General features: G+C 44.1%; 1 protein-coding gene across 1 annotated transcript; it reads right to left on the reverse strand.

Annotated features, from left to right (window-relative positions):
- Window positions 1-13,192: 13,192 nt before the first annotated feature.
- LOC121556817 (neuronal tyrosine-phosphorylated phosphoinositide-3-kinase adapter 2-like) lies at window positions 13,193-87,835 on the reverse strand. The gene is made up of 5 exons (XM_045205191.1): window positions 87,298-87,835; window positions 77,460-77,692; window positions 57,379-57,704; window positions 13,311-13,514; window positions 13,193-13,218 (listed from the first exon to the last, which is right to left on the reverse strand). Exons 2-5 carry the CDS (start codon window positions 77,660-77,662, stop codon window positions 13,193-13,195), a joined length of 759 nt encoding a protein of 252 aa, XP_045061126.1. The 5' UTR covers window positions 77,663-77,692; window positions 87,298-87,835.
- Between the last annotated feature and the right edge of the window lie 56,344 nt (window positions 87,836-144,179).

A 144,179-nucleotide genomic window follows, 5' to 3' on the forward strand; every position in this document is an offset into this window, starting at 1 on the left:
GGCCTCAAATGCATGCAGGTATGCCTCAATGTCATCGGTAGCTCCCATCTTAGATATAAAGTCACTTGCCTTTATTGGGCGGGTATTTTGGACCACCCTCTGTCTCTGCAACTGCAATTCCTCTGCCTTCAGAAGGTTGGCTTTCTTTTGCTCCTCCAAGAGAGCCACGTTTGCTTGCATCTGGGCTTGCTGGCCAGCAACAAGGGCTTTCAATATGTCCTCCATTTCAGTCGGCGGGGAGCCTACGGCCAACTTGGAAAACTGGGTGATCAAACCTTCGGTATCCTCCTCTGACATGCACTATTAACGCTTGAGCGTGCCCGTATTCTCCACCATCTGTGACGTCACGAGAGGCTACACAGCTTTCAGCGGGATTGCTCAAGTAGTGCAAGGAGACAAGGTTCAAACAAAACAAGGATTTTATTATAGGTCTTGGGAAATTAACGAAAATATAACAAAATTCTGTTCTCTTGTGGCTCTTTAAGGGTTAACAGTTCAGGGATGTCTCTTCCACATCCAAAATCATAATTCTCACTCGCTCAGATAACTTTTCCCCAGCCTTACTGTAGTCCACGTTGCAGCTAGTGGCCAACCCAGCAAAAAGTCCTTCCAAATGTCTCTCACGTATTTCCACAGGTGCATATATCCAAAGGTGAGTATTTCCCAAAGGTAAGTATCTCCAAATCCTTATATTCCTCATGGAAGTGGACGTGCAGCACTCTTGTCCTCCAGAGAGCCCAGGTTGGAGACTGTGTCTCTTCACCCCCCACACACTCCCTCAGTGTGTCTCTTCACTTCCCAAACCTTCAGCTCATCAGCTCCTCATTTGTTTCAGCTGCGTGGGAAGATTGGCCATAGAGGGGTGGAGTTCCCGACCCTACCAGCAGATGGAGCCATAGCTGTCTGGGTTTGCAGCCACCTCAGGGGGATGTAACGTCCCTCCAGGACACAGCCTCTCGTGACATCACAGTAGATAATAATTTATCTTGTTTGAACTACTTATCTCGTTTGAACGACTTAATTGTTATTTTGTCTATGTACGCCTAATTTGTTATGTAGCTTGACAGACCGTGTAATGGTTGCTGCAGCAATTCATTCACTGATTCCATCCATTGATATAATTATTCATTGGCAGTTCTTTGATAGCCGAAAGTTGGGCTGCTTTGAATGCCAGAACATGTAAGTGGGCGAGTGTGGAGCGAGGAGCAGAGTGTAATTCGCACAGATAAAAACAATTGTCAGCCGTCTCTCCGCTCCAATTTCACTCTAGTACTGCTCAGCCACAACCTCTGGGCATGCTCTGTCTAGCATTTTCTTTTGCCTTTATCACTATTCTTTTAATTAGGCCTATGCGGTTTTAATATTTTTGCCTACCCCACCCACAGTAGCCTATATCTAGTTTATATTCTACATTCTAACATTAGGATATATAGTTAGGCAATACACAGACCACTGTAAAATTTATTTAAATTTTTCTTGGAATAGAAACACCATAATATAAATCAATTTAATTCAGCTAAAATATCGGAAATAAATCATAAAAAATAAAGGTCAGTATCAGCTTACTTTCATAAATTAAAAGGGAATAACCAACCTCAAACTGCAGCGGTCAAATTAATTGCGCACAGAAGCAAGCACCAACAAGCTTCACGTGCATTGAGCGTGGGAAAATGCGCTCTACAAATGTATTATTATTGTTGTTATTATTATAAAGTCAGAAAAATACACATGTAAAAGCTTAATTACATAAAGGAATATTAGTGGGAATATAGCCATAATATAAATAAGCCTAACACTTTATAATATATTGAAACATTTGTGGATGCTATTTCTCAAAAATCAATTACATTTAAGTAGGGACCGGTACAGAGTCCAGTAGGACAGTGTCACAAGGCTACATAGTCATAGGCCTACACTTCACCATTGCCGGAGGGAATACACAGCCGTCCTTGATTGTGAGCTAGAATTAAATGTTGAATGAAATGCGTACGACACAAGGTAAACAACGTTTTTTCATCAATAGAATCAATGTAGGGAGGTAACTTGGTATCATAAGTGAATTGTTTAGACTGCACTTACCTATAGGACTAGTTTTATATAGCGCTCTGTGAATAAATGAATAAACTTCAGAGATAATAGGCAGGTTTATCCTGTGAGCAACATGCTTTTATTAGCCTACAAGAATTGCCTACAAAAAGAGGTTTGTGATAGGCCTTCAATTGAAAGGTTTAAATTATTATAGCCTATAGTTCACAATAACGGGAAAAAATACATTTAATCACCTAAATAAAATGAAGAGATCCTAAACATTCATGACACTTAGTCTTTGAAGTGTTGGCTAATGGTTTACTGAAACATAAGGAAGCTATCCGATTTTCAATAGCACCAATGACATCAACCTATTAATTTGATGACGAGGCAAAGCAAAATATATTGATTTGAAAGCAGTGGCGGTTCTAGACACATTTTACTAGGGGGGCCAAGGAGGGGCCAGTGTTTAATCAGGGGGGCACACATAAAAAAACTGGCAACACATGATATTCAAAGATTATAAACTTTATTTTACTTTAAAATCATATGACATTTATTATAACACGTATTTTGTACAAGAGTGCAGATGCAAGAGAGATAGTGCCATAAAAATGAAAAAATAAATAAATAAAAACAAATTAAAAAGTACAGGGTACAAATACAGGGTTCATATTCAATGTGAACAAAACTCCAGGATACAACAAAGGGTACAACAATGTGCCATTTCCTATTTATGGAAGCCCCACTACTGTGGACAGTTGATTCCACATTTTGTTTTAAGAAAGAAAACTTTGAGTGATTTATAAACAAAACACACTACCCTGTATCCATTTAGGTAAAATAAACCAAATCAGAAAAGAAATTCAATTCAAAGAGGCTTTACTAGCATGACCATATTGACATACAGTATTGCTAAAGCACATAAACAGGGAAACGTGTTACACATTAACATCCAGTAGTCCAATAGGATGCAGACAATAAACATTAAGTTAACATTCGTTTAAAAGCAACAATCATGTCAACACAATGTAGCAATATGAACAACACTGATGGATATCAGCAACAACATGAAAACAAGAATATTACAGGTGTCTGTGTGTGTGTGTGTGTGTGTGTGTGTGTGTGTGTCTTTGTGTACTTCACTGTCAGTTGATGAGCAGGTGTACAAAAAAGGCTTTACAACATATATGGGCAAGTCCATTTAGGACAGCACATTTCCACCATAGTTCACATTAGGAAAAATGACAGCATGAATGCTCACTAAACAAACATATACTACATATACCTTTTTATACACATTTTTTCCAGTAATTTTTTAAGAGTGAAAGGGAAGTAAGCAATCGCTCATCATAGGATCATACATATTTCAGTTACAATATTAGTTACAATATTAGTGTTAGTTAGATCATCATGTCAAAGCTGGACCTGCAAAGTCTGAACGACACAAGTGTGCAATGATTGGAGTGATTTTGTTTCTTTTTTTCTTGCTTTGCTTGTTTTCAAAAGGAAAAATCATAGTTGGTAAAAAATAAAATAAACTTTCGTTGAAAGGTATCACACTGTATAATTTACAAATATCTAAAGAGGTTTAGTGGATGCCATAAAACATCTGTGGAGCTTGAAGATTTGTAGTACATAGATGTTTGGCAGAGATAATTCAAAAGAATAAAATCATAACGAGAGAGAGAGAGAGAGAGAGAGAGAGAGAGAGAGAGAGAGAGAGAGAGAGAGAGAGAGAGAGAGAGAGAGAGAGAGAGAGAGAGAGAGAGAGAGAGAGAGAGAGAGAGAGAGAGAGAGAGAGAGAGAGAGAGGAGAGAGAGAGAAAAAAAAGAGAGAGAGAGAGAGAGAGAGAGAGAGAGAGAGAGAGAGAGAGAGAGAGAGAGAGAGAGAGAGAGAGAGAGAGAGAGAGAGAGAGAGAGAGAGAGAGAGAGAGAGAGAGAGAGAGAGAGAGAGAGAGAGAGAGAGAGAGAGAGAGAGAGAGAGAGAGAGAGAGAGAGAGAGAGAGAGAGAGAGAGAGAGAGAGAGAGAGAGAGAGAGAGAGAGAGAGAGAAGTGTTTCCCTTAGAGCAGTACATGCAGCAATCACTTAATGGAGTGATGTCATAATGGGCCACAAAACTTTGGGGATGTGGATGGAAAGTTACAGGCAGGAGAGGGGAACCAACAGAAGCAGGTCTTGAGACATGAGTTTGCCCCTTTTTGAAAACCTCTTGAGAGAGGATTGGTGGGATATATATACATACATACAAACATACATACACTCTAGTAGTGTGTGGAACTACTGGTACTGTGAGGAAAAAAAGATAGATGATGTAAAATGAAAAATAAAACAAGCTTCAGCTTCTTAAGACACGGTGGGTTCATCTAAGTAGACACATGTACGCGCGAACTTCATATGGACCCCAGACCGTCTCTGTTTACACATGTAACTTCATATGGACACCAGACTCTTTGTCTACACATGTAACTTCATATGGGCACCAGACTGTCTCTGTCTACACATGTAACTTCATATGGACACCAGACTGTCTTTGTTTACACATTTAACTTCATATGGGCACCAGACTGTCTGTCTACACATGTAACTTCATATGGACACCAGACTCTTTGTCTACACATCTAACTTCATATGGACACCAGACTGTCTCTGTCTACACATGTAACTTCATATGGACACCAGACTCTTTGTCTACACATGTAACTTCATATGGGAACCAGACTGTCTCTGTCTACACATGTAACTTCATATGGACACCAGACTGTCTCTGTCTGGCAAAACGGTCCACAAATACATCAAGATCCAGAGCCTTGGCCCTTCTGGACTCTATGCTCAGGACACCAAGATCACTGAGTCTCTCATCACTAGTGGTGGACCGCAGGAAGGTTTTTATCAGTTTCAGTGTGGAGAAACTGCGTTCGCAAGAGGCTGAGCTTACAGGAAGGGTTACAGCAATCTTGCACAGTCTAAAGAGCTCAAAGAAAACTTCCCTGTATGGCTCAATAAAACAAACCAGCTCAACTGTACTGCATGGCTTTTTGACTTCACCACTCTGTATTTTTCTGTCCAAAACTCTCTTAAATTGATGGAGCTCATGCCCTAAATCATCAATGTCTGCATTATACAAACGGCCAAATGAAAAAACATTGCTCTCCTTTAAAAAGGTATCACTCTGGGGACTGAGAGACTGTATGCTTCTCATGAGCTCACAGTTTGTATTGGAGAAACGTCTGTTCAACTCATTGAGCATGCTGTCAATTACAGGATAGAAAAATGATGTGAGAAACATATCTTTGTCACGTTCTACCTCCCTCTGACCAACAGTGCTTAGCGTGCAGTAGCCACTGAGTCTAGAGCTCAGCATTTTCTGACGTTTCGCCACTGACCTTGTTGCAGAATCACACTGCTCACAAATATTCAATGCTTCATCCCACAACTCATCAAAGAAAGACTCCTGCCTGTGGTCTTTCAATGTCAGGACTAAAGCATTTACTAAGTCAACAGCACTTGACAGATCAACAGTTTGTGACTGTAACATGTCAGACAATAGCTTTGTCTCCCCCAAACAACTTACGCAGAGTAACAAGATGCACAACAAATTCTAGGTCAATTTGAGCAAGAAGACCTCGGGCCTCAACAGTTCTTTCACCATGACGTTCTTGAGCAATCTCTTGCAGTAGTCGTTTAAGGGCAGGTAGAGTGTCCATGATATTACGTAGGGCTAGAAATCGGCATGACCAACGTGTGTCGCTTAAACGTTGCAGCTCTCTGGTTCTGCCATACATTTCTCTTTGGAGAGACAGCCATTTTGGGTGCACATATGAGGAAGAAGTAAACATATAAAGACTCTGTAACAAAGAAAAAAACTCCTCCGTTTCTGGGACACTTTTGACTACATCAACTAACACTAAATTCAGACAATGAGCACTACAATGGACGTAGAAGGCAAATTTAGCCTGTTCTTTGATCCTTGCCTGAACCCCTGAATGCTTACCGCTCATAACGGCAGCGCCATCGTGACGCTTGGCCTACGAGGTTATTTTTGTAGTCCAGGCCATAACGTTCCAGTAAGTGTACTATTTTTCCAGTAAGCCCTGCTGCATCTAACCTCTCTGCAGATTCAAAATGGAGAAAACTCTCCTTAATAGCCCCATTGTAATAGTACCTGAGTGTGAAGGACATCTGTTCTTTTTTTGAAATATCCTTTGTTTCATCTGCCATGACGCTAAAAACCTCACTTTTCTTCACTTCTTCTATGATTTCAGACCGAACCATTTCTGCCAAACAACCCAAAACCTCATTCTGGATGATCTTGCTTGTGTACTTTGCATTGTGAATGGAAGTTAATCTTCTCTTAACAAGTTGGTCGTGGTTAGCAACTGTGTTAAGAATTTCCCTAAAGTTTCCTTTGTTAGTGGACCCTTCAGATTCATCATGTCCTCTTTGTGCTATGTTTTTGTGTAGCTGTAAGCAACAGCACTTCCCCAACTGTTTTAATGTATGCCTGATTTTCTTGTACTTGTTTAGTGTGTTCTTTGTCAAGGAGATCTGTTAGTGTTGCGTCAGTTCTAACAGCTCTTTGATAATCCCTCCATGCGATCATTGCACACTTGTGTCGTTCAGACTTTGCATGTAGTGAAAACCCTGCATTTCTCATAGTTGCCTTTTTCCAGTTTGTAAAACCAGGTGTTGAAACAAAAACGGTGTCTGGGGCATTTGGTGTGCTAAAATGTCTACATGCATAGCAACATGTAGAGTCCGTCATTACAGAATACTCAAGCCATGGATGAGTAGTGTACCAGTTTGGTCTGAAGCTTCGTCTTCTGTCCCCCATCAGTGTGGTTGGAAATATCTTCAAGTTCGGCTGTACTGGTACGTCATACTTAGACTTGCTGATATCTGAAGAAGATGGACAGTAAACATAGGGCACAACTACAACATTTATTTACTGTATATCTGCATGTATTTCAAAATGTAGGCAAAGTATTTACTTTTTAAAAAAAAGAGCCATATTGACACAAAAAAGAATTAACAGCAGAAAGCAGCATTTTAAGGACACCCAGCAGGCCTACCATTACATTGTAATTGCATTGCTTTGCAAATAGTAAGAACCTTCCTCATCACAAACCTGATGGTGCAGTACTTGATCCACATGGATCCACTTGCTGTCCCTCTGGCTGTTCATCTCTCTGTCCCTGTATGCTTTCTTCTTCATGCTTCTCACCCTCTTCTTCATTCTCCTCGCCCTCTTCTTCATCCTCCTCACCCTCTTCTTCATCCTCCTCACCCTCTTCTTCATCCTCCTCACCCTCTGGAATTTCCCTCTCTTTGTCAGACCCCTCACTTTCATCACATGCTGGCTCTCCCTCTTCCTCAACTTTCTCAAAACCTCGATTTGTTTCTCTCACTTTTTTGTTTGCTGGGGCAAAAAATGACTTTATGTCCCTTCCTCGTTTCATGATAACTATTAGAAGAAGAAAAAACGTAGGGGCATGCATTACATTTTGTTACCTAACCATCCCTCCCTACTTAACACTGGCAGATAACCTGTTGATTACTTTACTAAAAATGTATTTGTTATCGCGATGCAACAGCCAAGACGGATGAAGTTACGTGGTTAACATCACAACATTGTGTAGACCTAGCAAGGATAGCCTACTAACATTTGGATATTTGCTTCTGCTTCGATGAGTTTGCTTAGATATGATTACATTTCTAAACAAATCGAGACCAGACATTTAAAAACTTGATTTGATTTATGTGTGAGGAACAAAAGGAACATGTAGGCTATGTGCAAGAACAACAAGTCACTTATGATATTAAATCGTTTTGCTTACCTTCGACTCCTGCAAATCGTAGTTGCTGAGCTCTCATTCACCGAAGCAGCACCACACATGGCAGGATACAGTTTTTGGGTGCGCCACTCTAATTTACCCGTGTAGAACGTTGCCGTGTAGAGCGTTGCATTAGTTCCGCTTTTGGCGCTCGCGTGTAAAATAGTTATAAATTCATAATTTTTTATTTGGTCAGCACGGGGGGGCCACAGGGGTGGCCAGGGACATTTCCAGGGAGGCACGGGCCTCCCCCGGCCTCCGTGTAAAACCGCCACTGTTTGAAAGCATCCTCGAGAAGGGATCAACTTGCTGTTTTATAGCCTCATGCAGTAGTAGCAGTAATAATAATAATAAACTATTATTACCTTACTATTCTACTCAGGCTGACACAGACCGATTAGGCTATTTCAAACACTTCAAGCTACCAGGAGACAAAAACCACCTATTGGACAAAACATTTCTGAGGTGAGCATGGATTATTTGGACAATAATGTTGTCGAGTCATTTTTATTAGCGGAAAGAAATGTCACTGTCTAATTGTGGGGTCTTTGGTAAACAAAAGTGGCACAATAAATAGGGGCAATTTCATCAATGAGTGCATTTGAAGCTGAGCAGAGATATTCATGCCAAATCAAAATCAAATAACATTTTATTTGCCACATGCGCCGAATACAACAGGTGTAGACATTACAGTGAAATGCTTACTTACAAGCCCTTAACCAACAATGCAGTTTTTTAAGAAAAAAAAAATCTATAGATAAGTAAAAAACATAAGCAAATAATTAAAGAGCAGTAGTAAAATAAAATAACAGTAGGGAGGCTATATACAGCGGGTACCGGTACAAAGTCAATGTGCGGGGGGCACCGGTTAGTCGAGGTAGTATGTACATGTGGGTAGAGTTAAAGTGACTATGCATCAATAAAAAACAGAGTAGCGGCAGCGTAAAAGAGGGGGATGGGGTGGGGTGGGAAGGGGGGGTAATGCAAATAGTTTGGGTAGCCATGATTAGCTGTTCAGGAGTCTTATGGCTTGAGGGTAGAAGCTGTTAAGAAGCCTTTTGGACCTAGACTTGGCGCTCCGGTACCGCTTGCCGTGCGGTAGCAGAGAGAACCGTCTATGACTACCGTGGCTGGAGTCTTCAACAATTTTTAGGGCATTCCTCTGACACTGCCTGGTATAGATGTCCTGGATGGCAGGAAGCTTGGTCCCAGTGAGGTACTTGGCCGTACGCACTACCCTCTGTAGTGCCTTGCAGTCGGAGGCCAAGCAGTTGCCATATCAGGCGGTGATGCAACCAGTCAGGATGCTCTCGATGGTGCAGCTGTAGAACTTTTTGAGGATCTGAGGACCCATGCCAAATCTTTTCAGTCTCCTGAAGGGGAATAGGCTTTGTCGTGCCCTCTTCACAACTGTCTTGGTGTGTTTGGACCATGATAGTTTGTTAGTGATGTGGACACCAAGGAACTTGAAGCTCTCAACCTGTTCCACTACAGCCCCGTTGATGAGAATGACATGCTCAGTCCTCTTTGTTTTGCTGTAGTCCACAATCATCTCCTTTGTCTTGATCACGTTGAGGGAGAGGTTGTTATCCTGGCACCACACGGCCAGGTCTCTGACCTCCTCCCTGTAGGCTGTCTCATCGTTGTCGGTGATCAGGCCTACCACCATTGTGTTGTCGGCAAACTTAATGATGGTGTTGGAGTCGTGCCTGGCCATGCAATCATGGGTGAACAGGGAGTACAGGAGGGGGACAGAGCACGCACCCCTGAGGGGCCCCTGTGTTGAGGATCAGCGTGGCAGATGTATTGTTACCTACCCTTACCACATGGGGGCGGCCCGTCAGGAAGTCCAGGATCCAGTTGCAGAGGGAGGTGTTTAGTCCCAGGGTCCTTAGCTTAGTGATGAGCTTTGAGGCGAATATGGTGTTGAACGCTGAGCTGTAGTCAATGAATAGCATTCTCACGTAGGTGTTTCTCTTGTCCAGGTGGGAAAGGGCAGTGTGGAGTGCAATAGAGATTGCAGACAGCACAGCAAGTCAAACACATCTCAATGTATTTTTTAATTTTAGGCTTTTCAAATATATTCCATTCTCCTTTCTCTTGTTTATATTATGGCTATATTCCCTCTAATATTCCTTTATGTAATTAATATTTTACGAGTTTATATTTCTGTCTTTATAATAATAATAATAATACATTTGTAGAGCGCATTTCCCATGCTCAATACACATGAAGCTTGTTGCTTGCTTCTGTGCGCAAATCATTTGACCGCTGCAGTTTGAAATAATTTATTCCCTTTTATTTATGAAAGTAAGCTGATACTGACCTTTATTTTTTATGATTTATTTCCGATATTTTAGCTGAATTAAATTGATTTATATTATGGTGTTTCTATTCCAAGAAAAACAAAAATACATTTTACAGTAGCCCATGTATTGCCTAACTACATATCCTAATGTTAGAACTTAGAATGTAAACTAGATGTAAGCTACTATGGGTAGGGTATGCTAAAATATTATAACCGCATAGGCCTAATAATAAGAATAGTAAAGGAAGGAAATGAAAAATGGTGGGCAGAGCAAGCCCAGAGCTTGTGGCTGAGCTGTACTTGAGCGAAATTGCAGCGGGAGAGACGGCTGACACAATTGTTTAAATCTGCTCCACACTCGCCCACTTACATGTTCTGGCATTCAAAAGCAGACCATCTTTAGGCTATCAAAGAACTGCCAATGAATAATCATATCAATGGATGGAATCAGTGAATGAATGGCTGCAGCAACCATTACACGGTCTGACAAACTTTTTTTACTAACTCGTTCAAACAAGATAATAAGTTGTTCAAACAAGATATTAAGTTGTTCAAGCGAGATAATTCCAAGAGTCTACATACTGTATTTTTTATTAATTTTTTGCCTTGGGCTTCAGGGCTTCTGTATGAACATCTACAAACCATCTACTTGGGACTATCCAAATAAAGTGTTACCCCCTTTCCTACCCAATGTCATGGGTTGGTACAGATACATTGACGACATACTGATGCTGTGGACAGGTAGTGAACAAGAGCTCCCTGACTTCTTTGTTCTCCTGAACACATGGAACACAAACGTGAAATTTATCATGACTTTAGTACAGACCAAATCCAAGACAATCTCCCTGTTGGACAGTTTGCACATCTCAGTAGATATGCTCGGACAGAAATTAGTTCATTAAAAGTTTCAAGTTGAAAAATAAATGATGTTACATGCACAAGTACAGTGAAATGCTTTTCTTGCCAACTCAAAACCCAACAATGCAATAACAATGTAATACTGAAAAAAATACAAAAAAACACACGAGAAATAAGAAGAAATATGAAGAATACAATAAGTAAATAAGTAAGCGTACTACATACAGGGTCAATTCCAATACCATATTTACAGTGTGCAGGGATACTGGAGTGATGGAGGTATACGATAGGGGTAAGGTGACTAGGCAACAGGATATAAGTTCATAACATTTTTTAATTAAATGTAAATAAAGATATAGGGTTAACTTAGATAGTCTGTGTAGCTATTTTATTAGCTATTTATCAGTCTTATTGCTTGGGGATATAAGCTGTTCAAGAGCCTGTTGGTGTCACATTTGATGCACCGGTACCGCTTCCCATGCGGAAGCAGTGAGAATAGTCTATGGCTTGGGTTGTTGGAGTCGTCGAACCATTTTCCGGGTCTTCCTTCCACGCAACCTGATATAGATGTCCTAGGGGAGCTCAGCCCCAGTGATGTAACGCCATGCGATCGAGTGCGGCGCTATTGCCATACCAGGCAGTGATGCAGCCAGTCAAGATGCTCTCAATGGTACAGCTGTAGAACTTTTTGAGGATTTGAGGGCCCATGCCAAACCTTTTCTACCTCCTGAAGGGGAAGAGGTGCTGTCGCATCTTCTTCACGACTGTGTGCATGTGTTTGGACCATTTTGAGTCTTTAGTGATTTGGCCACAGAAGAACTTGAAGCTCACGACCTGCTCCACTGCAGCCCCATCAATGTGGATGGGGTGTGTTCGCCCCCCCGTTTCCTGTAGTCCACAATCAGCTCCTTGGTCTTACTGACATTGAGGGAGAGGTTGTTGCTCTGGCACCACACTGCCAGGTGTGAGAGAAATTTACATGTAACATGTTTATCTCCTTTGGTTAACAAATAGTAAGACATTTCTGTCTGACTAATGCTGTGATTTTGTAAAGGGATGGTTTCTACTCCAGCTCCCTGCAGCTAGTCTAGGCGTGTGGTCAAGGACATGGGTTTTACTCGATATAGGGGTATCTGGAGCTGGCAATTGATTTATGAATGGCTAGGTGATAAAACCAACAGCCACATTGCATTTAGTGATTAATGGTGTGTGAGAGGGAGATGTCTCTGGTCTGACTGAGCCTGAATTTTCATAGACTGAATTGGGGTCTGTAAGGTATCAGGGACGAGATCTGTTATGAATAGTTGATATGAACCTTGTCTTGGGGGCCAAACCCTGGTTTCCATACAATGAGAACAGTCTTCACCGCAGATACTGTCTGCTGTGAATTATTCATTTCTTTCATACAAATCCTAACCTTTTGACTCATTCCACACATCTGCTGTTTGTCATGTAGACTGAGAGGGTGTATCTTTCCTATAAAATATATTTGTATTGTCTGTATGTCAGAGCTCTCAACCCAACAGTCAAGAGTGTTGGGTCGACCAGCCTCACTTATTACCTTATTAATACATTTTGAATAAAGTCATATCCTGATTGGTGATTGACCTTGTCTCTCCTCATTATTGATTAGAATTTCCATGACACAGGTCCCTGACCTCCTCCCTGTATGCTGACTCATCGTCGCCGGTGATCAGGCCTATCACCGTCGTCAGCAAACTTGATGATGGTGTTCGAGTCATGCATTGCCACACAATTGTTGGTGAACAGGGAGTACAGGAGGGGACTAAGCACACACCCCTGTGGGGCCCCTGTGTTGAGGGTCAGCGTGGCAGATGTTATGTTGCCTACCCTCACCACCTGGGGTCGACCATCAGGAAGTCCAGGATCCAGTTGCAAATGTAGGTGTATAGACCCAGAGTCCTAAGCTTGGTGACGAGCTTGGAGGGGACAATGGTGTTGAACGCTGAGCTGCAGTCAAGGAACAGCATTCTCACATAGGTATTCCTCTTATCTAGATGGGTGAGGGCAGTGTGGAGAGCAATTGAGATTGTGTCATCTATGGATCTGTTGGGGCGGTATGCAAAATGGAGTGGGTCTATCGTGTCTGGGATGGTGGAGTTAATGTGTGACATAACCAGAAGTGAGTGCTACAGGGCGGTAGTCATTGTGGCATGAGGCCTGAGAGTTCTTGGGGACAGGAATGATGATGGTCATTTTAAACATGTGGGGATTACAGTCTGGTACAAGGAGAGGTTGAAAATGAATTGCCGTGAATATACCTGCCAGCTCTTCTGCGCATGCTTTGAGAACACGCCCTGGAATATCGTCTGGCCCCGCGGCCTTGTGAGTGTTGACCTGATTAAAGACATTTCTCACGTCGGCCTCAGAGAGCGAGATCACCCAATCCTCTGGGTCGGTGACAGCCCTCAAACCCGGCACGATGTTGTCGTTGTCAAAGCGTGCATAACATGCATTGAGTTCGTCTGGTAGAGAGGCATTGTTCGGCAGATCACAGTTGGGTCTTCCTTTGTAATCCGTAATGGACTGTAGCCCCTGCCACATGCGGCGGGCATCGGCGCCTGTGTAAAATGATTCCACCTTATTGTCCTTCTGCTCATTTGATGACTCTGTGGAGGTCATAGCGGGACCTCTTGAACTTATTCCTGTCCTCGGCCATAGCCTCAGGGTTGTCTACGATAGATCTGTGTGTGGTAGTCCTTAAATAATCCAGGGCTTTTGATTGGGTAAGCAGCGAACCCTCACCGATGCATTTTCTTATTTACATTTTACATTTACATTTACATTTTAGTCATTTAGCAGACGCTCTTATCCAGAGCGACTTACAGTTAGTGAATACATTTTATTTTATTTTTATACTGGCCCCCCATGGGAAACGAACCCACAACCCTGGCGTTGCAAACGCCATGCTCTATCAACTGAGCTACATCCCTGCCGGCCATTCCCTCCCCTACCCTGGACGACGCTGGGCCAATTGTGCGCCGCCCATGAGTCTCCCGGTCGCGGCCGGCTGCGACAGAGCCTGGATTCGAACCAGGATCTCTAGTAGCACAGTTAGCACTGCGATGCAGTGCCTTAGACCACTGCGCCACTCAGAAGCTGGTGTCGGAGGTGGTTAGCTCATCATTGTTATCGACTGAGTCTCAAAACATATTCCAATCAGCACTAGCAAAGCAGTCCTGTAGCATAATCTCTGATTCTGGTGACGATTTCTTAACGGGGACTGAATTACAGAGAGAGCCCAGGGCAGATGAGTCGAAGTTGAAGCCGGAATTGGGGTAAATAATTGCAGATCTGATGTTCAAAGGTTCTTGTCGGTTGTAAGAAATAATAGCACCCACACAAAACACCATTGATGGCCTCGCATTTCCTGTAGGCTTTTACCTGTGCACACACTGTTCCTGCTGGGCACAATCCCAAAAATGTAAACAATTCCCCCATCCAAAAACAAACAAACCTATTATCTTGAAGAACCTCACTTCCCAGCACGCAAAAAAAGGCCTCCCGCTTGCTATTTGCCGCTTTCCCTACACCCAAGGCAATACATTCCTACCGCCAGAGGGCGAGCAGAGATTGCCATTTAAGAAGTGATTTGCATCTCTGGTAGTCCCCACTCAGAGTACCACTATAATCCTTTGGCAGGCCGCCTAAAATGTGATTTGCATCTCTGGCAGGTAGCCCCCACTCAGAGGACTGTTGTAAGACCTCATCAAGCCATGTAGCCATGGGTTCATTTGAAAGACTATAAACAATGATTTGCATTAAGGTTTTTGATATAGGCTACAGTCTATGATTCATACTCTCCTACAACCCTGACAAAACTAGAAGCCTCCGGCTTCTTCTGTGGGGTTTAAGCGGTGCCGCCACATACAGTACTGGTGGTGGCACCTCTTAAACCCCACAGAAGAAGACGGAAAGCCCACACCTACAGGAAGTTACCATCCTCCATCTCCTCCATCGAACGCAATAGCAGCAGAGATTGTCTTTGGAAGATTGGCGAATTTTGAAAAGAAAATGCCACAGGCTTTTGGAACTAAAGAACACCTTAATTGTTTGTATTTATCACCACTGAATGTTTTGAAATACAGAACAATATACACCAGCGGCACCCATTCAATACGTATACTCTACGTAGATGGAGCACCAATTCACTAGCCTGGATTTTGAATCATGGACAGAGTGGAGATTTAAAAACTCTCTGAACACAATACACCTCATTTGCTAGCTTCTTCTTTTTATTTTTTTACCAACCTTTGAGATTTGTTCTCGTTTTCTCATCTGTTCATGCACAAGATTGGAATGCAAAGTTTGTTTGCTCAAGTAAGTGACTTTACTGCTTTCCTTCATTTGTGTGCAGTTTTACTTGGGTAACATAGCTAGCTAGCTATGTGTTATCAGACTATTGTTGTAGCTAACACTAACTTTGTTTGTTTGCTCAAACAGTACTGACTAGCTACAGTATCTCATAAAAGTGAGTACACCCCTCACATTTTTGTAAATATTTGAGTATATATTTTCATGTGACATCACTGAAGAAATGACACTTTGCTACAATGTAAAGTAGTGAGTGTACAGCTTGTATAACAGTGTAAATTTGCTGTCCCCTCAAAATAACACAACACACAGCCATTAATATCTAAACCGCTGGCAACAAAAGTGAGTACACCCCAAAGTGAAAATGTCCAAATTGGGCCTAAAGTGTCAATATTTTGTGTGGCCACCATCATTTTCCAGCACTGCCTTAACCCACTTGGGCATGGAGTTCACCAGAGCTTCACAGGTTGCCACTGGAGTCCTCTTCCACTCCTCCATGACGACATCACGGAGCTGGTGGATGTTAGAGACCTTGCACTCCTCCACCTTCCATTTGAGGATGTCCCACAGATGCTCAATAGGGTTTAGGTCTGGAGACATGCTTGGCCAGTCCATCACCTTTACCCTCAGCTTCTTTAGCAAGGCAGTGGTTGTCTTGGAGGTGTGTTTGGGGTCGTTATCATGTTGGAATACTGCCCTGCGGCCCAGTCTCTGAAGGGAGGGGATCATGCTCTGCTTCAATATGTCACAGTACATGTTGGCATTCATGGTTCCCTCAATGAACTGTAGCTCCCCAGTGCCGGCAGCACTCATGCAGCCCCAGACCATGACACTCCCACCACCATGCTTGACTGTAGGCAAGACACACTTGTCTTTGTACTCCTCACCTGGTTGCCACCACACACGCTTGACACCATCTGAACCAAATAAGTTAGTCTAGGTTCCAGTAATCCATGTCCTTAGTCTGCTTGTCTTCAGCAAACTGTTTGCGGGCTTTCTTGTGCATCATCTTTAGAAGAGGCTTCCTTCTGGGGCGACAACCATGCAGACCAATTTGGTGCGGTGTATGGTCTGAGCACTGACAGGCTGACCCCCCCACCCCTTCAACCTCTGCAGCAATGCTGGCAGCACTCATATGTCTATTTCCCAAAGACAACCTCTGGATATGACGCTGAGCACGTGCACTCAACTTCTTTGGTCGACCATGGCGAGGCCTGTTCTGAGTGGAACCTGTCCTGTTAAACCGCTGTATGGTCTTGGCCACCGTGCTGCAGCTCAGTTTCAGGGTCTTGGCAATCTTCTTATAGCCCAGGCCATCTTTATGTAGAGCCACAATTCTTTTTTTCAGCAGATCCTCAGAGTTCTTTGCCATGAGGTGCCATGTTGACCTTCCAGTGACCAGTATGAGGGAGTGTGAGAGCGATGACACCAAATTTAACACACCTGCTCCCCATTCACACCTGAGACCTTGTAACACTAATGAGTCACATGACACCGGGGAGGGAAAATGGCTAATTGGGCCCAATTTGGACATTTTCACTTAGGGGTGTACTCACTTTTGTTGCCAGCGGTTTAGACATTAATGGCTGTGTGTTGAGTTATTTTGAGGGGACAGCAAATTTATACTGTTATACAAGTTGTACATTCACTACTCTACAATGTAGCAAAGTGTCATTTCTTCAGTGTTGTCACATGAAAAGATATACTCAAATATTTACAAAAATGTGAGGGGTGTACTCACTTTTGTGAGATACTGTATGTTAACTTTAGCTTACCAAAAGTTTTCCATTAAATGACAATGCTGACGTTCAACAAAAAATCCTAGAAATTCATTTGTTAGTAACGTTAGGAGTAGCAGGTCTTGTAGATATTTTCAAATACATGCAACTTAAAAGTTTCATACCAAGACATTTCATTTTAAAATATTTTGGACATTAAAGCAATCTTGAGGGAATCCTATTTGGGTCAGAAAAGGATATTCATATGATAGGTAAGATATGCAAAACCTTGCAGAGAGCCTGTCCAAATGATAATCTCTTATAAAAAATATTAACTATTGGAACCAAGACTTAAAAATAACAGATATTGGCACAAGATTCAGGGAATGTTGGAACATAACTAACGAAATTACAGTTGAGGGTGCAGTGTGTTGAACAATACTTTTCTTGAAAAAACATACACTTAAAACCTGGAAATCAACCAGAAATCAATCATTAACACAATGGAAAGGTCAAATGCTTTATTAGGAGTAGTGTAATGAATACTCGGACAGAGTGGTAAGATCCAATCGCAGAATAGCGATGCTTTATTAGAGTACAGACAAGGGAATAGCTTAATCGTGGTCGGGCGGGCTGTGGTCAAAACCGGGCCAGGCAGAGACAGGCAGAGGTACCAAGGGAGCGGGCTTAGTCGTAGTCGAGGGCACAGGCACAGGATCAGAGGACGGTAATCACTGGGATAGACAAGCAGAGGATTAAGCAATTCGGGGAGTCAAACAACGAGGCACAGGTCGGGTACACGGGTAATCAAAACAACGAACTCTCTCTCTCTCTGAACAAAACGCTTAGCAAGTCACAAAGGAACAATACCTCGCACCGACTGAACTTCTGAGCACACCTTATATCCTACACTAATTACTGACAGGTGTGCTCAGAACTCAGGTGAACCAGATCGAGTCTGATGACTCCCCCTCTCTGTAGGTCGCGGAAGTGTCAGACTCTGTCTAGACCCAGCCAACCCCCGATCCCTTACAGTATCCCCCTCCCCAGGGCCGGCTCCTGACGGCCTTCTACCTCTACCGGGTGGTCTTCCTCGGGGTCGGGGTCCTGGATGATCTGGGTGCTCAGCGTGGAAAGTGGCCTTGAGAGCGGGATCCAGTATGTCCTTAGCCGGGACCCAGGACCGTTCCTCAGGTCCATATCCCTCCCAGTCCACGAGATATTCGATGCCCCCTCGTCTCCGTCTTGACTCCAGTATCTCGTGGACTGTATAGGTGGTGTCCTGTTCATCCTCCAAAGGTGGTGTAGTAGGTTGTTGAGCGATTGGGGGGTACATCGGGCTATAGTGGACAGGTTTCAACAGGGAGACGTGGAACGTAGGGTTTATCCTGTAGTGTCGAGGGAGTAACAGACGGTAGGTGACAGGGTTAATACGTCTCTGTACCTTGAAAGGACCAATGTACCTCCGTCGGAACCGCAGGTCCCGGGTAGACAGCCACACTCATTGCCCGGGTTGATAAGTGGGAGTAGGTCTCCGGCGTCGGTCGGCGTAGGTCTTTTGCTGTTGTGAGGCCTGACTGAGATGTTGATGGGCCGTCTCCCAGACCTGCGCACTCCGACGGAACCACTCGTCCACCGCCGGTACCATCCCTGATGCGGTATCCCACGGGAACAGGGGTGGTTGATACCCTAGAACACACTGCGTAGGGAGGTGTGAATGAGTGAGTTCTGAGCATACTCTACCCAAGGAAGGAATCGGCTCCACTCTTGCGGCTGCCGCGAACATTGTTGCCGTAGATATTTCCCAATTTCCTGGTTGAGCCGTTCTGTCTGCCCATTGGCCTGGGGATGATATCCGGAGGTTAGGCTAACCGAGATGCCCAAGCGTTCGCAGAAGGCCTTCCATACCCGGGATACAAACTGGGGTCCCCGGTCAGAAACAATATCCTCCGGGACACCAAACTGCCGGAACACCTGGGTAAACATAGTCTCAGCCATCTGAGTGGCGTTAGGCAAACGGGTCATGGGTACTAACCGGCACATCTTGGAGAAACGATCGATGACCACGAAAATTACAGTATGGCCCTCTGATTCTGGTAGGTCGGTAACAAAGTCCATTGCAATGTGTGACCAGGGTCGTTGAGGAGTTGGCAATGGCATCAGCTTACCCTCCGGTAGTGCACGAGGTACCTTGGACTGAGCACATACTGGACAGGATAAGACATAGTCTCTGACGTCATCTGTGAGGGAATCCCACCAGTATTTTCGGCTGATGAGTCGTGTAGTTCAAGTGATTCCGGGATGACCAGATCCCAGCGACGTGTGGCACCATTCCATCAGTTGCGGTCGAAACGGAGCTGGTACAAACACCTTTGACACCGGGGTTTCTGGAGGGGCTGGTTCCGCTTGTAGGCTCTCCTGAATCGTGTCATCGATAGCTCACCTCACAGGACCAGCACGGCAACTCATGGGAAGGATAGGTTCTGGTTCCACGGGTCTTTCCGCGCGCTCGAACTGTCGGGAAAGCGCGTCCGCCTTACCGTTCTTGGACCCGGAGATATAAGAGACAGTGAATCGGAAACGGTTGAAGAATAAAGACCACCTTGCCTGTCGGGAGTTCAGACGTTTAGCACTGTGAAGATACTCCAGGTTGCGGTGGTCCGTGAGCACTTGGAACGGATGCTCTGCTCCCTCCAACCAATGTCTCCACTCCTCCAGTGCTAACTTCACCGCCAGTAATTCACGATTACCCACGTCGTAGTTCTGCTCGGCCGAATTCAGTTTCCTTGAAAAGAAAGCACAGGGTCGTGATTTAGGCGGCTCACCTTGGCGTTGGGATAACACGGCTCCCACTCCAATCTCCGAGGCGTCCACTTCCACGATAAACGGCAAGGTAGGGTCCGGCTGACACAAAATAGGAGCGGTGGTAAAGCGTTGTTTCAACGTCTCAAACGCACGCACTGCCCCCACCGTCCAGTTCAGACCGCGACCCTTGTAGCTGGTCATCGCCGACAGGGGCGCTGCGGTTGTGCTGAAATTACGCACAAACCGTCTATAGTAATTGGCAAACCCTAAGAATCTCTGGAGCTCTTTCACCGTCTGGGGTTGAGGCCAGTCTTGTACCGCTTGCACCTTGGATTCATCCAGTTTAACCCCGTCGGGAGTGAGTATGGCCCCAAGGAAGGAAATCGTAGTGACATGGAATTCACTCTTTTCCGCCTTCACGAACAGAGAATGTTTTAAGAGCCGATCCAGAACCTTTCGTACATGGGACACATGTTCACTCAGAGAGGTAGAATATATTAGGATGTCATCAATGTACACTATAACAAAGCGATCAATCATGTCCCTGAAAATGTCATTCATGAACGCCTGGAATACTGAGGGCGCGTTGGTAAGTCCATAGGGCATGACACAATATTCGTAGTGTCCTCTGTGTGATGAAGGCGGTCTTCCATTCATCCCCTTCTCTAATACGCACCAGATTGTACGCACTCCAGTTTACTGTAAATGGAGGCCTGTCCCACCTGCTCGAGGGCTGCTGGAATCAAAGGAAGAGGGTAACGATTTTTGATGGTAATATCGTTCAACCCTCGATAGTCTATACAAGGACGCAGTCCGCCATTCTTTTTCTTCACGAAGAAAAAACTGGATGCGGCGGGAGACGTAGATGGGCGAATGGCCCCTTGCTGTAGCGCCTCATCAATATACTTGCTCATCGATTCTCGTTCCGGCTGTGACAACGGATAGATTCTTCCACGAGGAGGTGTAGCCCCGGATAGCAGATCAATCGCGCAGTCCCAGGCCCGATGAGGTGGTAACACGGTAGCCCTCTCCTTGGAGAACACCTGCGCGTAATCCTGGTATTCTGTAGGAACAACAGTAGACACCGCACCCTGCGCATCCTCCACAGTAGACATTTTGCACGGTACATTGAGGCACTCTGCCCTACATATCTCACTCCAAGCCGTGATATCGCCAGATTTCCAGGAGATGACCGGATCATGGGTGACGAGCCAGGGGTGGCCGAGAACTAGCGGCTCCCGTGGAGCGGAGATGACGAAAGAAATGATGTTCTCATGGTGTATGGAGCCCACTTGTAACTTGATTACCTCTGTACGGTGCGTAATGAACCCAGTGCCCATGGGCTCACCGTCTAGCGCGTTGACTCGCATGGGAGGTTGAATTGGGATAAGTTGAACTCCCAACTCCTCAGCAAGACCCATATCCAAAAAACTGGCAGCCGCTCCGGAATCAATAAGTCCTTCCAACCTGCGCACTTTCTCTCCAACAGATAAGGTAACTGGCACATACATTTGTTTAGATGTAATGTTCAAAACTTGAGTCTCACTCACCGGTTTGGCAGTTCCGAGGCGATATCCTGGGGTACGGTTTGGTCGTACCGGACATTGACGAACGAAATGACCCGACTGACCACAATACAGGCATAGTCCGTCTTGCCGACGTTGTTGTCTCACCGAACCTTGTAGGGGTGACCGTCCCAGTTGCATAGGTTCCTCCTCAGATTCTCTCCTCCGCTCTGTCGATTGCTTAGGACCAGTGTTCGAGGGCTCCCGGACTGTGGATACCTTGTGTTGCACTATCAGATTATCAATAGAGATGGCTATTGATTGACTAATGCTATTTTGATAAACTCATGTAGCGCAGTGATATCTCCTCGACAAGCCAACTCAGTCTGTACGTCTTTGCGCAGCCCTCTTCGGAAAACGGTGAGCAAAGCAGTCTCGCTCCATCCGCTACCGGCTGCTATAGTACGGAACTCTAAAGCGTAGTCGGCTACTGTGCGACGGCCCTGCTGAAGTTCGCATAGTTGGTCTCCCACACTACGCCCAGATACTGGGTGGTCGAACACCTCTTGGAACAGTCTTTTGAACGGAACTTCCGCATTCAACTCGGGGACCTCAGCTGCCCAAAGCGCAGTAGCCCAATCCAGTGCTCTTCCCGTTAGCAGAGAAATCATGAAATCCACCCTGCTACTGTCATCGGGAAACATTACGTACGATTATACGACATATACAGGGACGTCTGGAGTAGAAACCCCTGACATTTGCCAGGTTCCCCTCGTACCTTGTCGGTAGAGAAATCGGAGGTACATGACGAGGACTGACCGTGCTCGGGGTGGTGCCTTCAGCCGCACCAGCGTTGAGTAGTTGCAGGAGTTCATCCATCCGTTTCTCCTGTATCTCCCATCGCCTCTGTAATTCCGCTGGATCCATGGTAATGGCGAGGTATTCTGTAATGAATACTCGGACAGAGTGGTAAGATCCAATCGCAGAATAGCGATGCTTTATTAGAGTACAGACAAGGGAATAGCTTAATCGTGGTCGGGCGGGCTGTGGTCAAAACCGGGCCAGGCAGAGACAGGCAGAGGTACCAAGGGAGCGGGCTTAGTCGTAGTCGAGGGCACAGGCACAGGATCAGAGGACGGTAATCACTGGGATAGACAAGCAGAGGATTAAGCAATTCGGGGAGTCAAACAACGAGGCACAGGTCGGGTACACGGGTAATCAAAACAACGAACTCTCTCTCTCTCTGAACAAAACGCTTAGCAAGTCACAAAGGAACAATACCTCGCACCGACTGAACTTCTGAGCACACCTTATATCCTACACTAATTACTGACAGGTGTGCTCAGAACTCAGGTGAACCAGATCGAGTCTGATGACTCCCCCTCTCTGTAGGTCGGGAAGTGTCAGACTCTGTCTAGACCCAGCCAACCCCCGATCCCTTACAAGTAGCAGGTCTTGTTTGAGAAACTTAATTCCAGTTAGCAGCATGCTAGCTTGCGTTTTTTCACTGCATAGTTACGTTAGTGAGGACAATAACGGAAGCTAGCTAGCCTAGTTGTTTGTCTAGTTGCTAACGTTAGATGGCTTGCTAACTTTTGCTAACTAGCTAAAAACATTGACTAATGCTATACAGAATGTACAAACATTATGAACACCTGCTCTTTCCATGACATAGACTGACCAGGTGAATCCAGGTGAAAGCTATGATCCCTTATTGAGGTCACTTGTTAAATCCACCTCAATCAGTCTAGATGAAGGGGAGGAGACAGGTTAAATAAGGATTTTTAAGCCTTGAGATAATTGAGACATGGCCTGTGTATGTGTGCCATTCAGAGGGTGAAAATCAAGATTATGAACTTCCGTTTTGAGCGCGTCACTTGTCTCGTGCTGCTGTGTTGTTTGTTGCTGCTTGGCCCCTGCCAAACTTGATTTAAAAAAAATACTGTTTAATCAATCTTCATGTAACACATTTTACCAACGTCTTAGTTATTTTTATATATTTATTTTCCTCGCTTGACTTTTTTCATTCAACTTTCCCCCGGACGCATCTCTGGACATGGTTCTACAGGACCACCACCAGCTGAAGCTAAGTAGTAACATTAACACTATGCCATCTAATTGCAGTCGCTGTACTCATAATATACAGGAAAACGATTGCCTTATTTTGAGGATAGCCGTGCTGCAAGCCCAGCTTTAGATGCAATCGTTAGGCAAGGGCAATGTAAGTGTAGGAAAGGATGAAACAGCATCTGTGCCACCAGTAAGTACAAATGGTAGTATAAATCCCCTTCGCACAGTCCCCGCAGCCAGAATATTTTCTCAAGGCTTCTGGAAAGAAATGCTGTCAGCATGCTCAACCTGTGTCGCTCATTCAGCCGAAAGAAACGTTCAACCGGTTCTCCCCATTAAGCAACGAGTCGGAGTCAGAGGCCAAGCCTTATAAGGTCTCTACTCCTGCCGTTACGGGGTCTGAGCCACCGAAGCCTCCCACCATTAGCTCTGACAAATTGAAAACCCTAGTCATTGGCGACTCCATTACCCGCAATATTAGACTTAAAAAGAATCACTGTTTACCAGGGGGCAGGGCTACTGACGTAAAGGCAAATCTTTAGATGGTGCTGGCTAAGGCAAAAACTGGCGAGTGTAGACAGTATAGGGATATTGTTATCCACGTCAGCACCAATGATGTTAGGATGAAACAGTCAGAGGTCACCAAGAGCAACATAGCTTCAGCGTGTAAATTAGCTAGAAAGATGTGTTGGCATCGAGTAATTGTCTCTGGCACCCTCCCAGTTAGGGTGAGTGATGAGCTCTACAGCAGAGTCTCACAACTAAATCGCTGGTTGAAAACTGGTTTCTGCCCCTCCCAAAAGATAGAATTAGTAGATAATTGGCCCTCTTTCTGGGATTCACCCACAAACAGGACCAAGCCTGGCCTGCTGAGGAGTGACGGGCTCCATTCTAGCTGGAGGGGTGCTCTCATCTTATTTACCAATATAAACAGGGCTCTAACTCCTCTAGCTCCACAATGAGACAGGGTGCAGGCCAGGAAGCAGGCTTTTAGCCAGCCTGCCAACATAGTGGAGTCTGCACTAGCACAGTCAGTGTAATCAGCTCATCCATCCCCATTAAGACCGTGTCTGTGCCTCGATCTAGGTTGAGCAAAACTAAACATGGCGGTGTTTGCCTTAGCAATCTCACTGGAATAAAGACCTCCTCCATTCCTGTCATTATTGAAAGAGATTGTGATATCTCACATCTCAAAATAGGGCTACTTAATGTTAGATCCCTCACTTCCAAGGCAGTTATGGTCAATGAACTAATCACTGATCATAATCTTGATGTGATTGGCCTGACTGAAACATGGCTTAAACCTGATGAATTTACTCGGACAAAACAGAGATGCTAGTTCTAGGTCCCAAGAAACATAGAGATCTTCTGTTGGATCTGACAATTAATCTTGATGGTTGTACAGTCGTCAAAAAAAAAACTGAAGGACCTCGGCGTTAATCGGACCCTGATCTCTCTTTTGACGAACATTTCAAGAATATTTCAAGGCCAGCTTTTTTCCATCTTCGTAACATTGCAAAAATCAGAAACTTTTTGTCCAAAAATTATTCAGAAAAGCTAATCCATGCTTTTGTCATTTCTAGATTAGACTACTGCAATGCTCTACTCTCCGGCTTCCCGGATAAAGCACTAAATAAACTTAATTTAGTGCTAAACACAGCTGCTAGAATCTTGACTAGAACCAAACAATTGGATCATATTACTCCAGTGCTAGCTTCTCTACACTGGCTTCCTGTTAATGCTAGGGCTGATTTCAAGGTTTTACTGATAACCTACAAAGCATTACATGGGCTTGCTCCTACCTATCTCTCCAATTTGGTCCTGCCGTACGTACCTACACGTAAGCTACGGTCACAAGACGGATGCCTCCTTATTGTCCCTAGAATTTCTAAGCAAACAGCTGGAGCAGGGCCTTTCTCCTGTAGAGCTCAATTTTTATGGAATGGTCTGCCTATCCGTGTGAGAGACGCTTACTCGGTCTCGACCTTTAAGTCTTTACTGAAGACTCATCTCTTCAGTAGGTCCTATGATTGAGTGTAGTCTGGCCTAGGGGTGCGAAGGTGAATGGAAAGGCACTGGAGCGACAAACCGCCCTTGCTATCTCTGCCTGGCCAGTTCCCGTCTCTCCATTGGGATTCTCTGCCTCTGACCCTATTACGGGGGCTGAGTCACTGGCTTACTGGTGCTTTCCATGCCGTCCCTAGGAGGGGTGCGTCACTTGAGTGGGTTGAGTCACTGACGTGATCTCCCTGTCCGGTTTGTCGCCCCCTCTGGCTTGTGCAGTGGAGGAGATCTTCATGGGCTATACTCAGCCTTGTCTCAGGGTAGTAGGTTGGTGGTCTGTTGATATCCCTCTGGTGGTGTGGGGGCTGTGCTTTGGCAAAGTAGTGGGGTTATATCCTGCCTTTCTAGGGAGTTTTTCTTAGCCACCGTGCTTCTACATCTACATTGGTTGCTGTTTAGGGTTTTAGGCTGGGTTTCTGTATAGCACTTTGTGACATCTGCTGATGTAAAAAGGGCTTTATAAATCAATTTGATTGAACATTTGATTGAATGGGCAAGACAAAAGATTTCAGTGCCTTTGAACGTGGTATGGTAGTAGGTGCCAGGCACTCCGGTTTGTGTCAAGAACTGCAACGCTGCTGGGTTTTTCAAGCTCAACAGTTTCCTGTGTGTATTAAGAATGGCCCACCACCCAAAGGAAATCCAATTTGACACAATTGTGGGAAGCACTGGAGTCAACATGGGCCAGCATTCCTGTGGAACGCATTTGACACCTTGTTGAGTCCATTCCCCTGACAAATTGAGGCTGTTCTGAGGGCAAAAGGGCGTGGGGGGTGAAACTCAATATTAGAAAGGTTTTCTTAATGTTTTGTACACTCAGGTACCAAGGAGCTGAAGTTCAGTCTGGCAGATGCTACCTTGGATTCTGTCAAACCATCTTCCCATCGCCACAACCATGTTCTGTGTATTTATAAAAATAAAATAAAAATGCACCTTTATTTAACTAGGCAAGTCAGTTAAGAATAAATTCTTATTTACGATGACGGTCTACCCCGGCCAAACCCGGACGATGCTGGGCCAATTGTGCGCCGCCCTATGGGACTCCCAATCACAGCCGGATTGTGATACAGCCTGGAATCAAACCAGGGTCTGTAGTGACGCCCCGAGCACTGAGATGCAGTGCCTTAGACCGCTGCGCCACTCGGGTGTGTATGTTTGGTGGGATGTTGATGGAATATTCTTCTAACCCTCAGAAACCTGTACACGAATGTTCTTGCAACATTCCTATGAAACGTGTGTAGAACATTAATATCTTATGTCTGAGAACATGGCAACCATGTTCTGTGTGTGTTTGGTGGGACATTGATGGAATATTCGGTAACACTTTACTTGACACCTAGCATCATAACACGTTATGACACGGTCATAACTATATCATAATAAGTTCATAGCACTGCCATGACATATGTTTAGACCTGTTATGACATATATTGCGTTATTCTTTAGTTCCAAGATGGCGTAGTAGTGCAGTTCTGTTTTTTGTCGTGTGTCTGTAAATAGCCTGTAAATACCCTGTTTTTATTTTTATTTTTCGTACATATTTCCCTATCAGACTTTTCATCCTTCTACAAAATATACTTTCCTGCAACCCGCCTCACTCAATGTGGAACGGATTCTATTATTGACTTACCTTTTATCTAAAACCTCCAGTTGAAACTAGCTAGCCAGCTAACTAGCTACTTGCTATTAGCCACAGTTAGCGGTATTTCACCCAGAACATTGGATTTTTTTTCTGCGGGATTAATTTAATCACTGGACATGAATCACCGGATCGCAACTATCTAGCCGCAACCGAATGGATGTTGTTGTCTGGCTAATCACCACTGCCCCGATGCAAGCACCAGTTAGCCTCGAGCTAGCCTAGATCCAGGCTCATATCTACCTCTAGGTCTAATGGACGGGAGTAGCCAGCTAACTAGCTACTTGCTATCAGCTACCGTTAGCGGTTTTTCACCATTGTCCGCGGCCTTCACCACTCACCAGCCAGCTCTAGTCTGGACTATTATTCGGCCAGTCTGCACAGCGCGTTATCGACCCAGAACATATCAATTTTTCTGCCGGAATCACTGAATCACTGGACCTTTAACTCCGGATTCATCGCTACCAGCTAGCTGCAACAAAATTGACGCTGTGGTCTGGCTAATCATCCTGAGCTAGGCCCATCTCCCGGCTATCTACCTCTCTGTCAACCGGACGGGACCACCTAGTGTTGACACGGAGCCCCGCCGATCCTACACGACTGGTCTGCCGACGAAATCGTCTGATGTGGTTACGACGTCGACCACGAAGATTCCATCTGCTAGCCCCGGCCCGCTAGCACACGCTAGCCGTGGCCTCTTACTCGCTAGTGCTTTAGCAGCCTCCTAAATATCCTATTGCTGTTCACCGGACCTTATGATAACTCAGCAATACAGCTGATGTCTGCTGGACTGTTCCTTTTTACGGTACTACATCCTGTTTATGTTTAGCCTCAGCCCAAACATGGTTAGCTTATTGTTGTTTCGGTTATTTCTAATTGTACTATTTCACTGTAGATCCCCCAGCCCAGCTAAACCTGCCTTAGATAGCTCCTTTGTCCCACCCCCCATACACGCGGAGACCGACTCAATTGGTGCCTCCAGTGATGCTATCTCTTTCATTGTTACCCAACGCTTAGGTTTACCTCCACTTTACTCATATCCTTGTCTGTACATAATGCCCTGAATCTTTTCTACAACACCCGGAAATCTGCCCCCTTTATTCTCTGTACCCAACGCACTAGAAGACCAGTTCTTAAAGCCTTTAGCCGTATCCTTATTCTAGTCCTCCTCTGTTCCTCTGGTGATGTAGAGGCTAACCCAGGCCCTGCAGCCCTCAGTATCACTCCTACTCCCCAGGCGCTATCATTTGCTGACTTCTGTAATCGCAAAAGTCTTGGTTTCTTGCACGTAAATATCAGAAGTCTACTTCCTAAGTTTGAGTTATTCACTGCGTTAGCACACTCCGCCAACCCTGATGTTCTAGCAGTGTCTGAATCCTGGCTCAGGAAGGCCACCAAAAATTCGTCTAGATAGAACTGCCAAAGGGGGTGGAGTTGCAATCTATTGTAGAGATAGCCTGCAGAGCTCTATCATACTATCCAGGTCTGTGCCCAAACAGTTTGAGCTTCTACTTCTAAAAATCCACCTTTCCAGAAATAAGTCTCTCACTGTTGCCGCTTGCTACAGACCCCCTCAGCCCCCAGCTGTGCCCTGGACACCATATGTGAATTGATTGCCCCCATTTATCCTCAGAGTTCGTACTGCTTGGTGACCTAAATTGGGATATGCTTAATACCCCGGCCATCCTACAATCCAAACTAGATGCCCTCAATCTCACGCAAATTATCAACGAACCTACCAGGTACAACCCTAAATCCGTAAACATGGGTACCCTCATAGATATCATCCTGACTAACATACCCTCTAAATACACCTCAGCTGTCTTCAACCAGGATCTCAGCGATCACTGCCTTATTGCCTGCGTCCGTAACGGGTCCGCGGTCAAACGACCACCCCTCATCACTGTCAAACGCTCCCTAAAACACTTTAGCGAGCAGGCCTTCCTAATTGACCTGGCCCAGGTATCCTGGATGGATATAGATCTCATTCCGTCAGTAGAGGATGCCTGGTTGTTCCTTAAAAGTAATTTCCTCTCAATCTTAAATAAACATGCCCCATTAAAAAAATACAGAACTAAGAACCGATATAGCCCCTGGTTCTCCTCAGACTTGACTGCCCTTGACCAGCACAAAAACATCCTGTGGCGTACTGCATTAGCATCAAATAGCCCCCGCGATATGCAACTTTTCAGGGAAGTTAGGAAAGCAAAGGCTAACTTTTTCAAACAGAAATTTGCATCCTGTAGCACTAACTCCAAAAAGTTTTGGGACACTGTAAAGTCCATGGAGAATAAGAGCACTTCCTCCCAGTTGCCCACTGCACTGAGGCTAGGAAACACTATCACCACCGATAAATCTACAATAATCGAGAATTTCAACAAGCATTTTGCTACGGCTGGCCATGCTTTCCATCTGGCTACCACTACCCCGGCCACCAACTCTGCACCCTCCGCTGCAACTTGCCCATGCCCCCCCGCTTCTCCTTCACACAAATTCAGACAGCTGATGTTCTGAAAGAGCTGCAAAATCTGGACCCCTACAAATCAGCTGGGCTAGACAATCTGGACCCATTCTTTCTAAAACTAGCCGCCGAAATTGTCGCAACCCCTATTACTAGTCTGTTCAACCTCTCTTTCATAACGTCTGAGATCCCCAGAGATTGGAAAGCTGCCGTGGTCATCCCCCTCTTCAAAGGGGGTGACACTCTAGATCCAAACTGCTACAGACCTATATCCATCCTGCCCTGCCTTTCGAAAGTATTTGAAAGCCAAGTTAACAAACAGATCACCGACCATTTCGAATACCACCGTACCTTCTCCGCTATGCAATCCGGTTTCCGAGCTGGTCATGGGTGCACTTCAGCCACGCTCAAGGTCCTAAACGATATTATAACCGCGATTGATAATAGACAGTACTGTGCAGCCGTCTTCATCGACCTGGCCAAGGCTTTCGACTCTGTCAACCACCGCATTCTCATTGGCAGACTAAATAGCCTTGGTTTCTCAAATGACTGCCTCGCCTGGTTCACCAACTACTTCTCAGATAGAGTTCAGTGTGTCAAATCGGAGGGCCTGTTGTCTGGACCTATGGCAGTCTCTATGGGGGTGCCACAGGGTTCAATTCTTGGGCCGACACTTTTCTCTGTGTATATCAATGATGTCGCTCTTGCTGCTGGTGACTCTCAGATCCACCTCTACGCAGACAACACCATTTTGTATACATCTGGCCCTTCATTGGACACTGTGTTAACAAACCTCCAAACGAGCTTCAATGCCATACAACACTCCTTCAGTAGCCTCCAACTGCTCTTAAACACTAGTAAAACTAAATGCATGCTTTTCAATCGAACGCTGCTGGCACCCGCCCACCCGACTAGAATCACCACTCTCGACGGGTCTGACCTAGAGTATGTGGACAACTACAAATACCTAGGTGTCTGGTTAGACTGTAAACTCTCCTTCCAGACTCACATAAAGAATCTCCAATCCAAAGTTAAATCTAGAATCGGCTTCCTATTTCGCAACAAAGCCTCCTTCACTCATGCTGCCAAACATGCACTCGTAAAAACTGACTATCCTACCGATCCTTGACTTCGGCGATGTCATTTACAAAATAGCCTCCAACACTCTACTCAGCAAATTGGATGTAGTCTATCACAGTGCCATCCGTTTGTCTCCAAAGCCCCATACACTACCCACCACTGTGACCTGTACGCTCTTGTTGGCTGGTCCTCACTACATGTTCGTCGTCAAACCCACTGGCTCCAGGCCATCTATAAATCACTGCTAGGCAAATCCCCGCCTTATCTTAGCTCATTGGTCACCATAGCAGCACCCACCCGTAGTCTGCGCTCCAGCAGGTATTTCTCACTGGTCATTCCCAAAGACAACACCTCCTTTGGCCGCCATTCCTTCCAGTTCTCTGCTGCCAATGACTGGAACGAATTGCAAAAATCTCTGAAGCTGGAGACTCTTATCTCCCTCACTAACTTTAAGCATCAGTTGTCAGAGCACCTTACCGATCACTGCAACTGTACACAGCCCATCTGAAATTAGCCCACCCAACTACCTCATCCCTATATTGTTATTTATTTTGCTCTTTTGCACCCCAGTATCTCTATTTGCACATAATCTCTTGCACATCTAGCATTCCAGTGTTAATACTATTGTAATTATTTTGCACTATAGCCTATTTATTGCCTTACCTCCATAACTTGCTACATTTGCACACACTGTATATATATTTTCTGTTGTATTTTTGACTTTGTTTTTTTACCCCATATGTTACTCTGTGTTGTTTTTATTGCACTGCTTTGCTTTATATTGGCCAGGTCGCAGTTGTAAATGAGAACTTGTTCTCAACTGGCTTACCTGGTTAAATAAAGGTGAAATAAATCAAATAAAACATTCTATGGCTAGTTATGACAAGAGTGTCAAAACCCACAAAACCTACCACAGTAGTTATTTTATGGATGATTATGAAACCTACATAAGAGTGTCAAAACCCACAAAACCTACCACACAAAGTAAAACATTACATTACACCATAGCCTACTTGTCAACAGTATGTTTATGTTATGAAATTGTCCATGTTAAATTGTCAATGTAATTGTGCACACATTGATGTCAGACATGCTCTGGACACATGAATGTTCTTGCAACATCCCATAAAACGTGTCTAGAAGATTAATATAGGATATTCTGAGAACACGGTAACCACGTCCTGGGTATGTTCTGTTTGACCATTGTCCCTGTTTCCTAGAGCTCCAAGGTAACTAGCATAAATGTGACTGACTGGCTCGATTCAGTCTTAAGAAGCAACATTTGAAATTGTGTTTTTTACATTGGATAAAAGTAGAGATTCATAGCTAGAAATTTTTATATCATACACTACAGTTGAGGAACAATGGGAAAGTAACCTCACTTTTGAGAAAATGGACCTTGAATGTTTTGGTACACCTACTGGAGAGCTCTTCTTTGTCTACACACATTCAGCATCATTCACACCCTCTTAAGCCTTAGCCCCTCCCATCTCTTTAAGGATTCACATGTGAGGCCATGTGCTAAACAGAGTGAGTAAGGTAATGTACTAAATAACCAAATATTTCAAGACAAAAGGCTGGTTTATACTATGTCTATCGACATGTCTGTAGACCGTTGTCGCAGTGACATCATGAACATTCTATTGTCGTCCGACGTCAAACTTGTTGTCGTTATGAAAAAGTACAAACACAACAATGACAGGCTGCATGACATCAGCAGCATGGTGGTCCAAAATAGCAACTTTCAAAACAATGTTTTGGTTTGATTCTAGCTTTTTAGCTAACTAGCTAACGTTAAGTTAGCTGGCTAGCCAATTCAAATAATGACCATATCACATAGCTGACAATGTCTTAACTTTAGCTAAGTTGTATTCATTATTACAGGAAAATAAACTCACAACAAGATCATTATTTGCAAGTTATTTGCGAGCTAATTACAGAAAATAGCTTATGGTTGTGAGTGTGACGAAATTAAAGCAGGGCATTGTACCAGAGAATTTTTGAACTTGGACACTGTCTCGTTGGCCAAACGTTATCTCGTAATTTGACTTTGGTGCAGGTCATGTTGTTCTTCACATTACCGTCTCTGGTAAACACATACTAAAGCAAATAAAATCAACGTTTATTTGCCACATGCACAGGATACAGGTGTAAACGGTACAGTGAAATGTTTACTTTCATCGTGGCGTCTTTTGTTTAGACATGTAGCTAGCTAGCTAAACAATGAACCATAATCCCAACTCATAATGTTACTATCCTGTATGAATCTGCAAGTAGATAAAGCTAACTAGCTAACATAGCTAGCTAACATTAGGCTATACTGTAACTAGCAACTCAAATAACTCTGATAAACGAATAATATTACTACACAATCATACATGTATTTTTTTTACTGTACATAACTGTCTTAATGGTGCTGGACCCCAGGCATAGTAGCTGCTGCCTTGGCATTTTGATAAAATAAAATAAATAATGTGTTCAAATCCCTCTCCTGTGAGGTAGTGATGTGCGACATACGCCTCGTTTCCTGAAACAAGTCACAAATGACTATCACCCTGTAGTACTAACATCTGTAAATATGAAGTGGTTTGAAAGGCTGATCATGACACACATCAACACCATCATCCCAGACACCCTACACCCACTCCAATTTGCTTACTGCACCAACAGATCCACAGATGACGCAATCTCAATTGCAATTCCCACTGCCCTCCCACACCTGGACAAGAGGGAAAATAACTATGTGAGAATGCTGTTCATAACTTACAGCTCAGCGTTCAAAACCATAGTCCCCTCCAAGCTCATCACCAAGCTGGGGGACTCGGGGACTGAACCCCGCCTTCTGCAACTCGATCCTGGACTTCCTGACGGGCCGGCCCCAGGTGGTGAGGGTAGGCAACAGCACATCCGCCACGCTGACCCTCAATATGAGGACCCCTCAAGGGTGTGTGCTTAGTCCCCTACTGTACTCCTTGTTCACCCACAACTCAAGTTTGCTGACGATACAAGAGTGGTAGGCCTGATCACCGAGGGCGATGAGTCAGCCTAAGGGAGGAGGTCAGAGACAAAAGTTTGGTGCCAGGAAAACAACCTCTCCTTCAACATTAGTAAGACCAAGGAGCTGATCGTGGACTATACGAGAACGAGGGGAGAGCACGCCCCCATCCACATCGACAGGGCTGTTGTGGAGTGGGTCGAGCGCTTCAAGTTCTTTGGCGTCCCCATCACTAAGGACCATAAACACAGTCACAACAGCACCTCTTCCCCCTCAGGAGGCTGAAAAGGTTTGGCATGGGCCCTCAGAACCTCAAAAGGTTTTACAGCTGCACCATCGAGAGCATCTTGACTGGCTGCATCACCGCTTGGTATGGAAAATGTACTGCCCTTGACAGCAAAACGATACAGAGGGTGGTGCGGATAGTCCAGTACATCACTGGGACCAAGCTCCCTGCTTCCAGGACCTCTGTATCAAGCGGTGTCGGAGGAAGGCCCGACACATTTCCAAAATCTCCAGCAACCCAAACCATAGACTGTTCACCCTGCTACCTTCCAACAAACGGTACCGTAGGATGAGCTCTCGGACAAATAGGCTCCAAGACAGCTTCCTCCAACCTTTCAGAGCTCTTTCAGCATGAACTGACATGTTGTCCACCCAATCAAAGGATCAGAGAATTAATCTAGTACTGAAATCATAACCTATAGCTAGCTAGCACTGCAGTACATAAAATGTCCCTAATAAAATACCCCCAAGCCATAAGACTGCTAAATAGCCAGACTGATAAATAGTAAATTAAGGGTACCCGAACTATCTGCACTGACTCTGTCTTGCACTGACCCTACGCACACTCACTAGACTATATATACACTGCTCAAAAAAATAAAGGGAACACTTAAACAACACAATGTAACTCCAAGTCAATCACACTTCTGTGAAATCAAACTGTCCACTTAGGAAGCAACACTGATTGACAATACATTTCACATGCTGTTGTGCAAATGGAATAGATAACAGGTGGAAATTATAGGCAATTAGCAAGACACCCCCAATAAAGGAGTGTTTCTGCAGGTGGTGACCACAGACCACTTCTCAGTTCCTATGCTTCCTGGCTGATGTTTTGGTCACTTTTGAATGCTGGCGGTGCTTTCACTCTAGTGGTAGCATGAGACGGAGTCTACAACCCACACAAGTGGCTCAGGTAGTGCAGCTCATCCAGGATGGCACATCAATGCGAGCTGTGGCAAGAAGGTTTGCTGTGTCTGTCAGCGTAGTGTCCAGAGCATGGAGGCGCTACCAGGAGACAGGCCAGTACATCAGGAGACGTGGAGGAGGCCGTAGGAGGGCAACAACCCAGCAGCAGCACCGCTACCTCCGCCTTTGTGCAAGGAGGAGCAGGAGGAGCACTGCCAGAGCCCTGCAAAATGACCTCCAGCAGGCCACAGATGTGCATGTGTCTGCTCAAACGGTCAGAAACAGACTCCATGAGGGTGGTATGAGGGCCCGACGTCCACAGGTGGGGGTTGTGCTTACAGCCCAACACCGTGCAGGATGTTTGGCATTTGCCAGAGAACACCAAGATTGGCAAATTCGCCACTGGCGCCCTGTGCTCTTCACAGATGAAAGCAGGTTCACACTGAGGACATGTGACAGACGTGACAGAGTCTGGAGACGCCGTGGAGAATGTTCTGCTGCCTGCAACATCCTCCAGCATGACCGGTTTGGCGGTGGGTCAGTCATGGTGTGGGGTGGCATTTCTTTGGGGGGCCTCACAGCCCTCCATGTGCTCGCCAGCGGTAGCCTGAATGCCATTAGGTACCGAGATGAGATCCTCAGACCCCTTGTGAGACCATATGCTGGTGCGGTTGGCCCTGGGTTCCTCCTAATGCAAGACAATGCTAGACCTCATGTGGCTGGAGTGTGTCAGCAGTTCCTGCAAGAGGAAGGCATTGATGCTATGGACTGGCCCGCCCGTTCCCCAGACCTGAATCCAATTGAGCACATCTGGGACATCATGTCTCGCTCCATCCACCAACGCCACGTTGCACCACAGACTGTCCAGGAGTTGGCAGATGCTTTAGTCCAGGTCTGGGAGGAGATCCCTCAGGAGACCATCCGCCACTTCATCAGGAGCATGCCCAGGCATTGTAGGTCATACAGGCACGTGGAGGCCACACACACTACTGAGCCTAATTTTGACTTGTTTTAAGGACATTACATCAAAGTTGGATCAGCCTGTAGTGTAGTTTTCCACTTTAATTTTGAGTGTGACTCCAAATCCAGACCTCCATGGGTTGATTCATTTGATTTCCATTGATAATTTTTGTGTGATTTTGTTGTCAGCACATTCAACTATGTAAAGAAAAAAGTATTTAATAAGATTATTTCATTCATTCAGATCTAGGATGTGTTATTTTAGTGTTCCCTTTATTTTTTTGAGCAGTGTACAAAAACCATATACACAATCACTCACATACACTACATTGATAGTCCCACACAAAACCCACACACATTTACATACACTACATACGCCACTGGAGGCTCCTCAGACAAGGAAGGGGAGAACCATCCTCCTCAGTGAATTTCAGAAAAATAAAAAGTGAAATATGAAATGTTTTATCCTTTTTAGATAAAACTTTACTAAATATATTCACGTCACCAAATAAATTATTAATGCACACTGTTTTGCAATTAAGGTCTACAGTAGCCTCAACAGTTTTGTAGTAGATGCAAGCTTCAACTGGAAGCCAGTGGAGTGTGCGGAGGAGCGGGGAGACATGACAGAACTTGGGAAGGTTGCACACCAGACGGGCTGCAGCGTTCTGGATAAGTTGTAGGGGTTTAATGGCACAGGCAGGGAGTCCAGCCAACAGCGAGTTGCAGTAATCCAGATGGGCGATGACAAGTGCCTGGATTAGGACCTATGCCGCTTTCTGTGTAAGGTAGGGTCGTACTCTGCGAATGTTGTAGAGCATGAACCTGCAGGAACGGGTCACCGCTTTGATGTTAGCGGAGAATGACAGGGTGTTGTCCAGGGTCACGCCAAGGTTCTTTGCACTCTGGGAGGAGGACACAATGGAGTTATCAACCGTGATGGCGAGATCATGGAGCGGGCAGTCCTTCCCCCGGGAGGAAGAGCAGCTCCGTCTTGCCGAGGTTCAGCTTGAGGTGGTGATCCGACATCCACACTGATATGTCTGCCAGACATGCAGAGATGCGATTCGCCACCTGGTTATCAGAAGGGGGAAAGGAGAAAATAGTGTGTCGTCTGCGTAGCAATGATAGGAGAGACCATGTGAGGATATGACAGAGCCAAGTGACTTGGTGTATAGAGAGAATAGGAGAGGGCCTAGAACTGAGCCCTGGGGGACACCAGTGGTGAGAGCACGTGGTGCGGAGACAGATTCTCGCTACGCCACCTGGTAGGAGCGTCCTGTCAGGTAGGATGCAATCCAAGAGTGAGCAGCGCCGGAGATGCCCAACTCGGAGAGGGTGGAGAGGAGGATCTGATGGTTCACAGTGACAAAGGCAGCAGATAGGTCTAGAAGGATAAGAGCAGAGGAGAGAGAGTTAGCTTTAGCAGTGCGGAGAGCCTCTGTGACACAGAGAAGAGTAGTCTCAGTTGAATGACCAGTTTTGAAACCTGACTGGTTTGGATCTAGAAGGTCATTCTGAGAGAGATAGCAGGAGAGTTGGCTAGAGACGGCACGCTCAAGAGTTTTGGAGAGAAAAGAAAGAAGGGATACTGGTCTGTAGTTGTTGACATCGGAGGGATCGAGTGTAGGTTTTTTGAGGAGGACTGCAACTCTCGCTTTCTTGAAGACGGAAGGGACATGGCCAGCAGTCAAGGATGAGTTGATGAGCGAGGTGAGGTAAGGGAGAAGGTATCTGGAAATGGTCTGGAGAAGAGAGTAGGGGATAGTGTCAAGCGGGCAGGTTGTTGGGCGGCCGGCCGTCATAAGTCGCAAGATTTCATCTGGAGAGAGAGGGGAGAAAGAAGTCAAAGCATAGGGTAGGGAAGTGTGAGCAGGACCAACAATGTCATTTGACTTAATAAATGAGGATCGGTTGTCGTCAACCTTCGTTTCAAAATGGTTGACGAAGTCATCCACAGAGAGGGAGGAGGGAGGAGGATTCAGCAGGGAGGAGAAGGTGGCAAAGAGCTTCCTAGGGTTAGAGGCAGAGGCTTGAAATTTAGAGTGGTAGAAAGTGGCTTTAGCAGCGGAAACAGAGGAAGAGAATGTAGAGAGGAGGGAGTGAAAAGATAACAGGTCCGCAGGGAGTCTAGTTTTCCTCCATTTCCGCTCGGCTGCCCGGAGCCCTCTTCTGTGAGCTCGCAATGAGTCGTCAAGCCACGGAGCAGGAAGGGAGGACCGAGCCGGCCGGGAAGATAGGGGACATAGAGAGTCAAAATATGCAGAAAGGGAGGAGAGGAGGGTTGAGGAGGCAGAATCAGGAGATCGGAGGGAGAAGGATTTAGCAGAGGGAAGAGATGATAGGATGGAAGAGGAGGGAGTAGCGGGAGAGAGAGAGCGAATGTTGCGACGGCACATTACCATCTGAGTAGGGGCAGAGTGAGTAGTGTTGGAGGAGAGCGAGAGAGAAATGGATACAAAGTAGTGGTCGGAGACTTGGAGGGGAGTTGCAGTGAGATTAGTAGAAGAACAGCATGTAGTAAAGATGAGGTCAAGCGTATTGCCTGCCTTGTGAGTAGAGGGGGACAGTAAGGTCAAAAGAGGAAAGGAGTGGAAAGAAGGAGGCAGAGAGAAATGAGTCAAAGGCAGACACAGGGAGGTTAAAGTCACCCAGAACTGTGTGGGGTGAGCCATCAAGCTCATTGATGAACTCTACAAGGGAACCTGGAGACAGACAGCTGATGTGTTATGCACAAGCGAAGGGAAAAGGTGAGAGGAAGAGAGCACGTAGATGCCAGAAGGAATTATACAATGATCAAAGGGATCATGCTGTTTGTACATGGCTGCTATGATCAGGGGTGTATTCATTCCACCGATTCTGTTGAAAAACTTTTCTTAAATGGAAGAAAACGGAACGAAATGGGGATAAACATAACAGAATTTGTCCAATAGAAACTGTCTTTTGCAACTGTTTGACTAATGATTACACCCTAGATCAACTAGATGCAGCCAAGAATGTGCAAGGCGGTATTGAATTTGTCAATGTCTGTCGCCTTGGTTACTCAAATTTCTCTCAACCTCTGCACCTACTTTGTAAACTTTCATTCATAGGCTAGGTTGTAGCAACCTCATCATGGGTATAGGGAAAATTTGAGTATCATGTATTAGCCTAAACCTATCGATGTTACATTGAGCTGGGTGAATAGAATATGAATGACAGTCATCCAATATGCTGTAATAGAAATAAGGCCATGCTCATAGAAGAAATGACCATCCTCCCTCATCTTAAATGACACCGACCGCCACTGACATACACACACGCAGAACGACACAACAAACACTCATACACGTTACACACACACTTTTACACTCATCATTTGCTGCTCTGTTCTTTATTTTACTTTTATTATTATCTATCCTTATGCCTAGTCACTTTACCCTGCCTTGTACATACAGTGCATTCGGAAAGTATTCAGACCCCTTGACCTTTTCCACATATTGTTTTGTTAAAGCCTTATTCTAAAATTGATTGTTGTTTTTTCCCCTCATCAATCTACACACAATACCCCATAATGACAAAGCAAAAAACGGCTGCGACCGGGAGACTCATGGGCGGCGCACAATTGGCCCAGCGTCATCCAGGGTAGGGAAGGGAATGGCCGGCAGGGATGTAGCTCAGTTGATAGAGCATGGCGTTTGCAACGCCAGGGTTGTGGGTTCGATTCCCACGGGGGGCCAGTATAAAAAAAAAGATGTATTCACTAACTGTAAGTCGCTCTGGATAAGAGCGTCTGCTAAATGACTAAAATGTAAAAAATGTAAATGTATTCAGATCCTTTACTCTGTACTTTGTTGAAGCAATCAATTGAATTTACCACAGGTGGACTCCAATCAAGTTGGAGAAACATCTCAAGGATGATCAATGGAAACAGGAGGCACCGGAGCTCCATTTCGAATCTCATAGCAAAGGGTCTGAATACTTATGTAAATAAGGTATTTCAGTTTTTTAATTTTAATAAAATGTAACAATGTGGAAAAAGGGAAGGGGTCTGAATACTTTCCGAAGGCACTGTATTTACAGTGCATTCAAAAATTATTCAGACCACTTGACCTTATTCAAAAATTGATTAAATAGATTTTTCCCACATCGATCAACGCACAATACCCCATAATGAAAAAGCAAAAACAGTACTCAGACCCTTTACTCAGTACTTTGTTGAAGCACCTATGGCAGCGATTACAGCCTTGAGTCTTCTTGGGTATGATGCTACAAGCTTGGCACACCCCAGTCTGAGGTCCTGAGCGCTCTGGAGCAGGTTTTCATCAAGGATCTCTCTGTACTTTGCTCCGTTAATCTTTCCCTCGACCCTGACTAGTATCCCAGTCCCTGCCGCTGAAAAACATCCCCACAGCATGATGCTGTGCTTCACCGTAGGGATGTTGCCAGGTTTCCTCCAGACGTGACGGTTGGCATTCAGGCCAAAGAGTTCAACCTTGGTTTCATCAGCCCAGAAAATCTTGTTTCTCATGGTCTGGGAGTCCTTTTGTGCCTTTTGGCAAACTCCAAGTGGGCTGACATGTGCCTTTTACAGAGGAGTGGCTTCCGTCTGGCTACTCCACCATAAAGGCCTGATTGGCGTAGTGCTGCAGAGATTGTTGTCCTTCTGGAAGGTTCTCCCATCTCCACAGAGGAACTCTGGAACTCTGTCAGAGTGACCATCTGTTTCTTGGTCACCTCCCTGACCAAGACCCTTCTCCCCAGATTGCTCAGTTTGGCCGGGCGGCCAGCTCTAGGAAGAGTCTTGGTGGTTCTAAACCTCTTCCATTTAAGAATGATGGCCACTGTGATCTTGGGGACATTCAATGCTGCGAAAAAAATGTGGTACCCTTCCCCATATTTGTGCCTCAACACAATCCTGTCTCGGAGCTCCATGGACAATTCCTTCAACCTTATGGCTTGGTTTTGGCTCTGACATGCACTGTCAACTGTGGGACCTTATATAGGCAGGTGTGTGCCTTTCCAAAGCATGTCCAATCAATTGAATTTACCACAGGTGGACTTCACTCAAGTTGTATTCGGCACGTGACAAATTTGATTAAGGGAATGTACTCCTAACTCTAATGCCAAAGCATGCTAAAAAGGTTCTCAGAAGGTTTTTGCTAACATAGACAGAATGTTCACCTAACTAATGGAAAACTGGACCCAATATTAGGGGAACATTATGGGTAACACTACATAAATGTTATTTCTCTCTAGAATTGTTAGCTGAGTAAGCTGTATTTTACACATGCTATTCAGATTAACATTTATTTTACTCACTCCCTTTGAATATACTCTCGTTGTTTATTTCTTTATGTTGCCTTAATACACTGATGTGATAACATTGTACTGTATATTTTGTAAAATAGTTTATTTTCCTGTCATGTGATGTTTACAATGTCTCCACCTCTATTTCTAGAGACAGACTCATGCAGTCGGAAAAACGTTTCAGTTGTGCGTCCTGATGTTTTGTACAACCATAGGCTGATATGCTCAAACTTATGTATTATTTGTAAATATTATATGATCTGCATCGTACTGGCCGCCTACTTGTTTTCTTTCTTGGATTACCTGCAATGTAGGGGCCTACCTACCTCCCACTGCCCTCATCTCATGCGTGTTAAAGGTTTGGCAGGAAAAAGACTAAGTGTACTGAGCTCTAAGGTCTGGGGAATTGAGTATTGCTCTGTGCTCTGCAATAGAAGCTTGTGGGAGGAAATGTGAATTCCCTACAGAGTGGTGATGTGAGGGAGAGAGCAGGAGAGCAAGAGAGCGCAAAGGAGGGAAAGGAGATCACATATAATAGGTCACATGCTTCGTAAACAGCAAGTGTAGACTAACAATGAAATGTTTACTTATTGGTCCCTTAGAGTTAAAGATACAACATTGTATTGTTGTAGTGTGTGTGTGTGTGTGTGTGTGTGTGTGTGTGTTGGGGTGTCAGTGTAAGTACACTCCATGGCCAAAAGTATGTGGACAACTCTTCAAATTAGTGGATTCGGCTATTTCAGCCACACCCGTTGCTGACAAGTGTATACAATCGAGCACACACCCATGCAGTCTTTATAGACAAACATTGGCAGTAGAATTTCCTTACTGAAGAGCTCAGTTACTTTCAACGCGGAACTGTCATAGGATGCCACCTTTCCAACAAGTCAGTTCGTAAAATGTCTGCCCCCGGTCAACTCAAGGTGCTGTTATTGTGAAGTGGATACGTCTAGGAGCGTCAACTGCTCAGCCGCGAGGTGGTAGGAAACACAACCTCACAGAAAGGGATCGCCGAGTGCTGAAGCGCGTAAAATTCGTCTGTCCGCGGTTGCAACGCTACCGAGTTCCAAACTGCCTCTGGAAGCAACGTCAGCACAATCACTGTTCGTCGGGAGCTTCCTGAAATGGGTTTCCATGGCCAAGCAGCTGCACACAAGCTGAAGATCACCATGCAAAACGCCTGGCTTCTATACAGCCTTCTCTCTGCTATCTGCATGGTCAATCATCAACGCTCAGTGTGGAGACTGACAGCGCAGCTCAGTATGGAGCGCACTTCAATTCACTTCAAAATGCATGTATCATCTCACCATGGTAAACTTTTTTTCTTGGGACAGGTAGGCCTACATTTGCTGCAGCATAGCCTATGCTACAGTAGGCTAATATAAGGACTGAATGTGTGTCTAATTTAAACATCTCAGTCTGGCTTTCGGGGGTCATCTTATTTTTTTATTGTAAAGATGATTTTCTTTTAATTACAGCTGCAGAGTTGAAAAACAGCCTGTCACTCGAATATCGTTGCTTTAAAATCAGTCTGCACGCGAGCAGTCTCTCTCTCTCTCTCTCTCTCTCTCTATCAATTTCATTCAAATGTCATCCACAATAGATAATCCTGTTCAAGATTGATATATATATATATATATATATATATATATATATGTCCTACCCTACCTCTTTCAGGTAATAGATTATATGCACTATTAGCCTTATATTTAACTAATGAATGATGGGTTATGCATAAGTCCCAGGAAAAGCTAGACTAGAAAAGCTTGCTGGATATTTCATTTTTGCACTTCTCATACTAATAGACTATTCGATGAGGGATGCAAGCTCTTGTTTGCAAGCTCTTGTTACAGCAGCCAATAGGAGTTTGAAAGAAGAGAGAACGGGTGATGGCAGTAAGCTATAGCAGTTATTTATTCAGACCGATAAACATTACATCTTCGTGAAGAGAAGTGAAGGCCGTCTGCATCTTATTCTAGTCCAATATTATTCAAGCATGTCACAATGATGGCGAAAAGGACAACAAAAACACATTTCATTTAACTGTTGAAAGCAAGGAAGGAATGAAGCAAGACAAAGAGTAATACGCATGTCGCACAACATTAGGGGAAATATTATGAAAGGTATATATGCGTCAGCCTACTAAATATAACAATTTAAAATAGGTCCTATTATATTTCAAAATTAAAATCAAATTCACTAGCCTATAATTGTAACTTTGTAGGCTGCATGTCCTGCACCAGCATTACATGTACTCTCCCAGCTTCATGGTTTGAACGAGGTGCGTAATATTATATACTGAACGAGGTCCAGTATACAATACAGTATAATTACAAGACAGTACAGTAATACAGTCCGCACTCAAAAATAGTAGCCTACTGGAGTTCGTTTGATTTATTTACCCAGGAGAGCATTGCTACATCTATGGCCGTTTATGTTTTTCTGAATTGCGTAATGTGCTATTCATGTGCTGGATAACGGCACAATAATTAGGTATTTTTTGGGCTTGGGCTCATAAAATGTATTTAATGTATAGCTCATCAACCTCAGGTAGCGTCAGGCTTGAATCCAGACATTTATATGCTTTAGAATGACACTTCCGGTTTTGGCGTAAAATACTGGGTTACCCTGAAGAAAAGTGATTCATTATTGTGATGGAACATTTGTAAAATACCGGGAAAATATTCAACCCAAGTATGTGTGAAGACTTGTGAGAGCCTAAGAGAGGCATGAGAAGAGTATGGAGCGGGAACAGAGAGAGATAGGAGAGAGAGAGAAGAGAGGACATCTGCATACAGACAATGCTGAGGAGATGAAGGGGAATCAGATATTTATCTCCTGAAAGATTCAGAGTATGACCATATACTGTACGTCAGCAGCACACTGCTACTGCTGCTACTGATCTGCTGTTACTGCGGCTTGGGGCAATGACTGTGACATATAAACAAACAAGAAAAGGCTCGCCCAGAGGCAGTGTCTCTAGTGGGAGGAGACTTTAATGCGGGGAGACTGAAATGCGTTTTACCCCACTTTTACCAACACCTGGCCTGTGCCACGAGTCGTTAACACTCCGGACCACTTTTACTCTACCCACAGAAATGCATACAAGGCCCTCCCTCGCAATCCCTTCGACAAATCAAACCATGACTCCATCCTCCTGCTTCCTGTTTACAAGCGGAAACTCAAACATGAAGTACCAGTGGTCAATATGGAAGTGGTCCGAAGAAGGGGACGCACGCTAAGCTACAAGACTGCTTCGCTAGCACAAAGTGGAATATCCGATAACATTGAGGAGTTTCCCACATCAGTCATGGGTTTCATCAATAAGTGCATTGACAACGTCGTCCCCACAGTGACCGAACGTACAGTACCTACCCAAACCAAAAGGCAGTATCTGCACCGGGCTAAAGAGCTACCACTTTCAAGGAACGGGACAAGGACGTGGACGCTTATAAGAAAGACCGCTATGACCTCCGACAAGCCATCAAACATTGAAAAGGTTTGGACTAAGATTGAATCCTAAACAAATTTAAACATCTCCTTGTCCCAGTCTGTAATCCTAACATGTTTGAAGCAGAACACCATTGTCCCTGTTCCTAAGAACTCAAAGGTAGCCTGCCTAAACGACTATCGTCCCATAGGACTCACATCTGTAACCATGAAATGCATTAAAAGGCTGGTCATGACATACATCAACACCATCATCCCAGACACAGACCCACTCCAATTTGCATACCGCCCCAACAGATCCACAAATGACGCAATCTCTAGTCCCCTCCAAGCTAGGGCTGGGCGATATGGCCTAAAAATCTGAAGATTTGTTGCGATTATAGGTAAATAAACTGCATTTCAAACAGTCAGGAATAATCTAATGAATTCAGGGCTTGTAAAATGATACATAGGCTAAATATTAGTGTGGTCCTCTGTAGCTCTGTAGCTCAGCTGGTAGAGCACGGCGCTTGTAACGCCAAGGTAGTGGGTTCGATCCCCGGGACCACCCATACACAAAAAAAAAAGAAAATGTATGCACGCATGACTGTAAGTCGCTTTGGATAAAAGCGTCTGCTAAATGGCATATTATATTATATTATATATTAGCCTTCCACAACCATAAAACACACCAAAAATGTAATTATTTTATCAAAACAGTTAAACCTGTTTTTTTGCATTAATCACTGATCTGGCTTTCTGGTCTGTCTATGAATATGCAATTTTTGTTACAAATTTAACCAGGACCATGCACAATGCATATCCACCAATAATGACCAACTTCTTGTAGAACATGAACACAGGTCTCATAAACAATCTCTGGTAACAGTTTACTTGTCACCCAGCGGCATAACACGTTATGTCACAAACAAAACCATGTCATAATATGTTATAACAGCTGACATAACTTGTCATAACCTGTTATAATGTGGTCATAACACTGTCATGACAACCCACAAAACCTACCACACAAGGCAAAACATTCCATTACACCATAGCCTACATGTCAACAGTATGTTTGTTATATAGCATTTTTTGAAATTGACTATAATTGCGTACACATTGATCTCAGTCATGCACTTACCCCAATGTTATGTTGCTGGTGACTGGGATGCATGCTGGAGCAGACTTCAGAAGCAGGACAAGACACACTCTTGACTGATACAGTGGGGGAAAAAAGTATTTAGTCAGCCACCAATTGTGCATGTTCTCCCACTTAAAAAGATGAGAGAGGCCTGTAATTTTCATCATAGGTACACGTCAACTACGACAGACAAATTGAGAAAAAGAAATCCAGAAAATCACATTGTAGGATTTTTAATGAATTTATTTGCAAATTATGGTGGAAAATAAGTATTTGGTCACCTACAAACAAGCAAGATTTCTGGCTCTCACAGACCTGTAACTTCTTCTTTAAGAGGCTCCTCTGTCCTCCACTCGTTACCTGTATTAATGGCACCTGTTTGAACTTGTTATCAGTATAAAATACACCTGTCCACAACCTCAAACAGTCACACTCCAAACTCCACTATGGCCAAGACCAAAGAGCTGTCAAAGGACACCAGAAACAAAATTGTAGACCTGCACCAGGCTGGGAAGACTGAATCTGCAATAGGTAAGTAGCTTGGTTTGAAGAAATCAACTGTGGGAGCAATTATTAGGAAATGGAAGACATACAAGACCACTGATAATCTCCCTCGATCTGGGGCTCCACGCAAGATCTCACCCTGTGGGGTCAAAATGATCACAAGAACAGTGAGCAAAAATCCCAGAACCACACAGGGGGACCTAGTGAATGACCTGCAGAGAGCTGGGACCAAAGTAACAAAGCCTACCATCAGTAACACACTACGCCGCCAGGGACTCAAATCCTGCAGTGCCAGACGTATCCCCCTGCTTAAGCCAGTACATGTCCAGGCCCGTCTGAAGTTTGCTAGAGTGCATTTGGATGATCCAGAAGAGGATTGGGAGAATGTCATATGGTCAGATGAAACCAAAATATAACTTTTTGGTAAAAACTCAACTCGTCGTGTTTGGAGGACAAAGAATGCTGAGCATCCAAAGAACACCATACCTACTGTGAAGCATGGGGGTGGAAACATCATGCTTTGGGGTTTTTCTGCAAAGGGACCAGGACGACTGATCCGTGTAAAGGAAAGAATGAATGGGGCCATGTATCGTGAGATTTTGAGTGAAAACCTCCTTCCATCAGCAAGGGCATTGAAGTTGAAACTAGGCTGGGTCTTTCAGCATAACAATGATCCCAAACACACCGCCCGGGCAACGAAGGAGTGGCTTCGTAAGTAGCATTTCAAGGTCCTGGAGTGGCCTAGCCAGTCTCCAGATCTCAACCCCATAGAAAATCTTGGAGGGAGTTGAAAGTCCGTGTTGCCCAGCGACAGCCCCAAAACATCACTGCTCTAGAGGAGATCTGCATGGAGGAATGGGCCAAAATACCAGCAACAGTGTGTGAAAACCTTGTGAAGACTTACAGAAAACGTTTGACCTGTGTCATTGCCAACAAAGGGTATATAACAAAGTATTGAGAAACTTTTGTTATTGACCAAATACTTATTTTCCACCATAATTTGCAAATACATTCATTAAAAATCCTACAATGTGATTTTCTAGATTTTTTTTTTCTCATTTTGTCTGTCATAGTTGACGTGTACCTATGATGAAAATTACAGGCCTCTCTCATCTTTTTAAGTGGGAGAACTTGCACAATTGGTGGCTGACTAAATACTTTTTTTCCCCACTGTATAAGGGCAGGTACTGTATGTTATAGGCCTATCTGGCTTATATGATTATGATTGTCATAATCCTTTTTGACAGTTTCATATTTTCTTAGTCCAAGTAAAGTGACACAGGAGGGTCATAATGCTTCATGACAGTGTCATAAAGTCTATTTTCTATAAGTTATTTAAAATATAATGAAAAAAACATGACTGTAAATAACTCATTACAACAACAAAGGAGTTAAGAAACAAACTTTCAAACGAAAGGAAATTTCTTGGCAGGGAAAAAACACATTTGAATAAATGTGAGTTTTGACACTCTTATGTAGCTGTCATAACCAGCCATAAAATAACACAATATACTGTGTCACAACAGGTGTAAATAGAGAGGTCATGACAGTGTTATGATCATATTATGACAGGTTATGAAAAGTTATGTCTTCTGTTATGACATATTGTGACATGGTTTTGACCATGTAAAGTGTTACCCAATCTTTCAAGCACAAGCCCACATGCCAGCTAATCTTCATATTTAAAGTATAGCCAACTTGGATCTATTTGCTTGGCTAACAAGGTAGAACAGTTGAACTGTTATGAATAGACCCTCCTGTCCAATGTTTCCTCTCATTTTTTTCGGCACTGAGCAAATTTCAGGTCTGCTGAGCGCAAACTTGAAGTTGTGACAATTCTGTGCAACTTCCAGTTTACTGTGAACACTGAGGCTGTACCCGCTTTAAGTTACAGTTATAAGTTACAGTGGCTATTTGATCCTACCAGAGTGGCCTACCATCAAAAACAATGGAGAAAATGCATCCCATAACATTTTAACATGGAAATAGCTGTTCTATCGTTCAGCCTACAGTAGCATCCAATGTGTGGCCTGCATTCCATGAGAGTAAAAAAAACAAAAAACATGCAGGGTTTGACAATAACCTGTTTATCTACTTGTCCTTCAGACAAGGGGGTGACTGAAAATGTTGTTTGATGCAAGAAACCACTTTACAAAATAAAATGCATTATTATTCCCAGACCATTACTACAGAAAATCAGAGAAATTATGCTACCCTCTCGCTATTGGCTACTTAGCTTATTCAAGCCTGTCTCAAAATACAACACTGCCCTTTAAAACATAAAGAAAAGCTCTTGACCTGACTCGCTTTTCAAAGATGTCTAGAAATGTATAAGTTTTGTGCTCTTGTAGGAAGCAATCAGTCCCCTATTGCTGACTACAAATGATCTATAACTGGGCTAATAACTCACTAACTAGCAAAGGATAAGAACAAAATGTGCACACGTGGCTAAATGCAGCTCTCACTTTGATCTCAAAACAAGCGCATCTACTCACGACCGCTAATGCTGTAAACACAGTCCTGTTCAAAGTAAATGGCACAGATCCATATATGGCAATGGTCTATTTGCATATAGGCCTACTGCAGCTCTGATTGTTTATGCCGCACAGGTCTGTGTAGAGTACAGGCTGAGTAGTGCATGTCAATGCAATAGAATCCTACTCCGATGCGTTCTGCCTACAACAAAATCTGTTGCATAGTTTGTTTTGTTTCAATATGTTGCTTTGAAAGTGGCTAATATTGTGTGTCACAATTGCCACAGTAAAGGGAAACGTTGATAGTGTTAACAGGGAAAACTCTAGAACAGTGGATACCAAACTTTTCTGAGTCAAAATGCTAGCTGAGATCTACCACTCAGATTATTTTTAACATTACTTTAAAAACCTAAGCCTATTAACCAATTATTCAAACGAAAGCCTATTAACCAACATTAACCAATTAAAAACAGTACTGTAGCAAGGAGGTTTGTGCAGTAAGCTATAGGCCCAATACAGTACCACCGCATATTGGTTTTGCTTGAATTGCCCTGCCAATGCGTTGTTGTTCAGGCCATTTAAAAAATATATATTTCGAAATTTGAGGTAGGCTATATGATCACACCATACAAAGCATGTGAGCGGAGTTGAGCGGTTGGAAATCCCGATCATCACTCATGTCCTTTCCTACCACTCTGCTAAAAACCCTCCACACTCACAGGAAAGAAATCACAATATAACCAACACCCGTCTATTTGTGTGACTACCTGGACCTACCAATTGGTTTCTAAGTATTGAAACCAAACCATATGGATTTGAATGAAAAGTATTTGAATAAACATGAAAAGGTGAATGTAAGCTAACAATTTCAAATAGGCTACATGCAGTAGCGACCCGTCATAGAGCAGTAGCGATCCATGAGTGAGTGATTGAGTGAGTGAGTGAGTGAGTGAGTGAGTGAGTGAGTGAGTGAGTGAATGGTGGGGAGGGCTGGAGGGGTGTGTGTGTGTTGAGAGCCCTGGTGAGTGCTGCAGCAGAGCAGCTGAGTCACGGAGACAGAGCAGCACCTGTTTACCAGTTCTAGGTAGGCTATTTACAGTGAGGGAAAAAAGTATTTGATCCCCTACTGATTTTGTACGTTTGCCCACTGACAAAGAAATGATCAGTCTATAATTTTAATGGTAGGTTTATTTGAACAGTGAGAGACAGAATAACAACAAAAAAATACAGAAAAACGCATGTCAAAAAATGTTATAAATTGATTTGCATTTTAATGAGGGAAATAAGTATTTTACCCCCTCTCAATCAGAAAGATTTCTGGCTCCCAGGTGTCTTTTATACAGGTAACGAGCTGAGATTAGGAGCACACTCTTAAAGGGAGTGCTCCTAATCTCAGTTTGTTACCTGTATAAAAGACACCTGTCCACAGAAGCAATCAATCAATCAGATTCCAAACTCTCCACCATGGCCAAGACCAAAGAGCTCTCCAAGGATGTCAGGGACAAGATTGTAGACCTACACAAGGCTGGAATGGGCTACAAGACCATCGCCAAGCAGCTTGGTGAGAAGGTGACAACAGTTGGTGCAATTATTCGCAAATGGAAGAAACACAAAATAACTGTCAATCTCCCTCGGCCTGGGGCTCCATGCAAGATCTCACCTCGTGGAGTTGCAATGATCATGAGAACGGTGAGGAATCAGCCCAGAACTACACGGGAGGATCTTGTCAATGATCTCAAGGCAGCTGGGACCATAGTCACCAAGAAAACAATTGATAACACACTACGCCGTGAAGGACTGAAATCCTGCAGCGCCCGCAAGGTCCCCCTGCTCAAGAAAGCACATATACATGCCCGTCTGAAGTTTGCTAATGAACATCTGAATGATTCAGAGGAGAACTGGGTGAAAGTGTTGTGGTCAGATGAGACCAAAATTGAGCTCTTTGGCATCAACTCAACTCGCCGTGTTTGGAGGAGGAGGAATGCTGCCTATGACCCCAAGAACACCATCCCCACCGTCAAACATGGAGGTGGAAACATTATGCTTTGGGGGTGTTTTTCTGCTAAGGGGTCAAGACAACTTCACCGCATCAAAGGGACGATGGACGGGGCCATGTACCGTCAAATCTTGGGTGAGAACCTCCTTCCCTCAGCCAGGGCATTGAAAATGGGTCATGGATGGGTATTCCAGCATGACAATGACCCAAAACACACGGCCAAGGCAACAAAGGAGTGGCTCAAGAAGAAGCACATTAAGGTCCTGGAGTGGCCTAGCCAGTCTCCAGACCTTAATCCCATAGAAAATCTGTGGAGGGAGCTAAAGGTTCGAGTTGACAAACGTCAGGCTCGAAACCTTAATGACTTGGAGAAGATCTGCAAAGAGGAGTGGGACAAAATCCCTCCTGAGATGTGTGCAAACCTGGTGGCCAACTACAAGAAACGTCTGACCTCTGTGATTGCCAACAAGGGTTTTGCCACCAAGTAATATGTCATGTTTTGCAGAGGGGTCAAATACTTATTTCCCTCATTAAAATGAAAATACATTAATAAAATTTTTGACATGTGTTTATTTGTTTATTTTTTTTGTTATTCTGTCTCGCACTGTTCAAATAAACCTATCATTAAAATTATAGACGGATCATTTCTTTGTCAGTGGGCAAACGTACAAAATCAGCAGGGGATCAAATACTTTTTTCCCTCACTGTAGATTGGTCATTAGGGAGACACCCTTTTTCCATAAAACATATTAACGAGCTAGAACTGATATAACGGCGACAAAGCATTGGACAACAACTTTAGGTGCACTAGAGCTCTTTAGATAAATTTGCTCAGAGGTGGTTTAAAGTGAACTGCATTCTAATGTCAACATTTCTTATGGATAATCATGTCAAGCGAAGGGATTTACTCATGCTCAGTTCTAGGGTCTGGAGCGCTGCGGGGGTGGAAATTTGAAATGGAAATTATGGAACTCCCTCAGGTGCTTGTGTTATAGGAAAAATTGGATAAGAAGATGCTTATTTCTCAGAATGAGAACGAGTTGCCAATTGCCGCTCGCTATAGAAACTGAGCTTAAATTTTCCACAACATGTTCATTGATACTCTCATTTTAGTAGGGTCTGGTCTGTTCTACATTTTGGGAGTTGAGACATAAAAAAGGCATTGTTAGAAAGGTTAAGTTCTCATCTATTACAGTAAAATGTCACTAAGCATTCGGTGTCCATATGACCAATTCTGTTGGACCAAACCTCTGAAATGCAAATAACCAGTTTAAAATGCTTGTTGTCAGAGAGGAAGAAGTTATTTCGTTTTTATTGTGAGTGGCAGGGGGTGGGGCATGGTGTCCGAGTGGGAAGGTGCACAGGGCACACAGCACAGAAAGAGCGATGGAGACAAGATGAGCTCAGTCCCCTCCTGTCCTCCCAGGAGCTCAGAACCTAAAATATAAGGTGGATTTACACCTTTGTCTGTAAAACAAAGTAATTGTAAACAAACACTGTATGGCCTCAAAACAAGGTTTAAACTATGATTTGGATATTATTGATGGTCAGTCCTTCTATCCATAGCTCTATCTATACATTTGAGAGTGGTAACATTTCTCCAGCCCCATCCCACATGGGAACACCATGTCATTTCAACATGAATAATTGGGTAATATTTGGTGGAGACTTTGATCAATGAGATTATAACCTACAGTATATTCACCCACTCAAAAAGACTACCTAAAGTTAGTTGAATTTCCAATGTGTTATCACTATGCTTTCAGTCGTCTAAAAGCACAACAAAGTTCCAATGGGAATACATTGATATTTTGTTTATATATAGGCCTACAACAGATTAATATCACTCTGCTTCATCTAATTGCAGAACCAAAAGACCTGGATTGCAGTTGAGATTACATTAAAAGTACAGAGTGCAAGTGGTGGTCAATGCCGTTCGAGTTTCTGTACAAATTATTACAGCAATTGTGAAGATCTCCACAGACCTGCGATGACCTATGCATGCTATCTTGAACGTGCACACCATTGCTTTATACGATTACATAAGACTAAATGTATACTTACAGTAACCTCAAAATGTGGGCATTGATGTGTTACTCATTTTAAGGTTGAATGTTACATTAGTTTGTAAGATAACCTTAACTTTAGGCTATTTGCTGTATTACAAAAGTAATATTACATCGTTTTTGGTTGACAACTTCCTGTTCACCCATGACTGCGTGGCCAAGCACGCCTCCAACTCAATCATCAAGTTTGCAGACGACACAACAGTAGTAGGCTTTACCAACAATGACGAGACAGCCTACAGGAAGGAGGTGAGGGCTCTGGGAGTGTGGTGCCCGGAAAAAAACCTCTTACTCAACGTCAACAAAACAAAAGAGATGATCTTGGACTTCAGGAAACAGCAGAGGGAACACCCCCTATCCAAAAGACGGGACCACAGTGGAGAAGGTGGAAAGTTTAAAGTTCCTCGGCGTACACATCACTGACAAACTGAAATGGTCCACCCACACAGACAGTGTGGTGAAGAAGGCGCAATCAAAGAATGTCAAACTGTTTTTCCATTTAAACGCATGATAACTCTATGCCACTTTGCACCATTAACTTGAAACTTGTCATGTTGGTCAATGACACGATCCTGACGGCATATATCAAGTTTGGTGTTGATATCTTGAACAAAAAAGATGGCCGTCCAAGGCCAGTTGATGGCGCAATAGCAAACGTAGGGATATAACTTCATGCAACTTGAAATACTTTATGTAAATAAAGACAGTAGCCTATGGCAGTGCTGTGTGGGACTGTAAACAGAAAATTGTCTCACCCTGGCCTTGTGCTAGGACAACGAAATGCTTCTTCTATGTTGAATGTTTTGTCTTGGCGCATGAACCAAATAAGATGCCAATTCCCATATTGTACAGTTGAAGTCGGAGGTTTACATACACCTTAGCCAAATAAATTTAAACTCAGTTTTTCAACAATTCCTAACATTTAATCCTAGTAAAAATTCCCTGTCTTAGCTCAGTTAGGATCACCAGTTTATTTTAAGAATGTGAAATGTCTGAATAATAGTAGAGAGAATGATTTATTTCAGCTTTTATTTCTTTCATCACATTCCCAGTTGGTCAGAAGTTTACATTTACACAATTAGTATTTGGTAGCATTGCCATTAAATTGTTTAACTTGGGTCAAGCTTCCCACAATAAGTTGGGTGAATTTTGGCCCATTCCTCCTGACAGAGCTGGTGTAACAGAGTCAGGTTTGTAGGCCTCCTTGCTCACACATGCTTTTTCAGTTCTGTCCACAAAGTTTCTATAGGATTGAGGCCAGGGCTTTGTGATGGCCACTCCAAAGCTTGACTTTGTTGTCCTTAAGCCATTTTGCCACAACTTTGGAAGTATACTTGGGGTCATTGTCCATTTGGAAGGCCTATTTGCGACCAAGCTTTAGCTTCCTGACTGATGTCTTGAGATGTTGCTTCAATATATCCACATAATTTGCCTTCCTCATGATGCCATCTATTTTGTGAAGTGCACCAGTCCCTCCTGCAGCAAAGCACCTCCACAGCATGATGCTGCCACCCCCGTGCTTCACGGTTGGGATGGTGTTCTTCAGCTAGCAAGCCTACCCCTTTTTCCTCCAAACATAATGATGGTCAATATGGCCAAACAGTTCTATTTTTGTTTCATCAGACCAAAGGACATTTCTCCAAAAAGTACGATCTTTGTCCCCATGTGCAGTTGCAAACCGTAGTCTAGCTTTTTTATGGCGGTTTTGGAGCAATGGCTTCTTCCTTGCTGAGTGGCCTTTCAGGTTATGTCAATATAGGACTCGTTTTACTGTGGATATACAGTGGTGTGAAAAAGTGTTTGCCCCCTTCCTGATTTGTTATTTGTTTGCATGTTTGTCACACGTAAATGTTTCAGATCATCAAACAAATTTCAATATTAGTCAAAGATAGCACAAGTAAACACAAAATGCAGTTTTGAAATGAAGTTTGTTATTTTTAAGAGAAAACAAAATCCTAACCTACATGGCCCTGTGTGAAAAAGTGTTTGCCCCCCCCCCGTTACAACACAACTCAACTGTGGTTTATCACACCTGAGTTCAATTCCTCTAGCCACACCCAGGCCTGATCACTGCCACACCTGTTCTCAATAAGGAATCACTTAAATTGGACCTGCCTGACAAAGTGAAGTAGACCAAAAGATCCTCAAAAGCTAGACATCATGCTGAGATCCAAAGAAATTCAGGAACAAATGAGAAAGAAAGTAATTGAGATCCATCAGTCTGAAAAAAGTTATAAAGCCATTTCTAAAGCTTTGGGACTCCAGCGAACCACAGTGAGAGCCATTATCCACAATGGTGAACCTTCCCAGGAGTGGCCGGCCGACCAAAATTACCCCAAGAGCGCAGCGACGACTCATCCAAGAGGTCACAAAAGACCCCACAACAACATCCAAAGAGCTGCAGGCCTCACTTGCCTCAGTTAAGGTCAGTGTTCATGACTCCACCATAAGAAAGAGACTGGGCAAAAATGGCCTGCATTGCAGAGTTCCAAGATGAAAACCACTTCTGAGCAAAAATAACATTAAGGCTCGTCTCATTTTTGCCAGAAAACATCTTGATGATCCCCAAGGCCTTTGGGAAAATACTCTGTGGACAGACGAGACAAAAGTTGAACTTTTTGGAAGGTGTGTGTCCCATTACATCTGGCGTAAAAGTAACACCGCATTTCAGAAAAAGAACATCATACCAACAGTAAAATATGGTGGTGGTAGTGTGACGGTCTGGGCCTGTTTTGCTGCTTCAGGACCTGAAGGAGAATGTCCGGCCATCTGTTCGTGACCTCAAGCTGAAGCAAACTTGGGTTCCAATGATCCAAAACACACCAGCAAGTCCACCTCTGAATGGCTGAAGAAAAACAAAATGAAGACTTTGGAGTGGCCTAGTCAAAGTCCTGACCTGAATCCTATTGAGATGCTGTGGCATGACCTTAAAAAGGCAGTTCATGCTCAAACCCTCCAATGTGGCTGAATTACAACAATTCTGCAAAGATGAGTGGGCCAAAATTCCTCCACAGCGCTGTAAAAGACAAATTGTTATTATCGCAAACGCTTGATTGCAGTTGTTGCTGCTAAGGGTGGCCCAACCAGTTATTAGGTTGTAGGGGGCAATCCCTTTTTCACACAGGGCCATGTGGGTTTGGATTTTGTTTTCCCTTAATAATAACAACCTTCATTTCAAAACTGCATTTTGTGTTTACTCGTGTTATCTTTGACTAATATTTAAATTTGTTTGATGATCTGAAACATTTAAGTGTGACAAATATGCAAACAAATAAGAAATCAGGAAGGGGGAAAACACTTTTTCACACCACTGTAGATACTTTTGTACCTGTTTCCTCCAGGATCTTCACAAGGTCCTTTGCTGTTGTTCTGGGATTGATTTGAACTTTTCGCACCAAAGTACGTTAATCTCTAAGCAACATAATGCATCTCCTTCCTGAGCGGTATGACGTCTGCGTGGTCCCATGGTGTTTATACTTGCGTACTATTGTTTGTACAGATGAACGTGGTACCTTCAGGCATTTGGAAATTGCTCTCAAGGATGAACCAGGCTTGTGGAGGTCTACAATTGTTTTTCTGAGGTCTTGGCTGATTTCTTTTGATTTTCCCATGATGTCAAGCAAAGAGGCATTGAGTTTGAAGGTAGCCCTTGAAATACATCCACAGGTACACCTCCATTTGACTCAAATTATGTAAATTAGCCTATCAGAAGCTTCTAAAGCCATGACATCATTTTCTGGAATTTTCCAAGCTGTTTAAAGGCACAGTCAACTTAGTGTATGTAAACTTCTGACCCACTGGAATTGTGATACAGTGAATTATTGTCTCCTGAGTGGCGCAGTGGTCTAAGGCACTGCATCGCAGTGCTAACTGTGCCACTAGAGATCCTGGTTCGAATCCAGGCTCTGTCGCAGCCGGCCGCGACCGGGAGACTCATGGGTGGCGCACAATTGGCCCAGCGTCGTCCAGGGTAGGGGAGGGAATGGCCGGCAGGGATGTAGCTCAGTTGATAGAGCATGGCGTTTGCAACGCCAGGGTTGTGGGTTCAATTCCCACGGGGGGCCAGTATAAAAAAATATATATATGTATTCACTAACTGTAAGTCGCTCTGGATAAGAGCGTCTGCTAAAATGACTAAAAAAAAAATAAAAAAAAATAAAAAATAAAAAAAATAATAAGTGAAATAATCTGTCTGTAAACAATTGTTTGAAAAATGACTTGTGTCATGCACAAAGTAGATGTCCTAACCGACTTGTCAAAAGTATAGTTTATTAACAAGAAATGTGTGGAGTGGTTGAAAAACAAGTTTTAATGACTCCAACCTAAGTGTATGTAAATATACAATATATAGGACCAGGCTACCTAAAACGTTCCCTCATAAGAACAGTAATCAGGAAGCCGCTCGGCGGCAGGTAGCTTAGTGGTTAAGAGCGTTGTGCCAGTAACCGAAAGGTCGCTGGTTCTAATCCCCGAGCCAACTAGGTGAAAAATCTGTCGATGTGCCCTTGAGCAAGGCACTTAACCCTAATTGCTCCTGTAAGTCGCTCTGGATAAGAGCGTCTGCTAAATAATGTAAATGTAATGTAATCTCATTTGAAGTTGACATGGACACACACACACACACAGGCCAGGCCACTCACGGTCAAAGTTTTCCAGGTTGTCTCTGTTGCAAATGCTGGAGGCAGATCCAGAGTTCACACCCTCAGAGGAGATGCTGAGCTTGGTGTTGGGGTCTCTCTTGGGTTTGGGCGGGGGCTGTTTACGGGAGTTGGGGCTCCCGTCCTCGTCACCCCCACCGACGGAGTGTAGAGACTGGGAACGCACAGTGAAGCCCTGGCCACAGGAGGAGGGAAGGCGGTCCTGGGGCGCCGGCATGGTCATGAAGCCCATGCGGAAGTGTTTCCCTGCGTAGCCTCCCTCCGTCGCCCTCCCCACATCCTCACCGATCCTGCCAGGAGACATGTTTTAAATAATTTTGTTACATCCATAAATCACGTTACATCTGCATAGATGAATAGATGCAAGGACACAATCATGGATCCAAAAAGCACCTTCTCCTCCATTTTACCAAGTTGCTTATGACTATGATAGCTGATGCACGCACGCACGCGCACACACACACACACATGCATACACAACAGCAGAGAATATATACAGACAGCTTAAATATGTTTCCTATTTGTCCCATAAAGAGTGTACAAAACATTAAGAACACCTTACTACTATTGAGCTGAATTCGTCTGGGCATGGACTCAACAAGGTGTTGAAAGCGTTCCACAGGGATGCTGGCCCATGTTGACTCCAATGCTTCCCACAGTTGTGTCAAGTTGGCCGGATGTCATTTGGGTGGGGGACCATTCTTGATACACACAGGAAACTGTTGAGAGTGAAAAACCCAGCAGCGTTGCAGTTCTTGTCACAAACCGGTGCACCTGGCACCTACTACCATACCCAGTTCAAGGGCACTTAAATATTTTGTCTTGCCCATTCACCCTCTGAATGGCACACATACACAAGCCTCAACTGTCACAAGGCTTAAAAATCCTTCTTTAACCTTTACCCTCCCCTTCATCTACACTGATTGAAGTGGATTTAACAAGTGACATCAATAAGGGATCATTGTAAAATAAGGGTAAAATATAAAAAAAGATTCACCTGGTCAGTCTACATCATGGAAAGAGCAGGTGTTCATAATGTTTTGTACACAAATAGCAAGTTTTAGAGGAAAATATCATGTCACTTGTAAAGGTCATCAAAATATTAAATCGGCAGTTTGTGTTTGTTCTTAGCCTCCACTCACACAGCCCAAAAAGGAGTAAGCACAGAATCCAAATAATTTCTTGCCACATACAGTACATTACATTATAATAGCAACGGTTGTGAAAATGGATGAAAAATAAATAGAAAATACAGTTCTGATAACAACTGCATGATGGAGTAAGATACTCAACGCTATTTGAAATTTAATAAACACTCAAATATTGACTGAATAGGTGGCAATTCAGGTATTCCTCTTTGAAACGACACAAAGCAACATTTTAAAACCATATATGTGTTTTATTATTCAGCCGCGGCAGCATCGCAGTCTCAGGAGACCATAGATTTATTGTCCAATCCATGAGAGGCAGATTCGGCCACAGTTGTCACATTTGTAGGCCGGCCAGTATGTTATGGATGTGGTGTACTGATGTTCTTTCCTATTTGTTCTCTTTGCTTCTCTCTGGTGAGCCAGTGTTGTTTCACAGCCCGCTGCGATGTGCCTGCTGGCAGTGAAGACCGTCCTGGGCGGCATCTTCCCAGGTGTCAGTGTTGAAAGCAAAGGACTTGATGTCTTGGAGTTTTATTATTACAGTGATAGAATTCTAACGTTTGTAAATAACAACTAATTTGCATATATACATGGGCATAGTTTAATAAAGGCAGAGGCTGCAGCTCTGTGGGTAATATTCAACATTAGGTGGAGATTGTGTTTAAAAAAAGGATACCCACCTGTTTTATAATCTAAACGCCCTGCCTTGGAATTTACCAACACACAAATAGTTTACATTGTGTGCAAGATTAAATCTGGTATTTGCAAGAATTGGTTGTTCATTTTCGGGAGCGGCTTCCTTTGTGGCTGAGTTCCTTTTGTAAACATTTCAAATAAATTAAATCTTCACTTTTTTAAAGTGCACAAAAAATTAACACCTACTTGTCCTCTTTCTTGTGATATACCGTAAATATTATCTTGGTGTGTTGAATCCCCGTCCAAGCGTTAGCGTAGAAAAAAATGCACGTTGCAACATTATATGCCCATTGCCATCTGTAAATACCAATAAAATTGTTAAATTACGAGCCTAGTTGGTTTAGCCACAGAAAAAGACAGCAACCTTCCCACTAGCCATGATTGGCTGAGATAATGAGTGGGCTGGACATGCCGAGAGATGAGTTCGGATTGGTCTGCCATATAGCACGCTTCTATTTGAGCTGGTCCGAATGTGTAGGTAATCCTGTCTAATGCTGTTTTTTTTTTATGTATCGCGTAGTAGAACTGCATAAGTGTTACGCTCCACTTTCTGGAGGACCGAGTTTTGAAATCAGTGGAATTAGAGTATGATAGCTAAGGAGATGGAGAAAACACCTGTCTCCGGATTACATCTTCAAACTAAGGGCAACCATTGCATCCGTGACAGGGAGAGGTTTCCATCCATGATGTATATGGGTAAGATAGTCTAGCTAGCTACATTTTCAGATATGACACTTTTCTAATTTTGACAAAAAGTCATTTTCATTTCAAGTTAAAGTTTACTGTTAGCTAGCTAGCTACATTTAGCTGGCTGGCTCGCTAGCTAAAGTTACGTGTATGATCTTATTATTCGTACCTCAGAGCCATTTGCTTAGCTAGTTATAGCCTAATATTAGCTAGCTAACATTGAACCTGGTTGGTTAGATACCTGCAGATTCATGCAGGGTACTAACGTCATGAGTTGTGATTATGGTTAATTGTTTAGCCAGCTAGCTGTTGATAGACATAAACGTAAATTCGGTCTGGCTATCTACTCCCATTTCAGAGCACTCTCGTCTGAGTGTACCAGAGCGCAGAATAACTGACGAATTTACAAACACTCAACACCCGTTGAATATGGTTGGTGTCAGTAAACGTTGGCATAAAAACGTAAATTGTTGCCAACGCTCTGGATAACATAAAAACAGCCTAACCAGCTCTGCTAGGGCGAGTAAAATGGTCAATGAGCTGTTCTCTCATTTGTGTCTGGAAATAGCTAGCAAACTAGCCAACGTTAGCCAGATAGCTTGGGTGCTTGACTGTTGTTGTTAGGACAGAACATTCGGATCAACCCTTAAAGAGATGGGTGGGGCTAAAGCTTAAGAGGGTGTGAATGATGCTGAATGGGTGTAGACAAAGAATAGCTCTCCAGTAGGTACCAAAACATTCAAAGGCCATTTTCTCAAAAGTGAGGTTACAAGTTGATCAACTTTCAAAGCAGAATTACTTTTCCATTGTTCTTCAAATGCAGTGTAAGATATACCATTTTGTAGCACTGTGTCTCTGCTTTTATCCAACTTAAAAAACACCATTTCAAACTTTGCTACATAAAACTGAATTAAGGCGGTTGGTAACATATCACCAAAGAGTTGATTAAAACACACTGTTTTGCAGTAGCCTCAACAGTACTCTCTGGTGTAGCACCATGGTGTAGCCGGACAGCTAGTTTCCGTCCTTCCATAGACTTACACAGTAATTATGACAACTTCCGGAGGATGTCCTACAACCTATCAGTTCTTGGAGCATTAACTGACATGTTGTCCACCCAATCAAAGGATCAGATAATTAATCTAGTACTGAAAGCATAAGCTACAGCTTGCTAGCACTGCAGTGCATAAAATGTGGTGAGTAGTTGACTCAGAGAGAAAAAGACAATAGTTAAACAGTTTTGAACAAAATAATTTATTCTAAAATGATGGAGAAGCAAGAAAGAGAAAGACAGAGAGAGAGAGATATATTTAGTTTAATTTCTTTCACTTTCACTTTAAAATGCACTATGCAGAAATCGCTTTGCTATTTCCTGGTTGCAGAAATTCTAATAGTTCGCTTAATTTCATTTTGTGTGACAAAACAAGGAAGTTTAGTGTAGAGAATAATTTTACCATCTAAACCGCTGTGAAATATTTGGCCACTTGCTCCGTTTAGGAAGTGGATTTCAGTGTGAGGGGATGCAGAAGCACGCCTCGTATGAGGACATTTTCAGATTATTATCAAAATGTGGGGGTCTTACTGACACTTTTAGAGTCACCGAAGCATCACCCAGGTGGGGACAACATTTCAGTAGCGGAAAATTCAGCCTACCACCGGAAGAGGAGCCGTGAACGTCGGAGACGACAAGTTGCCCCATGAAGAGCTCCGGGGTCTGTCTGTCAAATGTTTCTACCTCCCTGCCTGGCTATAACATCAATGTTCCCTCCTGTGGGTGCAAAATGGTTTTGTTACAGTCTCTTGAGTTGAATGATTCTAGTCACTGGTAATTTTCCACAGTTGTTCAGTAACCTATTTTACATACCGCACAGAGGAGTGAATTATTACTAGCTCATTATCTATAGGGCATTAAAAGCCAGGCGAAAAACTAGTTTCCTCTGGTTAGCCTTTAAAGATCCTATCACTCCTCTATCTTTGATATATACAGTGGGGAGAACAAGTATTTGATACACTGCCGATTTTGCAGGTTTTCCTACTTACAAAGCATGTAGAGGTCTGTAATGTTTATCATAGGTACACTTCAACTGTGAGAGACGGAATCTAAAACAAAAATCCAGAATGATTACTTATGATTTTTAAGTAATTTATTTGCATTTTATTGCATGACATAAGTATTTGATACATCAGAAAAGCAGAACTTAATATTTGGTACAGAAACCTTTGTTTGCAATTACAGAGATCATACGTTTCCTGTAGGTCTTGACCAGGTTTGCACACACTGCAGCAGGGATTTTGGCCCACTCCTCCATACAGACCTTCTCCAGATCCTTCAGGTTTCGGGGCTGTCGCTGGGCAATACGGACTTTCAGCTCCCTCCAAATATTTTCTATTGGGTTCAGGTCTGGAGACTGGCTAGGCCACTCCAGGACCTTGAGATGCTTCTTACGGAGCCACTCCTTCGTTGCCCTGGCTGTGTGTTTCGGGTCGTTGTCATGCTGGAAGACCCAGCCACGACCCATCTTCAATGCTCTTACTGAGGGAAGGAGGTTGTTGGCCAAGATCTCGCGATACATGGCCCCATCCATCCTCCCCTCAATACGGTGCAGTCGTCCTGTCCCCTTTGCAGAAAAGCATCCCCAAAGAATGATGTTTCCACCTCCATGCTTCACGGTTGGGATGGTGTTCTTGGTGTTGTACTCATCCTTCTTCTTCCTCCAAACACGGCGAGTGGAGTTTAGACCAAAAAGCTCTATTTTTGTCTCATCAGACCACATGACCTTCTCCCATTCCTCCTCTGGGTCATCCAGATGGTCATTGGCAAACTTCAGACGGGCCTGGACATGCGCTGGCTTGAGCAGGGGGACCTTGCGTGAGCTGCAGGATTTTAATCCATGATGGCGTAGTGTGTTACTAATGGTTTTCTTTGAGACTGTGGTCCCAGCTCTCTTCAGGTCATTGACCAGGTCCTGCCGTGTAGTTCTGGGCTGATCCCTCACCTTCCTCATGATCATTGATGCCCCACGAGGTGAGATCTTGCATGGAGCCCCAGACCGAGGATGATTGACCGTCATCTTGAACTTCTTCCATTTTCTAATAATTGTGCCAACAGTTGTTGCCTTCTCACCAAGCTGCTTGCCTATTGTCCTGTAGCCCATCCCAGCCTTGTGCAGGTCTACAATTTTATCCCTGATGTCCTTACACAGCTCTCTGGTCTTGGCCATTGTGGAGAGGTTGGAGTCTGTTTGATTGAGTGTGTGGACAGGTGTCTTTTATACAGGTAACGAGTTAAAACAGGTGCAGTTAATACAGGTAATGAGTGGAGAACAGGGGGGCTTCTTAAAGAAAAACTAACAGGTCTGTGAGAGCCAGAATTCTTACTGGTTGGTAGGTGATCAAATACTTATGTCATGCAATAAAATGCAAATTAATTACTTAAAAATCATACAACGTGATTTTCTGGATTTTTGTTTTAGATTCCGTCTCTCACAGTTGAAGTGTACCTATGATAAAAATTACAGACCTCTACATGCTTTGTAAGTAGGAAAACCTGCAAAATCGGCAGTGTATCAAATACTCTCCCCACTGTATAGGCTGTGAGAACTGGTTAGAACCTGTTCTCATTTGTAATGTTCTTCTAAGGAAGTGGACCTTATCTATTTTCTTAGCTTGCCTCCCCCTAGAAGGGGGTATAGCGCTTTGTGTAGATGAAGTATAAAAATACTGTGTCATTTGTAAATGCTGAGAGAGTGATCTTACTTGCAATTGATCGAATAAACCTCGTATTGCTGATAAATGTGACCAACCAGCTCGATTCGGTCTTATGTAGCAAAATTTGAAATTGTGTTTTTTACATTGGATAAAAGTAGAGACTCAGCGCTAGGAAATGGTATATCATACACTACAGTATAGGAACAATGGGAAAGTAATTCTGTTTGAAACTTTTGAGAAAATGGCCCTTGAACGTTTTGGTACCTACTGGAGAGCTCTTCTTTGTCTACACCCATTCAGCATCGTTCACACCCTTTTAGGCTTTAGCCCCACCCATCTGTTTAACGATTCACATGTGAGGCTATGTACTAAACAACCAAAGATTTCAAGACCAAAGGCTGGTTTATAAATGTGTTCGTAAATTTAATCTGGAGTGCCAGAGTCTGGGCGTTCATAAACTCAGAGTGTTGTCAGATTGGCCGTTTGTAAATTCAGAGCGTTTCGCTCTCGGAGCGCACACTGGACACTCTGGCCGAAAAGTAGCTACTTCCAGACACAAATGAGAGAACAGCTCACTCTGACCATTTTACTCGCACTAGCAGAGCTGGTTAGGCTGTTTTCATGTTATCCAGAGCATTGGTGACTGCAACTGTGCTGTTGGCAATCATTTATTTACACTTTTTTTGCCAACGTTTACTGACACCGGCCATATTCAACGAGTGTTATTGCAGATTCAGTCTTTCCAGCCTGGTGCAGGTCTACAATTTTGTTTCTGGTGTCCTTTGACAGCTCTTTGGTCTTGGCCATAGTGGAGTTTGGAGTGTGACTGTTTGAGGTTGTGGACAGGTGTCTTTTATACTGATAACAAGTTCAAACAGGTGCCATTAATACAGGCAAAATCTGGTTCAGTCTGCTTTCCAACAGACACTGGGTGACAAATTCACCTTTCAGCAGGACAATAACCTAATACACTAGGCCAAATATACACTGGAGTTGCAAACCAAGACGACATTGAATGTTCCTGAGTGGCCGAGTTACACTATTGACTTAAATCGGCTTGCAAATCTATGGCAAGACTTGAAAATGGCTGTCTAGCAATGATCAACAACCAACTGGACAGAGCTTGAAGAATTTGAAAAAGAATAATGTGTAAATATTGTACAATCCAGGTGTGAAAAGCACTTAGAGACCCAGAAAGACTCACAGCTGTAATCGCTGCTAAAGGTGATTCTAACATGTATTGACTCAGGGGGAATACTTATGTAAATATATTTCAGCATTTCATTTTCAATACATTTGCAAACATTTCTAAAAACCTGTTTTCACTTTGTCATTATGGGTTATTGTGTGTAGATGGTTGAGATTTTTGTATTTATTTAATGCATTTTGAATTCAGGCTGTAATACAACAAAATGTGGAATAAGTAAAGCGGTATTAATACTTTCTGAAGGCACTGTAGGTAAAACCCTCTGCAAAGGGTTCTACCTAGCACCAGAAAGGTTCTATATGGTTCTACTTAGCATATTGAAATATATTGATAATGTAATAAAATAATATATGGTATACGAAGTGAAGCTATTTGCACTGAGTGGCATCTGACAAGGCAAATACTGTACATGGAAATATTTTAATCTGATACAAAACACTATTGATGAGTGTCCATCTGCATCTCCTGCAAAACCACATTAAACAACACAAAGGCCTGCCCACACACACGTGCATGCATGCACACACACACACACACACACACAACACGAACACACAACAAATGTAAAAACACACACACGCACGCACGCACGCATATACAGTGGGGAAAAAAAGTATTTAGTCAGCCACCAATTGTGCAAGTTCTCCCACTTAAAAAGATGAGAGAGGCCTGTAATTTTCATCATAGGTACACGTCAACTATGACAGACAAAATGAGAAAAAAAAATCCAGAAAATCACATTGTAGGATTTTTAATGAATTTATTTGCAAATTATGGTGGAAAATAAGTATTTGGTCACCTACAAACAAGCAAGATTTCTGGCTCTCACAGACCTGTAACTTCTTCTTTAAGAGGCTCCTCTGTCCTCCACTCGTTACCTGTATTAATGGCACCTGTTTGAACTTGTTATCAGTATAAAAGACACCTGTCCACAACCTCAAACAGTCACACTCCAAACTCCACTATGGCCAAGACCAAAGAGCTGTCAAAGGACACCACAAACAAAATTGTAGACCTGCACCAGGCTGGAAAGACTGAATCTGCAATAGGTAAGCAGCTTGGTATGAAGAAATCAACTGTGGGAGCAATTATTAGGAAATGGAAGACATACAAGACCACTGATAATCTCCCTCGATCTGGGGCTCCACGCAAGATCTCACCCCGTGGGGTCAAAATGATCACAAGAACGGTGAGCAAAAATCCCAGAACCACACGGGGGGACCTAGTGAATGACCTGCAGAGAGCTGGGACCAAAGTAACAAAGCCTACCATCAGTACCACACTACGCCGCCAGGGATTCAGATCCTGCAGTGCCAGACGTGTCCCCCTGCTTAAGCCAGTACATGTCCAGGCCCATCTGAAGTTTGCTAGAGTGCATTTGGATGATCCAGAAGAGGATTGGGAGAATGTCATATGGTCAGATGAAACCAAAATATAACCTTTTGGTAAAAACTCAACTCGTCGTGTTTGGAGGACAAAGAATGCTGAGTTGCATCCAAAGAACACCATACCTACTGTGAAGCATGGGGGGTGGAAACATCATGCTTTGGGGCTGTTTTTTCTGCAAAGGGACCAGGACGACTGATCCCTGTAAAGGAAAGAATGAATGGGGCAATGTATCGTGAGATTTTGAGTGAAAACCTCCTTCCATCAGCAAGGGCATTGAAGATGAAACGTGGCTGGGTCTTTCAGCATGACAATGATCCCAAACACACCGCCCGGGCAACGAAGGAGTGGCTTCGTAAGAAGCATTTCAAGGTCCTGGAGTGGCCTAGCCAGTCTCCAGATCTCAACCCCATAGAAAATCTTTGGAGGGGAGTTGAAAGTCCGTGTTGCCCAGCGACAGCCCCAAAACATCACTGCTCTAGAGGAGATCTGCATGGAGGAATGGGCCAAAATACCAGCAACAGTGTGTGAAGACTTACAGAAAACGTTTGACCTGTGTCATTGCCAACAAAGGGTATATAACAAAGTATTGAGAAACTTTTGTTATTGACCAAATACTTATTTTCCACCATAATTTGCAAATAAATTCATTAAAAATCCTACAATGTGATTTTCTGGATTTTTTTTTCTCATTTTGTCTGTCATAGTTGACGTGTACCTATGATGAAAATTACAGGCCTCTCTCATCTTTGTAAGTGGGAGAACTTGCACAATTGGTGGCTGACTAAATACTTTTTTTCCCCACTGTACACCATACGCTCAACCAGAGGATAGCTCTCCTATTTGACTTTCATAGGCTCAACCAATGAGACCAAAACATCCAGGAAGACCCAACTCATCCCTCAGTGTCTCTGGGACCTGATTGGCTCTTTGCCAGCCACCAGGCAGATATGGGAGTTATCAATCATTCGCTTAAACTTTGCTCTGTCAAATTTTGTTGTTCTGTCCATCAGTAAGATTTCTGGGGGGGAAATCCATTCATTTCTAAGGGAGACTCAAAAGATTTGGCATGGGTCTCCAGATCCTCAAAAAATTCTACAGCTGCACCATCGAGAGCATTCTGACCGGTTGCATCACCGCCTGGTATGGCAACTGCTCGGCATCAGACCATAAGGCGCTACAGAGGGTAGTGTATACGGCCCAGTATATCACTGGGGCCAAGCTTCCTGCCATCCAGGATCTACAGTGGGGAGAACAAGTATTTGATACACTGCCGATTTTGCAGGTTTTCCTACTTACAAAGCATGTAGAGGTCTGTAATTTTTTATCATAGGTACACTTCAACTGTGAGAGACGGAATCTAAAACAAAAATCCAGAAAATCACGTTGTATGATTTTTAAGTAATTAATTTGCATTTTATTGCATGACATAAGTATTTGATCACCTACCAACCAGTAAGAATTCTGGCTCTCACAGACCTGTTAGTTTTTCTTTAAGAAGCCCTCCTGTTCTCCACTCATTACCTGTATTAACTGCACCTGTTTTAACTCGTTACCTGTATAAAAGACACCTGTCCACACACTCAATCAAACAGACTCCAACCTCTCCACAATGGCCAAGACCAGAGAGCTGTGTAAGGACATCAGGGATAAAATTGTAGACCTGCACAAGGCTGGGATGGGCTACAGGACAATAGGCAAGCAGCTTGGTGAGAAGGCAACAACTGTTGGCACAATTATTAGAAAATGGAAGAAGTTCAAGATGACGGTCAATCACCCTTGGTCTGGGGCTCCATGCAAGATCTCACCTCGTGGGACATCAATGATCATGAGGAAGGTGAGGGATCAGCCCAGAACTACACGGCAGGACCTGGTCAATGACCTGAAGAGAGCTGGGACAACAGTCTCAAAGAAAATCATTAGTAACACACTACGCCGTCATGGATTAAAATCCTGCAGCGCACGCAAGGTCCCCCTGCTCAAGCCAGCGCATGTCCAGGCCCGTCTGAAGTTTGCCAATGACCATCTGGATGATCCAGAGGAGGAATGGGAGAAGGTCATGTGATCTGATGAGACAAAAATATAGCTTTTTGGTCTAAACTCCACTCGCTGTGTTTGGAGGAAGAAGAAGGATGAGTACAACCCCAAGAACACCATCCCAACCGTGAAGCATGGAGGTGGAATCATCATTCTTTGGGGATGCTTTTCTGCAAAGGGGACAGGACGACTGCACCGTATTGAGGGGAGGATGGATGGGGCCATGTATCGCGAGATCTTGGCCAACAACCTCCTTCCCTCAGTAAGAGCATTGAAGATGGGTTGTGGTTGGTCTTCCAGCATGACAACGACCCGAAACACACAGCCAGGGCAACTAAGGAGTGGCTCCGTAAGAAGCATCTCAAGGTCCTGGAGTGGCCTAGCCAGTCTCCAGACCTGAACCCAATAGAAAATCTTTGGAGGGAGCTGAATGTCCGTATTGCCCATCGACAGCCCCCAAACCTGAAGGATCTGGAGAAGGTCTGTATGGAGGAGTGGGCCAAAATCCCTGCTTCAGTGTGTGCAAACCTGGTCAAGACCTACAGGAAACGTATGATCTCTGTAATTGCAAACAAAGGATTCTGTACCAAATATTAAGTTCTGCTTTTCTGATGTATCAAATACTTATGTCATGCAATAAAATGCAAATTAATAACTTAAAAATCATACAATGTGATTTTCTGGATTTTTGTTTTAGATTCTGTCTCTCACAGTTGAAGTGTACCTATGATAAACATTACAGACCTCTACATGCTTTGTAAGTAGGAAAACCTGCAATATCTGCAGTGTATCAAATACTTGTTCTCCCTACTGTATATACTAGGCAATGTCAGAGGAAGGCCCAAAAAATTGTCAAAGATTCCAGTCACCCAAGTCATACACTGTTCTCTCTGCTCCCGCATGGCAAGCGGTACTGGAGCGCCAAGTGTAGGACCAAAATAATCCTTAACAGCTTCTACCCCCAAGCCATAATAAGACTGCTGGACAATGAATCAAATGGCCACCCGGACTATTTACATTGACCCCCCCCCTCCCCCCTTTGTTTTTACATTGCTGCTACTCGCTGTTTATTATCTATGCATAGTCACTTTACCCCTACCTACATGTACTAACCTGTACCCCCGCACATTGACTCGGTATAGCCTCGTTATTGTTATTTTGTGTTACTTATTTTTTTAACATTATTTAGTAAATACTTTCTTAACTCTTTCTTGAACTGCATTATTGGTTAAGGGCTTGTAAGTAAGCATTTCGCTGTAAGGTTGTATTCGGCGCATGTGACAAATAAAATTTGATTTGAACTAGAGACCATCTTTTATGAAGAAAAAATACTATATATGTCCTCTACCATTAGCAACTGTAATTTCATTTCTAGGGTAAATTAGTTGAAATTAAATAGAACGAGAAAATAACTACCGCAACGTTACTTTTGTACCTGCCGGCGGGGCGGAAGAAACGCAGATGGAAGTAACAGCTGGTGCCAGGAAGAAACGCAGATGGAAGTAACAGCTGGTGCCAGAGACTCAGAGCTACAAAATGTTATATCATACACTGCCGTTGAGGAACAATGGTAAAGTAATTCTGCTTTGAAAGTTGATAAACCTGTAACCCTACTTTTGAGAAAATGTCCCTTGAATGTTTTGGTACACCTACTGGAGAGCACTTCTTTGTCTACACCTCTTCAGCATTGGTCACACCCTCTGAAGCCTTTGCCCCACCCATCTCTTTAAGGATTTACGTGAGGCCATGTGCTAAACAGAGTGAGTAAGGTAGTGTAGTAAACAAGATTTCAAGACTAAAAGTGGTGGAAGTAGTAGCGTACAATCAGGAAAAACTCCAGGTAAAAATAAACTTTATCTAGTCCTAACCTGACCTTAGGGCAGGTCATGTTTTTCTTCACATTACTGTGGTAAACACAGGATACAGAAGGTGTAAACAGTACAGTTAAATGGTACTTGCATATTTGCATAGTAGCAATATGAAAAATAGAAAGGGTCCAGACAAAATATTTTATAAATATTTTATCATTATGAGATGATGCTAACCCAGACACTACGGGTGTGCCGAGTAGTCGGACAAAACGAGTATCGTAACGGATATGGGCAATTTTCTGGGTACGATTATGATCCAATCATTTTTTGTAATAATCTATGATCTGAAAAAAAGTTTTTTTTCCGGTGCCAGCAAGCATGTTTCTCGTGTTAGTCACAGAGTTTCTTAAACATACTGTACTGTCTTTGAGTCAGTCATGTGCGTGGTCTAAATAACTCAACTGGCTGGTTCGCCTGTCTGTAAAGAGAAGGGCGGGCTGTACGTTGATCCTGCTGCTCTGACTGGATAGAGTGAAGCTGTATTTCTCTGTCCACTTCCTTCATAACTTCACCCGATCACATTTCCTCTAATTTATTTGGCCTGATCATTTAGATTGCTGCTACCTGCTACTATGATGAATCACATGGCGAGGAGGACGTTTGCTAAATAGCTATCAATGTGTATAATATCTAACAAGTGGGGTAAGGGTAGGGAAAAATATGAAACGCTAATGCGCATTCTGACTGAATGACAGCAAACTTGTCTGCTCGCTGCAAATTGAGGACACACAGACACACATACACCCCTCTGTGCGCTGCTCCTAATCTGCAGCTTTTTTGCAGTGAGACTGTGCAGGGAGGTATTTTGCCAACATCTATTTAGGCATATTAAAACACTTGCGTTTTTTCCGATCACGAGTATCATCCGATCAGACTATCAACTGTCAATTTACTGATACGATTACGAATATGTGTATGGCCATGTCGGCACACCCCTACCAGACACACTTGTCTAAATTGATGGGTCATGTGAAATGAATGCTATATCCACCCCCCCGCCACATGTAGTTAAGTGGATGAAATCAAATCAAATGTTATTTTCCACATGCGCCGAAAAAAACTGGTGTAGACCCTTACTTACAAGCCCTTAACCAACAATGCAGTTTTAAGAAAAAAAGTATTAAGTAAAAAATGTATGAGTAAAAAATTAAAATAACAAATAATTAAAGAGCAGCAGTAAAATAAAATAACAGTAGGGATGCTATAGACAGGGGGTACCGGTACAGAGTCAATGTGTGGGGGCACCGGTTAGTCGAGGTAATTGAGGTAATATGTACACTACCGTTCAAAAGTTTGTGGTCACTTAGAAATGTCCTTGTTTTCCATGAAAACATAAATTAAGTGAGTTTGAATAGGAAATATAGCAAAATGAATAGGAAATGTAGTCATTGACAAGGTTAGAAATAATGATTTTTAATAGAAATAAATAATTGTGTCCTTCAAACTTTGCTTTTGTCAAAGAGTCCTCCATTTGCAGCAATTACAGCCTTGCAGACCTTTGGCATTCTAGTTGTCAATTTGTTGAGGTAATCTGAAGAGATTTCACCCCATGTTTCCTGAAGCACCTCCCACAAGTTGGACTGCCTTGATGGGCACTTCTTAAGTACCATACGGTCAAGCTGCTCCCACAACAGCTCAATAGGGTTGAGATCCGGTGACTGTGCTGGCCACTCCATTATAGACAGAATACCAGCTGACTGCTTCTTCCCTAAATAGTTCTTGCATAGTTTGGAGCTGTGCTTTGGGTCATTGTCCTGTTGTAGGAGGAAATTTGCTCCAATCAAGTGCCATCCACAGGGTATGGCCTGGCGTTGAAAAATGGAGTGATAGCCTTCCTTCTTCAAGATCCCTTTTACCCTGTACAAATCTCCCACTTTACCACCACCAAAGCACCCCCAGACAATCACATTGCCTCAACCATGCTTGACAGATGGCATTAAGCACTCCTCCAGCATCTTTTCATTTGGTGTGCGTCTCACAAATGTTCTTCTTTGTGATCCGAACACCTCAAACTTCGATTCGTCTGTCCATAACACTTTTTTCCAATCTTCCTCTGTCCATTGTCTGTGTTCCTTTGCCCATCTTAATATTTTCTTTTTATTGGCCAGTCTGAGATATGGCTTTTTCTTTGCAACTCTGCCTAGAAGGTCAACATCCCGGAGTCGCCTCTTCACTGTTGACGTTGAGACTGGTGTTTTGCGGGTACTATTTAATGAAGCTGCCAGTTGAGGCCCTGTGAGGCGCCTGTTTCTCAAACTATACACTAATGTATTTGTCCTCTTGCTCAGTTATGCACCGGGGCCTCCCACTCCACTTTCTATTCTGGTTAAAGCCAGTTTGCGCTGTTCTGTGAAAGGAGTAGTACACAGCGTTGGACGCGATCTTCAGTTTCTTGGCAATTTCTCGCATGGAATAGCCTTCATTTCTCAGAACAAGAATAGATTGTTCTTTGTTTCTGGCCATTTTGAGCCTGTAATCAAACCTACAATTGCTGATGCTCCAAATACTCAACTAGTCTGAAGAAGGCCAGTTTTATTGCTTCTTTAATCAGCGCAACAGTTTTCAGCTGTGCTAACATAATTGCAAAATGGTTTTCTAATGATCAATTAGCCTTTTAAAATGATAAACTTGGATTAGCAAACACAACGTGCCATTGGAACACAGGACTGATGGTTGCTGATAATGAGCCTCTGTACGCCTATGTAGATATTCCATTAAAAATCAGCCATTTCCAGCTACAATTGCCATTTAAAATATTAACAATGTCTTTGTGAATGTTGACCTGTTTAAAGGTCTTGCTCACATTGGCTACCGAGTCGTCTGGAAGTGCTGGTGCTCTCATGCATGCTTCAGTGTTGCTTGCCTCGAGGTGAGCATAAAAGGCATTTACCTCATCTGGCAGGCTCGCGTCACTGGGCAGCTCGCGGCTGGATTTCCCTTTGTAGTCCGTAATAGTTTTCAAGCCCTGCCACATCCGACGAGCGTCAGAGCTGTAGGATGTAGTAGGATTCAATCTTAATCCTGTATTGACGCTTTGCCTGTTTGATGGTTCGTCTGAGTGCATAACAGGATTTCTTATGAGGTCAGATTTGCCAAATGGAGGGCGAGGGAGAGCTTTGTATGTGTCTCTGTGTGTGGAGTAAAGGTGGTCTAGAGTTTTTTTCCCTCTGGTTGCACATGTGACATGCTGGTAAAAATTAGGTAAAACGGATTCAAGTTTGCCTGCATTAAAGTCCCCGGCCACTAGGAGCGCCACTTTTGGGTGAGCATTTTCTTGTTTGCTGATGGCCTTATACAGTGAGGGAAAAAAGTATTTGATCCCCTGCTGATTTTGTACATTTGCCCACTGACAAAGTAATGATCAGTCTATAATTTTAATGGTAGGTTTATTTGAACAGTGAGAGACAATAACAACAACAAAAATCCAGAAAAACGCATGTCAAAAATGTTATAAATTGATTTGCATTTTAATGAGGGAAGTAAGTATTTGACCCCTCTGCAAAACATGACTTAGTACTTGGTGGCAAAACCCTTGTTGGCAATCACAGAGGTCAGACGTTTCTTGTAGTTGGCCACCAGGTTTGCACACATCTCAGGAGGGATTTTGTCCCACTCCTCTTTGCAGATCTTCTCCAAGTCATTAAGGTTTCGAGGCTGACGTTTGGCACCTCAAACCTTCAGCTCCCTCCACAGATGTTCTATGGGATTAAGGTCTGGAGACTGGCAAGGCCACTCCAGGACCTTAATATGCTTCTTCTTGAGCCACTCCTTTGCTGCCTTGGCCGTGTGTTTTGGGTCATTGTCATGCTGGAATACCCATCCACGACCCATTTTCAATATCCTGGCTGAGGGAAGGAGGTTCTCACCCAAGATTTGACGGTACATGGCCCCGTCCATCGTCCCTTTGATGCTGTGAAGTTGTCCTGTCCCCTTAGCAGAAAAACACCCCCAAAGCATAATGTTTCCACCTCCATGTTTGACGGTGGGGATGGTGTTCTTGGGGTCATAGGCAGCATTCCTCCTCCTCCAAACACGGCGAGTTGAGTTGATGCCAAAGAGCTCCATTTTGGTCTCATCTGACCACAACACTTTCACCAAGTTCTCCTCTGAATCATTCAGATGTTCATTGGCAAACTTCAGACGGGCATGTATATGTGCTTTCTTGAGCAGGGGGACCTTGCGGGCGCTGCAGGATTTTAGTCCTTCACGGCGTAGTGTGTTACCAATTGTTTTCTTGGTGACTATGGTCCCAGCTGCCTTGAGATCATTGACAAGATCCTCCCGTGTAGTTCTGGGCTCTCATGATCATTGCAACTCCACGAGGTGAGATCTTATAATAATAATAATATGCCATTTAGCAGACGCTTTTATCCAAAGCAACTTACAGTCATGCGTGCATACATTTTTTTCTTGTGTATGGGTGGTCCCGGGGATCGAACCCACTACCCTGGCGTTACAAGCGCCGTGCTCTACCAGCTGAGCTACAGAGGACCACATCTTGCATGGAGCCCCAGGCCGAGGGAGATTGACAGTGCTTTGTGTTTCTTCAATTTGCAAATAATCACACCAACTGTTGTCACCTTCTCACCAATAATATTAAAAAGTGTTAAACAAATCGATTAGATTAGATTTAGTCTTAATCTTTAACTTAGATTTTTGGTTGAGATGGAGAAGTGAATCCAACACATCAACTATAAATTTGTAGACAAGCTGTATGTTGAATTGCATTTGGTTGTCAACGCAACCAAATATCAACATTTGAAGGAGAAAAGAACGTTAAAGAAAAAATCTTTGTCCAGTTCAAGGTGAGTAATCGCTGTTCAGATGCTCTTTTTGGTCATAAGAGACGGTAGCAGCAACGTTATGTACAAAATAAGTACAAAAATAAGTTACAAACAACGTAAAAACAAAAACAAAAATAGCACAGTTGGTTAGGAGCCCGTAAAACGGCAGCCATCCCCTCCTGCGCCAATCGATCTCTGAGAAATTAGAATTCAAGGCACACTTAACCAGCATGGCTACCACAGCTTTCTGCAGCAATACTGCATCCCATCTGGTTTGGTCATTTGATTTTCAACAGCACAATGACCCAACACACCTCCAGGCTGTGTAAGGGCTATTTTAACAAGAAGGAGAGTGATGGAGTGCTGCATCAGATGACCTGGCCACAGTCCCCCGACATCAACCCTATTGAGATGGTTTGTGATGAGTCAGACAGCAGAGTGAAGGAAAAACAGCCAACAAGTGCTCATCTTATAGCTTATGTGGGAACTCCTTCAAGACTGTTGGAAAAGCATGCCAGGTGAAGCTGGTTGAGAGAATGCCAAGAGTGTGCAAAGCTGTCATCAAGGCAAAGGGTGGCTATTTGAAGAATCTCAAATATAGAATATTATGATTTGTTTAACACTTTTTTAGTTACTACATGATTCCACATGTCTTATTTCATAATTTTGATGTCTTCACTAATATTCTACAATGTAAAAAATAGTAAAAATAAAGAAAAACCCTTGAATGAGTAGGTGTGTCCAAACTTTGGACTGGTACTGTATGCGTGTGTGAAGTTATTGTCCTGTGAAGTGAAAATTAACACATTCCCACAGTCTGTCATTGTGGTGCTTGGAATAGAACCGCCATCATTTCACACAGGTTTTTATACATACAGTGGGGAGAACAAGTATTTGATACACTGCCGATTTTGCAGGTTTTCCTACTTACAAAGCATTTAGAGGTCTGTAATTTTTATCATAGGTACACTTCAACTGTGAGAGACGGAATCTAAAACAAAAATCCAGAAAATCACATTGTATGATTTGCATTTTATTGCATGACATAAGTATTTGACCACCTACCAACCAGTAAGAATTCCGGCTCTCACAGACGTGTTAGTTTTTCTTTAAGAAGCCCTCCTGTTCTCCACTCATTACCTGTATTAACTGCACCTGTTTGAACTCGTTACCTGTGTAAAAGACACCTGTCCACACACTCAATCAAACAGACTCCAACCTCTCCACAATGGCCAAGACCAGAGAGCTGTGTAAGGACATCAGGGATAAAATTGTAGACCTGCACAAGGCTGGGATGGGCTACAGGACAATAGGCAAGCAGCTTGGTGAGAAGGCAACAACTGTTGGCGCAATTATTAGAAAATGGAAGAAGTTCAAGATGACGGTCAATCATCCTTGGTCTGGGGCTCCATGCAAGATCTCACCTCGTGGGGCATCAATGATCATGAGGAAGGTGAGGGATCAGCCCAGAACTACACGGCAGGACCTGGTCAATGACCTGAAGAGAGCTGGGACCACAGTCTCAAAGAAAACCATTAGTAACACACTACGCCGTCATGGATTAAAATCCTGCAGCGCACGCAAGGTCCCCCTGCTTAAGCCAGCGCATGTCCAGGCCCGTCTGAAGTTTGCCAATGACCATCTGGATGATCTATAGGAGGAATGGGAGAAGGTCATGTGGTCTGATGAGACAAAAATATAGCTTTTTGGTCTAAACTCCACTCGCCGTGTTTGGAGGAAGAAGAAGGATCAGTACAACCCCAAGAACACCATCCCAACCGTGAAGCATGGAGGTGGAATCATCATTCTTTGGGGATGCTTTTCTGAAAAGGGGACAGGACGACTGCACCGTATTGAGGGGAGGATGGATGGGGCCATGTATCGCGAGATCTTGGCCAACAACCTCCTTCCCTCAGTAAGAGCATTGAAGATGGGTCGTGGCTGGGTCTTCCAGCATGACAACGACCCGAAACACACAGCCAGGGCAACGAAGGAGTGGCTCCGTAAGAAGCATCTCAAGGTCCTGGAGTGGCCTAGCCAGTCTCCAGACCTGAACCCAATAGAAAATCTTTGGAGGGAGCTGAAAGTCCGGATTGCCCAGTGACAGCTCCGAAACCTGAAGGATCTGGAGAAGGTCAGTATGGAGGAGGCGGCCAAAATCCCTGCTGCAGTGTGTGCAAACCTGGTCAAGACCTACAGGAAACGTATGATCTCTGTAATTGCAAACAAAGGTTTCTGTACCAAATATTAAGTTCTGATTTTCTGATGTATCAAATACTTATGTCATGCAATAAAATGCAAATGAATTACTTACAAATCATACAATGTGATTTTCTGGATTTTTGTTTTAGATTCCGTCTCTCACAGTTGAAGTATACCTATGATAAAAATTACAGACCTCTACATGCTTTGTAAGTAGGAAACCCTGCAAAATCGGCAGTGTATCAAATACTTGTTCTCCCCACTGTATGTGTCTTAGTTCATATTTTTGTACATGCGCGTGAGCTATTTGTCCTACCTCTTTATGGCTTCTTCCTGTCTTCTTTTCTTATCGTGTTTCTCTTGAAGGTAGGCCCAGTTGGTCTCCTTCCGGACACGGTCGCTCTCACGGGCGATGTCAGAGGCATTCTGGATGACCAGTCCGTCATAGGCCCTGAGTCCACTGTCCTCCACATACTGGAAGAACCTGCTGAACGATGCTTCCTCTACATGAGAAGTCATTGTTCTTCACTGGCAGTGGAGCAGAAAGCACTGCAAACAGAGGGATAGGGTAGAGACACAGACAGGGCTGAGTTACATGTTAAGGAGGTCTAGTCAATAGTAATGATGTCTGAGCAGGCAAATGAGAGGTGTTCGACATGCATAGTCCCACTGGGCACAAACTGGTTGAATCAATGTTGTTTCAACATAATTTGTCAACGTAGTGTGATGTGGAATCTATGTGGAAAAAAGTAATCAACGTAAACTGTTGTTTTGAGGGTGAAATTTCAACCACAGGATTATGTCATAATTGTAACCAATTTACAACATAGTTTATACAAGATTTGACTATGTTGAATTTGTACCATTGAAACAAAGTCAGACCTTCAAAGTCAGTTATATCCATTATCAGGGGCAGCACCTCCTACTTGAGAGGTGATATATAGCTATTAATTTGGTCTCCCTTCCAGGGTTTTAACCAAGCCCAGCTTTTATATTCGTCACTGACTACTACCAATATGCTATCGTAAGATTGATTATTGAAAGACCTCTTAATAACTCAATATATTCACGGTTGCTATCGAAATCATTCCAAAGGGTATGTTTAACAGAGCAAATGAAATGTAACCAGACATTGTCATATGTCATCAATGATACTATTTAGGCCTATATAGCATTTACAAAGTAATCAACAGCAATTGTTTTGATTCAACCCAGGGATCAAATAAAAATAGATTTCATATAGGCATAGGGTTTCAAGCTTTGGTTGATTTTAAATGTAATCTTCAAGTTAATCATTAAAATGTTGGATTCACGTCTCCATTTCAACCAAAAATCGGAGTTAAAGAAGAGGACTAAATCAAATCAAACTTTATTTAAAGTGCATTTAAAGTTTGATTAGATTAGAAATTAGTCCTATTCTTTAACTTTGATTTTTGGTTGAGATGGAGAAGTGAATCCAACATATAAATTATCAATTTGTAGACAAACTGTATGTTGAATTGCGTTTGGTTGTCAACGCAACCAAATATCAACATTTGAAGGAGATACAGTGGGGAAAAAAGTCAGCCACCAATTGTGCAAGTTCTCCCACTTAAAAAGATGAGAGAGGCCTGTAATTTTCATCATAGGTACACGTCAACTATGACAGACAAAAGTAGGAAAAAAATCCAGAAAATCACATTGTGGGATTTTTAATGAATTTATTTGCAAATTATGGTGGAAAATAAGTATTTGATCAATAACAAAAGTTTCTCAATACTTTGTTATATACCCTTTGTTGGCAATGACACAGGTCAAATGTTTTCTGTAAGTCTTCACAAGGTTTTCACACACTGTTGCTGGTATTTTGGCCCATTCCTGCATGCAGATCTCCTCTAGAGCAGTGATGTTTTGGGGCTGTCGCTGGGCAACACAGACTTTCAACTCCCTCCAAAGATTTTCTATGGGGTTGAGATCTGGAGACTGGCTAGGCCACTCCAGGACCTTGAAATGCTTCTTACGAAGCCACTCCTTCGTTGCCCGGTGTGTTTGGGATCATTGTCATGCTGAAAGACCCAGCCACGTTTCATCTTCAATGCCCTTGCTGATGGAGGGAGGTTTTCACTCAAAATCTCACGATACATGGCCCCATTCATTCTTTCCTTTACACGGATCAGTCGTCCTGGTCCCTTTGCAGAAAAACAGCCCCAAAGCATGATGTTTCCACCCCCATGCTTCACAGTAGGTATGGTGTTCTTTGGATGTAACTCAGCATTCTTTGTCCTCCAAACACGACGAGTTGAGTTTTGACCAAAAAGTTATATTTTGGTTTCATCTGACCATATGACATTCTCCCAATCGTCTTCTGGATCATCCAAATGCACTCTAGCAAACTTCAGACGGGCCTGGACATGTACTGGCTTAAGCAGGGGAACACGTCTGGCACTGCAGGATTTGAGTCCCTGGCGGCGTAGTGTGTTACTGATGGTAGGCTTTGTTACTTTGGTCCCAGCTGTCTGCAGGTCATTCACTAGGTCCCCCCGTGTGGTTCTGAGATTATTGCTCACCGTTCTTCTGATCATTTTGACCCCACAGGGTGAGATCTTGCGTGGAGCCCCAGATCGAGGGAGATTATCAGTGGTCTTGTATGTCTTCCATTTCCTAATAATTGCTCCCACAGTTGATTTCTTCAAACCAAGCTGCTTACCTATTGCAGATTCAGTCTTCCCAGCCTGGTGCAGGTCTACAATTTTGTTTCTGGTGTCCTTTGACAGCTCTTTGGTCTTGGCCATAGTGGAGTTTGGAGTGTGACTGTTTGAGGTTGTGGACAGGTGTCTTTTATACTGATAACAAGTTCAAACAGGTGCCATTAATACAGGTAACGAGTGGAGGACAGAGGAGCCTCTTAAAGAAGAAGTTACAGGTCTGTGAGAGCCAGAAATCTTGCTTGTTTGTAGGTGACAAAATACTTATTTTCCACCATAATTTGCAAATAAATTCATTAAAAATCCTACAATGTGATTTTCTGGAATTTTTTTTTCTCATTTTGTCTGTCATAGTTGACGTGTAATTACAGGCCTCTCTCATCTTTTTAAGTGGGAGAACTTGCACAATTGGTGGCTGACTAAATACTTTTTTCCCCACTGTAGTTCCATCTGTGTCACTGACTTACTGTAGTCTGTATTTAATACCAGTTTGTCTACAAATTATTGATTGATCTCAACCAAAAATCTAAGTTAAAGAATATGACTAAATCTAATCAAATCAAACTTTAAATGCACTTTAAATAAAGTCCTATTCTTTAACTTTGATTCTTGGTTGAGATGGAGACATGAATCCAACATATAAATTATTAATTTGAGGACAATTGTGATGCGTGATTTGAAGGAGTCAGGCGCAGGAGGGTAAATCACAGTATACAGAGTTTATTCCGTAATACAGCGTAAACCAGTCCAGTGCTCAAAACAGGCGCACTGGAACAAACAGGCACACGGGAAATTACCCCGGTAATACAAAAATACACTGAGCTCAACCGAGATACTAATCCTCACAATAAACAATCACCCACAAGGACAAGGGGCAGAGGGAATACTTATACATGTACTAATGAGGGGATATGAACCAGGTGTGTGTAATTGACAAGACAAAACAAATGGAATGATGAGATATGGAGCGGCAGTGGCTAGAAGGCCGGTAACGACAAAGCATGCCCGAACAAGGAGAGGAGGCAGCTTCGGAGGAAGTCGTGACAGTAACCCCCCCCCCCCACCCCCCTTTGACGCGGGGACGGTCAGGAGGACGCAGAGCAGGATGAGCAGGATGGCGACGGTGGAAATCCCGCAACAGGTAGGAATCGAGGATATCCCTCACCGGGACCCAGCAACGTACCGCCGGAACATACCCCTCAAACTCCACGAGGTACTGAAGGCCCCCCACCCAACGCCTCGATTCCAGGATGGAACGGACGGAGTACGACATGGCCCCCTCGATGTCCAGAGGAGGCGGAGGGACCTCCCACACCTCAGACTCCTGGAGCGGACCAGCCACCACCGGCCTGATTAGAGACACATGAAACGAGGGGTTAATACGATAATCATGAGGTAGTAATAACCTATAGGTAACATCGTTGATTCTCCTCAGGACTATGAACGGCCCCACAAACCGCGGGCTCAGCTTCCGGCAGGGCAGGCAGAGGGGCAGATTCCGGGTCGAGAGCCAGACCCGATCACCCGGTACGAAGACCGGGCCCCACTGCAGTGGCGGTCAGCATTGGCCTTGAGCAGCGTCCAACGTCTCCTCCGCGCGCTCAAACCAGTCATCCACCGCAGGAGCCTCGGTCTGGCTCTGATGCCACGGTGCCAGAACCGGTTGGTAACCTAAAACACATTGTAATGGCATTAGGTTAGTGGAGGAGTGACGGAGAGAGTTCTGGGCATATTCGGCCCATGTACGACCGATACCTGGTGACCAGAGGAGGGTGACGTGTGTGCCCAGTAGATCAGACGGTCACAGATAAGAGCAGGCACGTACTGCAGCCCAGCTGGACACTGAGGTGGAGATGGCTCTGTGCGTAACGCTTGCTCTATATCCGCGTCCATCTCCCATACTACCGGCGCCACAATGCAGGAGGCCGGGAGTATGGGGGTGTTGTCTCTGGGCCTCTCCTCTGTGTCATACAGCCGTGACAACGCGTCTGCCTTCACGTTCTTCATACCCGGGATGTATGATAGTGTGAAATCAAACCGGGTGAAGAATAGGGCCCACCTGGCCTGGCGAGGATTCAGCCTCCTCACTGCCCGGATGTACTCCAGGTTACGTTGGTCTGTCCAGACGAGGAAAGGGTGTTTCGCCCCTTCGAGCCAATGCCTCCACACGGTCAAGACTCGGACAACAGCCAACAGCTCCCGATCACCAACGTCGTAGTTCTGCTCTGCCGGGCTGAGCTTCTTGGAGAAGGCACAGGGGTGGAGCTTGGGTGGCGTGCTCGAGCGTTGAGATAAGATAGCGCCTATCCCTACCTAGGACGCATCCACCTCCACTACGAACGATAGTGATGGATCGGGGTGGGCCAGTACCGGGGCTGAGGTGAACAGACCCCTCAGGTTACTGAAGGCCCTGTGACAGGGGATACACATGATTCCTGGGAGGCACAGCGTCTACCCGGATGTTTATCGCGCAATCCCCCACCCGATGAGGTGGTAACTTGGTCGCCTGCATTTTGGAAAACGCGTGTGCCAAATTGAGGTATTCGGGGGGAATGCGCATGGTGGAGGTACTGTCTGGACTTTCCACCGTGGTTGCACCAATGGAAACACCGAGACACCTATCCTGACAGTTTCGCGACCACCCCGTGAGAACCCTCTGCGGCCATGAGAATGTGGGGTTGTGGAGTGCTAACCAAGGAATACCTAGTACCACAGGGAAAGCAGGAGACTCAATAATACAAAAAAGTGACTTGCTCGCAATGAGTCTCGTGGTTAACCATGGTGACTGGTGCGGTAACTTCCCTAACAAACCCGGACCCTAATGGTCGACTGTCAAGTGCTCTGATGGGGAGTGGAATGGATAGGGGAACCAATGAAATGCCTAGACTGTGTGAGAATGCCCTGTCCATAAAGTTCCCAGCTGCGCCTGAATCGACTAGCACCTTACACTGGGGAACTACAATGTGGTCAGGAAAGTGGATGGGTAGGGTACAGTGCACAGCAGAGGGCTCTGAACGAGTGTGGGTGTTCGATACCTGGGGTGATGCGAGAGTGCGCCTCCAGACCCAAAAGAACGCTGACGACATCGTACGGTGTAATGTCCCTTCGTGCCACCAGAGTGACACTGGTGCTGTCGTCCTCCGCTTACTCGGATCGCCGCTCCACCCAGCTCCAACAGCTCGTGATCCAAGTCGGGCGGAGTTGGAACGGGCAGACCCCCTCCAGGACGTCCTCTGGCCGCCTGCAGGTTGACCAAGCGGATGGCCATGTCCGCCATTTGCGTGAAGGACAACGGCAGGCTAGCTCCCTTCGGACGTCCTCCCGCAGATGGCACCGGAAGTGGTCGATGAGGGCCCGCTTGTTCCACCCGGACCCAGCTGCTAGAGTCCGAAACTCCAAGGCGAAGTCCTGCGCAGTCCTCGTCCCCTGCCTCAGGTGGACCAGCCGCTCGCCCGCCTGTCGACACTCAGGCGGGTGATTGAAGACAGCCCGAAAGAGGCGAGCGAACTCCCCGTAGTTGTCCAACACGGCTCCTCCTATGTTCCAGACCGCATTGGCCCACTCCAGGGCTTTCCCCGAGAGGCAGGAGATGAGGGCAGACACCTTCTCCCGCTCAGATGGGGCAGGGCTGATGCTGGAATATTTGAGCTTTAATTGGAGGAGGAATCCCTGACAGAGAGCAGCTGTCCCATCGAACTCCCGTGGTCGGGATATATGGATCCCTCTGGGTGCTGGGGAGTAGATGGCTGGATCCGGTTGCCCTGCTGGTCTCGATAGATCGGGTCCTCTCCTCTCCAGGCATTGGACGACCTGGATAACCCGATCCATCACTTCTCCCAAGCTGGCTAGCATTGTTGAATGCTCCTGGACCCGTGGCACGACTCCAGGCATGCACTCCTCTCCCGGTGACTCCATAGCGGGTGGGTGATTCTGTGATGCGTGATTTGAAGGAGTCAGGCGCAGGAGGGTAAATCACAGTATACAGAGTTTATTCCGTAATGCAGCGTAAACCAGTCCAGTGCACAAAACAGGCGCACTGGAACAAACAGGCACACGGGGAAATTACCCCGGCAATACAAAATACACTGAGCTCAACTGAGCTACTAATCCTCACAATAAACAATCACCCACAAGGACAAGGGGCAGAGGGAACACTTATACATGTACTAATGAGGGGATATGAAGTAGGTGTGTGTAATTGACAAGACAAAACAAATGGAATGATGAGATCTGGAGTGGCAGTGGTCAGTGGCAGTGGGCAGTGGCTTGTGGCAGTGGCGGTGGTCAGTGGCAGTGGGCAGTGGCAGTGGTCAGTGGCAGTGGCCAGTGGCTTGTCTCCTGAGTGGCGCAGTGGTCTAAGGTACTGCATCGCAGTGCTAGCTGTGCCACTAGAGATCCTGGTTCGAATCCAGGCTCTGTCGTAGCCTGCCGTGACCGGGAGACCCATGGGGCGGCGCGCAATTGGCCCAGCGTCGTCCAGGGTAGGGGAGGGAATGGCCGGCAGGGATGTAGCTCAGTTGATAGAGCATGGCGTTTGCAACGCCAGGGTTGTGGGTTCGATTCCCACAGGGGGTATGAAAAAAATAATAATAATGTAAGTCGCTCTGGATAAGAGCGTCTGCTAAATAATGTAAAAAATAAAATAAAATAAAAAATAAAAAAGGCCGGTGACGGCGAACGCCGAAGCCTGCCCGAACAAGGAGAGGAGGCAGCTTCAGAGGAAGTCGTGACAACAATCTGGAAGTTGTTGACAACCAAACACAATTCAATATCACTTTTGCAATACAGTAAATAGGCTTTTAACTTGTCGACATGTTAACAAATTATAAATTGGATTGATATCTCCAACTAAACCCCCCCAAAAAAGAAAAACAATAGGATTAAGCCAGTGGCTCAGATTAAACTATCCTAGCATTAGATATCCTTTAAATCTTGATATTTGGTTGTTGTCAACCAAACACAATTCAATAATATTTTTTGTAATACAGTAAATAGCCTAAAGTTAAGACTATCTAATGTAACAGTATTTATTCAACCTTAAAATGAGTAACACATCCATGGCCACATTTTGAGGTTAGCCTACTGTAACTATAAATGTCTTCTTATGTAATCAAAGAAAGCGTGCATGTTCACAATCTGTGGATATCTTCACAATTGCTGTAATGGACAGCATTGATCAATGTACTTTTAATGTAATCTCAACTGCAATCCAGGTCATTTGTTTGTGCTATTAGATAAAGCACAATGATAGCACATAAAGTTGTATAAATACAAAATATCTGACATATTCCCATTTGAACTTTGTGGTGCTTTTAAATGGTTGAAAGCTCAGCTATAACACATTTAGATGACAACTTAGCCAAAAACAATACATTTTTTTGGGGTTGTGCTTTTAGATGGTTTAAAGCAAAGTGATAAAAGATTGGTAATTCAACACACTTCTGGCTGTCTTTGAGTGGTGAATAAAGGCTGAAATCTCATTGATCAACGTCTCAATCAAATATTACCCACATTTCCATGTTGAAATGACGTGGTGTGCCCTGTGGGGTGTTGGTGAATTTGTTTGTATGGATCTGGTGTTGGTGAATTTGTTTGTACAAAACTGTGTGTGTGTGTCTGTGTGTTTGAGCATGAACAGCATTGTGCATGATTTTGTCTGCATATTTGAATGCCTTCAACTGAACAAACAAAATGCATGGTTTTTTTCTAGGTCCCATAACCCAGATTTAAATGAATTTATAATGATTAATTTGAATGGTACACAGATTGAGCTAGTTCCTACCTACAAATATCTTGGTATATGGGTTGATGACAAACTATAATTTAAATAACGTGCTGAGCTGGTGAAGAAGTCGAAGTTCAAGGTTGGTTTCTTTTACAGAAACAAAGCATGTCAGACCTTTGTTAATAGGAAGGAAATTGTCAAGACCATTTTTGTCTATTTTAGATTATGAGGATATTATCTATATGCATGCAGCAGCCTCTACACCTAAACTACTAGATGTTGTTTTTCATTTTGCCATTAGGTTTATTACTGGTGATGTTTATAGAACTCACCATTGTGTTTTGTATAAAAAAGTGGGTTGGGCCTCTTTGTATGTAAGGAGAGAGCAGCATTTTGTTGTGTTATCTACAAAGCACTCATGCAGAAATGTCCTATGTATCTATCATCATTAAATCAATTTAGACTTACACATGACCAAACCCGATCTCAGGCTTGGAGTTGGGTAAAGCTGCTTTTAGTTTTTTTGCACCCTTTATGCACAGAGCTCTCTGAAATGAGGTGTTCTGGTCCCCCTTGGTTAGTTCAGAGTAATGATCAGCGACCTCTATGTTGATAAATGTGTATGTTTTTCTTAATATATTTGTTTATTTTGTATATTGTATGTGTTTGATGTATTTATGCAGGGCTCATCTGTAAAAGAGACCCTAGTCACAGTATGACTTCCCTGTCAAAATAAAGGTTAAATGTATATATTTTTTTCAATCATAGAGGGAAGAGAGTTCTTTGTGAGCCTATGTTGCTTGCAGTGTGATTTGGGTGAATTTGGGCAGGTTGTTCTGATCCTGTTAGCCACACCAGAGACCACATAGAGCTCTGATTGGATGAGCAACCTCTCACTCAGAGTAACAGTTGCATCATGCCAGAGACACTGGGCGCCTTTAACATTGCAGCCGACATAAAAGGTGAGTCGAGACTGACTGATCTACAAATTGCCTTGCCTCATAAATATCTACTCAATTTTATTTGTAGATCAGTCAGTCAGTGACAATTTACCCATGATACAGCGCAGTTTTGATGCTCTCGAACAGAGCCAATGGGGGAGTGGTACGGACCTTAGCCAGATGGTGATAGCATAGCCTCATCCAGGCAAGCTGTGTATAGCCCCTTGCAAGACCCTTGCAATACTCTGCACAGCAGGCTAGCAGGCAAACATTTTTTCCTATTCTTAACTTCTCCTCTAATCCTTAGCCCAATTCTCCCCCTCTCTCATGTTCTTTTATCTCGTCCCCCCACGCTCTCCTGATGGAGTCACAGCTGCATTCTAAAAATGGAATGCAGAGCGAACCAGGCCGTCGCCAGGCAACAGCATCTCAAGGTGGAGGGTGACATAAAATGCAGAAAAGGGAGTTGCTAATTAATTGTTTGAGACACATTTGTTCCGCCTCAGAGACGGGAAGCATGAGATTTTATATCTGCAGTGTTTTGTGGTATGAATACAAATAACAATATGGATAGACAGTGTGTACAATATAATGGACTTACTGTATACTCCAAGTGGGTGTTTGATGGCTGTCTTTCCCTATTGGCATATACTGTATACTACCAACAAAATAGAGATCAAAGTAGGTAGACTACATCCTACAGACAATGAATGTGGACAGTAGAGCAGTGACACAGGCAGACGGTGAAGCGGAAAACAGAACAAAAGCAGGGTATTGTAGCGGGCAAAGAGGAAGGATACTTACAGTGGCTGGGTAGTGCTGGGATCAGACCAAGGTAACCTAGGGGATGACCACACCAGGCAAGGGTTCAGTCCTGTCCACCACACAGGCTAGGAGGGAGGAGTGGGGGCTGAGCTGCGGGTAAGCAGGATCACCCGGAGCTTAGCACCATAGAGCGCCCAGTGGCACAGAGCATGACAGAAGATAGAGCCCAGTACTGCTGCTGCTTCTGCTGGAGTTCACAGGGAGGCATGAGGAGGAAAAGGAGGAGGAGGTTGGCCATCTTCGAGTGACTGAGTACCGCGTTGTGAAAAAGCAAGGGCCAACTCCAACCTCTGTGACGGACAGATAGACAGTCACAGAAGGGGCCCCCAGGACGCTGCAATCTGGGCTGGATACAGACAGCCGCTGGTTCCCCCTCCCTAGAACAGCTCACACACAGACACACAGCATAGCCTCACACACATTCTTGCGTTAGTCGTCACTAGAAACAGCAGGCTGTGGTGCTGTCACGGCAACCTGCGAGCATCCAGCGCCCTCCCTGGTTGCTTGGCTCCTCCTTCCTCCATTGCTGCTGCAGTTATTCACACAGACACACACACATTCACACAGACACACACTGTTCACTCAAACACACACACACACACACAGCACATCACACACACTGAGAGGGCTAGGTGCTCCTGCATCAGAAGCCATCAGAAGCAGAAGGTACTGTAGGGGGTGGTTTAGTGGTCCAGGGCAACTCTCCCTCCCTGGTGATCGTGTCACAGCTCCTAGGCCACCTGGCTCTCTATCACAATCCAGCAGCCTCCCGTGATGATACAGTAGTAGCCTCACAGGCAGCCTGACAGGCACAGAGCGGTAGAGCAGGACACAGATGAAGAACAAGTGTGCTCATCTACACTTCGCATCCCTTCCACTAAAATCTCCTACCCTGCTCCTCGCTGGCTCGCAACTGCCTGCTCTCTCTCTCGCTCTACCCCCACAATGCAGTATCTCTTCCACGCTGCCTTACGCTCAGTCTCATTTATCATAGGTGCGTGCACACAAAAAAGACTAAACCTTGTGTGTGCCAGTTTTCCGCAAAGGTTGGTATTTATCCATTTTAAACTTGACTGGAAAGTGTCCATGTGTATGCTCAACTTCTAGTGGTTGATCAATTCTATTGCAAGCAAATGTTGTTCTTTTGAGGGAAATGGAGGTGTTTGATGCACGGGAATTATAATAACGGTACGCTAATAAAAACATTAAAACATAGGCCTAATGTAAAAACAGATGTATTGGTAAGGAGATTGCATAGCAGCATGTAGCCTAATATGTTTCTTTTGCTTTTATTACATAGGCCTGAATCATAATCATATTGCAGGACTTGTCTCTCCTTTTCTGACATGACTGGTTTATTCCCGCTACACAACAAATATTAGGCTACCATTTATCCATCACTCATTTAATAGCCAAACATGCTAGAAAGTAAATAGATCAGTGGCCTATTTAAACTATTTGACAGTATGGGTACAGCAGGCTACAGTGTTGCTGTGCGTTAAGGGCGCAACGTCATAGCTTATTTAAATTCTGTGCCTATACCAAGGCAGGGGACAGAAACGCAATCCTCTATTGATGAACAAAATATTGAACAACAATTTGTATTTTCCATAGAAGTGTGCTGTAGCATTTACTTTTAAATTGTTTGAATAGACAATCAAACTTGCAGCATGAGTGGCCAGTGTTTGGCACTCGCTATAGGCCAGTGCATTTTTTCTTTTAAAGTCACTGCAAAAGTCAAAATAAGACAGGGTTTTTTGAGGGTTCTTTGTTAGGGAAAGGATTCCAAAAGGGTTCTTGGAGGAGGGAAGGTTTCGATCTCCAAACAGTACGTGCCTCCTATTCATGACTTTGCCGGGATGTTGTTTATTGATAGAGGAAGTTGTTCCTTCAGTTCCTGTCCTCTTTTCAGCACTGCCACTTTAATCTTGTAGTGAGTAATTTGTAATGTATTTATTATGGATCCCCATTAGATGCTGCCAAGGCAGCAGCTACTCTTCCTGGGATCCAATCACATTAAGGCATATCACCAAAACAAAAACAAAGCCTGGCAACAATGGGTCGTTGTTAGGATTGCAAAGCTACAGGTCATTTACCAAAGTTACCGGAATTTTCTATTAGATCTATGGCAATCTATGGTAACTTTGGTAATTTACATGAATAACTTAAAAAATATATACAGTGGGGAGAACAAGTATTTGATACACTGCCGATTTTGCAGGTTTTCCTACTTACAAAGCGTGTAGAGGTCTGTGATTTTTACCATAGGTACACTTCACATTGTATGATTTTTAAGTAATTAATTTGCATTTTATTGCATGACATAAGTATTTGATCACCTACCAACCAGTAAGAATTCCGGCTCTCACAGACCTGTTAGTTTTTCTTTAAGAAGCCCTCCTGTTCTCCACTCATTACCTGTATTAACTGCACCTGTTTGAACTCGTTACCTGTATAAAAGACACCTGTCCACACACTCAATCAAACAGACTCCAACCTCTCCACAATGGCCAAGACCAGAGAGCTGTGTAAGGACATCAGGGATAAAATTGTAGACCTGCACAAGGCTGGGATGGGCTACAGGACAATAGGCAAGCAGCTTGGTGAGAAGGCAACAACTGTTAGCGCAATTATTAGAAAATGGAAGAAGTTCAAGATGACGGTCAATCACCCTCGGTCTGGGGCTCCATGAAAGATCTCACCTCATGGGGCATCAATGATCATGAGGAAGGTGAGGGATCAGCCCAGAAGTACACGGCAGGACCTGGTCAATGACCTGAAGAGAGCTGGGACCACAGTCTCAAAGAAAACCATTAGTAACACACTATGCCGTCATAGATTAAAATCCTGCAGCGCACGCAAGGTCCCCCTTCTCAAGCCAGCGCATGTCCAGGCCCGTCTGAAGTTTGCCAGTGACCATCTGGATGATCCAGAGGAGGAATGGGAGAAGGTCATGTGGTCTGATGAGACAAAAATAGAGCTTTTTGGTCTAAACTCCACTCGCCGTGTTTGGAGGAAGAAGAAGGATGAGTACAACCCCAAGAACACCATCCCAACCGTGAAGCATGGAGGTGGAAACATCATTCTTTGGGGATGCTTTTCTGCAAAGCGGACAGGACGACTGCACCGTATTGAGGGGAGGATGGATGGGGCCATGTATTGCGAGATCTTGGCCAACAACGTCCTTCCCTCAGTAAGAGCATTGAAGATGGGTCGTGGCTGGGTCTTCCAGCATGACAACGACCCGAAACACACAGGCAGGGCAACTAAGGAGTGGCACCGTAAGAATCATCTCAAGGTCCTGGAGTGGCCTAGCCAGTCTCCAGACCTGAACCCAATAGAAAATCTTTGGAGGGAGCTGAAAGTCCGTATTGCCCAGCGACAGCCCCGAAACCTGAAGGATCTGGAGAAGGTCTGTATGGAGGCTCCTGAGTGGCGCAGTGGTCTAAGGCACTGCATCGCAGTGCTAACTGTGCCACTAGAGATCCTGGTTTGAATCCAGGCTCTGTCGCAGCCGGCCGCGACCGGGAGACTCATGGGCGGCGCACAATTGGCCCAGCATTGTCCAGGGTAGGGGAGGGAATTGCAGGCAGGGATGTAGCTCAGTTGATAGAGCATGGCGTTTGCAACGCCAGGGTTGTGGGTTCGATTCCCACGGGGGGCCAGTATAAAAAAATATGTATTCACTAACTGTAAGTCGCTCTGGATAAGAGCGTCTGCTAAATGACTAAAATGTAAATGTAAAATGAGGAGTGGGCCAAAATCCCTGCTGCAGTGTGTGCAAACCTGGTCAAGACCTACAGGAAATATATGATCTCTCTAATTGCAAACAAAGGTTTCTGTACCAAATATTAATTTCTGCTTTTCTGATGTATCAAATACTTATGTAATGCAATTAAAATGCAAATTAATTACTTAAAAATCTTACAATGTGATTTTCTGGATTTTTGTTTTAAATTCCATCTCTCACAGTTGAAGTGTACCTATGATAAAAATGACAGACCTCTACATGCTTTGTAAGTAGGAAAAACTGCAAAATCGGCAGTGTATCAAATACTTGTTCTCCTCACTCATATATAGTATTCATATTTACATTTACATTTACATCATTTAGCAGATATTCTTATCCAGAGCGACTTACAAATTGGTGCATTCAACTTATGATAGCCAGTGGGACAACCACCTTTTTTTTATGGGGGTGGGGGAAGAAGGATTACTTTATACTATTCCAGGTATTCCTTAAAGAGGTAGGGTTTCAAGTGTCTCCGGAAGGTGGTCAGTGACTCCGCTTTCCTGGCATCGTGGGGGAGCTTGTTCCACCGTTGGGGTCCAGAGCAGCGAATAGCTTTGGCTGGGCTGAGCGGGAACTGTGCTTCCGTAGAGGTAGGGGAGCTAGCAGGCAAGAGGTGGATGAACGTAGTGCCCTCGTTTGGGTGTAGGGTCTGATCAGAGCCTGAAGGTAAGGAGGTGCCGTTCCCCTCATAGCTCTGTAGGCAAGCACCATGGTCTTGTAGTAGATGCGAGCCTCAACTGGAAGCCAGTGGAGTGTGCGGAGGAGCGGGGTGACATGAGAGAACTTGGGAAGGTTGAACACCAGACGAGCTGCAGCGTTCTGGATGAGTTGTAGGGGTTTAATGGCACAGGCAGGGAGCCCAGCCAATAGCGAGTTGCAGTAATCCAGACGGGAGATGACAAGTGCCTGGATTAGGACCTGTGCCGCTTTCTGTGTAAGGTAGGGTCGTACTCTGAGAATGTTGTAGAGCATGAACCTGCGGGATCAGGTCACCGCTTTGATGTTAGCGGAGAATGACAGGGTGTTGTCCAGGGTCACGCCAAGGTTCTTTGCACTCTGGGAGGAGGACACAATGGAGTTGTCAACCGTGATGGCGAGATCATGGAGCGGGCAGTCCTTCCCCGGGAGGAAGAGCAGCTCCGTCTTGCCGAGGTTCAGCTTGAGGTGGTGATCCGACATCCACACTCATATGTCTGCCAGACATGCAGAGATACGATTCGCCACCTGGTTATCAGAAAGGGAAAGGAGAAAATGAATTGTGTGTCGTCTGCGTAGCAATGATAGGAGAGACCATGTGAGGATATGACAGAGCCAAGTGACTTGGTGTATAGAGATAATAGGAGAGGGCCTAGAACTGAGCCCTGGGGGACACCAGTGGTGAGAGCATGTGGTGCGGAGACAGATTCTCGCCACGCCACCTGGTAGGAGCGACCTGTCAGGTAGGACGCAATCCAAGAGTGAGCAGCGCCGGAGATGCCCAACTCGGAGAGGATTGGAGAGGAGGATCTGATGGTTCACAGTATCAAAGGCAGCGGATAGGTCTAGAAGGATAAGAGCAGAGGAGAGAGAGTTAGCTTTAGCAGTGCAGAGAGCCTCCGTGACACAGAGAAGAGCAGTCTCAGTTGAAACCTGACATATAGACATATATGCCTTACCTCCATAACTTGCTACATTTGCACACACTGTATATATATTTTCTGTTGTATTTCTGACTTTATGTTTTTTTACCCCATATGTAACTCTGTGTTGTTTTATTGCACTACTTTGCTTTATCTTGGCCAGGTCGCAGTTGTAAATGAGAACCTGTTCTCAACTGGCTTACCTGGTTAAATAAAGGTGAAATAAAAAAATAAAAAAATAAAAAAATGTTATATATGACTATGTTGTCCATGAGTTTCTATTGGATAGACCATATGGTTCAAGAGAAAATAGCCTAATTAATTAAAATAATACATCTAATCAACAATGGCATTGTTTTCTATTAAATCTGCAAGTCTTCCAATTATTGACTTTCTTCACAACTGCCACCAGTTTGGTCCCAAAACATTTAAAACAGAAAGATATTGACATACTAAAAAATAAATAGAAGTGTGTAAAAAATAGAAATAAGGATATTTAATGCTGACGGCCTCATATTAAAAACCAATTGCATTCACTAAGTCAATGGTTTATATTTAGGATAATGTTTTACAGCTTTGTCATAATTTTTAAAATTATAAAATCATCTAATTTGGTTGTTATATATTTTACATGTGATAAGGACACACAGAGGGCCAGATATAATTACAGGCATCTGAAGTACCCAAAAAGGGCACTATATTTGTCATTTGAGAAAATTCCTAAAAAGCCTTGAAAGTTACCAAAATTATATTACCTAACTGGTAAACTTCTAAAGTTTACAGGAATATACCTTCCCTTTGCCACCCTAGTCGCGGTTTGTTGGCAGCCTTCCTACCAGGCTTTGATCTTGTCCCATCTACTGTCCGGTAATATGGTCAGGTGCTGCAAAGAAAGACAGCTTGTTGCAGCTGGTTTAAAACAAAGCAGCACACTTTGCCCTTAACTGCACACACATAACTAACATCAACAACATGCATGATAGTCTTTCATGGTTGAGGGTTGAGGAAAAATGTACTACTTCTCTTCTAGTCTTTTTAAGAAACATTTGTGTGTTGAAAATGCCTAACCAATCTATTTGCATACTTTTCAAACAGACTTACATACCCCGCCAGATACGCCACTATGGGTTTCCAAACTAAAAACAGATGTAATGCGTCGCTCAGTTATGTATAGAGCCATGGCATCGTGGAACGCTCTGCCACCAGTAGTTACTCAGGCAAAAATCAAGTTTAGCAAAAAAACATTTTATTTTTATTTTGAATTGAATGTAATATCTTATGTTGTTCTTGTCTATTACTGTTCTGTACTTTGTCATCTATTAGTATGTTTTATGTGGAGCCCAGGAAGAGTAGCTGCTGCATGAGCAATAGCTAATGGGGATCCTAATAAACTCAACTAAACCTTCGCTGGGATTGTAATGTATTGTAATGTATCAGTGGAATTTTCACATACATGTTTGGGATTTGTGTGTTCGTGTGTGTTTATGTGTGACCTTGCACTCCACTCGGGGGTGTCTCTAATGTTGAATGGGTTTACACTGCCACAGTTGACCAATTTCCTAAACATGTGAAATGGATCTTCACATCACATCAGACAAGTTATAGCGGAACAAAGCCCATCTGCCAGGTTCTCTACATGAAAACTGTCATCATTGTTAATATAGATTTTGAAGAGGTCCTAACCACCTTTTTCACCCTTCAGTGCCTTATTTTCTATGCAAGTGTTAATCAGAAATGTGTTCTTTGTTCCTAGGATATGTGAAAACCTCCTACATGGTCCGCACTCTGAAAGCCTAAAGCTACATTGACACCACGGTTCACCAGCCCCCACGCTGACCGTGGCACAAACCCTTCCTCCCCCACCACTACAGTAACCACCAGTCCAAGAGCCAGGGACAGGGTCACATGGACCATTGGTGCTCGCCAAGGTGCTGGGGGCCACAAGAACCAGGGAATATTCCCAATAATTTCAGTCCCGGCATTTTTTTACTTCAGGATAATTAGGCTTGATCACTTGCCTACATAAATGCAAGTTAAACAAACAACAGCTCCTCAGTAAATTATATTTTGCTGTTGTGCATTTGACTGAAAATCAGGGCAAAACTCATTTAAAAGTCTACTGAAGCTTGTAGGTGGATGTTAGGCTAGGTATCCTGGGGCACAGTTACTGGTGTTACTACTGAATTATTACTGTGTATCCTGCTGTGCTAGGGTGGTGTTCACATAATCATACGTCTAAGCTGTATACAGTATACATCTAAGATATGGTATTCCACAAGGCAGCTGCTTAGGTAGGCCCACTCCTCTACTAAATGTGTCTAATGATGTACCATCTGTAATTGAAAAAGCAAGTGTGGTTATGTATTCTGATGACTCTACAATGTATAGTGCTGCATCAGCATATATTGAGTACATTTATGTACATTTTCAAGACTAAAAGTGTTGTGTTTGGCCCTAGAAATATGCTTGCTGGTGACCCGCAATTTAACTTTAATGAATGAGGTGCCTGCAGAAGAAGTGATAAAGACCGACCTACTTGGCTTCATGTTGGATGCATCTCTGTCCTGGTCTGATCATATCGACAGGGAAAAGGTATAGTTGTGACAAGAAAATGCTCAGAGTATGTCACATCCTACACTCTTTGTCAGGTGATTCGATCTTTGGTCCTGTCAAACCTAGAGCACTGTCCATTCATATAGTTGTCTGCAAAAAACAAAACAAAAAAACAACTAGCTCAAAAAAGAGCTGCCACACTAAATGTTCATTGCTCTGCCAATACAAATATCAACCGAATGCACCATAACCCCTCATGGCTTTCTGTTTAAGGTGAATTACTCTCAAGTCCTTCGACTTTTTTCTGAAATGAAACCCCATTATTTCTCAAACCAGACAGGCAAGTTTGGGGCATCTGAGACCACCCAGATGTAGGACAAATCTTCTCAAATCAACAGTTATATACAGACCCATCACTCAATGGAACTCCTTACCAACTCGTACTTACCAAACAAAAAGTAAATTCACATTAAAGAAAACAAAAGTACATCTAATGACATTGACCATATGTACAGATACTGATATCTCTGCAAACAATAATGAGTCGTTAGGACGTCCCTTGGACATCACGAAATGGTCGCCTAAAGTCATCAGGACATTGTGTCATGGTCCCCTGGAGGTTTTGTCTAGTTCCCGGGTTGGTCCCAGGGACATCCCCATGGACATTTCTAGGATGTTCTTGGGACATTGTGTCATGGAGGTATTGTCCACAATCTATATAAATAATATTGGTAATGCAGTAAAAAAATATATACACTGCTCAAAAAAATTAAGGGAACACTAAAATAACACATCCTAGATCTGAATGAATGAAATAATCTTATTAAATACTTTTTTCTTTACATAGTTGAATGTGCTGACAACAAAATCACACAAAAATTATCAATGGAAATCAAATGTATCAACCCATGGAGGTCTGGATTTGGAGTCACCCTCAAAATTAAAGTGGAAAACCACACTACAGGCTGATCCAACTTTGATGTAATGTCCTTAAAACAAGTCAAAATGAGGCTCAGTAGTGTGTGTGGCCTCCACGTGCCTGTATGACCTCCCTATAATGCCTGGGCATGCTCCTGATGAGGTGGCGGATGGTCTCCTGAGGGATCTCCTCCCAGACCTGGACTAAAGCATCCGCCAACTCCTGGACAGTCTGTGGTGCAATGTGGCGTTGGTGGATGGAGCGAGACATGATGTCCCAGATGTGCTCAATTGGATTCAGGTCTGGGGAACGGGCGGGCCAGTCCATAGCATCAATGCCTTCCTCTTGAAGGAACTGCTGACACACTCCAGCCACATGAGGTCTAGCATTGTCTTGCATTAGGAGGAACCCAGGGCCAACCGCACCAGCATATGGTCTCACAAGGGGTCTGAGGATCTCATTTCGGTACCTAATGGCAGTCAGGCTACCTCTGGCGAGCACATGGAGGACTGTGCGGTCCCCCAAAGAAATGCCACCCCACACCATGACTGACCCACTGCCAAACCGGTCATGCTGGAGGATGTTGCAGGCAGCAGAACATTCTCCACGGCGTCTACAGACTCTGTCACGTCTGTCACGTGCTCAGTGTGAACCTGAAGAGCACAGGGCGCCAGTGGCGAATTTGCCAATCTTGGTGTTCTCTGGCAAATGCCAAACGTCCTGCACGGTGTTGGGCTGTAAGCACAACCCCCACCTGTGGATGTCGAGCCCTCATACCACCCTCATGGAGTCTGTTTCTGACCGTTTGAGCAGACACATGCACATTTGTGGCCTGCTGGAGGTCATTTTGCAGGGCTCTGGCAGTGCTCCTCCTGCTCCTCCTTGCACAAAGGCGGAGGTAGCAGTCCTGCTGCTGGTTTGTTGCCCTCCTACGGCCTCCTCCACGTCTCCTGATGTACTGGCCTGTCTCCTGGTAGCGCCTCCATGCTCTGGACACTACGCTGACAGATACAGCAAACCTTCTTGCCACAGCTCGCATTGATGTGCCATCCTGGATGAGCTGCACTACCTGAGCCACTTGTGTGGGTTGTAGACTCCGTCTCATGCTACCACTAGAGTGAAAGCACCGCCAGCATTCAAAAGTGACCAAGACATTAGCCAGGAAGCATAGGAACTGAGAAGTGGTCTGTGGTCACCACCTGCAGAACCACTCCTTTATTGGGGGTGTCTTGCTAATTGCCTATAATTTCCACCTGTTTTCTATTCCATTTGCACAACAGCATGTGCAATTTATTGTCAATCAGTGTTGCTTCCTAAGTGGACAGTTTGATTTCACAGAAGTGTGATTGACTTTAGTGTTCCCTTAATTTTTTTGAGCAGTGTATATTCATTTGTATGCAGATGATACAGTTTGTATTTCATTGCTCCATCAGTTGGCCAAGCCTTTCACATTTTAAGTCTGTTTTTCAAGCACTGCAGAGGTCACTATTGGATTTAAAGCTAGTGCTAAATGCAAACAAAACATAATGCATACTTTTTTCTAAGTCCCACAACCCAGATGAACAGTACACAAATTGACCGAGTTCCTTCCTACAAATATCTTGGTATCTGGTTTGATGACAAACTGTAATTTAAAGAACATGTCACTGACCTGGTGAAGAAGTAGAATTTCAAGGTTGGTTTCTTTTACAGACTTTTATTAATAGGAAGGAAATTGTCCAGGCCACTTTGATGTCTATTTTAGATTATGGAGATATTATCTACAGTGAGGGGAAAAGTATTTGATCCCCTGCTGATTTTGTACGTTTGCCCAATTACAAAGAAATGATCAGTCTATAATTTTAATGGTAGGTTTATTTGAACAGTGAGAGACAGAATAACAACAAAAATATCCAGAAAAACGCATGTCAAAAATGTTATAAATTGATTTGCATTTTAATGAGGGAAATAAGTAATTGACCCCCTCTGAATCAGAAAGATTTCTGGCTCCCAGGTGTCTTTTATACAGGTAATGAGCTGAGATTAGGAGCACACTCTTAAAGGGAGTGCTCCTAATCTCAGCTTGTTACCTGTATAAAAGACACCTGTCCACAGAAGCAATCAATCAGATTCCAAACTCTCCACCATGGCCAAGACCAAAGAGCTCTCCAAGGATGTCAGGGACAAGATTGTAGACCTACACAAGGCTGGAATGGGCTACAAGACCATCGCCAAGCAGCTTGGTGAGAAGGTGACAACAGTTGGTGCGATTATTCGCAAATGGAAGAAACACAAAATAACTGTCAATCTCCCTCGGCCTGGGGCTCCATGCAAGATCTCACCTCATGGAGTTGCAATGATCATGAGAACGGTGAGGAATCAGCCCAGAACTACATGGGAGGATCTTGTCAATAATCTCAAGGCAGCTGGGACCATAGTCACCAAGAAAACAATTGGTAACACACTACGCGGTGAAGGACTGAAATCCTGCAGCGCCCGCAAGGTCCCCCTGCTCAAGAAAGCACATATACATGCCCGTCTGAAGTTTGCCAATGAACATCTGAATGATTCAGAGAACTGGGTGAAAGTGTTGTGGTCAGATGAGACCAAAATGGAGCTCTTTGGCATCAACTCATCTCACTGTGTTTGGAGGAGGAGGAATGCACCTATGACCCCAAGAACACCATCCCCACCGTCAAACATGGAGGTGGAAACATTATGCTAAGGGGGTGTTTTTCTGCTAAGGGGACAGGACAACTTCACCGCATCAAAGGGACGATGGACGGGACTATGTACTATCAAATCTTGGGTGAGAACCTCCTTCCCTCTGCCAGGGCATTGAAAATGGGTTGTTGATGGGTATTCCAGCATGACAATGACCCAAAACACACGGCCAAGGCAACAAAGGAGTGGCTCAAGAAGAAGCACATTAAGGTCCTGGAGTGGCCTAGCCAGTCTCCCGACCTTAATCCCATAGAAAATCTGTGGAGGGAGCTAAAGGTTCGAGTTGCCAAACGTCAGCCTTGAAACCTAAATGACATGGAGAAGATCTGCAAAAAGGAGTGGAACAAAATCCCTCCTGAGAAGTGTGCAAACCTGGTGGCCAACTACAAGAAACGTCTGACCTCTGTGATTGCCAACAAGGGTTTTGCCACCAAGTACTAAGTCATGTTTTGCAGAGGGGTCAAATACTTATTTCCCCCATTAAAATGCAAATCAATTTCTAAAATTTTTGACATGCGTTTTTCTGGATTTTTTTGTTGTTATTCTGTCTCTAACTGTTCAAATAAACCTACCATTAAAATTACAGACTGATCATTTCTTTGTCAGTGGACAAACATACAAAATCAGCAGGGGATCAAATACTTTTTTCCCTCACTGTATATGCATACAGCAACATCTACACTTAATCCACTAGATGCTGTTTTCCATTGGGCCCTTAGGTTCATTACTGGTGATGGTTATAGAACTCACATTTTACATTTTAGTCATTTAGCAGACACTCTTATCCAGAGCGACTTACAGTTAGTGAGTGCATACATTTTTATACTGCCCCCCCGTGGGAAACACACCCACAACCCTGGAGTTGCAAGCGCCATGCTCTACCAACTGAGCTACACAGAGTTGGGTGAAGCTGCTTCTTTTTTTGTTTGCGCCCTTTATGTGGAACAACTTACAGAGCTCTCTGAAATTAGATGTTCTGGTCCCCCTTGGTCAGTTCAGAGTAATGATCGGAGACCTCTGTGTTGATAAATGTGTCTGTTTATCTCAGTATGTTTTATAATTTTCTACATAATTTTGTAAGCATTGTACATGATTGCATTGTGTATGTTTATTCATACAGTAATTATTATTTAACATGTTCCATAGGGCAGCAGCCTCTAAGGTGCAGGGATGAGTAACCGGGTGGTAGCCGGCTAGTAAAGTTCAGCCCTGCGGTTGAGGACGGTGCAGTTGCCGTACCAAGCGGTGATGCAGCCCGACAGGATGCTCTCAATGGTGCATCTGTAAAAGTTTGTGAGGGTCTTAGGGGCCAAGACAAATTTCTTCAGCCTTCTTCACCACACTGTTTGTGTGGGTTGACCATTTCAGATTGTCAGTGATGTGTACACCAAGGAACTTGAAGCTTTTCACCTTCCCCACTGCGGCCCTGTCGATGTGGATGGGGGCATGCTCCCTCTGCTGTCTTTTTAAGTCCACGATCAGCTCCTTAGTTTTGTTGACGTTAAGAGAGAGGTTATTTTCCTGGCACCACTCCGCCAGGGCCCTCACCTCGTCCCTGTAGGCTGTCTCGTCGTCATTGTTGGTCATCAGGCCTACCTGATTACTTATGACGTCTGCAAACTTGATGATTGAGTTGGAGGCGTGCGTGGCCACACAGTCATCTGTAAACAGGGAGTACAGGAGGGGGCTGAGCACGCACCCTTGTGGGGCCGCTGTGTTCAGTGTAGTGGAGGTGTTGTTGCCTACCTTCACCACCTGGGGGCGGCCTGTCAGGAGGCCGTTTACAGTTTTTCTCAATTGCTAAAACACAATTTCTGAAACCTTGCTCCATTTCCTGAAAACATTAAACACAAAACCTAATCTTCAAGCACTATTCACAAAACCTCTGACTCCTCTCGCAAAATGAAACTTTCGCCTCAAAACAGTTTTACCTGTGTTCAAAATCAAACACTGCTCTCAAATCATAAACTAAGTGATCAAAATGATAAACACTCTCAAGCAGTCAGTAAACAATACACAGAAAAATTGAAAACACATTGTTCAAAACATACAGTTCTCAGGGAGAAGTAAATTTTATATCTCAAAACAAATTTCATATTTTTCCGTCATTGTCTTTTGATGTAGCATCATAGTAGCTCAAAATTGATCAGAAATTACTACTCTGGTTTGCTCTTTGCAATTTAGTTTTTTGTTCTTCCTCCTCCTTATACCCCTGTATTACCTGTATTACAGTTTTTTCTGATTGGTTAAGCACATTTTTTGTAACTATTGGCTATTTTTGCAAAACACTGATAATACACACAAATAAGAAAACCTTTCACCCAATTATCAAAACATTGTAGTTCTCTTGCAAAAGCGAACACAGCTAGATTAACTCTTCACATCTTCTTAAAAATGGGGTTTTCGTATCAAATAGTAAACACAAGCCATCATCTACTAAGCACACAATGTGCCAACTACACACTGATGGTATGAATACAAAACACATCTGGCTTTTGCTTTCTCTGTGTACAGATGTCAATTTGAGGTCATACTTTTGTCATAGTGTCATGTAAACATACAAGGATCCAAACTTCAAGTATTGGTGTTTATTCACACTCATCAAAACCAAGACAAAGTCAGAGCACAAAATAGTAATTTCACAAAAAAAAGAAAAACAATCAGCCTACATCATGTCGTCTTTCTGGGTCCGGCCACAAAATTTCGTCCACATCGCATGCGATATCCTCCAGTCCAAGGCACCGGGGAAAATATCTCCTTGAATGCCGTATCCAGGCCTGACATGATGCCTGGTCAATATCTCCACATGCCTCCTCCATTGCTTGTAAAAGGGCTACCTGTTGATGAGGATGACGGTCGTACACTTTCCAGCGCCAGGCAGAGAAGAACTCCTCGATGGGATTTAAGAATGGAGAGTATGGAGGGAGGTTGAGTGCCATGAAGAATGGGTGGTCTGTAAACCAGTTGCGGACCAAAGCAGCCCTATGGAAACTGACATTGTCCCATATGATGACATATCGGGTATGCTCTGGTCTCTGAACAGTGAGCATGTCATGTAAGGTGTCCAGGAATGCAATAATGTGTGCAGTGTTGTATGGGCCTAAGGTTGCATGATGGTGAACAACACCATTTTGGCATATAGCTGCACACATGGTTATGTTACCACCACGTTGTCCTGGGACATTGATGATGGCACGGTGTCCAATAATGTTCCTGCCACGTCTCCTGGTTTTACTGAGGTTAAAACCGGCCTCATCTACAAAAAGTAGCTCATGTCCCATGGCATCTGCTTCTAGTTCCATCACTCTCTGGACAAGACAAAACAAATGCAACACATCAGGCCCATGCACAGCACTACAGTATGCACTTCCAAATTCAGAACCAATGACACTATAGCTTACCTGCACATAGTCATATCGCAGTTGCTTTACACGTTCTGTGTTTCTCTCGAAAGGAACTCTGTAAATTTGCTTCATTCTTATTCTGTGGCGCACAAGTACACGACTTAGTGCAGAAATACTTACACTGTGTATATTTTGAAAGATGGTGTCATTATCAATTATGCGCTGCTGTATTTCGCGCAGTCTTATTGCATTATTGGCAATCACCATGTTCACTATATGGGTCTCTTGCTCTGGAGTGAACATTCTTTCTCTGCCCCCAACATCTGGACGTCTAGCAATTCTGTAAAGTAACAATTTCAGTATTTTTGCATGTATGGTACTGTTGTGTTTCTCATTAGAGTATGGCAGTGCTACAAAGTAGTTACCGATTCTCATTTCGAAATGTCCTAATGATGCTTGCCACAGTGTAGCGGCTCAAATTAGGCTGAACCCGTTGGCCAGCTTCCCTCAGGGTCATCCCATGGTTGATGACATGGTCCACTATTGTAGCTCTGATGTCATCAATTAATTAATTTAATAGTTTTAGAAATTGTGCTACAAGAATCACGATTAGCGCTTAAGCATTCAGAAAAAACTGTAATGGCACCTGTTTGAACTTGGTATCAGTATAAAAGACACCTGTCCACAACCTCAAACAGTCACACTCCAAACTCCACTATGGCCAAGACCAAAGAGCTGTCAAAGGACACCAGAAACAAAATTGTAGACCTGCACCAGGCTGGGAAGACTGAATCTGCAATAGGTAAGCAGCTTGGTTTGAAGAAATCAACTGTGGGAGCAAATATTAGGAAATGGAAGACAAACAATCTCCCTCGATCTGGGGCTCCACGCAAGATCTCACCCCGTGGGGTCAAAATGATCACATGAACGGTGAGCAAAAATCCCAGAACCACACGGGGGGACCTAGTGAATGACCTGCAGAGAGCTGGGACCAAAGTAACAAAGCCTACCATCAGTAACACACTACGCCGCCGGGGACTCAAATCCTGCAGTGCCAGACGTGTCCCCCTGCTTAAGCCAGTACATGTCCAGGCCCGTCTGAAGTTTGCTAGAGTGCATTTGGATGATCCAGAAGAGGATTGGGAGAATGTCATATGGTCAGATGAAACCAAAATATAACTTTTTGGTAAAAACTCAACTTGTCGTGTTTGGAGGACAAAGAATGCTGAGTTGCATCCAAAGAACACCATACCTACTGTGAAGCATGGGGGTGGAAACATCATGCTTTGGGGCTGTTTTTCTGCAAAGGGACCAGGACGACTGATCCGTGTAAAGGAAAGAATGAATGGGGCCATGTATCGTGAGATTTTGAGTGAAAACCTCCTTCCATCAGCAAGGGCATTGAAGATGAAACGTGGCTGGGTCTTTCAGCATGACAATGATCCCAAACACACCGCCCGGGCAACAAAGGAGTGGCTTCGTAAGAAGCATTTCAAGGTCCTGGAGTGGCCTAGCCAGTCTCCAGATCTCAACCCCATAGAAAATCTTTGGAGGGAGTTGAAAGTCCGTGTTGCCCAGCGACAGCCCCAAAACATCACTGCTCTAGAGGAGATCTGCATGGAGGAATGGGCCAAAATACCAGCAACAGTGTGTGAAAACCTTGTGAAGACTTACAGAAAACGTTTGACCTGTGTCATTGCCAACAGAGGGTATACAACAAAGTATTGAGTAACTTTTGTTATTGACCAAATACTTATTTTCCACCATAATTTGCAAATAAATTCAATAAAAATCCTACAATGTGATTTTCTGGATTTTTTTTCTTCTCATTTTCTCTGTCATAGTTGACCTATGATGAAAATTACAGGCCTCTCATCTTTTTAAGTGGGAGAACTTGCACAGTTGGTGGCTGACTAAATACTTTTTTCCCCCACTGTGTGTATATATATATATATATATATATATATATATATATACACACACACACACAGTATCTCACAAAAGTGAGTACACCCCTCACATTTTTGTAAATATTTGAGTATATCTTTTCATGCGACATCACTGAAGAAATGACACTTTGCTACAATGTAAAGTATTGAGTGTACAGCTTGTATAACAGTGTAAATTTGCTGTCCCCTCAAAATAACACAACACACAGCCATTAATGTCTAAATCGCTGGCAACAAAAGTGAGTACACCCCTAAGTGAAAATGTCCAAATTGGGCCCAAAGTGTCAATATTTTGTGTGGCCACCATCATTTTCCAGCACTGCCTTAACCCTCTTGGGCATGGAGTTCACCAGAGCTTCACAGGTTGCCACTGGAGTCCTCTTCCACTCCGCCATGACGACATCACGGAGCTGGTGGATGTTAGAGACCTTAAGCATTGCAGTAATGGTTCCCTCAATGAACTGTAGCTCCCCAGTGCCGACAGCACTCATGCAGCCCCAGACCATGACACTCCCACCACCATGTTTGACTGTAGGCAAGACACTTGTCTTTGTACTCCTCACCTGGTTGCCGCCACACACGCTTGACACTATCTGAACCAAATAAGTTTATCTTGGTCTCATCAGACCACAGGACATGGTTCCAGTAATCCATGTCCTTAGTCTGCTTGTCTTCAGCAAACTGTTTGCGGTCTTTCTTGTGCATCATCTTTAGAAGAGGCTTCCTTCTGGGACGACAGCCATGCAGACCAATTTGGTGCAGTGTATGGTCTGAGCACTGACAGGCTGACCCCCGACCCCTTCAACCGCTGCAGCAATGCTGGCAGCACTCATACGTCTATTTCCCAAAGACAACCTCTGGATATGACGCTGAGCACGTTCACTCAACTTCTTTGGTCGACCATGGTGAGGCCTGTTCTGAGTGGAACCTGTCCTGTTAAACCGCTGTATGGTCTTGGCCACCGTGCTGCAGCTCAGTTTCAGGGTCTTGGCAATCTTCTTATAGCCCAGGCCATCTTTATGTAGAGCAACAATTCTTTTTTTCAGATCCTCAGAGTTCTTTGCCATGAGGTGCCATGTTGAACTTCCAGTGACCAGTATGAGGGAGTGTGAGAGCGATGACACCAAATTTTAACACACCTGCTCCCCATTCACACCTGAGACCTTGTAACACTAACGAGTGAACATTTTCACTTAGGGGTGTACTCACTTTTGTTGCCAGCGGTTTAGACATTAATGGCTGTGTGTTGAGTTATTTTGAGGGGACAGCAAATGTACACTGTTATTCAAGCTGTACATTCACTACTCTACAATGTAGCAAAGTGTCATTTCTTCAGTGTTGTCACATGAAAAGATATACTCCAAACTGCTACAGACCTATATCCATCCTGCCCTGCCTTTCGAAAGTATTCGAAAGCCAAGTTAACAAACAGATCATCGACCATTTCGAATACCACCGTACCTTCTCCGCTATGCAATCCGGTTTCCGAGCTGGTCACGGGTGCACTTCAGCCACGCTCAAGGTCCTAAACGATATTATAACCGCGATTGATAATAGACAGTACTGTGCAGCCGTCTTCATCGACCTGGCCAAGGCTTTCGACTCTGTCAACCACCGCATTCTTATTGGCAGACTAAATAGCCTTGGTTTCTCAAATGACTGCCTCGCCTGGTTCACCAACTACTTCTCAGATAGAGTTCAGTGTGTCAAATCGGAGGGCTTGTTGTCTGGACCTATGGCAGTCTCTATGGGGGTGCCACAGGCTTCAATTCTTGGGCCGACACTTTTCTCCGTGTATATCAATGATGTCGCTCTTGCTGCTGGTGACTCTCAGATCCACCTCTACGCAGACGACACCATTTTGTATACATCTGGCCCTTCATTGGACACTGTGTTAACAAACCTCCAAACGAGCTTCAATGCCATACAACAATCCTTCAGTAGCCTTCAACTGCTCTTAAACACTAGTAAAACTAAATGCATGCTTTTCAATCGAACGCTGCTAGCACCCGCCCACCCGACTAGAATCACCACTCTCGACGGGTCTGACCTAGAGTATGTGGACAACTACAAATATCTAGGTGTCTGGTTAGACTGTAAACTCAACTTCCAGACTCACATAAAGAATCTCCAATCCAAAGTTAAATCTAGAATCGGCTTCCTATTTCGCAACAAAGCCTCCTTCACTCATGCTGCCAAACATGCCCTCGTAAAACTGACTATCCTACCGATCCTTGACTTCGGCGATGTCATTTACAAAATAGCCTCCAACACTCTACTCAGCAAATTGGATGTAGTCTATCACAGTGCCATCCGTTTTGTCTCCAAAGCCCCATACACTACCCACCACTGTGACCTGTACGCTCTTGTTGGCTGGTCCTCACTACATGTTCGTCGTCAAACCCACTGGCTCCAGGCCATCTATAAATCACTGCTAGGCAAATCCCCGCCTTATCTTAGCTCATTGGTCACCATAGCAGCACCCACCCGTAGTCTGCGCTCCAGCAGGTATATCTCACTGGTCATTCCCAAAGCCAACACCTCCTTTGGCCGCCATTCCTTCCAGTTCTCTGCTGCCAATGACTGGAACGAATTGCAAAAATCTCTGAAGCTGGAGACTCTTATCTCCCTTTAAGCATCAGTTGTCAGAGCACCTTACCGATCACTGCACCTGTACACAGCCCATCTGAAATTAGCCCACCCAACTACCTCATCCCTATATTGTTATTTATTTTGCTCTTTTGCACCCCAGTATCTCTATTTGCACATAATCTCTTGCACATCTAGCATTCCAGTGTTAATACTATTGTAATTATTCTGCACTATAGCCTATTTATTGCCTTACCTCCATAACTTGCTACATTTGCACACACTGTATATATATTTTCTGTTGTATTTCTGACTTTATGTTTTTTTTACCCCATATGTAACTCTGTGTTGTTTTTATTGCACTGCTTTGCTTTATCTTGGCCAGGTCGCAGTTGTAAATGAGAACCTGTTCTCAACTGGCCTACCTGGTTAAATAAAGGTGAAATAAAAAAAATAAAAAAAAATCAAATATTTACTAAAATGTGAGGGGTGTACTCACATATATATATGTGTATATGTTTGGGAGGGAACAGCTATGTGTTTGATATTTTCTAAGAAGTGATATGTGTCCCTAAAATAACTGGGGTGCTTAGTGGAGAGGGGGTTGATATAATTAAGATGTTGTAGGACTCACTGTTGCAGTCAGAAACCATTTCTCTTCCGGGGGGAACCTCAACGGGAACTATCCAGGTGTCTGGTTCTTTGTGTATACACCCACTCAATTGGTTGGCACTTAAAATAGCCTTTGGGGGTTGAGTAGTCAAGTTGAAGCCGCAGTAGCGAATTTACTTGGCTTTGACGGCATTCTCGGTCTTCTTGGGGAGTAGCACCGCCCGGATGTTGGGTCCTCGTCGTTACGGAAGGCCAGCTGCAGGTGACAGGGGATGATGTGAGTTTTGGTGTTAGCTTCACACGCTAACGGCGAAGCTAACGGCGGAGCTAACAGCTAATACCGGAGCAAACAGCGAATCAAACGGGCCTGGAGGCCATTTGTGGTCGAGGCGAGAAGGGATACAGCTACGTCCGTGTTTGGTTGTATTTGGAAGGGACTAGTTCGCTTCATGTGGACTCTTCATTTGGACTGGACTGACTGACTCGACATGTAGGCGGGGCTCGGGAGCTTCAGAGCTAAGGGCAGGGCTACAGATTAGGTGTCCCTAAAGAACCGCTTGTCTAACAGTAGTTCCGCATTACATTAATTAATTTGCACTCAAGTTTTATTTATTTTTATACTGTGTATTCTCCGTGTAAATTCATGTACCGTACCGAGACGCCCGTACCATTTCGGTTCAATACAAATACATGTACTGTTCCACCCCTACATCCAACTGTAATCAAAATTGCCACAGCCATAGTTTCAGTAAATGTGATTAGTATATGTTCTCCCTTTCATTTTTTAAAGGATGATATGGATGAGCCAGACCTGTGGGATGCATCAGTGGTCCTCCTTACAACAGTCAGTGATGATGCCACAAGCCCAGTTCACTACCACCCAGTGAGAGTCTCTGTCGTCCTAGAGGGTGATGTGGTTGTCAATCTCCCCAGGCTTGCTGATGCCTTCCTGGTAATGTTCGGCCTGATTTATGCACTACATCTCAGCTATCCCAAGGGACTGACAAACACTTTTGAGTTCACACAGAAAATCTTACTTGGTCTTGATGACTCTAAACTGTCACCCAAGCTGCAGAATCTTAAAAATGAGCTGATGTTGTATGTGTAACTGAAGATCCAAAAAGGAGTGGTGGATTCTGATGGCTCACTCTGTTAGAGCATAGTCCATAATGAGAATATGTCATGTCAGGTCCATGTTGAATACTGTTCAACTGTTTATGTTAAAGTTGCTGCTCTACTCAACGGGTTTTCAGCCAAATGGCACAAAGTACACAGTGTCTTTGTACGTTTTAATGTACATTTAATTGTTGTTAAACTGAAATTCAGGGTTGAATTAAGTGTTTATATATGGAGGATATTTTTATTCATAATTCAAATTGAAAGGCCAAAGGGAAAACGAAGCGAGATCAAATTAAAAATATTATTATTTTACTACACTACTAGGAAAAATCATGCCATAATTAAATTTAAAAAGTCAAATTTAAAATGCAAAGCTTCAACTGTCAGCTGGAAGTCGTTTCAGACCCTCCCACCAGCAGTTGGGCCATGCCTCCTCATTTAAATTGACACCTGTCACTTCTAAATGAAAAGCTTAAATCAAAATGTAAAAGGTGAATCTGAAAATGTCAATGTCAAATGTAAAACGTAAAATTCAAAAGATAAAATGTCGAATTGAAAATTATAAAGGGGAAAGGCTAAAATAAAACAATTATATTTTAGATTTTATTTGAAGTATTTCCATTTTAAGCTTTTACATCATACATTTAATTATGGCATGATTTTTCCTAGTAGCGTAGTAAAAGAATACTATTAATTTGATCTTGCTTCTTTTTCTCTTTGGACTTTCAATTTGAATTATGAATAAATATATCCTCCATATTTATACACTATGGCATTTTGTTTTTAAAAGGTGTACTATATAGCTTTGGGAAGTACATTTTTATCAGAAAGGAAAGCTCTTCATTGATACATTTTCATAAATAAATAAACTGTCCTCAAAGTTTCAGGCTACTTTACTTTAAAGTAGCCACCTTTCTAGTTGGAAACAGTGTTATAGGGACTTTATTTTCTTCTGAGGATGGGATGTTTATTCAGTTATGGAAATGGTTAAATACTTTTTATTGTCTTATTAATATTGTTAATTTTGCTTTTCGAGTTTGAATTAATTTTCTAAAACTATACAGTGCACCCTGAAGTTGCTAGATTTGAACCAGATAGCCAAAGGAAGGCTAAACACTGCCTTTGTACATGTTAATGTACCGTTTTGAAATTTTAGCAGTTTTAGTTGTGAAGAATTTACAAGCAATTTGTTTATACATTGCTGCACTGCAAGTTTACAACCAGATGGCCAAAAGCGTGGCTTTGTAATTGTTTATTTAATTCTCTTTTTAATTCTTAATTATTTGTATTACTATTATTGTTATATTACTATTATTATTAAATAGATTGTTTCATTTTGTGCTAAAAGGCACAGGTGTGGGCAAATAATCTTTCTAAACAAATGTTTGGTCACCACCCAAGACTTGCTGATGCCCTCCTGGTAATGTTGTATTAACAGTTTATAAGCTATTTGTGATATAATGATATTTTCTTAATGTAATTTTAGCTTTTCTGAGTTTGAATATGTTCTACTATTACATAGTTCATCTTAAAGTATAAACAAAATGCCCAGAAGTAGACTTGTTAATTGTTATTTTTTATTAATGTTTTTTTATTTCATATTTTTTTGCTAAAAGACTGGGCAAGAAAAGTTTATACTAAACGTCTGAATAGATGATGTTTTTTTGTTTGACCTTTAAGTCAAGAGTACTTATTATTTTTAAGGCAATCAGTTGCCACAAATATTTTAAGTTTGGTGGTAAATGATTTTGAGTTGTAACAAGTCCATGCTTTTGAGTTATGGGTAATCAGAAGATTGATTGAAAAAACGAATAAATGTTAAGTTAACTCAGGATATTTGTGTTTCATTTTCATGCTTGAAATTATTAAGTTCTCTTGAGATATTGCAATGAGAAAGATGAATAAATATTCTGAGTAGCATAAACTGAAAATGTTTGAGTTGGCTTAATCAGTACATTTAATTATAATTAAAAATTACATTTAACATGAACTCCAAATAAAGAAGCAATGATATACTCAAATGTTTGAGTTTATGAACTCAAAAAAACAGTGGCAACGGATTGCCTCACTTTCTTAAAGTTCTGCTTACTTATTCGGGTTTACAGTGATATGTCTGTGCTATGTGCAGGCAGCTAGTATAATTATTGTTTGTGAAGTAAGTATGGTGATTATTATTAAGGTTCTGGTCGTCTGAGATACCAACAAGTAAGGCTATACAACATACAATATCAATAAATATATATTTTCTCCTATTAGTGTATTTGAGTTTGTTCTGTCGTTTCTGGATGATTTAATTGAAATTGCAACCAACTTTCTATGGCTTGTTTTAGATATAGTGATATTTGAGAGATTATTTCATTTCAAATAACTGAAAGTGAGAGGTTGTAATTTGAATAAAGGGGGGAAATGCCATTACTGAACATGTGGTGATTAGAGCAAAAGATTTTACTCTTGACTTTGGCGAATATTATCGCGCGGCAGTGTCCTAATGCCTGCGCGCAGTGGACTATTGGCATCGTTCGCCATAGCAGGCTGGCATTAGATTAGAACATAAGATTTCACTCTTGACTTCAGCGACTATTATTGCGCATAAAGGGCCGGCAGTGTACTTTTGCGCGCACATTGTGCTTTTGCCTGCGCGCAGTGGGCAGTTGCATCCGCGCAGTGTACTATTGGCCTCCTTTGCCCATAGCAGGCTAGCATTAAATTATAACACAAGATTTCACTCTTGACTATGGCGACTATTATTGCGTGTAAAGGCCAGCAGTGATCTATTGTTTTGGGCGCGCAGTGTATTATTGCGGGCGCACGCAAAGTGTATTGTTTTTTGGCGTACAGTGTGTTTTATGGGCGCGCAGTGTATTGTTTTGGGCGCGCAGTGTACTGTTTTGGGTGCGCGGTCAAAAAAAAGAGAAGCAAAGCATCCCTTCCGATAGCCGACAGAGGAGGCCTCCGTAACGGGCCAATCGGGGTGGTGGGGAGATGGTGTCCAATCAGCAGATGCCACTGCCGGCTTTATACATTTCACATGGGCATTTCGAGGCTATACTCCGACTGTCTAAGAAGGAAGCTAGCGCCATGGCCAGAACCAAGCAAACCGCTCGCAAATCCACCCGTGGCAAAGCCTACAGGATGCAGCTCGCCGCCAAGGCTGCGCGCAAAGTCAACATGTAAGGAAAATCGTTGTGTACGAACCTGGGATATTTACGTTAAGGATTATGTTTACCAATCGATGACAGTATTGACTCAATACGGGGTTTGCTTTCCGCTATCCGTCGCCGTTTAAATGTCTGACATATAACCGTGCTCGAGAAAACCACAGGTAGCATAATGTATTTCATCAGATTTCGTGCGTTTCTGTGTGAAAAGACACGAATTTATGTGCTACTTAATTCGTGCGAAAAGACAGCAATTTAACACACAACAACCATAAACGGATAGCCTATTTTTCTTTATTTTCTTTATTATGGCTAATTAAACGTTATGAATATACAGAAATGTTGTCTTTATTTAATAATGTTTCAAACATTGTAGTTGTATGCCTATGTACTGTTTGAGATTTTCTGAACATCATTTGTGAGAAAATACACACATTTACGTGCAACTTAATTCGTGGGAAAAATTGTTTTATTAATGCTAACGCTGTTTTCTATGCTTGATTTCGATTAATACTTTGGGACACTGGTGCACTTTTGGTCAGAAAGCCCCCTTTTCCGTGTAGGCAACAGTACACGATTTTCTTCATAATGCATTTCATATTTCGTAGAGTCTAAATTACACAATTTTCTTCATTATTCATTTAATACATGTTAAAGAGGTTCATGTAAAAATAATGAAATATGTCGGCTTTCACTTATGGCACTTCCAAGGCCTTTCTATTGTGGTTATGTCAATCATATTATATACTTAGGCTATTGTAACGCGTTCAACCAGTTAGCAAGTCAGAAATGTCCGTTTCTTGGTACCGACTAGCACTTGAATGCTGTATTATGCCAACTTCACATTCTCGTGGAAAATGGGAAGTTGTAACTCCCACATGATTGTGTTCAAGTGGTTTTGAAGTCGGAACAATTCTTAAACCAATAAGATTGGCAACAACATTTTCACTATTTCTCACTTGTAATTCCTACTTGGAGGGTCATTCAAGTGAAACTTCCCAGTCGGAACTAGGTATTTCCGATAACTCTGATAGCACCCTGAACACGACATTAATATGTGTGATCGACAACAGTAGGGTCTGGGTCCCGGCGTGTCCAGTCCCCATACCCATTCCATAGGAGTGAGTGTCAGTAGTCTACTATATGTCCGTGCTATGTGAAGTAAGTATGGTGATTATTATTAAGGTTCTGGTCGTCTGAGATACCAACAAGTAAGGCTATACAACATACAATATCAATAAATATATATTTTCTCCTATTAGTGTATTTGAGTTTGTTCTGTCGTTTCTGGATGATTTAATTGAAATTGCAACCAACTTTCTATGGCTTGTTTTAGATATAGTGATATTTGAGAGATTATTTCATTTCAAATAACTGAAAGTGAGAGGTTGTAATTTGAATAAAGGGGGGAAATACCATTACTGAACATGTGGTGATTAGAACAAAAGATTTTACTCTTGACTTTGATGAATATTATCGCGCGGCAGTGTCCTAATGCCTGCGCGCAGTGGACTATTGGCATCGTTCGCCATAGCAGGCTGACATTAGATTAGAACATAAGATTTCACTCTTGACTTCAGCGACTATTATTGCGCATAAAGGGCCGGCAGTGTACTTTTGCGCGCACATTGTGCTTTTGCCTGCGCGCAGTGTGCAGTTGCATCCGCGCAGTGTACTATTGGCCTCGTTTGCCATAGCAGGCTAGCATTAAATTATAACACAAGATTTCACTCTTGACTATGGCGACTATTATTGCGTGTAAAGGCCAGCAGTGATCTATTGTTTTGGGCGCGCAGTGTATTATTGCGGGCGCACGCAAAGTGTATTGTTTTTTGGCGTACAGTGTGTTTTATGGGCGCGCAGTGTATTGTTTTGGGTGCGCAGTGTACTGTTTTGGGTGCGCGGTCAAAAAAAAAGAGAAGCAAAGCATCCCTTCCGATAGCCGACAGAGGAGGCCTCCGTAACGGGCCAATCGGGGTGGTGGGGAGATGGTGTCCAATCAGCAGATGCCACTGCCGGCTTTATACATTTCACATGGGCATTTCGAGGCTATACTCCGAATGTCTAAGAATGAAGCTAGCGCCATGGCCAGAACCAAGCAAATTTTTTTGGAACTTGCCAAGTTTAAATAAGAGAGTCGGGGCAGAAGTGCAAACGCTATTCTCCTTGCGGAGATGGCGGAGTCGAAAAAGTATCGGGCGATTCCCAGGATGGGTATTGCCAACGCGATAAGGTTCGCATGGAGGGAAAAGGAGATGGAGCCCTTTGGAAGGGAGACGTTCGGGAGGACCATACTCATGGGGGTCCTGAAGCTGGAGGTAAAGGACGTGTTGTGCCTCCAGGCGAATCCCCTGGAAGGGGCATATGATGTCGTGCTCCACACGGAGGGGAAGCATGACGAGGTCATGGGAAGGGTGAAGGTGGTGGAGAAGGCTAGACCCATGTGCCACTATGAAGTGGCGAGCCTGGCGAGAAACGGCTTCAGAGTGGTGACTGTTAACATGTACAACCCGCATGTTAAGGAGGAGGAGGTGAGGGCCTTTCTGGGGAGGTACATGGACAATGTCTCCTCAGCAAGGCTCCTCAAGGACACGCTCGGGTTCTGGAACGGGAGGAGGAGTTTCCAGGCCTTGTTGAAGGAAGACCCAGGGGGCCTGGGGGGGTACCTTCATCCTCCAGCAATGTTTTCCCTGGGGGCTGATAGGGGGACAATATTTTATGCCCGTCAGCCTCCGTTCTGCAGACGCTGCATGACGTACGGACATAATTTCGCCTCATGTGGAGGGAGGAAGTGCAGGGTGTGTGGGTCAGGGGCGCACGAGGCGAAAGACTGTGGTGAGCCAAAGAAATGCCACGGGTGTGGATCATCAGCACATCTGTGGAGGGACTGCACGGCTCGCCACAAGTCGTATGCAGCGGCTGCAGGGGGGGGAGCAGGTGCAGGAGAGGGGGATGGGGGAGGAAGTGGAGAGGGAGTTCCAGACCCGAGCCAAGGGCCAGAGGGAAGTCCGGCTGCAACAGAGGAGGTGCCAGGAAAAGCAGCGGGAAGGAGAGGCGGGAACGGCGACGGAGACGGAGACAGAGGGGAGAGTGGGAGAGGAGGTGCCAGAGACGGAGCAGCGAGAGGAGGTCGGTGAGGTGCCGGCCACAGCCCTGGAAGGAGAGGAGAAGGGGAGAGGGGCGATGCCGGAGGGGGGGAGTAGGGAGAGAGCGAGAGAAGGGGAGGAGGAGCTGAGGGAGGTGAGGGAGGAGCTGGGGGTTAGGGGGGTTATGGTTTCCCCGCTGTCGGTTCTTACGAAGAAGAGAGGGAAGAGGAGGGGGAGGTCTGGGGATAGGAAGAGGGAGATGGGCGGGGGGGAAGAGGGGGAGGCGAAGCGAGTAATGGGAGAGAAGGGGGGAGGTGGGGAAGAAGCTCCCACGGCGCTGACCTCTCCCAATGCACAACTGCCGGGGGCACCCACTGGGGGGTGGCAGGGGGGGGCAGAGGACGCTGGATCCCCGGTTCTTTTTCCAACCGTTTTCTGGGTTGATGGGATGGAGGAGGATGGTGGTGAGCCCAGGGATCAGGAAACCCGGGAGCCAAACACCATTCCGGCATCCTGGGCTGGGGAGATGGAGGAGAGTGGGGGGACGACACCTGAAGGGGGGTCGAAGGCACCGCTGGAGGAGATGGAGCAGGGGAGCATCAGGTGAGCCTCCTGTTTTGGTTTTTTAGTTTTGGGGAATATTATTGCGTGATGTGTAATATGTATTATGGCAGGGGTTATTTTTGTTACGGTAAATGTGAGGGGAATAAGGGAGGGGGTTAAGAGAAGGGCGGTTTTTGGGTATTTAGAGGGGGTGGGTTTTGATGTTTGTTTTATACAGGAGGTTCACCTAAGGGATAGTGGGGATGTTTTAAGGTTTAGGAGGGAGTGGGACAAGGGGGAGTCGGTGTGGGGCATAGGGGGGGTGCATTCATCAGGGGTGGGGATTCTGTGTGGGAATAGGGAGGTGAAGGTGGAGGGCACTTTTGTGGGTATGCAGGGTAGGGTACTGGGAGCGGATGTCACGATAAGAGAGAGTAGATACAGGGTTATTGTGGTGTACGGGCCACAGTTGGCAACGGGCAGGAGGGAGATGGTGGACTGCCTGGAGCCGCTGTGTGCTACAAATAGACACTTGGTGATAGGGGGGGATTTCAATGTAGATATAGGGAGGGGGGGGGGTAGTAGTGCAGGAGCCGTCGCCGGACTAATGGCAAGCCACGGTCTGGTGGATGGGGGCCTGCACACTGTTCCGGCGATGGCATGGCCAACATGGCGCAACTCTAGGGGGGTCGAGCGGAGGCTCGACTATATTTTCCTATCTATGTCTCTGGGTCAGTTGTCTGGGCGCTTGTTGCCTGTGTTCTTTTCGGACCATGACGGGGTGCTCCTGCAGGTGGGGGCACCAGTCTGTCTCTTCGGTAGGGGGTACTGGAAGTTAGAACGGGAGGTGCTGGATGGGCAGGCTTTCGTCAACGCTTTTGTAGATTTTTTTAGGGGGCTTGAAGGCCTCCGGTCCATGTGTGAGGGGGTGTTAGAGTGGTGGGAAATAGTGAAGGTGAGGATGAGGGTTTTTATAATAGGACAGTGGAAGAGGAAAAAGAGGGAGGAAAGGAGGGAGGTGGATCATATCCAGAGGCTGCTAGAACTCGAGCTTGAGGCAGGCAACCTCGGCGGGTCGGCAGACTGGGAGAGATCCGCTGCCCTAAAGGCGCAGCTAAGGGAGGTGCATGAGCGGAAGGCTCGCGCTTTCTTGATGCGGGCGCGTAGTGGTTTTATAGAACACGACGAAACATGTTCGGCCGTGTTCTTTAAATCAGTAAGGGAAAGGCAGAGTAGGAAGGTAATGTATGGGGTTAGGGAAGAAAGCGGTAGAGTAGTGAGAGAGACGGAGGAAATGGTCAAGGTGACCACGGAGCATTTCCGAGGTTTCTTTCAAGAGAGGGCAGTAGATGTAGAGCAGGGCAATGTGTTTTTAGAACACCTGTCCCGGCAAGTGCCGGAGGACATTAGAAAAGCAATGGAGGCTGAGATCTCCCTAGAAGAGGTTGAGAGCGCCCTCAGGAGGATGGGAAAAGGGAAGGTGCCCGGGATGGATGGGCTGCCGGCTGAGTTTTACCTCAAGTTTTGGGGTATACTTGGGCCAGTAGTCCTCGAAGTCTTGAAGGCCATCCTCGAGACAGGGGTCCCGGGGGATCGATGGCCGTAGGTGTGCTGTCACTTCTGTACAAGAAGGGGGACGCCACAGATCTCGGCAACTGGCGGCCGTTGACCATGCTGTGCGTAGACTACAAGCTACTTGCGAAGGTTCTAGCGGACCGGTTGCGCACAGCCCTTCCCTACGTCGTCCATGAGGATCAGACGTGTGGGATAGAGGGACGCTCTATTAGGTGGAACCTGAGTTTGATCAGGGACTCCATTGCTTGGGCAGAGGATAGAGGGCTGCCGCTAATGGTAGCAGCACTCGACCAGGCTAAAGCCTTTGATCGAGTGAATAGATATTTTCTTTTCAGGGTGTTAGGCAGATTAGGTTTTGGGGAGAAGTATATAGGGTGGATCCGTGCTTTATATGTCGGAGCAGGGTGCCGGGTGAACGTAAACGGTCACATGGGTGACGTTTTTGACCTTGAGTCTGGGGTCAGGCAGGGGTGCCCGCTCTCGGCACTCCTCTTCGTTCTGTACATGGAGCCTCTGGGGGCTGCCATTAGGGCAGACACAGGGGTGGAGGGCATGCTTATCCCTGGAAGCGGTGGGCTGCATGTTAAGATGACCCAGTACGCAGACGACACTTCCTTGTTGCTATGCAAGGACTCGTGCCTGACTAGGTCCCTTGCCATCATAGGGGAATTCACCCGAGCGTCGGGAGCGGTCCTCAATCACGCTAAGTCATCCGTTAAGTATTTCGGAAGATGGCGTGGGAGGACGGATGTGCCTGGGGGGTTATCTCTCTGTAGTGGGGCCCTGAAGATTCTCGGGGTCCATTTTGAGACCTCTGGCTCAGCGACGCTGAACTGGAACAGATGCATCGCAGTGGTGCAGAGGAAGGTGGGGATGTGGAGGGCTAGGTCATTGTCTTTTATAGGCAAGGTCCTGGTCCTCAAGGTGGATGTGTTGCCATCACTATTGTATATGGCATACGTCTACCCATTGCCAGAGAGTCTGAGAGTGCCTCTAGTGAGGCTGGTGTTCCAGTTCATGTGGGGTGGCAGGCAAGAGTATGTCGCGAGGGTACGCATGCTCTGTCCCATCGGGGAGGGAGGTAGGGGGGGTACCACATTTCCCCCTCAAGCTGGATTCAATTTTTGTTTCATATTTGTTGACTGAGCTGGCTCATCCGGTAATACACCCGTCTGGTTACCTCCTGCGGGTGTTCTTCTCTTACCAGGCGAGAAGCGTAATGGTGTGGACTAACACGGGTCCTCGGGCGGAACAGCTGCCGTGGCACTTTGGCTATGCGGCCAAGTGGCTGCGTGGTCACCCCGAGGTTGAAGTAGCCCGAGTAGGTTTAGATCACAGGCACCTGTACGAGGAGGTGAGACGGGGAGGGTGTCCCGGGCCGGTATTGGGTATCCCGGCTGTGGTTTGGGAAGGAGTGCAGGTGCGAGGTCTGGATAACAGGCTCAAGGACCTGAATTGGTTGAGCCTCCATAAGGGCTTGCCCGTACGTTCCATCTTGTACGGGCGTGGCTTGACTCGATCCCCACCTGCCCAAGGCCAACTTGTGGCGGGGAGGAGACGGTGCGCCATGTTTTTTGGGACTGTGCTTTCGCCGGGGTAGTGTGGGCTAGGGCACAGGGTCTGATAGGCAGGGTGAGAGGGGATTTTGTGGTTACATGGGCTAGGGTAGAGAGAGGGGTAGGGAGAGCGAGGGGGACGGTTAGGGACAGGTTTCTGCTCTGGCTTCTCATAAGCCTCTTTAAACAGGGTTTGTGGGAGGCTAGGCAGAAATTGGAAAGGACAGGGGGAGAAGGGGGTGTGGAGGGGATAGTGAGGAGGGTGGAGAGAAATTTGAGGGGGAGGATGAAGGGAGAGGAGAAGAAGTGGGGGCAGCATGCTGCTCGGGAGAGGTGGAAGGGGGGTTTAGGATTAGTGTAGAGGGGGGGTTTAGGTTTAGTATAGAGGGGTAGGGAGGAGGGTGTGTTTTTTGTGGCTGGGTAAAAAGGGGAGGGAAGGTGCTCCCCTGAGGTGTATCTAGTGTTATAGTTTGATTTTTGTTTGGTTTCTCATAGTCCTATGTGGCGTAGCCGGTATACATGATGTGATTTCTATGTTTATTTTCACGTAGTCCTATGTGGCTTAGCCGGTATACATGATGTGATTTCTATGTTTATTTTCTCGTAGTCCTAGGTGGCTCAGTGGGGTAGAGCATGGCGTTTGTAGTGGGTTCGGAACCCGAAGCTACCCATATGTAAAATGTGTGCAAGCATGACGGTAAGTACAGCGTCTGCTAAATGGCATAGTGTAGTTTTTTCTTATTATGATGGGGTTGTTGGTTGGTTAATAGTGATGGGGTGGTGGAAAGAGGAGGGTGAGAGGATACTGGTGTGAGAATGGTGTGGCGTGATGCAAATATTGTATTGTATTGAAATTGAATGATTTATGATGTATGGTTTTTGTACGTTTTTAATAAAAACCCTTAAATCAGAACCAAGCAAACCGCTCGCAAATCCACCCGTGGCAAAGCCTACAGGATGCAGCTCGCCGCCAAGGCTGCGCGCAAAGTCAACATGTAAGGAAAATCGTTGTGTACGAACCTGGGATATTTACGTTAAGGATTATGTTTACCAATCGATGACAGTATTGACTCAATACGGGGTTTGCTTTCCGCTATCCGTAGCCGTTCAAATGTCTGACATATAACCGTGCTCGAGAAAACCACAGGTAGCATAATGTATTTCATCAGATTTCGTGCGTTTCTGTGTGAAAAGACACGAATTTATGTGCTACTTAATTCGTGCGAAAAGACAGCAATTTAACACACAACAACCATAAACGGATAGCCTATTTTTCTTTATTTTCTTTATTATGGCTAATTAAACGTTATGAATATACAGAAATGTTGTCTTTATTTAATAATGTTTCAAACATTGTAGTTGTATGCCTATGTACTGTTTGAGATTTTCTGAACATCATTTGTGAGAAAATACACACATTTACGTGCAACTTAATTCGTGGGAAAAATTGTTTTATTAATGCTAACGCTGTTTTCTATGCTTGATTTCGATTAATACTTTGGGATACTGGTGCACTTTTGGCAGAAGGCCCCCTTTTCCGTGTAGGCAACAGTACACGATTTTTTATAATGCATTTCATATTTGTAGAGTCTAAATTACACAATTTTCTTCATTATTCATTTAATACATGTTAAAGAGGTTAATGTAAAAATAATGAAATATGTCGGCTTTCACTTATGGCACTTCCAAGCCTTTCTATTGTGGTTATGTAATCATATTATATACTTAGGCTATTGTAACTAAATAGCAAGCAGAAAGTCGTTTCTAGTACCGACTAGCACGAATGCTGTATTATGCCAACTTCACATTCTCGTGGAAAATGGGAAGTTGTAACTCCCACATGATTGTGTTCAAGTGGTTTTGAAGTCGGAACAATTCTTAAACCAATAAGATTGCCAACAACATTTTCACTATTTCTCACTTGTAATTCCTACTTGGAGGGTCATTCAAGTGAAACTTCCCAGTCGGAACTAGGTATTTCCGATAACTCTGATAGCACCCTGAACACAACATTAATATGTGTGATCGACAACAGTAGGGTCTGGGTCCCGGCGTGTCCAGTCCTCATACCCATTCCATAGGAGTGAGTGTCAGTATTCTACTATATGTCCGTGCTATGTGAAGTAAGTATGGTGATTATTATTAAGGTTCTGGTCGTCTGAGATACCAACAAGTAAGGCTATACAACATACAATATCAATAAATATATATTTTCTCCTATTAGTGTATTTGAGTTTGTTCTGTCGTTTCTGGATGATTTAATTGAAATTGCAACCAACTTTCTATGGCTTGTTTTAGATATAGTGATATTTGAGAGATTATTTCATTTCAAATAACTGAAAGTGAGAGGTTGTAATTTGAATAAAGGGGGGAAATGCCATTACTGAACATGTGGTGATTAGAACAAAAGATTTTACTCTTGACTTTGATGAATATTATCGCGCGGCAGTGTCCTAATGCCTGCGCGCAGTGGACTATTGTCATCGTTCGCCATAGCAGGCTAGCATTAAATTATAACACAAGATTTCACTCTTGACTTCAGCGACTATTATTGCGCATAAAGGGCAGGCAGTGTACTTTTGCGCGCACATTGTGCTTTTGCCTGCGCGCAGTGTGCATTTGCATCCGCGCAGTGTACTATTGGCCTCGTTTGCCATAGCAGTATAGCATTAAATTATAACACAAGATTTCACTCTTGACTATGGCGACTATTATTGCCTGTAAAGGCCAGCAGTGATCTATTGTTTTGGGCGCGCAGTGTATTATTGCGGGCGCACGCAAAGTGTATTGTTTTTTGGCGTACAGTGTGTTTTATGGGCGCGCAGTGTATTGTTTTGGGTGCGCAGTGTACTGTTTTGGGTGCGCGGTCAAAAAAAAGAGAAGCAAAGCATCCCTTCCGATAGCCGACAGAGGAGGCCTCCGTAACGGGCCAATCGGGGTGGTGGGGAGATGGTGTCCAATCAGCAGATGCCACTGCCGGCTTTATACATTTCACATGGGCATTTCGAGGCTATACTCCGACTGTCTAAGAAGGAAGCTAGCGCCATGGCCAGAACCAAGCAAACCGCTCGCAAATCCACCCGTGGCAAAGCCTACAGGATGCAGCTCGCCGCCAAGGCTGCGCGCAGGAGAGCCTCCCCGTTACAGGCCTGGCACCGTGTCTCAGAGAGATCCGTCGTTACCAAAGCTCCACTGAGCTGCTCATCCGCAATGTGCCCTTCCAGCGCCTGGGGAGAAAAATCGCCCTGTTCTTCAAGACCGACCTGCGCTTCCAGAGCTCCGCCGTGATGGCCCTGCAGGAGGCCAGCGAGGCTTACCTGGTCGGTCTGTTTGAGGACACCAAACTGTGTGCCATCCACGCAAAGAGGGTGCATATCGTGCCCTAGGACATCGAGCTGGCCCGCCTTATTTGCAGAGAGCGCGCGTAAATTATGAAGTGATCTCCAAAATCCCACCTCAATATTTCCATCAAAAAGGCATAATTGATCTATTTATACGTGGTCCTCTGTAGCTCAATTGGTAGAGCATGGCGCTTGTAACGCCAGGGTAGTGGGTTCCATCCCTGGGACCACCCATACGTAAACATGTATGCGCACATGACTGTAAATCGCTTTGGATAAAAGCGTCTGCTAAATGGCATATTATTATTATATACGCGCACGTCTACATTTCCAACCACTTCGCCGGGAAAGAGCGACGCTACCGGCTACGGAAGAGACACCAACGGCCGGGTGAGTCCATTCAAAGCTACGTGGCTAATCTGAGGGATTTGGCTAGCTCTTGTAACTACGGGACACTTCAGGACGAGATCATCAGGGATCAGTTGATAGAGGGGACGTTATGTGAAAAGACATGGGAGAAACTGCTTTTGGAATCGGATAATTTACAACTAGATGGAGCTATTAAAATAGCACTCCACGTTGAAGCGGCGTTGGAATGCTCTTCAATGCTAACAGACAGCTCTGCAGCATACACTCGGCCCCCAGCCATTCTCACACAGCAGCTTCAGCCCGAGCAGGCGCACTACAACGATCACGCGCTGCGCACGCCCTCCCACGTCGATAGCTGCATGGACACAGACACCGGCATGCCCGTGCAGCAGGCACACAGACAAACCAACAGAAGTAGCTGTGGCAACTGTGGGGCTAGCTCTCACAATTCAAGGGCTTCAAACTGCCCAGCCCGTGGGAAAATATGCAAGAACTGTTCAAAATCCAATCACTTTGCGAAAGTGAGTGTGTCGTTCGGCCCCTGCTACTAGCTCTAAGTTGTCGATCATCCAAGTGTCAGACTGGGTCCGAGCCCGACGGCCTCAGCAGTACAACAAAATGCCCTCATTCTGGTCGGACCCCTTGCAGGTCAGTCGACAACTGGGGCCCGCCATATTTCATGATGAGCAATGGATCACGCTGGCACGCCAGCCGCCTCAGAAAAGTCCCTGCCCTCGAGGAACACAAAGGCACACAAAACAGACATGCAGGCCAGAGACGCCACCGGATGGACCTCCTCCACCACTACCACCCGAGCCCCAGCCTCTGTGGGCTCCCCAAGGGCCAGATCCACAAGCGGTGGCGGATGAAGAAAGGCCTATGCGGGCACGAACTCGCCCTGCTTATCTGGGGGACTACTTAACCTCTTTTCATTCTTAGGCTCCGTTAGGTGTCTTAGTCAACCTCCAGGTTAATGGACTGAACTGGCTAGTTTGGAGAGTCCATCCGTTTAAGGGTTAATGTTTATTTCTTACAGGTATCACTCTAGGTTCTTGCCCTATGGACATTTTATATATGGTACCAGTCCCTGGTTTTGGAAAGGGGGGAAATGTTATGTATGGTACGACGTGCTGTACGTCGTACTGTACGTTGTTATGGTTTACGACAGTGTGCTGCTTTACGGATGAATGGGTTGTCAGAATGTGTGGCACATGTCATTAAACGACAGAGTGATGTACAATGTGAAACTGTGCAGATGTCCGTTCTTCTACAGCTAGGCTAGATATAACAAATATGACTCAAGTAAAAGTAGTCATCCAAATAATTACTTGAGTAAGAGTAAAAAAGTACTTGGTGAAAAAACTACTCAAGTACTGAGTAACTGTTGAGTTACTTGAGTTTATTTTTTAACACAAGGCAACAATCAGACAGACAAAAATACAAAATAATCATCTTTAGGCAAATTATAGTTCATCCAACAATAAAATAAATTAAAATGAATTACAAAATAGCTTAAATTAAAATAATTCCGGTAAATTCAAGTACTTATCAAATAAAATAAAAATAATAAAAAATAAGCACAAGTAACACACATTTCCAAACCTTTATACTTTTTTTTACCAGGCAGAACTAGAATGAGGCAGCCCATAAACTCTCATAAACTGTGTATGTGTGTGTCTCCACAGTGACAGAACAACAGAAGGAAACACAAACATTTCATACCAGGTATGCTGAACAGAAAACTGCACACCAGAAGGAAGCGGTCAACATAAAATAATCAATAGGTGTTGATTAGGCCTACTCGGTACCTTTGTATTGCATGGCAAGCAACAGCCCTTTTTCTGTGTGCCTAGAAATTAATACTCTGATCTGTGATTAGGCCACACTGCACATCTCACTGAGCAGAGGAAAAGAGCAGCAATACACATCAACTGAAAAAGCACCAGTCCATGATAGATGGCCAAATAAAACAATATTGCAGGCCTAGTATCCCAGAACACAAATTAAGCTGAATGCATGTTCTCTAAAAGGCATCAGAGGAGAGTGATGTAGTTGTAGATGGGGCATTATGTTTACTTCCAGCTCCAATATCTAACAAGAAAAGTCAGCAAAAAAAAAGTCACACTTGTCCCCACCCCCCAAGATAAGCAGCATAAAGCATGTATGATGTGTCTTTACAATGGAGTTATACATTAATAGCTCTGTGCTCTCTAGCACAACCATTACACAGTTAAGGGGATTACACGCTTTGCTCAAAAGCAGCTGAGAGAGGAGCAGCTTCCCCCATCTAGACTCCCACAGGCAGACAACAGATTTGGCAATATTCTAACCTTTAGGCTGACACTGGCCCTTTGACTGGTTGACTTCAGTCAACACTCCAGGAACTCTTTGGCACAGTAACATGAAAACCCTTTTATATTGAAGGCCCCACTGGGAGTTGTGTGTGTGTGTGTCAAAACATGCAGAAACAAACTATTTCACCAAAGAATCGCTCAGTGATGTCACTATTAAGCTTCAACAGTAGCTGGCTCTCAAGGTTCTTGCTGTGAAGCTGTGATCGTTTAGCAGTGAACAGGAGTCCTGCATGACTGAAAAGTCTCTCACAGGCTGCAGATGCAGGAAGACCTGTGTTGACTTTGAGTGAAAGCTTCTTGATGCGAGGAAAGGTGTGGAGTAGATCCATACCTGCAGGGGACAGACATGAAAGGTACCTCTCCAGCTCTCCTACTTGTGATTTTCCCAACTCCATGGATGCAAAGAAGTCGTCTTCATCAGAGAGGCCGCTGTTTGCGCTGGTGACATCATCCAAGTCGGTGTTGAGGTGATTTCTGATGTAGTCAAGGCCTGTGGGTTTTAGGGCAAGATAAATCGTTTTTCAAACGAATTAAGTCTGCACATTATTCTTACCCTTCTACTGTATAGGCTGTCAAGCTGCTGATGTTTGACATTAAAAGCTACCTGAGCTTCTAACTATATTGCCACCCTGTGGTTTGTCACTGACACACTATAATCCTAAATTACAGTAATATTATACAGAGTTATATAGGTCAATGTCTACTGGTTCACATTTGAATTGATAAACAATTATATTTACCAGCATTTAAGATGTTCTCCTCTGTGGTCCAGGATGTTCTGAATCTTGGTAGGAGTATTGCTGCTGCAATCAGCTCAGGCTCTTTCATGACGTCTCCAAAACGTTTCTGGATCCCTTGCTGCAGGGCGTGAACAAGAGGTGTACACATTTTGCAAGTTGACTCCAACCTCTTCAGCTTGTCCCGCAACTGGTAAGGTGTTGGCAGCAGGAGGCCCATATGCACAGATGATTCCCCTTGGAGGATATTAAGGACCATGGCAACAGGCTTCATCACAGCAGCATACTCGACCAAAAACCCAATTTCAGCTGGATTGAACCTATAAAAGATGTAACGATAAAACAATTACTTATAGCTATTTCTGGTACAATGTGTTTATTATGCATTGTACATGTTAAATGCACAAATAAATAAAAAAATAAAATAAATTATTTAAAATAAAGTCATCCACAATTGTCACACCACCATGCAAAGAAAACTTAGTTACTTGAGACAAGTGGAATTACCCATTAATCAGCAAGGCTTATTTATTTCTATTATTCTTTTAAAACAAAATATACATTTTGTCAACTTACATCTTTATCTTTAATGCTGTGCAGACATTGCGAATTGCTTGTTCTCCTTGCTCTCGGTGAATGCGCACAATCCTTTCTACAGCGAGGAACAGGGAGCTCCAGCGTGTCTGATTGGGTCGGAGAAACAGCAGCTTGCATTCACGTTCCACTGTTTCATGAGCCATGGTTGACCTGCTGGTATTATTCCAAAGAGCATGACACTTTGCAAAAGCAGACCGAGACAGCCTCTTGTAGGTTTCGTTTGCAGCTCCTCCTGCAGCAGTGGCATCAACTGTGGATATAAGATTGAGGAGATGGCATGCACACTTTTGCTGCCTTGGAAGTTGGTACTCAAGGCCTGTGTTGTCATCCAGAATAGCAGACACATCTTGACACTCCACCTCTGACTCACTCTGATCTTCTGTTGCATCATCAAGGGTGGAGTCACTCTCTTCTTGTACATTGATGGCTTCCTCCTTTTTCTCCTCACCATATAATCGAAAGGCCTTCAGGAAGTTTGAGCCACTGTCTGTTGTCGCCATGGTCAATTTTTCCCTGATGTGGTACTCAGAATGTATTTCCTCTAATGCAGCAGCACGGACATCAAATGTGTGCGAGCCTTTGACAGGTCTACAAGCCAATGCAGCGGAGTGCCTCTCCAGTGAGGTGTTGTCTATCCAGTGACAGGTGACACCTAACTAGCTACGTTGTCTGGCAGACCAGCAGTCTGTTGTGGTAGCAACATAGTTCACAGCACTCAGCTTTTTGATGATTATGCTCTTCTTGTGTTTTGCAGCTTCTTGTATTCTTGTGCATAACGTTTTCCTTGTCATTACTGTTTGAGGTTGCAAGGTTTCTATCAAAGTCTTGAAGGATGGCGTCTCAACCACAGAAAATGGTTGGTTGGCCTCACATACAAAATTTAGCACCAGCTTGTCAAGCGTTGCTTGTGTTACCCGTCCTGGGGCAGCGAAGGCTGTGATTTTTGCATTTTACACAAGAGTATCACTGGAAGAGGAGGACTTACGCTTTCTGTGGTTCTCTAGTAAGTCTGTGTACTTTGCCAGTTTGTTGGGGAGAACCCTCTGTGGATAAAAAAAAATCTGTAATTTTCATCATACACGTCAACTATGACAGACAAATTGAGAAATTTGTTTCCAGAAAATCACATTGTAGGATTTTTTATGAATTTATTTGCAAATGATGGTGGAAATAAGTATTTGGTCACCTACAAACAAGCAAGATTTCTGGCTCTCACAGACCTGTGACTTCTTCTTTAAGAGGCTCCCCTGTCCTCCACTCGTTACCTGTATTAATGGCACCTGTTTGAACTTGTTATCAGTATAAAAGACACCTGTCCACAACCTCAAACAGTCACACTCCAAACTCCACTATGGCCAAGACCAAAGAGCTGTCAAAGGAACCAGAAACAAAATTGTAGACCTGCACCAGGCTGGGAAGACTGAATCTGCAATAGGTAAGCAGCTTGGTTTGAAGAAATCAACTGTGGGAGCAATTATTATGAAATGGAAGACATACAAGACCACTGATAATCTCCCTCGATCTGGGGCTCCACGCAAGATCTCACCCCGTGGGGTCAAACTGATCACAAGAACGGTGAGCAAAAATCCCAGAACCACACGGGGGGACCTAGTGAATGACCTGCAGAGAGCTGGGACCAAAGTAACAAAGCCTACCATCAGTAACCCACTACGCCGCCGGGGGACTCAAATCCTGCAGTGCCAGACGTGTCCCCCTGCTTAAGCCAGTACATGTCCAGGCCCGTCTGAAGTTTGCTAGAGTGCATTTGGATGATCCAGAAGAGGATTGGGAGAATGTCATATGGTCAGATGAAACCAAAATATAACTTTTTGGTAAAAACTCAACTTGTCGTGTTTGGAGGACAAAGAATGCTGAGTTGCATCCAAAGAACACCATACCTACTGTGAAGCATGGGGGTGGAAACATCATGCTTTGGGGCTGTTTTTCTGCAAAGGGACCAGGACGACTGATCCGTGTAAAGGAAAGAATGAATGGGGCCATGTATCGTGAGATTTTGAGTGAAAACCTCCTTCCATCAGCAAGGGCATTGAAGATGAAACGTGGCTGGGTCTTTCAGCATGACAATGATCCCAAACACACCGCCCGGGCAACAAAGGAGTGGCTTCGTAAGAAGCATTTCAAGGTCCTGGAGTGGCCTAGCCAGTCTCCAGATCTCAACCCCATAGAAAATCTTTGGAGGGAGTTGAAAGTCCGTGTTGCCCAGCGAAAGCCCCAAAACATCACTGCTCTAGAGGAGATCTGCATGGAGGAATGGGCCAAAATACCAGCAACAGTGTGTGAAAACCTTGTGAAGACTTACAGAAAACGTTTGACCTGTGTCATTGCCAACAGAGGGTATATAACAAAGTATTGAGTAACTTTTGTTATTGACCAAATACTTATTTTCCACCATAATTTGCAAATAAATTCCAAAAAAATCCTACAATGTGATTTTCTGGATTTTTTTTCTTCTCATTTTCTCTGTCATAGTTGACCTATGATGAAAATTACAGGCCTCTCTCATCTTTTTAAGTGGGAGAACTTGCACAGTTGGTGGCTGACTAAATACTTTTTTCCCCCACTGTGTGTGTATATATATATACATACACACACACACAGACACACACACACAGTATCTCACAAAAGTGAGTACACCCCTCACATTTTTGTAAATATTTGAGTATATCTTTTCATGCGACATCACTGAAGAAATGACACTTTGCTACAATGAAAGGTATTGAGTGTACAGCTTGTATAACAGTGTAAATTTGCTGTCCCCTCAAAATAACACAACACACAGCCATTAATGTCTAAATCGCTGGCAACAAAAGTGAGTACACCCCTAAGTGAAAATGTCCAAATTGGGCCCAAAGTGTCAATATTTTGTGTGGCCACCATCATTTTCCAGCACTGCCTTAACCTTCTTGGGCATGGAGTTCACCAGAGCTTCACAGGTTGCCACTGGAGTCCTCTTCCACTCCGCCATGACGACATCACGGAGCTGGTGGATGTTAGAGACCTTGGTTCCCTCAATGAACTGTAGCTCCCCAGTGCCGGCAGCACTCATGCAGCCCCAGATCATGACACTCCCACCACCATGTTTGACTGTAGGCAAGACACTTGTCTTTGTACTCCTCACCTGGTTGCCGCCACACACGCTTGACACTATCTGAACCAAATAAGTTTATCTTGGTCTCATCAGACCACAGGACATGGTTCCAGTAATCCATGTCCTTAGTCTGCTTGTCTTCAGCAAACTGTTTGCGGTCTTTCTTGTGCATCATCTTTAGAAGAGGCTTCCTTCTGGGACGACAGCCATGCAGACCAATTTGGTGCAGTGTATGGTCTGAGCACTGACAGGCTGACCCCCGACCCCTTCAACCGCTGCAGCAATGCTGGCAGCACTCATACGTCTATTTCTCAAAGACAACCTCTGGATATGACGCTGAGCACGTTCACTCAACTTCTTTGGTCGACCATTTGGTCGGCCTGTTCTGAGTGGAACCTGTCCTGTTAAACCGCTGTATGGTCTTGGCCACCGTGCTGCAGCTCAGTTTCAGGGTCTTGGCAATCTTCTTATAGCCCAGGCCATCTTTATGTAGAGCAACAATTCTTTTTTTCAGATCCTCAGAGTTCTTTGCCATGAGGTGCCATGTTGAACTTCCAGTGACCAGTATGAGGGAGTGTGAGAGCGATGACACCAAATTTTAACACACCTGCTCCCCATTCACACCTGAGACCTTGTAACACTAACGAGTGAACATTTTCACTTAGAGGTGTACTCACTTTTGTTGCCAGCGGTTTAGACATTAATGGCTGTGTGTTGAGTTATTTTGAGGGGACAGCAAATGTACACTGTTATTCAAGCTGTACATTCACTACTCTACAATGTAGCAAAGTGTCATTTCTTCAGTGTTGTCACATGAAAAGATATACTCAAATATTTACAAAAATGTGAGGGGTGTACTCACTTTTGTGAGATACTGTATATATGTGTATATGTTTGGGAGGGAACAGCTATGTGTTTGATATTTTCTAAGAAGTGATATGTGTCCCTAAAATAACTGGGGTGCTTAGTGGAGAGGGGGTTGATATAATTAAAGATATTGTAGGACTCACTGTTGCAGTCAGAAACAATTTCTCTTCCGGGGGGAACCTCAACGGGTACTATCCAGGTTTCTGGTTCTTTGTGTATACACCCACTCAATTGGTTGGCACTTAAAATAGCCTTTGGGGGTTGAGTAGTCAAGTTGAAGCCGCAGTAGCGAATTTACTTGGCTTTGACGGCATTCTCGGTCTTCTTGGGGAGTAGCACCGCCCGGATGTTGGGTCCTCGTCGTTACGGAAGGCCAGCTGCAGGTGACAGGGGATGATGTGAGTTTGGGTGTTAGCTTCACACGCTAACGGCGGAGCTAACAGCTAATACCGGAGCAAACAGCGAATCAAACGGGCCTGGAGGCCATTTGTGGTCGAGGCGAGAAGGGATACAGCTACGTCCGTGTTTGGTTGTATTTGGAAGGGACTAGTTCGCTTCATGTGGACTCTTCATTTGGACTGGACTGATTGACTCGACATGTAGGCGGGGTTCGGGAGCTTCAGAGCTAAGGGCAGGGCTACAGATTAGGTGTCCCTAAAGAACTGCTTGTCTAACAGTAGTTCCGCATTACATTAATTAATTTGCACTCAAGTTTTATTTATTTTTATACTGTGTATTCTCCGTGTAAATTCATGTACCGTACCGAGACGCCCGTACCATTTCGGTTCAATACAAATACATGTACCTGTCACACTCTGGCTCCAGGACTTGTGTATTTGAGCCAGGGTGTATGTTGTTTTGTTGGGTTTTGGGTGATTGTTTATGTTTGCATGTCTGTCACGTTTATTTCTAGGTTGGGAGTTCTGGGTGTCTATTTCTAGGTCGTTGATTGGTGTCGTGTGACTCCCAATCGGAGGTAACGAGTGTCAGCTGTCGGCTCGTTATCTCTGATTGGGAGCCATATTTAAACTGTTGTGTTTCACTGTTTGGTTGTGGGTTTTTGTTCCATGTTTCTGTCAGTGTTACAGAGGACTTCACTATCGTCATTTGTTGTTTTTTCGTGGTTGCTTTATTTAATAAAGTCATCATGTTCACTCGCAACGCTGCGCATTGGTCTCCTCCTTTAGACGATCGTGACAGAAAAACCCACCATAAAAGGACCAAGCAGCGTGTCAAGCGGCAACAGGATCCACCTACACAGGATTTATATCCACCCATAAAGGATTCATGGACATGGGAGGAGATACTGGATGGTAAGGGTCCTTGGGCACAACCGGGAGAATATCGCCTCCCTCGTGAAGAGCTGGAGGCAGCTAAAGCCGAGAGGAGGCGATATGAGGAGGCAGCACGGAGGCAAGGCTGGAAGCCCGGGAGTACTACCCAAAAAAATTTTGGGGGGCACATGGCTTTAGGGCGCCTGGGCAGCAGGAGGCTGCCACAGGGAGATGTGGAGAGAAGGCTATCGGATTACGGGAGCCATTGGCGAGTAGAGGGAGGGAAGTTGTTGTCGCACGGCATGAGAGACTGAAGTGTGTTACCAGTCCGGTCCGGCCCGTTCCTGATCCCCAGTTAAGGCCAGTGGTGTGTGTTCCCGGCACGGACCGGCCTGTTCCTGCTCCACGCACGTATCCTACGGGGTGCGTCACCAGCCCAGCCCGGCCTGTTCCTTCAGAGCCGTCCGCCAGACCGGGAGCCGCTAGAGCCTTCCGCCAGACAGAATCATACACCTGCTATGGAATCAGCAGGAGCCGACGCAGCCTATGCTGGACTGGAGGCTCGGGTTCGTGACCGGCAGGAGCGGCTCATGCGGATGGGAGCCGTCCTGCTGGAGGTGATGACTGCAATCCGAGGCTGGGGTCCGCCTCCACCGCTAGCCGCCCAGCCAGCACCATCAGCCAGCCATGAGCAGCCAGACCCGTCAGCCAGCCATGAGCAGCCAGATCCGTCAGCCAGCCATGAGCAGCCAGATCCGTCAGCTAGCCATGAGCAGCCAGATCCGTCAGCCAGCCATGAGCAGCCAGATCCGTCAGCCAGCCATGAGCAGCCAGATCTGTCAGCCAGCCATGAGCAGCCAGATCTGTCAACCAGCCATGAGCAGCCAGATCCGTCAGCCAGCCATGAGCAGCCAGACCCGTCAGCCAGCCATGAGCAGCCAGATCCGTCCAGCCAGCCATGAGCAGCCAGATCCGTCAGCCAGCCAGAGCAGCCAGATCCGTCAGCTAGCCACGAGCAGCCAGATCCGTCAGCCAGCCATGAGCAGCCAGATCCGTCAGCCAGCCATGAGCAGCCAGATCCGTCAGCCAGCCATGAGCAGCCAGACCCGTCAGCCAGCCATGAGCAACCAGATCCGTCAGCCAGCCATGAGCAGCCAGATCCGTCAGCCAGCCATGAGCAGCCAGATCCGTCAGCTAGCCATGAGCAGCCAGATTCGTCAGCCAGCCATGAGCAGCCAGATCCGTCAGCCAGCCATGAGCAGCCAGACCCGTCAGCCAGCCAGGATCCGCCAGAGCCGTCTAGCCAGGATCCGCCAGAGCCGTCCAGCCAGGATCTGCCAGAGCCGTCCAGCCAGGATCCGCCAGAGCCGTCCAGCAAGGATCCGCCAGAGCCGTCCAGCCAGGATCCGCTAGAGCCGTCCAGCCAGGATCTGCCAGAGCTGTCCAGCCAGGATCCGCCAGCCAGCCAGGATCCGCCAGAGCCGTCCAGCCGGGATCCGCCAGAGCCGTCCAGCCGGGATCCGCCAGAGCCGACCAGCCAGGAGCCACCAGAGCCGTCCAGCCAGGATCCGCCAGAGCCGTCCAGCCAGGATCTGCCAGAGCTGTCCAGCCAGGATCCGCCAGCCAGCCAGGATCCGCCAGAGCCGTCCAGCCAGGATCCGCCAGAGCCGTCCAGCCAGGATCCGCCAGAGCCGTCCAGCCAGGATCCGCCAGAGTCGTCCAGCCAGGACCCGCCAGAGCCGTCCAGCCGGGATCCGCCAGTGCCGGTCCAGCCGGGATCCGCCAGAGCCGTCCAGCCGGGATCCTCCAGAGCCGTCCAGCCGGGATCCGCCAGAGCCGTCCAGCCGGGATCCGCCAGGAGCCGTCCAGCCGGGATCCGCCAGAGCCGTCCAGCCGGGATCCGCCAGAGCCGACCAGCCAGGAGCCACCAGAGCCGTCCAGCCAGTATCCGCCATTCAGCCTGGTACTGCCCCCTTAGTCCGGTACTGCCCCTTAGTCCGGTACTGCCCCTTAGTCCGGTGCTGCCCCTTAGTCCGGTGCCGCCCCTTAACCCAGTGGGGGTTTAGTTGGGGGGTGGTCATGTGGAGGAGGCTAGGGAAGCGGGTGGTGACTAAGGTGGGATGGGGACCACGACCAGGGGCAGAACCGCCACCGTGGACAGACGCCCACCCAGACCCTCCCCTAGACTGTATGCTGGTGCGCCCGGAGTTCGCACCTTTAGGGGGTACTGTCACACTCTGGCTCCAGGACTTGTGTATTTGAGCCAGGGTGTATGTTGTTTTGTTGGGTTTTGGGTGATTGTTTATGTTTGCATGTCTGTCACGTTTATTTCTAGGTTGGGAGTTCTGGGTGTCTATTTCTAGGTCGTTGATTGGTGTCGTGTGACTCCCAATCGGAGGTAACGAGTGTCAGCTGTCGGCTCGTTATCTCTGATTGGGAGCCATATTTAAACTGTTGTGTTTCACTGTTTGGTTGTGGGTTTTTGTTCCATGTTTCTGTCAGTGTTACAGAGGACTTCACTATCGTCATTTGTTGTTTTTTCGTGGTTGCTTTATTTAATAAAGTCATCATGTTCACTCGCAACGCTGCGCATTGGTCTCCTCCTTTAGACGATCGTGACAGTACCGTTCCACCCCTACATCCAACTGTAATCAAAATTGCCATAGTTTCAGTAAATGTGATTAGTATATGTTCTCCCTTTCATTTTTTAAAGGATGATATGGATGAGCCAGACCTGTGGGATGCATCAGTGGTCCTCCTTACAACAGTCAGTGATGATGCCACAAGCCCAGTTCACTACCACCCAGTGAGAGTCTCTGTCGTCCTAGAGGGTGATGTGGTTGTCAATCTCCCCAGGCTTGCTGATGCCTTCCTGGTAATGTTCGGCCTGATTTATGCACTACATCTCAGCTATCCCAAGGGACTGACAAACACTTTTGAGTTCACACAGAAAATCTTACTTGGTCTTGATGACTCTAAACTGTCACCCAAGCTGCAGAATCTTAAAAATGAGCTGATGTTGTATGTGTAACTGAAGATCCAAAAAGGAGTGGTGGATTCTGATGGCTCACTCTGTTAGAGCATAGTCCATAATGAGAATATGTCATGTCAGGTCCATGTTGAATACTGTTCAACTGTTTATGTTAAAGTTGCTGCTCTACTCAACGGGTTTTCAGCCAAATGGCACAAAGTACACAGTGTCTTTGTACGTTTTAATGTACATTTAATTGTTGTTAAACTGAAATTCAGGGTTGAATTAAGTGTTTATATATGGAGGATATTTTTATTAATAATTCAAATTGAAAGGCCAAAGGGAAAACGAAGCGAGATCAAATTAAAAATATTATTATTTTACTACACTACTAGGAAAAATCATGCCATAATTAAATTTAAAAAGTCAAATTTAAAATGCAAAGCTTCAACTGTCAGCTGGAAGTCGTTTCAGACCCTCCCACCAGCAGTTGGGCCATGCCTCCTCATTTACATTGACACCTGTCACTTCTAAATGAAAAGCTTAAATCAAAATGTAAAAGGTGAATCTGAAAATGTCAATGTCAAATGTAAAACGTAAAATTCAAAAGATAAAATGTCGAATTGAAAATTATAAAGGGGAAAGGCTAAAATAAAACAATTATATTTTAGATTTTAATTGAAGTATTTCCATTTTAAGCTTTTACATCATACATTTAATTATGGCATGATTTTTCCTAGTAGCGTAGTAAAATAATACTATTAATTTGATCTTGCTTCTTTTTCTCTTTGGACTTTCAATTTGAATTATGAATAAATATATCCTCCTTATTTATACACTATGGCATTTTGTTTTTAAAAGGTGTACTATATAGCTTTGGGAAGTGCATTTTTATCAGAAAGGAAAGCTCTTCATTGATACATTTTCATAAATAAATAAACTGTCCTCAAAGTTTCAGGCTACTTTACTTTAAAGTAGCCACCTTTCTAGTTGGAAACAGTGTTATAGGGACTTTATTTTCTTCTGAGGATGGGATGTTTATTCAGTTATGGAAATGGTTAAATACTTTTTATTGTCTTATTAATATTGTTAATTTTGCTTTTCGAGTTTGAATTAATTTTCTAAAACTATACAGTGCACCCTGAAGTTGCTAGATTTGAACCAGATAGCCAAAGGAAGGCTAAACACTGCCTTTGTACATGTTAATGTACCGTTTTGAAATTTTAGCAGTTTTAGTTGTGAAGAATTTACAAGCAATTTGTTTATACATTGCTGCACTGCAAGTTTACAACCAGATGGCCAAAAGCGTGGCTTTGTAATTGTTTATTTAATTCTCTTTTTAATTCCTAATTATTTGTATTACTATTATTGTTATATTACTATTATTATTAAATAGATTGTTTCATTTTGTGCTAAAAGGCACAGGTGTGGGCAAATAATCTTTCTAAACAAATGTTTGGTCACCACCCAAGACTTGCTGATGCCCTCCTGGTAATGTTGTATTAACAGTTTATAAGCTATTTGTGATATAATGATATTTTCTTAATGTAATTTTAGCTTTTCTGAGTTTGAATATGTTCTACTATTACATAGTTCATCTTAAAGTATAAACAAAATGCCCAGAAGTAGACTTGTTAATTGTTATTTTTTATTAATGTTTTTTTATTTCATATTTTTTTGCTAAAAGACTGGGCAAGAAAAGTTTATACTAAACGTCTGAATAGATGATGTTTTTTTGTTTGACCTTTAAGTCAAGAGTACTTATTATTTTTAAGGCAATCAGTTGCCACAAATATTTTAAGTTTGGTGGTAAATGATTTTGAGTTGTAACAAGTCTATGCTTTTGAGTTATGGGTAATCAGAAGATTGATTGAAAAAACGAATAAATGTTAAGTTAACTCAGGATATTTATGTTTCATTTTCATGCTTGAAATTATTAAGTTCTCTTGAGATATTGCAATGAGAAAGATGAATAAATATTCTGAGTAGCATAAACTGAAAATGTTTGAGTTGGCTTAATCAGTACATTTAATTATAATAAAAATTACATTTAACATGAACTCCAAATATATAAGCAATGATATACTCAAATGTTTGAGTTTATGAACTCAAAAAAACAGTGGCAACGGATTGCCTCACTTTCTTAAAGTTCTGCTTACTTATTCGGGTTTACAGTGATATGTCTGTGCTATGTGCAGGCAGCTAGTATAATTATTGTTTGTGAAGTAAGTATGGTGATTATTATTAAGGTTCTGGTCGTCTGAGATACCAACAAGTAGGCTATACAATATCAAGACATATGTATTTTTCTATTAGTGTATTTGAGTTTGTTCTGTCGTTTCTGGATGATTAAATTGAAATTGCATCCAACTTTATATGGCTTGTTTTAGATATAGTGATATTTGAGAATTGATTTCATTTCAAATAACTGAAAGTGAGAGGTTGTAATCTGAATAAAGGGGGGAAATGCCATTTATTGAACGTGGTGAGACAGTCTTACACATTTCTAGAGAACCAGTTCGGATTTAAGTATAACTTTTGTATGACTGAAGCTTTTAGTGGAAGGTCCAAGCTTAAAATATTTAATCAATTCTGTCCTCTCTATTGATATTCATTTTATAAATAGGCCCGTTTAATTTTGTCTGGCTTGCTGTTCCAAATCAAATGGAATATTTATTTTTCATATCAATTAAAAAACTGTTCGCTAGGTGTAGGCAAGACCGTAAACTGGGATAATACTATAGAGTTAATCAGTGTAATGTGAGGCTTCTTGTTTGCACGGGCAATGTCTCCGGCCAACTCCAGGATCTCAGCAGTCAGGCACTCGAGCACGGCAGCCAGGTAGACTGGTGGGACAGCGCCCACACGCTCGGCATAGTTGCCTTTGCGCATCAGCCTGGGCATCTCGTAATCCATCTTGATTTAAATGTTCATGTAAAATGTGTTCCCAACATTGAAAGAATGTCTGTGTTTGTGTGTGATTTTTTTATTCCAGGAAGATGAAGGGGGTGATGTCCTGCAGGACCTAGCAAAACATGCAAGTAAAATCGTTGTGTACTAACCTGGGATATTTACGTTAAGGATTATGTTTACCAATAGATGACAGTATTGACTCAATACGGGGTTTGCTTTCCGCTATCCGTAGCTGTTCAAATGTCTGACATATAACCGTGCTCGAGAAAGCCACAGGTAGCGTAATGTATTTCAGCAGATTTCGTGCGTTTCTGTGTGAAAAGACACGAATTTATGTGCTACTTAATTCGTGCGAAAAGACACCAATTTGACCAGTAAGCTACACACAACAACCATAAACGGATAGCCTATTTTTCTTTATTATAGTTGTGAATATACAGAAATGTTGTCTTTATTTAATAATGTTTCAAACATTGTAGTTGTATGCCTATGTACTGTTTGATATTTTCTGAACATAATTTGTGAGAAAATACACACATTTACGTGGAAAAATTGTTTTATTACATTTTAGTCATTTAGCAGATGCTCTTATCCAGAGCGACGTACAGGAGCATTTAGGGTTAAGTGCCTTGCTTAAGGGCACATCGACAGATTTTTCACCTAGTCGGCCCGGGGACTAGAACCAGCGACCTTTCGGTTACTGGCACAACGCTCTTACCCACTAACCTACCTGCCACCCTTATTAATGTTAACGCTGTTTTCTATGCTTGATTTCGATTAATACTTTGGGATACTAGTGCACTTTTGGTCAGAAAGGCCCCTTTTCCGTGTAGGCAACAGTACACGATTTTCTTCATAATGCATATCATATTTCGTAGAGTCTAAATTACACAATTTTCTTCATTATTCATTTAATACATGTTAAAGAGGTTAATGTAAAAATAATGAAATATGTCGGCTTTCACTTATGGCACTTCCAAGGCCTTTCTATTGTGGTTATGTCAATCATATTATATACTTAGGCTATTGTAACGCGTTCAACCAGTTAGCAAGTCAGAAATGTCCGTTTCCTAGTACCGACTAGCACTTGAATGCTGTATTATGCCAACTTCACATTCTCGTGGAAAATGGGAAGTTGTAACTCCCACATGATTGTGTTCAAGTGGTTTTGAAGTCGGAACAATTCTTAAACCAATAAGATTGGCAACAACATTTTCACTATTTCTCACTTGTAATTCCTACTTGGAGGGTCATTCAAGTGAAACTTCCCAGTCGGAACTAGTTATTTCCGATAACTCTGATAGCACCCTGAACACGACATTAATATGTGTGATCGACAACAGTAGGGTCTGGGTCCCGGCGTGTCCAGTCCCCATACCCATTCCATAGGAGTGAGTGTCAGTAGTCTACTATATGTCCGTGCTATGTGAAGTAAGTATGGTGATTATTATTAAGGTTCTGGTCGTCTGAGATACCAACAAGTAAGGCTATACAACATACAATATCAATAAATATATATTTTCTCCTATTAGTGTATTTGAGTTTGTTCTGTCGTTTCTGGATGATTTAATTGAAATTGCAACCAACTTTCTATGGCTTGTTTTAGATATAGTGATATTTGAGAGATTATTTCATTTCAAATAACTGAAAGTGAGAGGTTGTAATTTGAATAAAGGGGGGAAATGCCATTACCGAACATGTGGTGATTAGAACAAAATATTTCACTCTTGACTTTGATGAATATTATCGCGCGGCAGTGTCCTAATGCCTGCGCGCAGTGGACTATTGGCCTCGTTTGCCATAGCAGGCTGACATTAGATTAGAACACAAGATTTCACTCTTGACTTCAGCGACTATTATTGCGCATAAAGGGCCGGCAGTGTACTTTTGCGCGCACATTGTGCTTTTGCCTGCGCGCAGTTGCATCCGCGCAGTGTACTATTGGCCTCGTTTGCCATAGCAGGCTAGCATTAAATTATAACACAAGATTTCACTCTTGACTTCAGCGACTATTATTGCGCATAAAGGCCGCCGTGTGCTTTTCCCGCCCTGTGTGTTTTTGCCCCGCTGCGGTCACCGCGGTTTTTTTCCTAGCAGGCTAGCATTAAATTATAACACAAGATTTCACTCTTGACTATGGCGACTATTATTGCGTGTAAAGGCCAGCAGTGATCTATTGTTTTGGGCGCGCAGTGTATTATTGCGGGCGCACGCAAAGTGTATTGTTTTTTGGCGTACAGTGTGTTTTATGGGCGCGCAGTGTATTGTTTTGGGTGCGCAGTGTACTGTTTTGGGTGCGCGGTCAAAAAAAAGAGAAGCAAAGCATCCCTTCCGATAGCCGACAGAGGAGGCCTCCGTAACGGGCCAATCGGGGTGGTGGGGAGATGGTGTCCAATCAGCAGATGCCACTGCCGGCTTTATACATTTCACATGGGCATTTCGAGGCTATACTCCGACTGTCTAAGAAGGAAGCTAGCGCCATGGCCAGAACCAAGCAAACCGCTCGCAAATCCACCCGTGGCAAAGCCTACAGGATGCAGCTCGCCGCCAAGGCTGCGCGCAAAGTCAACATGTAAGGAAAATCGTTGTGTACGAACCTGGGATATTTACGTTAAGGATTATGTTTACCAATCGATGACAGTATTGACTCAATACGGGGTTTGCTTTCCGCTATCCGTCGCCGTTTAAATGTCTGACATATAACCGTGCTCGAGAAAACCACAGGTAGCATAATGTATTTCATCAGATTTCGTGCGTTTCTGTGTGAAAAGACACGAATTTATGTGCTACTTAATTCGTGGGAAAAGACAGCAATTTAACACACAACAACCATAAACGGATAGCCTATTTTTCTTTATTTTCTTTATTATGGCTAATTAAACGTTATGAATATACAGAAATGTTGTCTTTATTTAATAATGTTTCAAACATTGTAGTTGTATGCCTATGTACTGTTTGAGATTTTCTGAACATCATTTGTGAGAAAATACACACATTTACGTGCAACTTAATTCGTGGGAAAAATTGTTTTATTAATGCTAACGCTGTTTTCTATGCTTGATTTCGATTAATACTTTGGGACACTGGTGCACTTTTGGTCAGAAAGCCCCCTTTTCCGTGTAGGCAACAGTACACGATTTTCTTCATAATGCATTTCATATTTCGTAGTCTAAATTACACAATTTTCTTCATTATTCATTTAATACATGTTAAAGAGGTTCATGTAAAAATAATGAAATATGTCGGCTTTCACTTATGGCACTTCCAAGGCCTTTCTATAGTGGTTATGTCAATCATATTATATACTTAGGCTATTGTAACGCGTTCAACCAGTTAGCAAGTCAGAAATGTCCGTTTCCTAGTACCGACTAGCACTTGAATGCTGTATTATGCCAACTTCACATTCTCGTGGAAAATGGGAAGTTGTAACTCCCACATGATTGTGTTCAAGTGGTTTTGAAGTCGGAACAATTCTTAAACCAATAAGATTGGCAACAACATTTTCACTATTTCTCACTTGTAATTCCTACTTGGAGGGTCATTCAAGTGAAACTTCCCAGTCGGAACTAGGTATTTCCGATAACTCTGATAGCACCCTGAACACAACATTAATATGTGTGATCGACAACAGTAGGGTCTGGGTCCCGGCGTGTCCAGTCCCCATACCCATTCCATAGAAGTGATTGTCAGTAGTCTACTATATGTCCGTGCTATGTGAAGTAAGTATGGTGATTATTATTAAGGTTCTGGTCGTCTGAGATACCAACAAGTAAGGCTATACAACATACAATATCAATAAATATATATTTTCTCCTATTAGTGTATTTGAGTTTGTTCTGTCGTTTCTGGATGATTTAATTGAAATTGCAACCAACTTTCTATGGCTTGTTTTAGATATAGTGATATTTGAGAGATTATTTCATTTCAAATAACTGAAAGTGAGAGGTTGTAATTTGAATAAAGGGGGGAAATGCCATTACCGAACATGTGGTGATTAGAACAAAATATTTCACTCTTGACTTTGATGAATATTATCGCGCGGCAGTGTCCTAATGCCTGCGCGCAGTGGACTATTGGCATCGTTTGCCATAGCAGGCTGGCATTAGATTAGAACATAAGATTTCACTCTTGACTTCAGCGACTATTATTGCGCATAAAGGGCCGGCAGTGTACTTTTGCGCGCACATTGTGCTTTTGCCTGCGCGCAGTGTGCAGTTGCATCCGCGCAGTGTACTATTGGCCTCGTTTGCCATAGCAGGCTAGCATTAAATTATAACACAAGATTTCACTCTTGACTTCAGCGACTATTATTGCGCATAAAGGGCCAGCAGTGTACTTTTGCGCGCACATTGTGCTTTTGCCTGCGCGCAGTGTGCAGTTGCATCCGCGCAGTGTACTATTGGCCTCGTTTGCCATAGCAGGCTAGCATTAAATTATAACACAAGATTTCACTCTTGACTATGGCGACTATTATTGCGTGTAAAGGCCAGCAGTGATCTATTGTTTTGGGCGCGCAGTGTATTATTGCGGGCGCACGCAAAGTGTATTGTTTTTTGGCGTACAGTGTGTTTTATGGGCGCGCAGTGTATTGTTTTGGGTGCGCAGTGTACTGTTTTGGGTGCGCGGTCAAAAAAAAAGAGAAGCAAAGCATCCCTTCCGATAGCCGACAGAGGAGGCCTCCGTAACGGGCCAATCGGGGTGGTGGGGAGATGGTGTCCAATCAGCAGATGCCACTGCCGGCTTTATACATTTCACATGGGCATTTCGAGGCTATACTCCGACTGTCTAAGAAGGAAGCTAGCGCCATGGCCAGAACCAAGCAAACCGCTCGCAAATCCACCCGTGGCAAAGCCTACAGGATGCAGCTCGCCGCCAAGGCTGCGCGCAAAGTCAACATGTAAGGAAAATCGTTGTGTACGAACCTGGGATATTTACGTTAAGGATTATGTTTACCAATCGATGACAGTATTGACTCAATACGGGGTTTGCTTTCCGCTATCCGTCGCCGTTTAAATGTCTGACATATAACCGTGCTCGAGAAAACCACAGGTAGCATAATGTATTTCATCAGATTTCGTGCGTTTCTGTGTGAAAAGACACGAATTTATGTGCTACTTAATTCGTGCGAAAAGACAGCAATTTAACACACAACAACCATAAACGGATAGCCTATTTTTCTTTATTTTCTTTATTATGGCTAATTAAACGTTATGAATATACAGAAATGTTGTCTTTATTTAATAATGTTTCAAACATTGTAGTTGTATGCCTATGTACTGTTTGAGATTTTCTGAACATCATTTGTGAGAAAATACACACATTTACGTGCAACTTAATTCGTGGGAAAAATTGTTTTATTAATGCTAACGCTGTTTTCTATGCTTGATTTCGATTAATACTTTGGGATACTGGTGCACTTTTGGTCAGAAAGCCCCCTTTTCCGTGTAGGCAACAGTACACGATTTTCTTCATAATGCATTTCATATTTCGTAGAGTCTAAATTACACAATTTTCTTCATTATTCATTTAATACATGTTAAAGAGGTTCATGTAAAAATAATGAAATATGTCGGCTTTCACTTATGGCACTTCCAAGGCCTTTCTATAGTGGTTATGTCAATCATATTATATACTTAGGCTATTGTAACGCGTTCAACCAGTTAGCAAGTCAGAAATGTCCGTTTCTTGGTACCGACTAGCACTTGAATGCTGTATTATGCCAACTTCACATTCTCGTGGAAAATGGGAAGTTGTAACTCCCACATGATTGTGTTCAAGTGGTTTTGAAGTCGGAACAATTCTTAAACCAATAAGATTGGCAACAACATTTTCACTATTTCTCACTTGTAATTCCTACTTGGAGGGTCATTCAAGTGAAACTTCCCAGTCGGAACTAGGTATTTCCGATAACTCTGATAGCACCCTGAACACGACATTAATATGTGTGATCGACAACAGTAGGGTCTGGGTCCCGGCGTGTCCAGTCCCCATACCCATTCCATAGGAGTGAGTGTCAGTAGTCTACTATATGTCCGTGCTATGTGAAGTAAGTATGGTGATTATTATTAAGGTTCTGGTCGTCTGAGATACCAACAAGTAAGGCTATACAACATACAATATCAATAAATATATATTTTCTCCTATTAGTGTATTTGAGTTTGTTCTGTCGTTTCTGGATGATTTAATTGAAATTGCAACCAACTTTCTATGGCTTGTTTTAGATATAGTGATATTTGAGAGATTATTTCATTTCAAATAACTGAAAGTGAGAGGTTGTAATTTGAATAAAGGGGGGAAATACCATTACTGAACATGTGGTGATTAGAACAAAAGATTTTACTCTTGACTTTGATGAATATTATCGCGCGGCAGTGTCCTAATGCCTGCGCGCAGTGGACTATTGGCATCGTTCGCCATAGCAGGCTGACATTAGATTAGAACATAAGATTTCACTCTTGACTTCAGCGACTATTATTGCGCATAAAGGGCCGGCAGTGTACTTTTGCGCGCACATTGTGCTTTTGCCTGCGCGCAGTGTGCAGTTGCATCCGCGCAGTGTACTATTGGCCTCGTTTGCCATAGCAGGCTAGCATTAAATTATAACACAAGATTTCACTCTTGACTTCAGCGACTATTATTGCGCATAAAGGGCCGGCAGTGTACTTTTGCGCGCACATTGTGCTTTTGCCTGCGCGCAGTGTGCAGTTGCATCCGCGCAGTGTACTATTGGCCTCCTTTGCCATAGCAGGCTAGCATTAAATTATAACACAAGATTTCACTCTTGACTATGGCGACTATTATTGCGTGTAAAGGCCAGCAGTGATCTATTGTTTTGGGCGCGCAGTGTATTATTGCGGGCGCACGCAAAGTGTATTGTTTTTTGGCGTACAGTGTGTTTTATGGGCGCGCAGTGTATTGTTTTGGGTGCGCAGTGTACTGTTTTGGGTGCGCGGTCAAAAAAAAGAGAAGCAAAGCATCCCTTCCGATAGCCGACAGAGGAGGCCTCCGTAACGGGCCAATCGGGGTGGTGGGGAGATGGTGTCCAATCAGCAGATGCCACTGCCGGCTTTATACATTTCACATGGGCATTTCGAGGCTATACTCCGACTGTCTAAGAAGGAAGCTAGCGCCATGGCCAGAACCAAGCAAACCGCTCGCAAATCCACCCGTGGCAAAGCCTACAGGATGCAGCTCGCCGCCAAGGCTGCGCG

The sequence above is a fragment of the Coregonus clupeaformis genome, chromosome 19, assembly GCF_020615455.1.
Source record: "Coregonus clupeaformis isolate EN_2021a chromosome 19, ASM2061545v1, whole genome shotgun sequence".
In the NCBI taxonomy this organism is placed as follows: domain Eukaryota; kingdom Metazoa; phylum Chordata; class Actinopteri; order Salmoniformes; family Salmonidae; genus Coregonus; species Coregonus clupeaformis.

Bases quoted from the DNA above. Each gene is read 5' to 3' on its own strand.
- LOC121556817 (XM_045205191.1), bottom strand. From the start codon at position 77,662: ATGACTTCTCATGTAGAGGAAGCATCGTTCAGCAGGTTCTTCCAGTAT. The intron at 57,705-77,459 runs GTAGGACAAATA...GTCTCCTGGCAG, and splicing joins CAGGAAGAAGCCATAAAGAG to GATCGGTGAGGATGTGGGGA. The intron at 13,219-13,310 runs GTATATTCACGG...CCTGTCCCCAAG, and splicing joins ATGCGCAGAAGAGCTGGCAG to AACTCTCAGGCCTCATGCCA.